Source organism: Myxocyprinus asiaticus, chromosome 26 (assembly GCF_019703515.2).
Source record: "Myxocyprinus asiaticus isolate MX2 ecotype Aquarium Trade chromosome 26, UBuf_Myxa_2, whole genome shotgun sequence".
Classification (NCBI taxonomy): domain Eukaryota; kingdom Metazoa; phylum Chordata; class Actinopteri; order Cypriniformes; family Catostomidae; genus Myxocyprinus; species Myxocyprinus asiaticus.
Window position 1 is genome coordinate 28,895,163 of NC_059369.1, and position 131,158 is coordinate 29,026,320.

At 37.9% G+C, this 131,158-nt stretch overlaps 5 protein-coding genes across 5 annotated transcripts; 3 read left to right on the plus strand and 2 right to left on the minus strand.

Moving 5' to 3' along the window:
- Positions 1 to 14,996: 14,996 nt before the first annotated feature.
- Positions 14,997 to 33,509, minus strand: LOC127416825 (homeobox protein aristaless-like 4). Its single transcript, XM_051656388.1, has 4 exons — positions 32,891 to 33,509; positions 24,017 to 24,330; positions 18,950 to 19,078; positions 14,997 to 18,389 (listed from the first exon to the last, which is right to left on the minus strand). The coding sequence occupies exons 1-4, from the start codon at positions 33,219 to 33,221 to the stop codon at positions 18,072 to 18,074; spliced, it is 1,092 nt and encodes a 363-aa protein (XP_051512348.1). The 5' UTR covers positions 33,222 to 33,509; the 3' UTR covers positions 14,997 to 18,071.
- A 23,774-nt stretch (positions 33,510 to 57,283) lies between these two features.
- On the minus strand, positions 57,284 to 60,165 carry LOC127416843 (rhombotin-2-like). Its single transcript, XM_051656416.1, has 3 exons — positions 60,100 to 60,165; positions 58,764 to 58,979; positions 57,284 to 58,407 (listed from the first exon to the last, which is right to left on the minus strand). Exons 1-3 carry the CDS (start codon positions 60,138 to 60,140, stop codon positions 58,185 to 58,187), a joined length of 480 nt encoding a protein of 159 aa, XP_051512376.1. The 5' UTR covers positions 60,141 to 60,165; the 3' UTR covers positions 57,284 to 58,184.
- A 9,903-nt stretch (positions 60,166 to 70,068) lies between these two features.
- LOC127416808 (caprin-1-like) lies at positions 70,069 to 84,088 on the plus strand. Its single transcript, XM_051656358.1, has 18 exons — positions 70,069 to 70,220; positions 70,966 to 71,145; positions 75,114 to 75,176; positions 76,064 to 76,150; positions 76,305 to 76,543; positions 77,081 to 77,163; positions 78,380 to 78,529; positions 78,633 to 78,685; positions 79,073 to 79,156; positions 79,300 to 79,467; positions 79,549 to 79,657; positions 79,763 to 79,824; positions 80,297 to 80,431; positions 80,968 to 81,105; positions 81,375 to 81,528; positions 81,978 to 82,181; positions 82,294 to 82,400; positions 83,743 to 84,088. The coding sequence occupies exons 2-18, from the start codon at positions 70,966 to 70,968 to the stop codon at positions 83,827 to 83,829; spliced, it is 2,103 nt and encodes a 700-aa protein (XP_051512318.1). The 5' UTR covers positions 70,069 to 70,220; the 3' UTR covers positions 83,830 to 84,088.
- Positions 84,089 to 86,110: 2,022 nt separating this feature from the next.
- Positions 86,111 to 106,106, plus strand: LOC127416804 (RNA cytidine acetyltransferase-like). The gene is made up of 29 exons (XM_051656354.1): positions 86,111 to 86,252; positions 86,423 to 86,553; positions 86,637 to 86,728; positions 88,592 to 88,763; positions 88,853 to 88,975; positions 89,083 to 89,144; positions 92,028 to 92,142; positions 92,218 to 92,325; positions 92,423 to 92,556; positions 92,706 to 92,799; positions 95,224 to 95,322; positions 95,531 to 95,667; positions 95,759 to 95,883; positions 96,714 to 96,864; positions 98,373 to 98,469; positions 99,037 to 99,153; positions 99,264 to 99,365; positions 99,960 to 100,034; positions 100,170 to 100,286; positions 100,672 to 100,805; positions 100,905 to 100,953; positions 101,064 to 101,160; positions 102,302 to 102,412; positions 102,508 to 102,680; positions 103,718 to 103,837; positions 104,057 to 104,155; positions 104,744 to 104,817; positions 105,038 to 105,118; positions 105,239 to 106,106. Exons 2-29 carry the CDS (start codon positions 86,440 to 86,442, stop codon positions 105,342 to 105,344), a joined length of 3,078 nt encoding a protein of 1,025 aa, XP_051512314.1. The 5' UTR covers positions 86,111 to 86,252; positions 86,423 to 86,439; the 3' UTR covers positions 105,345 to 106,106.
- Positions 106,107 to 107,721: 1,615 nt separating this feature from the next.
- On the plus strand, positions 107,722 to 112,251 carry LOC127416827 (uncharacterized). Its single transcript, XM_051656390.1, has 7 exons — positions 107,722 to 108,260; positions 108,367 to 108,491; positions 108,593 to 108,659; positions 110,267 to 110,420; positions 110,531 to 110,676; positions 110,798 to 110,908; positions 111,228 to 112,251. Exons 1-7 carry the CDS (start codon positions 108,108 to 108,110, stop codon positions 111,426 to 111,428), a joined length of 957 nt encoding a protein of 318 aa, XP_051512350.1. The 5' UTR covers positions 107,722 to 108,107; the 3' UTR covers positions 111,429 to 112,251.
- The last annotated feature ends 18,907 nt before the right edge of the window (positions 112,252 to 131,158 follow it).

A 131,158-nucleotide genomic window follows, 5' to 3' on the forward strand; every position in this document is an offset into this window, starting at 1 on the left:
GACCTTTCTTGTGTAATGAAATAATCTCCTCTATTAGCTTTTGAGACAGCTTATTTTTAATTGCATTTTTTAAAAGAAATACATTTTTGCTTACAACGCTAAACTTACATTTTAAAACTTAAATAAGTGCCATTGCAGATTGATGACTTAATTTTGTTTTAAAACAAGTACTTGTGTAGCCTTACATATTTAAGAAACAGCTACATGCAATAGGAGTTTAATAATTATGACATGGCTGTATTTTTATAAAATCCTGCTATTTAGAAATATTAGGTTATATATTCACACTATGACTTTGAATGTGTCACTCAACTGATATAAAAATTCTGGGTCATCAGAAAAGCTCACCTTTGTAAATCCTTACTGTCTATACAGTTATATAAAACTGTACATATACAGTTTACTGCAAAAGTTAATTAATTGCTTATCAAACGACTATTAAATGTTACTTTCTCATAAAATGGCACTTTTTCTCAGCCCTACAAGCTCAGGTTCAATTTAGCCTCTAATGGTGTGGCACTTAACCCTGCCCCAAACCTCAAACCTACCCTAAACTCAACTACAAAATCTTATAAAGCAGCATCAATAAGTGTAATACTTTGCTGGAGAAAATATAAGTAATTCAGAAAAGAATGATGGTAGTATGGTGATGAATGATGGAAATAGTGAATATGTATCAGTAAATAATACCTTTAATAAGTGAAAAACTAAAACTGAAAAAATGTAGCTTTTACTAAAAAGAGCACAATGCATTTGTGTTATATTTTTCTTCCCATTTCCAGATCTTCAAAATTGATGTTCTTTCTTAAATTTATAGAATAAATGATATGTCAATCAATATCATAGTTTCAGGGTTTATTCTAAAAATAAAATGTATTCTTAAAAATAATAATAAAAAAAAAATAATAATAGATTAAAGTATACATAAACTTTTTTAGAGTTGCCTGATAATAACTTATTGTCATGTCTTGTTTTCTAAGATATTGTGCCAATATATTTCATGCTTAAATGTCAACCACCCATATAAAAACAGGCAGTTATTGTTGACATCTTAGGAAAGAAGTTGGAAGCACAACAATCAGCCAATCCTTACAGTCAAGTTCTGAGCTCCCACATCTTTAGATCGTTCTACACCTGGATAGTGAAGTCCATCCTGATTGGCTGCAACACTATCTGAAATGGGAACAACAACACCCTCAAAAGCAAAGCTTTGCAGAGCTTTGGATGCTGAGAATCCTTCACAATAGCACTTTACTATTATGACACCAGACTCTTACTAGCATGCCCACAGTATTTAATTGTCTGTTGCATGCTATTGCACTACAGAAGCACATACTGTATCTGACATATTGTCTTTTACTGTCATTAGATGACAGCATGTTGGTGAATTACACACAAACAAGACTTTCAACTCACTGTTACACTCGTGAAACTGTTGTGATCATGATTCAATAATCAGAGAATTACTGTGACCATCACTCACAGGTTTATCTGCTCATTCCATTCCTCCATTATGCAGCTGATGAAGGCAGCATCAAAAACAAGGCAGCCTATTCTCTACTTCCATCTTTAAAGCTGTCCTATGTGTCGCAAAATATCAACACCTTTGCTAGAGGCCATGCCATACAAATGCAGAGGACAAATCTCTGAACCTCTTTTCTGTCTGTCTACTCTACCAGCTTGCTCCTCCCAGTTGTTGTAAATCAAAGTGAGTTGAGATCATGCTGATGATCACTACTATACTGTAGGAATCAAGATATGCCAGAAAATGACTGCACTGCCTGAACACAGATCCGCTTTGATCACCTGCAAAACGTGCATGCAGAAAATCCTAATGATAAAATTTGAAAAACAAATCAAAATGATTCACAATGAAGAACATGACCATAATGAGAGGTTTGATCAGCATTTTCAGCCATATCTTTCACTCTGATCCTTGATGTTACACACACACACCTAACACAGATCCCACTAAGTGATGAGGGCTTGTTACCAATGCAAACATCTTGGAATGGAACAACAGGACATGACAAGAAAAAGACTATAATATTATAATATTCATCCCTTGGTAAAATATATATATATATATACAATTTTTAAATCTATTGTAATATACTGTACTGCTGTATAGGCTTAAAGTGTGCAACATATTACAGTAGGTCTTAAAAGTTTGTTCTGATAACTAAAAGAAAATTGATTCTTTAGAAAATGTATTTACCGAATCCCAGGGTGTGCTGAGTGACTCCAATCAGGCTTCCTAAGCAACCAATTGGCCCGGTTGCTAGGGTGGGTAGAGTGACATGGGGTAACCTCCTCGTGGATGCTATAATGTGTGGTTCTCTCTCTGGGTGGGGCATGGCGAGTTGTGTGAGGATGCTGTGGAGAATAGCACGGGCCTCCACACACGCTACGTCTCTGCGGTAACGCGCTCAACAAGCCACGTGATAAGATGCGCAGATTGACGGTCTCAGATGCGGAGGCAACTGAGATTCGTCCTCCGCCACCTGGATTGAGGCGAGTCACTACGCCACCACGAGGATTTAGAGCTCATTGAAAAAGAAAAAAAAAAAGAAAACATATTTACACATAGGCAGACATATAGCAGATGAAAGTCTGTATATGAAAGGATACTATATCAGGTCATAATGTAGTTCATTCAGTTGTAATGCAATCAGCTCCTGCATTCAAAAAGTACTATTTCAGACTTGTTTGCTTTTATGAGAATTAAAATCTGCCATAAAAATCAGCAAATTGCTTTCTTTTTGTAAGTCCCATTTGGATTTGGTTTATAAATTATTTAGCCATTAGTTCTTTCTCCATCAGTTAGTAATAAACAAGAGACTGAAGCAGACACCTGTGCAGTATATGCTCTTTTTCCAAACAGAACAGATTGAAACAGTTATGATGTCGAATTAGGTGAATGCCTAAATGTAATCGTGTTTAACATGTTCATGTTTAATTCCATGTTAAAATGATAACTGTGGCAGCCCTAAAAATGAAAGCTATAACAAAACTTCATAAAGAAACTATATTACCATATAAACCATATAAACTATTACATTTAGAGTGTTGAAATCCAGTGAAAAAGTGAGGTAAACCCAAAATTTTACCGAATTTTCCTGTACTGTTTTCCAGGACACCTCAACCACTCAGTACGGCCCCAGTAAATACAGGGTCTCTGAGAAGCCCTCTACAAGGGTGGATGCAGTCTGGCTGGACAACACATACAGGTGCATCTCAATAAATTAGAATGTCATGGAAAAGTTCATTTATTTCAGTAATTCAACTCAAATTGTGAAACTCTTGTATTAAATAAATTCAATGCACACAGACTGAAGTAGTTTAAGTCTTTGGTTCTTTTAATTGTGATGATTTTGGCTCACATTTAACAAAAACCCACCAATTCACTATCTCAAAAAATTAGAATATGGTGACATGCCAATCAGCTAATCAACTCAAAACACCTGCAAAGGTTTCCTGAGCCTTCAAAATGGTCTCTCAGTTTGGTTCACTAGGCTACACAATCATGGGGAAGACTGATCTGACAGTTGTCCAGAAGACAATCATTGACACCCTTCACAAGGAGGGTAAGCCACAAACATTCATTGCCAAAGAAGCTGGCTGTTCACAGAGTGCTCTATCCAAGAATGTTAACAGAAAGTTGAGTGGAAGGAAAAAGTGTGGAAGAAAAAGATGCACAACCAACCGAGAGAACCGCAGCCTTATGAGGATTGTCAAGCAAAATCGATTCAAGAATTTGGGTGAACTTCACAAGGAATGGACTGAGGCTGGGGTCAAGGCATCAAGAGCCACCACACACAGACGTGTCAAGGAATTTGGCTACAGTTGTCGTATTCCTCTTGTTAAGCCACTCCTGAACCACAGACAATGTCAGAGGCGTCTTACCTGGGCTAAGGAGAAGAAGAACTGGACTGTTGCCCAGTGGTCCAAAGTCCTCTTTTCAGATGAGAGCAAGTTTTGTATTTCATTTGGAAACCAAGGTCCTAGAGTCTGGAGGAAGGGTGGAGAAGCTCATAGCCCAAGTTGCTTGAAGTCCAGTGTTAAGTTTCCACAGTCTGTGATGATTTGGGGTGCAATGTCATCTGCTGGTGTTGGTCCATTGTGTTTTTTGAAAACCAAAGTCACTGCACCCATTTACCAAGAAATTTTGGAGCACTTCATGCTTCCTTCTGCTGACCAGCTTTTTAAAGATGCTGATTTCATTTTCCAGCAGGATTTGGCACCTGCCCACACTGCCAAAAGCACCAAAAGTTGGTTAAATGACCATGGTGTTGGTGTGCTTGACTGGCCAGCAAACTCACCAGACCTGAACCCCATAGAGAATCTGTGGGGTATTGTCAAGAGGAAAATGAGAAACAAGAGACCAAAAAATGCAGATGAGCTGAAGGTCACTGTCAAAGAAACCTGGGCTTCCATACTGCCTCAGCAGTGCCACAAACTGATCACCTCCATGCCACGCCGAATTGAGGCAGTAATTAAAGCAAAAGGAGCCCCTACCAAGTATTGAGTACATATACAGTAAATTAACATACTTTCCAGAAGGCCAACAATTCACTAAAAAAATTTTTTTTTATTGGTCTTATGATGTATTCTAATTTTTTGAGATAGTGAATTGGTGGGTTTTTGTTAAATGTGAGCCAAAATCATCACAATTTAAAGAACCAAAGACTTAAACTACTTCAGTCTGTGTGCATTGAATTTATTTAATACACGAGTTTCACAATTTGAGTTGAATGACTGAAATAAATGAACTTTTCCATGACATTCTAATTTATTGAGATGCACCTGTAGTCTCATCCCCATTTCAAAACTTGTGCTGAGGCGTGTGGCTCCAGGATCAGACCATTAGCAGTTGCTCAATGTTAGTGCATTAATTATCATTCTATCCACCTAATGTGGCTCACCATTGCTGTGATCTTTCTGTGTTTTCTCATGGTCTAGAGTCTAGACTGCAGAGATGAATATAGCAAAACTATATTTTAAAAACTAAACTATTACATTTAGTGACAAAATACAGAGGAAAAGTGAGGTTGACCCAAAACTTTCAAGATTTTGCTTTCCAGGACATGTCAGGCATCGTAACTTCTTAGTGCAGCCTCAGAAAAAACAGGGTATCTGAGAAGCCCTCTACATAGGTGGATGCAATCCCCATACCAAAATTTGTTCTGAGGCATGTGGCTCCAGGACCCGGCCATTGGCAGGTGCTCCCCAAAAACTCAGGTCGCAACATGTCTGACAGGTCAGCAGAACCCAGGAGAGGTCAGCCATGTTCTTCCCTGAGTTGAGAAACTCCTCTTTAAAGGCGGAAGGTGGGAGCTTACACCTGTGCATATAATCAGTGTTAGTTCACTAATTATCACCCTATCCACCATTGCTGTGACCTTTCTGTGCATTCTCATGGTCAAGCCTGCAGAGAGGAAAGAGAGAGAAGCAACACTGCTAAGGAGCCTCAGGAGCCGGAAAAGGTTAGACAGGCATTTGGAGTCTCGCTACATTAAGAATGCTGCTGTGCTCCCAGACATCCGCCCTTTTCCTATTTCGGCTTCAGTGGAGCTCTGACAGTGGGACACTGCCTTAAGAGGAGCCTCTGCTTGTCAGCAGTCACAGCAGCAAAATAATTTACATGCAGTGGTGGCTCCCATGCTCCGCATGTCCTATGCGAGGTATCAACCTTACCGCATAGAGGTTGGACGGAGGATTAAGCAGGGGATGTGGAAATCTCTGCAGTATCCCACACTGCAGAAGACAGTGGCTCCTATTGGACAAGTCCACATTTGTGCAAGCCTGTGCCCAGCCACCAGAGACACATGTAAGAGGCTTGTACCACACAGGGACCTAGATATTAGCAGCAAACCCATGCCTGAGCCACTTGCGAGAAAGAGGCAGAGCCACTGAACTGCTGGCATTATTCTGTGCATTTAGGGAGAAACATTTTTTTTCTGTGTATAATAAACATTACTGAACATAAAAAAAATATATAAAAATTATTGTATGGATTCAAGAGAGCATGCTATGCTAGGCTGGGGTCAGAGTGCAGGGTCAGCAATGATATGGTGCCACTGGAGCAGATAGGGTCAAGGGCCTTGCTCAAGGGCCCAACAGTGGCATCTTGATGGTGCTGGGGCTTGAACCCCCAACCTTCTGATCAGTTACCCAGAGCCTTAACTGCTGAGCCACCACTTAAATGTGAATCCTTAGACTCCAATTAAGAGACTGTTGTTATGAATAGCACCAGGCTGCTTAATCTCTGGCTGGTGAACACAACACATATGACACAATGACGCCATGTTGTGGCGACTGTAATCAGAGACTTCATGTCATGCAACACTCTCAGCCAGCAGTTGATTATTAGAGAAATAGGCCTAGAGATAAAGAATACTTCACCAAACCAGAAAGTGAATTCATTATCTACTCACCCTCATGTCTTTCTTCCCTGTAGCAAACAAAACAAATATTTTCAAGAATTTTCACACAGGTCTTTTTCATACAATGACAGTTCATCACCACATCTTTTTAAAGGGATATTTCACCCAAAAATTTAAATTCTCTCATCATTTCTTCACCCGTATGCCATCCCAGTTGTGTATGACTTTCTTTCTTCTGCAGAACACAAATTATGATTTTTAGAAGAATATTTCAGCTCTGTTGGTCCATACAATGCAAGTGAATGGGTGCCAACATTTTGATGCTCCAAAAAGCACATAAAGACATCATAAAAGTACTCCATACAACTCCAGTGTTTTAATCCATATCTTCAGAAGTGATATGATAGGTATGGGTGAGAACCATGAATATTTAAGTGCTTTTTTGTTTGAAAGTCTTCTCCCTGCATAGTAGGAGGCGATATGTGTGAATAATGTCAATCACCAAAAACACAAGAAGAAGAACGTGAAAGTGATCTGTTTCATTCTCGCCCACACCCATCACATTTGAAGATATGGATTAAAACACTGGAGTCATATGGGTTACTTTTATGATGCCTTTATGTGCTATTTGGAACTTCAAAATTTTGGCACCCATTCACTTTTATTGTATGGACCAACAGAGCTGAAATATTCTTCTAAAAATGTTCATTTGAGTTCAGAGATGAAAGAAAGTCATAAATATCTGGGATGGCATGATGGTGAGTGAATGATGAGAGAATTTTCATTCTTGGGTGAACTATTCCTTTGTTTATTATTCACAAGTAACATTCAGACAAATGAATTCCCAAGTTTATAAGGTAATTTTGCAGGGGAATATAAGGCCATCTGTCCGCCAACTGAAATCTTAACTGAAATTGGGTGATGCATCACGTTGAAAAGAGCAGAAGTTAATCAACATAACGGCTTCAACAAAAGAAAATAAACCTTCTGGCATCTTTGTTGTCAGTTAAATTTCAGATCAAATTTTATGACCAATTTATGCAGAAATGCAGGTAAGTTAAATCTAAGGGGTTTAAAAACCTTTCCTTTAACTGTATTTATTATGCATAGGGGAAAATAAGAGATCGTGCTATTTGCATTTCAATACATCATATCAAATATTCAAGTGTTACATTCAACAATTTAGCATATTTTGAATTTGAAACTTATCCTCCCCCTCATTTTTGTAGGGCTAGTTTGTGTCTTGTAGTTGACAAGACAAGGCCATTTTCAGCTGTGACAATGGCAAAGATAATTATTTCAAATCAAGCAGAATTTACTGTACTTGTAAATAAAGTAGCAGTTCCGAGATTAACCGGTTCAGGATTATAAAAGTCTTGTTGCAGAGAAGTGGACAGGCCTTGAAAAGACCCAACTATTAAATGTCTTAAGGATATCCGAGCTGGAAGGTTAGTGTACGGAGGCCGAAGGAGTAAGCTTGAATATCTAAAAGGTTTAATTAAGAGACTGTTGTTACGAATAGCACCAGGCTGCTTAATCTCTGGCTGGTCAACACAACACATATGACACAATGACGCCATGTTGTGGTGACTGTAATCAGAGACTTCATGTCATGCAACACTCTCAGCCAGCAGTTGATTATTAGAGAAATAGGCCTAGGGATGAAGAATACTTCACCAAACCAGAAAATTATTTCATTATCTACTCTAAGTGTTTATGTCTTTCTTCCCTGTAACAAACAAAAAATATTTTCAAGAATTTTCACACAGGTCTTTTTCATACAACGACAGTTCATGACCATGTCTTTTTTAAAGGGATATTTCACCCAAAAAGGAAAATTCTCTCATCAATTACACACCCTCATGCCATTCCAGATGTGTATGACTTCTTTCTTCTGCTGAATGCAAAAAAAGATTTTTAGAAGAATATTTTGGCTCTGTAGGTTCATACAATGCAAGTGAATGGTGACCAAAACATTGAAGCGCCAAAAGCATATAAAGTCAGCAGATAAGTTATCCATAAGACTCCAGTGGTTAAATCCATGTCTTCAGAAGTGATATGATAGGTGTGGGCAAGAAACAGATCAATACTTAGCTAGAACACATCTTTTGTGAACAGCTTAGTCTATGTTGCCCAGCGTCATTGAATGGCTTGTGCTGCTTTTGGCTTCTTTTTGGAATAATTTAGCGGAGCAAAAGTAAACAAACTAACTGGCCATATTGTGTCTAAAAATTTTAATTTAATATTATGTTCATGTTTATTTAACTATATAAAAGCGGTTCTCGTGTCTGTACACAGCTGAGTCACAGCCGTGTTTATATTTGTACATAGTTTATATTTGCACATTTTGAAATATCCCCTCCATCTTTATTCAGTTGTCCTGACATGTCTCATAGTCGAACTAGCAGTCCTTTGTTGAAATCACTTACAAAGCCTCTGTGTAGACCTCGATAAAAAGTAAGTTATCCTTTTTACTTTATAGCCTTCTTTCCTATAATTCAGCTGTTTCTTTCATATTAAAACTTTGACCATAAGACCATTTACCAACACCACCTCTAAATATCATGGCTACATTTGAACCAATTTTAGGGTACAGTTCATAAAGCTAGAGACTATTTATTATCTTTGTTACATTAATAAATAAAGACAAAGTGTTTGTAATGCTTTTTGCAATATCTTGGAAAGTCCATAGTGTAATGGGCAACTTTTGAAGCCCTAATAAACTTCACAGTTTCTTGACTATGGAACATGTAATGTATAGTGTGTGCACAGTAGATTGAGGTCATGTGATCGGTTGGTTAAACAGGTAATAAAAGTGCCAGAATTTTACAGGTATGGAACTCACCTAACATTCAGTATTTTAAATAAAGTTTTTTTTTATTATTATTATTTATTTATTTTTATACATTGCTTTAGATGTCCTATTCTGTGCATCTTTTCACCTAACACTTTTTCTTCAGTCGTAACCTTCATTATCTTTGTCTCCTGATGTGCATTCAGTTTTCTGTTTGTGAGTGTGTACGATGGAGAAAGTTTAGCAAAGCACAAGGGACTGAAACACTGCCAGAAATTTCAGAAGAACGATGGAATAGGACTGTTCACAGAGTGAGAGAGTAAAAATGGGCTGTGTGAATGCCAGACATTTTTCCTGATGGATTCATTTGGGAGAGGTCCAACCTCATCTGGAAGGCTGTCAGGTCCCAGTGGAGGTTTTATTGGGTGACAAGCATTGTGCTGGCTGTCTCCTTGCAGCTCTGGATGCATACCAATACTGTTGCAAAACTCAGAAGAAAGGAAAGTTTGTTCCTTAGTTCTGTGAAATACGTTGAACCTTGGCACTCAGCCTGCGATATGGTCATTTTAAATAGTGGTACAGTACATTTTGTCCATGTTCAATCAGTTAGAGCAACTAACAACTTTTAAAAATGTCTTGTGATCTGCACTAGAGACCACTGCACCAGGGACCAAACCATTCCAAAGTTTAAACAGGACAAATAAACAGAATTATTACAATCTATCAAAACATCTGAATTAATTTTTTGATGCCTGGTCATTACAAAAGGCATAACTTTGGCCATAGTTTATGCCATAGCTTGGAACAATGATGTCCACTGAGAAGACATGCTGATTTTGTGTATTGATCTATAAGAGACACTTGCCCATAAATATCACAATATCTGTGAGTCTCCCATTTTAAGTTTTACATATAAAACGTTATTAGAATTTCCCATTATAAACCAGAGTGAACTGTCAAGGAAAGGGTTTCCCCAGGGTGCTGGTATCTCCCCCGGGTGTCAGAGGGGTCACAAATAGGGGCCGTTTATCAGTCATCTCAATCACATCTAGGGTTGGGTAAAAAATATTGATTTATCGTTTATCATTTCAACGGTTCATTATCAATTCTTAAAATCCCAATATTGACCTTTTGATCTATGCCCGTTTCAGCTTAATGTGTAGTGCGCGGTGTATCCTGCAGATGGCGCCCATTCAGTGGCGGTCAGCTTTCTGTAATAGCTTTCTAAAAAATTAGAAGCCAGTGTTAGTATTATTATTTGGATATAAATGGCAATTTGTTTGCCTACTTACAGTACTTTTCTTGGTCAGGTTGGGGGGGGGTGGCCTGGGGTCAGGGTATGAAGTTCGTGGTATCTCTTGTTTTAAAATCTCCCTGCTCTGCTTCCAGTTGTTATGACATCCCCTGAACACTTTAAAATACTCACGATAACTTTTGACAACTCTATAACCTGTAAATCCACTTCCATAGCTAATTACACATTGACATCAACACCACAGAAATCTACAATTGAAGTCAGAAGTTTGCACACACTTTGGTTGAATTCATTAAAACTAATTTTTTAACCACTCCACAGATTTCATATTAGCAAACTATAGATCTGTCAAGTCGTTTAGAACATCTACTTTGTGCATGACACAAGTAATTTTTCCAACAATTGTTTACAGACAGATTGTTTCACTTTTAATTGACTATATCACAATTCCAGTGGGTCAGAAATTTACATACAGTTAACTGTTCCTGTAAGCAGCTTGGAAAATTCCACAAAATTATGTCAAGCCTTTAGACAGTTAGCCAATTAGCTTCTGATAGGAGGTGTACTGAATTGGAGGTGTACCTGTGGATGTATTTTAAGGCCTACCTTCAAACTCAGTGCCTCTTTGCTTGACATCATGGGAAAATCAAAAGAAATCAGCCAAGACAATTGTGGATCTCCACAAATCTGGTTCATCCTTGGGAGCAACTACCAAACATCTGAAGGTACCACGTTCATCTGTACAAACAATAGTATGCAAGTGTAAACACCATGGGACCATGCAGCCATCATACCGCTCAGGAAGGAGACACATTCTGTCTCCTAGAGATGAACGTAGTTTGGTGCTAAAAGTGCAAATCAATCCCAGAACGACAACAAAGGACCGTGTGAAGATGCTGGAGGAAACAGGTAGACAAATATCTATATCCACAGTAAAATGAGTTCATATATCAACATAACCTGAAAGGCTGCTCAGCAAGGAAGAAGCCAATGCTCCAAAACTGCCATAAAAAAGCCAGACTACAGTTTGCAAGTGCACATGGGGACAAAGATCTTACTTTTTGGAGAAATTTCCTCTGGTCTAATGAAACAAAATTGAACTGTTTGGCCATAATGACCATTGTTATGTTTGGAGGAAAAAGGGTGAGGCTTGCAAGCTGAAGAACACCATACCAACTGTGAAGCATGGGGGGGCAGCATCATGATGTGGGGGTGCTTTGCTGCCGAAGGGACTGGTGCACTTCACAAAATAGATGGTATCATGAGGAAGGAAAATTATGTGGATATATTGAAGCAACATCTCAATACATCAGCTATGAAGTTAAAGCTCGGTCGCAAATGGGCCTTCCAAATGGACAATGACCCCAAGCATACCTCCAAAGTTGTGGCAAAATGGCTTAAGGACAATAAAGTCAAGGTATTGGAGTGGCAATTACAAAGCCCTGACCTCAATCTGATAGAAAATTTGTGGGCAGAACTGAAAAAGCGTGTGCTAGCAAGGAGGCCTACAAACCAGACTCAGTTACACCAGTTCTGTCTGGAGCAATGGGCCAATTTCCAGCAACTTATTTTAAGAAGCTTGTAGAAGCTACCCAAAACATTTGACACAAGTTAAGCAATTTAAAGGCAATGCAACCAAATACTAACAAATTGTATGTAAACTTCTTACCCACTGGGAATGTGATGAATGAAATAGAAGATTAAATAAATCATTCTCTCTACTATCATTCTGACATTTCACATTCTTAAAATAAAGTAGTGATCCTAACTGACTTAAGACAGGGAATGTTTTCTATAATAAATGTCAGGAATTGTGAAAAACTGAGTTTAAATGTATTTGGCTAAGGTGTATGTAAACTTCTGACTTCAACTGTATATAGAATACACTAGACCGGAAGATCAAAGACAAAATTCTTAAGATGGCTGCACACTGGATTCTCTGGCGCATAAGGTGAATATTATATATATCATACTTCATTCATAAATAAAGATTCTACCTTCACACTGTGGATGTACTGATTTGGCTCTGTGGTCACGAAACTCCAGTAAACAACACAAAGTCATTAAAAATATCTCAAAAAACATAATTTAGTATGATTTATAAGCTGTTTTCCTCATGGGGACCGACTGATTGTCCCCACCATGTCAAAAATGTCAGGTTTTACTATCCTTGTGGGGATATTTGGTCCCCACAATGTAGGGAATACCTGTACACACACACACACACACACACACACACACACACACACACACACACACACACACACACACACACAATTGTATGTTTTATTTTATATTGCATTTAGAACTATTTTAATCACATTTAAGCCTCTTAAAAATGTGGGGTGACAAATTAAATGTTAAAACTAAATGTAAATTCCTTTACGTAATGAACTTGCATGTAAAATAATACGAGCTGTCCTGTTTGAAATTTCATGTCAACTACACATTTTAAACCAAATTACTAACGAGTTGAAACCTAAAAATTAAGAAGAATTACACATATAACAATGAAACGCTTGTATCATGAAAAAGTGCAGTGTGTCATAGCTGTCTGAATGTGATCTGCCAGGTCCAATTAACCTCCGCTGGTGTCAGAAAAACGAACATTTACAGTGACAGAAAAAACACCTCACTAGCATTTTTACGTAGTAAAGAAGTGATGTAGACTCACACCATCAACTCTTGGTGAAAAATACTTTCTGTGCTCCCACACATAATCCATTTTGAGTGACTCTTCTCAGTAGCTTCAATGCAAACAGGAAGTTAGATGACAAAATTTGGAAGAGCAGAGTGCTGAAAAGGGGCGGGGCTGAATAAAGTGGATAGAACTGGATTGCTCATGACGTCATATCATTGAAGCCACTGTGCCACCATATCGCTATGCCCAAACATTCCAGTGTCCCTATTGACTTTATAGGAAATCATCTAATTTCAGTGAGTAAATTATTATATCTGAAATCTGCAACTACATCCCTACAATGCAAACGTCCTACACGTGTAATTATTTATTTATTTAAAGTCTGGAATTGTTCCTGTTTCTTGAAAGCCAGAGCGAGATATGTGTATCTATATCCAAGGGCGTAGATTTGGCATGAACGTTGGGGGGGGTGGTTGCAGCATGAAGCATTTACATGTTTCCACTGATCATGGTTACCTCCACCCTATTCCCCCCGGAATCTACGCCCCTGTCTATATCAAACAGTCTACCTATAACAAACTTAATTGGTGAACAGATCATCTGAATGTAAACAAGTTCACTGAAACTGAGGTAAGATACAAACAGACATGTTCAAGACTTATTTATTGTGAACATCGAAGTGTTTGTTCAGAGTTACTTGTATTATGTTTTCATCAAAAAGTGCATTATTCTCGCAGTCACTTGAATAAGAGCGCATGCTCTCTCTCCCTCTATCACACGCACAGAGAGGGAGACACGCAAAGCAAAGTTGGTTAAAATTAAACTGATATGCTAGGTTTAAATAGCAAACGAACACGTAATTTATGACATGTATCCAAGTATGACATCAGTGAGCGCTTCAATATGAAAACAGCCAAATCCCAGGCATTTAAGGTGAATAAAATTGTTTTAAGACTTTCTCCGAGGAAAACGGACATGTTATCACCTCAAAACAAGCAAATATTACAGCATTTTATTCTTACATTACAACATGTGGACAGTTTTCCCGCTTCCTTTGGTGATCGTTGTGCTGTACTGATAGCCTGAACACCTGGGCAGATGAATGCTCTGACATCGCGATCTGCGTATATCTTCTCCCTCGTAACGAATATTCATAACAACCTAATTAAACATTAAACATGATTGTCACTAGAGGGTGAAATGCAACTGTCATATCCGAAGGTTGGAGACAGTGAAACGGGGGGGTGTTCATGCTTCGTCAGTCATTGATGCTCTATGGCAGTTTGGGCATACCAAGATGGCCGCTCAACACTTCCGGTGGCTTCACCTCCTGCTGGCAGTTTAACGTTGCATCAGCGATCCAGTTCTATACTGTATATATATCAGTGGTGTTCACCCAAAAAAGGTTGAGAACCGCCGGTCTAGAATAATGTTATTTATTATTAATTAATGTTAATTGGGCATCGGTTTGAACAGTTTTTTGTTGTTGGTGTTGTGGCTAAGGAGCCATTTACATATAAATCATTGTTTAATTTTCCACACCATTTCACTGGCTAGGTTGAATAATGGGATTCTGTGCTATGAGAAATGTTTGTATATTAAAAATGTATGCATTCCAGTGATTTATCACCATAATCATTTTCATAGTTTTAGACCAATAATATGTCCAAACAATCAGAAGTTCAGACAGCTCAGAGGTAAATGATTTTACTTCCTGACAATACTAATCCAATTTTGTATTAAAAATAAAATATTTGTTAAAACAAACTAATGTCTTCTCAAGTAAATGAAATAAAGTAGACATTTTTTAAATGTGTTTAGTTTTGAGTGTTTCCATAATCATTTTAATTGAATTTATTTAAAACACCATCTGGTCTTTAATGCCTGCATTACATAAGATACATGCAATACAAACTCATACAATATTTTCAAGGGGCAAATTTAATAATAATTTTACAGAACAAACTTAGTTATGTTATCAGGAATAATAAGCAAACCAGGAAATTATATAATTCATTAAAACACACATAACAAGCAAATCACCAGATTATCCAAAGTGCATGCTGTAAAAACACAAAGAACTGATGACAATATACATTTTATCTGCACGCAATGGTGTCATGCTGTAGAAAAAAATACACGGACTATACCTCAATCACTTTAGCATTTAACATGAAAAGAAGTGGAATGATGATTCATCTCAATTAGAAAATCTGTAAAGTTTGTTTTGTTTTAATTGATTTACAGAAGAGGAGGAGCCTTTAATATTTTTAGATACAATAGTTGACGGATCATTTGAATAATTCAACCACAGGACTTGTAAAACATGTATGGTTTTCATTTGGATGTTTAAATGGCCTCATAAAATGGGACAGAAAGATTGGTTTAGTTGTAAATTTAAAACAACTTCAATGTACCTCTTTTTAATCTGATAAGAAGCACAAAAAAAATAAACCAAGTTTCCTCTTGCTGCACATTATTGGCTAGTCTAGTGAACTATAATGCCTAAAGGCTCTCTTCAGAATAGTCCAGAGGCCAGTGTTGACAGGAAGCAGAGCCTTTGTGTGATGACCCACTCTGCACAGCCCATGACTGACACTAAACACTAGGTCTGGTGCTGCTGAAAAGCCCCTATGGTGCAAGAGCATGCTGGCTTGAGCCAAAAAATTTATGAAGTTACTCTTATGTTCAAGCTCAAGTGATAGGACTATGTCCTGCTAACACAAAACAAACACAGCATTCCTACATTTATCTGGAAACAATGTCCTATTACCTCTGGTTTAGAGAATGTGGCTGTGATTAAAGGGAGTATTTCTGGAACTTGAGGACAAAAAGGACGAAGAAAAAAGACCAAATTGTTACAGTAGATATCACATGAAAAAGGTCTGTTTTAAAAGGTTTTGAGCAATCCTAGTGCTTGATTGGCTAATGTAGAATGGATGAGTGTCATCTCTATAGATTGTGTGATTTTGATATATCTTGTTCCATGCTGATCCTTGCAAAAGTCCCAAAAAGGGAGTGATGTATGGAGACGGAATTTTGATGGAAGCTTAGATGGTAATTCATGCTATTCCAAGTTGGCTTCTGCTGGTGAGTCTTGGTGTTGGCTTGGTGGACCAGCATAGCCACCAGCACAAAAATAAATAAAATGCTGGTAGACCATCATGGTCTTCTGATGAAGCTGACTGACCAAAAGAGGCTTGCTAGTTAAGCTAGTTAAGCCTGGTGGGGACACCAGCATACCAAGCAGACCTACTTGGTCTCACAGAAACATGTTATTATACCAAGGCTACATTTTTGTGAAAACTTTTTTTGGTGTGTGAATTGCGACAGATAATGGGTAAAATACTAAAACACTAGAGGCTCTACAACAAAGGCATTTTTTATTTTTTTTGTCTTTCACACAAAACATGAGTAGAAGGGCAGATGATCACTTCATAAACACATATCTTTTGCCCTGTTTCTCACACAATGCTATCTTACGACGTCAAAACACTTTTACTATAGTGTACGACTTGTAAGGCATTTCAACATTTGCACTACATAACTAATTACATTTACAAGCTTGTTCAATGGCAATTACATTGCACAGTAGCTTTAATGATAGAATATTGCATTTGCGATGCAAAGAATTAGGGTACGAGTCCTGAAGAGCACGCAAGTTGACACGTGAGACTAAAGCGTCATAGAAGCACCATAAAATGATGTGGTTGCTTCAGCAATTGCATTTTTCATTTCTTATTTGCTTTTTCTGGCACTATCGGTTAGGTTTAGGGTAGAGAGGTAGGTTCTGTAGATTTAAAACTCAATAGAGCATTAACCTTTAAAAACTTATTCTGTTCTGAAGAAAATGTAACTAGCTTTTAGCACCATTCAGAGTACATTTGTTACTTTGGAACTGCCACAATACATGTTCAGTGAATTCGGAAACAGTAGGTTGACTTTTCTTGATCTAAACTTGATCTTTGCTTAGTAAAATTTGAAGCAGTGCCCCCAGTGGCCAAAGCGGGAAATGTTTTTGAACAAAAGGGCCCATTTGAGCTCCATATTCTTGGTGAAATGCCCACAGAGGGGAACCAAAAGCGAGTTGTACTTAGCTGTAAATTATATATACAGTTAAGAGTAATCGATTTTTCATTAACTGTACCCCCAAACACTAACCCTAAACCTAACCGTCAGTGGAGTAAAACTGTATTGTTAGATGGAAAATGGAACCTCAGAATCGTGATTGTCATTGATAATGCAAACGCAATTACTTCCTGGTTTCAATGCAGGACAAGAACCCGATTCTCCCACACTGCTGACAAAATGTGATGTCAGGGTACTGGAACATTCTAAAGCATCATGCCAACTTATAAGCTATTTAAAGCCAAGTGCAAAAGAACTGATGAATGTAGAATGACGCATTCTCGCGACTCACTTAAACCATGCACTAAAGCAGTGTGCCCTGCTCAGGTATTTCATTCAAAAATCAGATCAAATTTGTGAAATGTGAAAATTTGTGTTAAGTGCACTTTCATGTAGCTACATGCAAATAAGATGTTTTATTTAGTTATATTGTCTAAGTAGAGCAGCCTGATTGAGCTCAGACTTTGAATATGGGAATCACGTATAGAGCATTGGCACTTATATATGTGACTGCATAACACCTTATAAAGTCTACTTTGAACATTTATGTCTAGTAACAGATAGCGAAACATAGTGCATACTGATATTTTTCAATGGTGGTCCAACAGAAGTAATTTTATTAATAAAATAATCACCATTTTGTAACTGTCCCATCAGTTTCCTCACATTAAGCACCCGTCCTACTGCACAATCCACTTCCTCCAAAAAAAAAGTACAAATTAAGGCTTCTCCAAGCAGAGTATCGTAATGCTGCTAGCCTCTATTTCTTTTGTCCATATTGGCTCCAGATGGCATAAACTTTCACCTCATTAATGCTGACAGCTCAGGGCTGAGGTTGTCTGGTCTTCTGTGTCCCAGATGAGGGAATCATGTGGCCCATGAGATTGCAGCACTGTGCTCCTTTGCCTTCATGCGCAGGCTGGCGATGCTGGAGGATTTGCGATCTGGTTCAACACTGAGGTCAAAGCAATTCACAGTTCCACCCACTCCAGGGTTGCCAAAAAGGCTGCCCAAGTGTGTTTGTCCCATGTTCCCACCTGGACTGGGCATACCCAGAAAATCAGACATGCCACTAACAGAGTGAGGGTGAGGGGTCATGCATGATGCTACAGTGTCACAGGATACAACACAACCAGGCACTGGTGAGGCTGCACTGCTGCCACCTAGCCATGATGGATTCTGAATCTAGAGCAAATAAACAGAGGAAATTGAACATAATCATTACAGGAGAAAAAAAAGAGTCATTTCAAACATGTTTTCGTTATTCTTACTTTCGTTTGTACATCGCTTAATTTTAGCTACCGTGTAACATGCTCATGCTTGAATAAGCTTGTAAATGTAGTTGGTTATGTGATGCAAAAATTTATAAAAATGTCATGTGCGGAAGTAAAAGTGTTTTGATGTCATTAAATAGCATTGTGTTGGAACAGGGTGAAAAGTGTTTAATGTATATGAACTGAGAATCAGTGGTTTTACTCATGATTTGTGTGGAAGTGAATAAATGTCGTTGTTGAAGTGCATCTAGTGTTTTGAACATCGAACAACATTAAAATAAGTTGGCTTTAAAATAGTAACGTGATTCTATGAGACCAGTGTGCAGTCACCGTAGGCATAGCAGTAGAGTATAGTGTAGCGTTAGACTTCCAGACTTAGTCAATTAGTATCTTTGCCTTTATACTGAAACAATAAATCTCTGGTTGGTAATGTTTATAGTTCCCCCTGAGTCTGATCTTTTGACCTTTTACCTGTGCATAATTTTCTGGTCGTGTAAGAAGAGGCAACTCGTGGGCCGTTGAGAAGTGTGTCCGAACTTGCTGCATCTGACCAAAGCGTTCTCTTTTTCTCCATTTTGCCCGACGATTCTGAAACCACACCTGCAGAAAATGGAAAACACGGTCATCCCACCAAATATCTGAAATATCTGTGTACAAAAGGCCAAGATTTAGATGGGATACAATAGAAGCACTGTATCATATACACAAAGTATTGTTTACTATATTCATTCTGTTTCTACATTAGTATTAGATATATAAATTATTGAAAATGTTATACTTTGCCCAATATTACTAAAATCTTTCTACCAAGACCTGGATCCCTCCTGTAGTGACTAGTGAGAGACGGAGCACATGCGAAACCATAAATCGCGAGGCACATGAAAGCCCTGCCATGGCTCCTCACGCTGACGTCCACACTGTACTATTTATGTATGGATTTGAACTCTCCCCTGGCAGCACAGGTTGGATCTGTGGGCTTTGATAGCTTTTCCTCTGTCTCCCCTCAGCCTGCAGGTCCAGCCTTGCTCATGTCTGGAGCAGGTCCACCTCATCAATCATAATGAGGCCAACTCTGATCCGCTGTTAGCACACCATGACACAAACCAACAACCCCAAACCACAGCTGAGTGCATTTGAGTGCTCTCAAACCTCTACAGATGTTTTGATAGTGTATGATTTGTAGAAAATGGGGATTTGAACACATACAAACATGCACAAATATAAGCCGCATTCTTTGACCGAAACCTAGGAGTGTTAAATGGCTTTCTCTTAATCCGTTACAGCGTACAGAACATGGCCATGTTTACATGATGTTTCAGAACACCACTTTTTGCAAAAACTATAGAATAAGCAGTTTTCTTAAGTGCATGTAAACGGTCTTACACAATAAAAAATATATATTGAATTAAAGAAATAGAAGCCTCAGCGAATTCAAATGACGTTGACACCACAAACTAACAAGAAACAACGCTTCTAACCACAGGTGGAGAGCTGTAGTGCCAACCACACAACTTTATGATGCTATTTGCGAATGTTCGTTGGAACTGTAGTTTTGGGAAACATCAAATCGTTGAACTATGTTGGTAACTATGGAATTTGCGGAGCTAGTTTGCTAACAATGCTTTTGGAAAACGTACCCCTGGACAGGACGCTCAAACAAACTATGCTTTGATAGTGCCACAGTAGTACACTTTTAAGTGAAATCAACCAAAAAATGGCTTACTTATGCAGTATGTATAGTTGACGCCCATTATTGTTCCACAGAGACCTATACTTTGGTTAATCTGGGATTCAAAAAATAATTTTAACATTGAAAGAAAATAACACATCAACTTTAAGAAAAACATCATATGCCTTTCATTCGTTTTCATTTAATTTTAAACAGGTTTCTCAAACACTCTCCCGTCCGTCAAAGGTTACACAAAACAGATAGTCCCACCCCTAACTCACGCCGCTGGTTGAGTCAGTTTTGCTATTTTAGGCTGGACGAGATGCGTTAACAAACAGGCAATGTTTTTATAGCACCTCAAAGTGACAGTTTTTACTGTTTTTATAGGAATCAACCTACAAATTACTTTCTTATAATTGTCTCTGGATATTAAAGCGGAAGAATGTAATTTCTGCGCCACTAGCGCCACAAACGGAATTGCAAAAATAAACATTGTTTTCAAAACAGCCTTCTGAATATATTAGTCAAACAAAGAGATAGTCCTGCCCCCAACTCACTTCATTGGTTGAGTAATGTTGTTGGGGCGGGTCTAAGTGGATCACTCTAAACCAGTGGTTCTCAACCTTATTTTGATGAATGCCCCCCTGCTTCATTCCCTTACCTCAAAATGGTTATCAGGAGTGGGTCATTGATAAGTATTACAAACTTGATCGTCGTGAAATCTTATTTACATGAGGAGGACCACATTTGCATCTAAAAGGTAAACAATAGAGTTCTTTGTGCTTCTCCACCTCGACAATGAGACTTGTATCATCCATTGTTGAATACGAATGAGGTAAGTTCTGTATTTACCGACGTCACGGTCTGCCACGTGCATGTGTTTACAACTGAAAGCAAACTCGGCTGTGAGTGGTTATTTCTGCAGCCTTTAGATTTGTAACCGCCCCAAACTCACACCAATGTTTGAGCCAATGTATCTATTATGGGCTGGACGGGATGCTTTAACAAACAGAGAAAAGTTTTGATAGCACCAAAGTCACAGCGTATACACTTTCGGGGAAATTAACCTACAAATGGCATACTTAAAGATGTCTCTTCAACTTTAACTTGCAGTGATTTATAGAGTGATCAATATAATTAATAAACTGTGATTTCATTAAAATTCCTCTAACTGACCATAATGATTTCTCCCTCTATCTGATCATGAAATTTTCAGTTTATTTTCAGTTCATTTTATTGCTTTTTTTTTATTCTATAAAAGGTCAGGTATGATTATTTTATCCAAGACATCCTCTATCAGTGTAATTTACTGTATACTCCTATGCTCTTAACATATGTTTCTATCAGAGTGTGTCAAAAGAGAATGTACTGTTTGTTCAAAGAGAGAGTGAGCATGAAAGAGCGACAGCCAGGACTATACAACAGTGCTGGGGAAGAAAACGGGAGGGGCTCGTCTCAATTGCGTATGTCTGTAGGTATGTTTTTGAAAAACGGGTCAAACCCTGTAGTCACTCAAAAGAGTCTGCACTGTGTTGTCAGCCTAGAGGTAATTAGACTCATGTGTGTGTGGTAGTTGGTTCTGTTTGGACTCAGAATTAATGCAGTTATTTCACTGTACCTTCAAAACATGGCCAGGTTCCTGACAATGCCTCATTCTATGCATGGACATTGCCCATGGCATCTTAAACTGTTTTTTTCTTCCCCTGCCAAAGAACATTGATGTGCAGTATATTTTTTCTCACTGACTCTTCTTAACATCCTTAAACACTGTGGTGTGGAGAGGGACACTAAACATGGATGAGAAGTTTGGGAAAACTGATGTGAGGATGGAGATCTGTGTTTAAAACAAGCTAGACAGAAATGAGAGCATGAAAATAGTTTCTGTTGTCCACATTTTAGAAGAAAGAATAAAGACATTCTAAGGGGTCAACAGTATCTTGAAATGGTCATGTCATCAATTATCAAATGGACATAGGAAGGTCGAACTGACTTATACTTGTTTAAGTGTTTTAATAAATATTCTGGGTTATTTACAACGTAAAAGTGCTGTAAATTATTTTTTGAATACCACATATAAAAACCCCATTACCTGACAGATATCACTGAAATAGGTTGGTGTCTTGAGATATACCTGTCCCTGTGACAAAGGCTCTGTCTAATTGAGTCTAATTCAGTGGCTCAATCTGGCTAAAGTTAGCAAACAGCTAACCGTTAGCTAACCATACTCAAAACAGAGAACCATGCCGGTGAAACGGCTTTAGTGATTTGGCAACTCACGATTGGTCACTTGATCAGTCAGCCCTTTCTAATTCTGTTTTTTGTAGTTCTATGATGGAAAACTGTAACAGTGAAAAAGAGCTTGAATTGGTATGGAATGGAATGGTTCTGATAAGGCACCATCTCACTAGCTAATTTTTCCAGTAATTTTCAAGTGTTAGCTTCATTAACATAATCACCGGCCAGGCAGAGGGAGACAGAGCACACATTAATATGTTAATCACTTTTTTTGAACTGTTGAGACTCCCTGCTGAGTAAATGGCTTCAAAGGCTGAAAAAAAAAAAATCCATTTTGTTTGAAAAATCATTCTGTCACTGAGGCAGGGTCTTGAGCTTCTTCTTTTACTGAAGAACGGACAAGACGTCAAGCTGATGTGAATGTTTTCATCGCACTCAGATTCTATCACCAAGCTTTTTTCTTGCACTAAAATGAGCCACAACAGTCTGTTTTTATTGGATGCATTTCTTTACTCACTGAAAGCAGAATGTGGACATGCGTTCTACGACAAGCCTCGATTGGATAAATAAACAATGACGTACTTTCACAAGGAAAAGTTACTCCATCTTCACAATCACTTCTATTGTATTGCGGCAGAAAAGAAACAGGAAGAGAGAGAGCGAGAGCGAGAGAGAGCGAGAGCGAGCTCCATGAATGCGAGAACAGGTACTTTTCAATGCAGAAATAATGCAAAAGCAACTAATGATGGATAAAAATAACCACAACATAAATTTTCCAGTTTTGGTCTGTTTTAAAATATAACCTTGCAAAAGCCGACCGAAACTGCTTTTGGATGAGAAGCTTATTGCTCTTTGGAGTCAACAAGTATGTTTGTATGACATATCTAATATGTAATATCATGACAGACAAACAGATCTTTCCACAAAGTGACTATAAATGTGCAAAATCTTGTATTATTTTATATAACCTAAACATAAGCTTTATATTTGTATACAGCTTTAGATTATATAAATATATTGTAGTCTACATTCATATGACATTATGTATAAATATGCATACCTTACAAGTTTGTACTTTTGTCTTATTTTAGTTCATGGTGCTTTAATATACTTTTGAATTGTTCACTTTCTACCAGATGACACACGTTTGTTGCCCAGCTCTTTGCACAATGTGACAATAAACATGTGAAAGAAAAGGATGCAATTTCTTTTTGCTATGCGTTCTCAATAGGACATGTCTGTCTTTAACAAAGAAACAAACATAGCAGATGCTGCAGACTCTTGGAGTAATGTTGAAAATTACCTTTATATTCAAAAGCTTCAGGTTGATTGGCTGTGAAAATGGGGCATGACAGTGAAGCGTTGAGAAAAGTCAAAGGCAGTCGTTAAGTGTAACACCTTCCCACTGTTTTTAATCGATATGTGTGACAGGCTCACCAACTAGGAGGGAAATATCAGCAAAAACAGTCACTAAGTGTGATACCACCACCCAAATTGAGTTGTTCTGAGTCTGCTAGTGTGTCCCCAGCTTTACGAGAGCAGCTTGACCCGATGGAAATCCGGCTATAGATTCTGATTTAATTTAATCCTAAAAAAGCATTGGGTTCCTGCATAGCTCAGCTGACCAGGCCTACCTGCACTCTTGCTTCTGTGAGATCCGTTCTGAGAGCCAGTTGCTCACGGGCATAGACATCTGGGTAGTGTGTCTTCTGGAAAACCTTCTCCAGCTCCTCCAGCTGGTAACTGGTGAAGGTGGTACGATTCCTTCTCTTCTTGCCTTTGTTGCTCTCGGGTTCGCTCTTGTTTAGAGGACTGCCAAGCTCAGAGACAGGATGCTCTAGTAGGCCTTTGACCCCAGGGTCTTTATCATTGATGTAACTACCATCCATACCTGTGGGATCGGCAGATTGATGCAGTTCTATGTCTGTCAGTCCAGTGCCATCTTTACCTGGGAAGAGACATATATAATAATATGCATTAGTCGTGATATATCACTTTAACATGTGAATATACAGCTGCTCAGTCATGACATCAATTTGAAGGCCAATCCCGACGACTATTCTGCATGGATTCTCTCAGGAATTTTTAATGGGTTTTTAGAATTGTGGTTTTTGATTCATGAGTAAAATGTGGGGTTAACATTACATGAAGAGACTTTCCCGTTTTGTTTTAAAACATAAATTATATCAGGGTTAGGGTTAGGGTTATGGTTATGATCACACAGGAACTCGACATGTTGTAACCGAATGTTCCGGTACCCTGACATTGATTTACTGACAATCTCCCTTCACACATCTTTGCATCAATTCAAATGTGTTTACCATTTCCTGTGGCACTACTGATAGCATGTTGTACCAGCATTCACAAAAACATGGGTTCTGGCCCCATGGAAACCAAGTAATCATGTTCACAAAATCAGTGATAAATGTGATTCTGAGGTTGCATTTTCCCTTTTAAATTACATTTTGACCACTGATAGTTAGGTTTGGTGTTTGGGTTTGGGTTAGGGCATATGGTTGATAAATATACATTCCTGTTGATTGTATTACATAATTTACAACTACAAACCATTAGCTTTACAACACATGCTTTCAGAAAAATTGTGGTCCCAATTTTCATGGGCTACTTCTTTCCATGCAAGTTTGCTCTTTTTGATTCTAGAAATGTGATGATTAGCAAGGTGAATATTTTTTGTCTTTGCATAAAGACAAAATTTTGAGAAAGAGGCTTTATCTTGTCCTGTTTCTCAGTCCAATACAGTAGTTATATACGTAACACATCTAAAAACTTAACTAGTGCTGATCATTACATGTCTAGAGTGTGGAGGGAAATCAACATTGAAGCCGCCACACTAACCAAAACTCTAATCTACTCCTTATACAAATATTTTTCACTTAAATAGGGTCTTTCTTTATCTGAAAACATGTTCCCTTTTTAAGATGCCTGAATCAGAGACTTGATGAGAGTACAATCATGCACAGACTGTAAGTAAATAATCAAAACATGACTGTTTAAATCTATGGAGCACGCCCTGCCAATGAGGCGTTCCCATTATCTCCTTAAACTGTGTGAAAGTAAACTGGGTGTTTGGGGCATTGCAGTCCGAGCTTGACTTTTTCCACTCATGTTTGGCATATCCTGCTAGATTCTCTGAAGTTTCACAGGGTAACTTTATCATCAGTTCCTTTCATTTCTTGCTTTAGTTTGAGGGACGCTGGTCTTGGTCTGGATTTCCTTCATAAGCAACATACTGTCATGACGAAATTTTTTAGAATGTCCATTTTGCAGCTCAAAAACTGAGAAAAGCACCATAAAAATTATCATAAAAGTAATCCTCTATTTGTGTGCTAGATTGCTGGTCGTATGATGCCTTGTGATCACTTTGTGTGAGCAACAGATCTGAAGTCTTTATTTAATGATCAACGTTCCTATCTGCTGTAACAGTCAGATCCCAGCCGAACTCATTTAAACAATGAAAGTATTATAGTGCTTTTTTTTTTTTGTCATTTTTTAGAATACAGTATTGTGATTATTGTAATAATTGGTTAGGTTTAGGCATAGGGGTTGGGTTAGGTGCTTTAAAGGAAATCTATGTAACGTTACTAATATTATTGCGACTACATTTACATGCAGTGTGTTACGTTACGTGAAATGACAATTATCATGACGAAGGCAAAAAGTTGCTACGCCTCCCTTAAGAGACTGCCCTGTCATACACTGTAAAATCTAATTAGTTGACTTTACTTAGATTTTTCAAGGCAATCGGTTTGCATGGTTTTTCTAAGTAAACATACTTATTTGGTTCAATTAAACTGAACGTAATTTTTTAAGTAACGTTAACTAGTTACAAGTAAGCTTAACTCATCTATAATTGAAGTATCGTTGCTTTGATTTAATTATTTAAATTGGGTTATAACGTCTTATACAGAAAGATATGAGGGATAAGGAAAATTAGGACTAGACTCTAAGCTAGCCATGTGGCACACTGGACTCTACTCAGTACTTCATAGTGCACATAAATCTGCCCTTTGTAAAGTACAATTGAGTAAAGAAGAATGGCTTAAACTAAACAGGATCCAATTTCACCAGAGGTAACACTTATCACCCTCATGGTGACTTAACAAAAATCTCAATTATCAACCAGCTACAACAAAACAACAACAATAGTCATAAGAATTAAAACTAAATACATTTTTAAATAAAAAACTATTATTTTACTACATAAGTTCCCTTGTTTTGACCAAACAAACATAATTTATTCAAGCGCAAGGGTTTATGGTTATTCCACACAGCCGCAATTTTATACTTGGCAATTTTAAGTTAGTAGTCCTCGAAGCCAAATTTGAAAGAACTTGTGTATTTGAGTTATGATTCCAAAATGTGACATTTCAAGTAATGTTTAAATAGGACCACTTAAATGTTTTTATTAATGACAACTTTAGGATTTAGAGAGTAACTGTAACTTAATTTAAACTAGTAAGAATAGTAAAAATTTAAGATTAAGTTGAGTAAACTATTTTTTATAATTTGAGATTACTATTGGTGTTTACAGTGTACATGTAACACAAGGAATTATTATTATTTTAATTTGTAATTTTTTTTTAACGTTAAATAGTAAACGCATTTAGTGTGGATTGGTTAAGTGTTCGCGGAACTGATGTATTTTCAGCTGTTTCTTGAATACTGAGATAGTATCGGCAGATCGTGTGGAGGTCATAAGTCAAGTTAGAACATACGTTTATTCGTAACCATAACAAACTTTAAGCCAAGGCATTGTTAAACATAGCAAAATATAATAATTTTAAATAGTGACTCTGAACATGGATTTGCCCTTGTTTTTTTAAGCTGGCCATATTTTGGGCAGCTGGGGTGTAGCTCATTTTTTTAAGTGCTATGAAATTACCTGATATCAGTAACAATCCCATGTTACCTAATCTTGCATGGTTAAGCTCAAGGTATCATTCTTTATTCCAAAGATGTTAAGGTCTAATAGTCAAGAGATGTGCCCTTCATTCAGTGCTTCACTTTCATCTAATCATCTTTATCTAATACAGAGGCTGAGCTTTTGTTACTCCTTAATTACACAAATCAGCAATCCCTTCTCTTTCTGTTAGGGTTCCTCTGTCTTTCCTCACTCTCTCTTTCGCAGAAAAGTTACAGAGATCGCTGTGGTGAGCACTTTCCTGTCTTTCCTTGGATTTGTAGCCCTTGTTATGCTGAACCTGCCTACTAGCAATGTTTCTAAACAGTGCCATTACATATTTTGCATTTTTAGAGACAAAGCTTCATGGTTTTGGCTGCCATTTTCACATTGACAGCAAGAGTCTGGGTTTGATAACTGTCCAAATGTTTGGAGATTTCAGTGATGCTCTGTGTTGCTATTTGTGTGTTGCATATGGAACGCAGAATCTAAACATTGACATGGAGATAAACATTTCATGAGACAGTGTTCTTTAAAAAAGTTGCAGAAAGAGTTTTTAGAAACAATGCAGAGAGCCGTGTTAACATACAAGTTGTGTGCTTGTGCATGCCTAGTCATTTACATATGATATATAACAGCACTCTTTGACAAAGGACCTCTGCCATTTTCCTGCAGAGAATTCAACAGTGCCTTGACTTGTGAACAATTGCCTGTATTGTGCAGTTGTTACTCGCCATTTAGCAGATGCATTTAACCATAATGACTTACAGCACATTCACTTCAGGGACAGTTCCCCATAGCAGAAAATGACATTTTTTTCTCAAGGGCACACTAAGAGAGTGTCTTTATACCTCTTCAGCTCATGATCACCCACTATCAGGATTCAACCTGCGATCTTTGGGCACCAGCCCAGATTCAGTTTACCACTACACTACCACCATCAAGCCAATGCCTGCCTTCATGCTCACATACTAACCATAGATAACAATAGTTTTGGAAAGACAGAAATTAATATATTTCCCATTGATTAACAATTAATTAATCTAATAATGTTCAGCTCTTCCTTCACAGGTGAAATATTCCATAACAGCACTGAGGTATTTCCAAAACCCTCCAGTCTTGCAAACTGTAATCACCTTGGTTTAATAAACCATATGTTTGCAAGCATATTGGAGCATAAACCCATACCCCAGTGTTTTTGTTTTTTTTTTCAGTAAAAGTTTTGGTTACATGTGGACATTTAATATTTGTGTCTTATGACAATAAATTCAAACAATAAATTCACACCAAGGCAGATTTTTTTCATTGGAGCGCATGTTTACCACTCGTTCACCTGAGAGAATTGGCTCCCTCCTAAAGGAGTTGGGTGCCTCTCTGAATTAGCAGAGGTCAGATACTTACAAGAAGTGGCTATTTAATCACTGCAAGAAACAAGGAGAAAAACATCAAAGTGTAATTTAACTAGCTGTAAAGCAGCAGTGCACCCGTTAGCTTTTCATAGAATGTGATAGTCTGGGTCAGCTCCAGGTATATTATAAGACACGCTGTAAATCAGATGAAAAAATGGTGGGGGCATGGAGTTAGTGACTGTCAGAGAGAAAGAGGAATTTAGATACAGTATCTATATTATTGAGAGTTTTCGACTCTGCTAATATTCGAGTAAAGATGGAATGACATTGACATGTTACTTCATTACATCATTTAATAATAATATATTAATAATCAAATGAAGAACATTTAGGTCTCCAATTATGAAATCTCAAGCAATTTATTGAGCATTCAATTAACCTTCTAATCTCATTAAAAGTGAGTGAAATTTACAGCATTGGAAGACAATATTATTGGTATTATTGTATAGTATCTGTTCAAAAGCAAAACTTACAGATGTTCCTTTGAAAAGATCAATGCATGCAAGATGCACAGGAATGTGAATTCTGTGGGAAACCCGCACAGCATTTCCGTTAAATCTCACATATGACTCCCCTATACTGCAGAAGTATAACTGAGCCAGGTTTCTGTCTCCCAGATTTCACTTCCAGATGCTTACTATAACTTAAAATAGCAAATCAAGAGGATGTATATATATATATATATTTTTTTCAATGCATACATTGAAGTGCAAAGTGTTTCACTCATAGCTGAATCTGCATATCAATCAGTGCAGAGTCTTGAACATGGTATATTAAAGTACTCACTAATGAATTTGGGTAAGGGAATTTCTGTTTCTGATATTTCTCATTTCAGTCTGTCAGCTATTTCTTCAATGGAAACAGTTAAATTAGACAAAGCTACACCACTATATGTTGAATCTGTTTTTATAGGATTTCTTATGGGAAATGACTCATTACTCATTATTCTCCTGTAAGTATCTCAACTTGAATGTGAAACACGAATGTAACATCAGGAAGTATCCATGGCTTAGGGATGCAGCAAGGACAGAATGTTCCAACATCATTTAATTTCAAAAGTGGTCTGGTCCACAATGCCACACCTAGGAAACCGTTCTCTCTATATCCAGAGAAACAGAATCAGAGAACTTTCCTGGAAACAATGTGCAGAATTAGTCATATGTGGATGTCAGGCTCCACAGAGATTGTTTCTCTAGATTTAAAACAAAGCCCTAGTTTAATATCACATTAACTGGTCAATGCTGGTATATTTATACAGGTCATTTTGTAAGGAAAGGTTATGTAAACCAGTCACTGCTTGACGTTTTAGGGCTCCCAGTGGTACTGATCATGCTGAGCACAAAAGCATGAATGATAACTCTGGGAGTCCATACCACACATCTGCCTCTGAATAATGCCTTACTCCCTAGTGGTGCAAGCCATGAATCACTCTGTCTTTTGGAGAGGCTTCATGCATTGCTGTGGTATTTTATTAAGATAATTAATGTTCCCAATAATGTATCCAAAAGTAAACTGTCAGATTACAGCATAATTTTCTTCTTTTGGAAAATGCATTACTACAACAGGACCGGAGTAATATTGACTGATCTCTATGGTCCAGTGCCAATCAGTTCAAATAACTAGTTACTCAAGTCAGTTCTCATATATAATTAGAATTGTTTTAAAAAATGTGTTCCAATAGCTTTGCTTGAAGAGGTGTTCTTATGAGCCTGTGTTCCTCAAAGAGCAAACATATCTTCCTCTCCCTATTTCTGTCTGCACAGAGGATAAAATGCAGTAGCCCAGATTTACAGTACATTTTTCATCTTATTTATGTTCTCTGGCTGGTCAATCAGACTAAGCTGGAGGCAAGATCTCACCTTAGACAAACAGCACAGACCACAAATACACTACAGAAATGGCACAGGAACAGAATATTCTCCTCAAACTGCAGACATAAAAAAAAACACTAAGTATAACACTGTTTGTGTATCATCTACATATATAATATCCATGCACACAGGACTGTGATATTGAGAATATTTGTGATTATATTTGGACAAAATTATAGCAGATTAATAACTTATTATTTTTACACATAAATGTGTCACTGTGTCCAGTTAGACTGCTATTTTTTTATATATATATTTCACATTGGAAAAGGTTAAAATGTCACCTGAGAGATAGTAGCCTATTAATTAAAAAGCTAAAAGTTTTAGGTAAAAAGTAAATATTTTTCAAGCACCTTAATACAGTCAATATCAATTTAAGACCACACATGTTTAAGTCATTGGCCCACTGACTGCATTGCTATGAAAATCTAAGTAATATAAAAATAAATAAATAAATAAATAAATAAATAAATAAATAAATAAATAAAAACACTGTGCACTCCATACATCTCCATATATTCATTTGTCCAAATTCTCTTTTCAGTTCGAAAGGAAATTAAATAAAAGAATATTAAAAGTTTTAGCTCCCTGTGCCCGTTTGAATTCATTAATTCATAAATAGGAAAAAGTCATGAAATCCAACAATGACAATGAGTATACTATATACTTTAGGACAGGAGATGTGCGATACTATAAAACTACTTAATGCACATTAAATGCACATAAATCTTAGTCCTAATCTCGATTATTATAGTTTCTGATAGGCTAATAAATAGATTATTTTCTGTGGTAGTACACACACTCACCAATTTCCACAGACGTTAGTGTGTTTAAACACACCTTAAAAAATGTAAAAGGCAATTAGAAGGCATTTTAATAATAATAATAATAATAATAATAATAATAATAATAATACATTATAATTAATTTGAGAATGCATGTTTCTAACGACTCGCATGTTTGGATGTCATCCCGATTTAAACAGTTTTTTGTAATTTTATGAATAGTCTAATAGCCTACTGCAAACTTTTATACATGATAACCTATTGCAAGATCCACAATGAATCATTTTATTTTCCCTAACTTTCTTATTAAGTTTTTCTCAAATATGTTAAGTTTTTGTCCTAAACAAACAAATTCAATGTGTTAAAAATGATTGCGTAATTATTTAGTAACGAAAAGAAACAAACTAGCCTACTAAACAATGTATGAAAAAATAACAAAACCTGCCTTAAATTGTAAAATAAATAAATAAAAATAGACATCTGCTACATTTAATGAGACAGTTGGTGTCCGTTTTCATTGGCCTGGTCAATCCGTTGTGTGTGTGTGTGTATATATATATATATATATATATATATAAAAAAGTTTACAACCACAAAGATGGATTTTCATGCCACCATTAGTAAGAAGACAATAGTCTGTCTTTTTATTATCATCCTGTTATTCTACTATTATTCTGCTTTGATTGCGGCTTAATGGTTTATGAGACCACTACAGACGCTTTATTATTTTATTAACATAGAAAAACTGCATTTTCTACAAAGCATGAGAGGTCAGTGTGACAATTATAAATTGCTTTTCCCCTCTGACAAATAACAGGCGAAAATTAGTGTGGATTTGGATAATTGCAGTCTTCAGAAACTGTTTTAAGTGGATTTAAAGGTTCAGTAAATTACTCAGTTCTTTGTCACTGATGATAAGCCAATACACGACTGATTAAAGAAGCAACAATGAATACTGATCATTTTTATTCAGCTAATGTTATCCTTCCTCGTAGACAGCGATGCAGTTCTTTACACTAAACAGAAACCTCATATATCTTAAATCTTCAGATGCAACTTAATCAGTTGCAAATGCGAAACGTGTGAATAACGTATAGTCCTCTTCGATGTAACCAATTAAAATGTGTCATGTGAATTATTATATGCAAAACCCTCAGATGATGTGTCAGTTATCATGTCAATTGGGGCCGTTTATATATATAAATATATATATATATATATATATATATATATATATATATATATATATATATATATATATATATATATATATATATATATAGGCCTACATGTAGAAGTGACAGTAGCTTATTTAATGATTCTCTAAAGCTTTTGAGAGCTATTCACGGAGTATTTCTGTATAATGTGTTGTCTATAAGAACGTTTAAATAGTACAAATGAGCGAGAAAAAAACTCTAATTTTTAGGCATCCTTTGAACACCATCCTTAAGTTCTGACGCGGGACAATTACCATTTTATGGAGGAAAAAAAAAAACGGCAACGCAAGAGACGCCTCACTCACCATAGCAGGAGATAAGTGCGCCATCCTGGTGGAGTTTGCCCTCTTCGGGGGGAGTTTTGCATGTGGGTCTCTGCATAAAAAGGTGGTACTTATAAGCGCTCTCGGGTGTGCTATCATCCAGCAACGGGCACTCCTGTTGGTAAGGGCTCCTCGGCTTGTCCCCGAAAGCTTGACCTTTGCCTGGCAAAAAAGTGGGACTATATTTCAAGTCACTCGGCTGGAATGTCCTGTAAGGATTGGCCTGCTGGATTCTTCCATACCCCGGTGAAGGTGAATAATATGAATCCATGGATGTCATATCGCAGTATGAGACGCACGTATCTGCGTTCATAACGAGAGAAAAACAGACGCAAAAATATCCAAACCTTTTTTTTTATTTTTTATTTATTTTTTTATCTAAACGCCACCCTCGCACGAGACTCCTCTCTTTCAGATACGACCATGCACTCGTGTGGACTTCTAACACACCCACAGCAAGGCGACAGCTGGAGTTAGTTAAAATGATTCAGATGTTTTCCAGAGACTAGGCAAAGCAAAGCAAATGTTAAAAAAGCCTCTTTAAGGTTAACAGGGGGAGAGAAGTGCCTGGACGGTCGGAGGATGTTGATGTTGCCATGCTGTCGGTGGTCCCGTCATGATAAGAGGTCAGGCGGTTGAGCACAGGAGGGGATAAGATGAGAAACCATGCAACACGTGGGATGCACAACGCACGACATTAATGCAATTAGGGACATACAACTCACTGTCTGAATGGGGACAAATCAAGCAAGTGAGGCCACGCCGTTTTTTCTTGTACTTCCATCATACCTTAATCAATGATCCCCATTCATTTTCTTTGACAAGGAATACATTTCTCTAATCCCAATGAATTTCATAAATGTTCATTATGGACAGAAATCTGCCACAGACAGCCCCATCAAATCTGTTAACATAGGCTTATAAATGCAAAATGCATCGACATCTGTTTTTTTAGTTTATCATATTTATGGAACCAGACTATTTCTGAATTATTAGGTGGACCTACATTATCCGATAACTGACGAAAAGCAATCGTCAGTCAATCGTCATCGAAATAGAAAACTGAAATACAATAATAACATTAGCCTAAATATATTTGATTCTGCTGAAGCATAGGCTGTAATTAGCCTATAATAAAAATAAAATAATAAAAATGTATTTATTTGTGAACAAATCAGATGTTTACGAAAAGGTCATTTAATCTAATTTAGGCCTATATCTCGTCAAGCGAATAGTTTCTTAAATTAATTTTGTAATCCTTTTTGAATGTGAGCCTCATAAGAGTGTAACATATATCTGACATGACTTCGCCTATTATAGGCCTACATTTTTTTTTTTTTTTTTTTTTTTTTTTTTTTTTGCTGATTTTAGTTTGTGACTCAGATTTTCTTATACTTTAGTTCAGTAGTTTCAATCAAACAGCATTTTCAGAATGACCAAATATGCAGTGCTGACAGCTACAGCTGACTTAATGACATCCATCTGCATCTTATCAATTCAAAGTGCACTCAGTTGCTGTCTGTGCATCTGTGCACATTGTAATGATATTTCCTACAGAGCTGCCCATGTCGTTTTTGTGCAATATGTATCAATAATGATATATTTATTTATTTTATTTTATTTATTTTTGCATTGTTTTCTCAGCTCAGTAAGTGACAAGTCGACTTTTGAGAATTTCTTCTTACTGATCCCTTAAAGTCAATACCCTGAATTTGACCTGAATTGCTGAAATATTGTTAACATTTAAATTTCATGACATTTAAATTCCAAGGGGCCTTACATTAAGATGGCATATTCACATACGTGGGTACACTAAATCTTATGACACCACAGCAGGGTACTCTCATACATGAATGCTTTATAATCTATTCATAAATGTTTATGAAACTGAGTCAGTTCTATAAAGAGCATCTTGAGCATCATCTTTCTTGATTACATTCAGAGATACTGTCATACAGCGATGTATACCAATAGTGGCAATTCTGTACAAGTAATTCAAACTATATAAACAGCAGTGTAACAACAGAAGTATTAAGATAATAAGTGAAACATGAGACATGCTTTTTTTTCTTAGTCCAGTTTCTAAATAGTAGAAATGGACAATGACAAATTATACTGATTGGTTCACTCCACCACTGGGGGGCCAAGAGGGAAGCTCTATTATGTCTGATATAAGATCTTTGGACACCTGATTTCCATTCTCAATTACCATATTTGTAACTATGAATATTTTCTTGCAGCACAAAGCATGTAAGAATAAGTGGGGTTTGATGTAATTCTCACAGGCACCTTTCACATTTGTGGTTTGAAATATATTGTATTTATGTAATGTCTGGAAAAGGTCTTTTCTAATCCATTTAAAAATATATATATATTTATTTTTTATTTCTGACAAACTCTTTCAACAGTTGCTGAAACGCAACACAAGTACATCCAGTGAGTTGAAATATACTACATAAATTAAGTATTTAAAATAATTTGGCATGTGTGACTAAATTAAAAGTAACAGTCAGTATCTGGTGTGGCCACTAGCTGCATTAAGTACTGCAGTGCATCTCCTCCTCATGGACTGCACTAGATTTGCCAGTTCTTGCTGTGAGATGTTACCCCACTCTTCCACCAAGGCACTTGCAAGTTCCTGGATATTTCTGGGTGGAATGGCCCTAGCCCTCACCCTCCGATCCAACAGGTCCCAGACGTGCTCAATGGGATTGAGATCCAGCCTTTTCGCTGGCCATGGCAGAACACTGACATTCCTGTCTTGCAGAAAATCAAGCAGTATGGTTGGTGGCATTGTCATGCTGGAGGGTCATGTCAGGATGAGCCTACAGGAAGGGTACCACATGAGGGAGGAGGATATGTTCCCTGTAACACACAGTGTTGAGGTTGCCTGTAATGACAACAAGCTCAGTCCGATGATGCTGTGACACACCGCCCCAGACCATGACAGAGCCTCACCCTCCAAATCAATCCCACTCCAGACTACAGGTCTCACTGTAACACTCATTCCTTCAACGATAAACGCAAGTCCGACCATCACCCCTGGTAAGACAAAACTGTGACTCATCAGTGAAGAGCACTTTTTGCCAGTCCTGTCTGGTCCATCAAAGGTGGTTTTGTGCCCATAGGTGACGTTGTTGCCAGTGATGTCTGGAAAAGACCTGCCTTACAACAGGCCTACAAGCCCTCAGTCCAGCCTCTCTCAGCCTATTGCGGACAGTCTGAGCACTGATGGAGGGATTGTGCATTCCTGGTGTAACTCGGGCAGTTGTTGTTGCCATTCTGTACCTGTCCCGCTGGTGTGATATTCAGATGTTCCGATCCTGTGCAGGTGTTGTTACGCGTGGTCTGCCACTGCGAGGACGATCAGCTGTCCTTCCTGTCTCCCTGTAGTGCTGTCTTAGGCATCTCACAGTACGGACATTGCAATTTACTGCCCTGGCCACATCTGCAGTCCTCATGCCTCCAAGCAGCATGCCTAAGGCACGTTCAAGCAGATGAGCAGGGACCCTGGGCATCTTTCTTTTGGTGTTTTTCAGAGTCAGTAGAAAGGTCTCTTTATTGTCCTAAGTTTTTATAACTGTGACCTTAATTGCCTACCGTCTGTAAGCTGTTAGTGTCTTAACGACTGTTCCACATGTGCATGTTCATGTAAAGTTTTTTGGATTTTTACATATTATCATGTAGTTTTAAATTTTAATAATCCATGCATTTAAAGTCATACATTCTCCAACAAGAGATGGGGTACTACCAACCAACTACAGGCTACTGGATAACCATAAACCTCTCTGATTCCAAGTCTAAGATTATAGCACTCAAGATGTCTGGCACATTTGCAATTTGTCCTTTTGACACTTGTGCTTTGATCATTTCTCAAACCAAGCAGCATGAAAACAAAATTGCCAATAGCTGATCATAATAGTACGATGAACTGTAATTATTTTGGATGCAATGTGCAGTTTGCTCAGTGGTTTGAGATTTGAGTGACAGAGACAGACAAGAAAAATGGAATCAAATATGGTGCTACTAAACCTGTCAGCAAAAAGCTGTTAGTTAACTTTATCTTCAGGCTGAAGCAGGCATGACAACATGATGTGTGTTTTGAGAGCACACCTGATTGGCCTCATTAGATAGTCTTCAGTTTGTTTCAAGAGATTCCTTGGTGGATTCTCTGTTTAAATTATGTGTGTATTAGGTTTCAGCCAGGATAAGAATGGGACACAAGAATTTTAAAAACAAGCCTAGAGTAACTATGAGATCTAAAACGAGTTGAGAAAACCATGACAATGTGACTCAAAGCTTTTGTACATTTTATACAGATGCTTGTCTATCTACAAGGCTCCAACACACCATTCCTCCCCAGTAATAGATATATCAGTTGCAGAGGTCAACCTCAATTTTCCGCTAACTTTTAAGACTTCAGTGATTCCAAGTCCACCTTGCTCAAAAACAGAATCCTGTAAACTTTTTGCCATCAGGATTGAACTTTTTTGCATATTGGCCACAGGCTGCAATTAAATAAATGGACTACATAAGCATGTCAGCATGAAAAACAAACATCTCTCACCTGACATGTACATTTTGTGTGACAAGTACCATTTATTACAAGCAACATGAACTAATAGAGAACACTATTCATTTATGTGAAATAAAATCAAAATTTGCACTTTACCCATGAGAATCCTTGGGGAGTTCTGGTTTTCAAGCTTGAGGCCTGAAGCTTCAGCTTCATTTTTACCTGTAAAGAATTCAAGTGTCCAGGGTTTGTGGGGCCCTAGGTGAAATTAACTTTAAATCATCCATAGAACCACTGCAAACATGATGAGCATTGAGATTTATTCTTAATAGAAACCACTAAAAAGAAGCACTATTCTGTATAAAGCTCGGTAGATGAAAAATAACATGTTCCAATAGCTTTTTTTTTCCCCAACATGAAAATGTTAGGTTAAAATGTACATGCATGCATAAAGGAATTATTTTAGGTATTTTTGTGTATTGACAAGTCACCATTTTATCACCTTATTTTGATCACCTTTCAACTTTTTTTCAAGAAGTACAAATAAACTAGTGTGTCAATTTAAAATGAGGTTATGGAAACTGCAAGTATGATAATTACTGGGTAACATTTTACAATAAGGTTTGCATTAGGTAGCATTAACAATGTATAATACAATTTTCCAGCATTTATTAATCTTGGTTAATGTCAATATATAAAAATACAATTGTTTGTTTGTTCATGTTAGTTCATGTTGTATTAACTAATGTTAAAAATTGACTAGTATATGTAGTAATTAACATTAAATAAGATTATTAAGGATTGTTCATTGTTAGTTCGTGTTAAATAATGTAGTTAACTAATGTTAACAAATACGACCATAAGTGTTACCCATTAAAGTTACACTAAATAAGAAAATGCTGTTTAAAATAGTTTTCGATAGTTTTAATTGTATAGGACACTGCTGACAATGCTTGAAATTCTGCTGAAAATGCTTGAAAAGTTTATTTAGAGCAACAAAATCTATGAAAACAAAAAGTTGCCCAGAATGTGTGCAAAAGTGAATAAAAGTTCAAACATCAGGGAAAATAAGGTAACTACAGCAATGTATAATTATTTATAAATAAATTTACATATTTTAAATAGGGCCTATTAACACAACACCTTGAAATACTGTATATATTGGTAATCAAATGTAAAGAAAAAGCACATACCTCTTAGAAAGCTGACATCTTTGCAGATAGGATGGTTTGGTTATTTTCCAGATTAATTGCTCATATTTTCACTCTATGTGAGTTTTTTTGCGTCTTTATATTAGCAGTGTCTGAATTCCTTCCTGTCTAATAATACTGTGAAAAGAAACCACGCTCTAGTTCCCAGCAATGAATTGCATTCTGAATAAATTATGCAGATTAGTGTGTAGTGCTTAGCTTTACTTCTTGCCAATTTTAGATACAATGCTGTTATTCTATTTGTTGTCACTTTCAGTTATTTGTCTTTTTGTGATTATTCAGAGCTTATTTTATATGTAATATGTTTTTTGTTTTCACCGTCATTGTGATTTGTATTTTAAATGAACTTTGAACAATGATGGTTACATATTTTCTGTACTTAAACTCATTGACAACCACTAGACTGTAGAGAGTTTCAAATTAAAAATTATCATTGTCTTAAATTTATGGTTTGCTCTTCTGCTTTGCACGTCTTCGCGGGGTCCCGTCAGACACGGCTGGGCAACAGGCAGTTGCCTGTATTTCCTGGTTGAAGGGCCGGCCCTGCAAGTGTCAAGCTCCTGAAGCTGTATCTCGTAAGTGTGGTTATTTCTGCCCTAAATTATCTAAATAGTGTTTCTCCAAATAAAATAGCCCATCTGAAATAGCCAGGTTGTCTGCATAAAATTTCTAATCTGTGAATAAAAATCTCAGTGCTAAACCATGGAAATCAATGTGGTTGGTGACCGCTTACTTTCCCAGCAGCCTAGGTTAAAAATCAAATAAGTTAACTAAACCAGTAAAACTAAAAGCAAGAATAACTTGAAATTGTAAAAAAGACAAGACTGTGTGGGCCTATGGGAATTAACCATTTGTACCATTTATATGGTAAAATGTCAATACAATAAAAAGCTATTGACAAGGCCTATATGAGTAAACAACAATTATTATGATCATATACTGATATATATATATATATATATATATATATATATATATATATATATATATATATATATATATATATATATATAAACTCAGCAAAAAAAGAAATGTCCCTTTTTCAGGACACTGTATTTTAAAGATAATTTTGTAAAAATCCAAATAACTTTACAGATCTTTATTGTAAATGGTTTAAACAATGTTTTCCATGTTCAATGAACCATAAACAATTAATGAACATGCACCTGTGGAACAGTCATTAAGACACTAACAGCTTACAGACGGTAGGCAATTAAGGTCACAGTTATAAAAACTTAGGACACTAAAGAGACCTTTCTACTGACTCTGAAAAACACCAAAAGAAAGATGCCCAGAGTCCCTGCTCATCTGCTTGAACGTGCCTTAGGCATGCTGCATGGAGGCATGAGGACTGCAGATGTGGCCAGGGCAATAAATTGCAATGTCTGTACTGTGAGACGCCTAAGACAGCGCTACAGGGAGACAGGAAGTGGTAGACCACGTGTAACAACACCTACACAGGTACATCTGAATATCACACCAGCGGTACAGGTACAGGATGCAACAACAACTGCCGAGTTACACCAGGAACACACAATCCCTTCATCAGTGCTCAGACTGTCTGCAATAGGCTGAGAGAGGCTGGACTGAAGGCTTGTAGGCCTGTTGTAATGCAGATCCTTACCAGACATCACCAGCAACAATGTCACCTATGGGCACAAACCCACCTTCGCTAGACCAGACGGGACTGGCAAAAAGTGCTCTTCACTGACGAGTCGTGGTTTGTCTCACCAGGGGTGATGGTCAGACTCGCATTTATCCTTGAAGGAATGAGCTTGTTGTCATTGCAGGCAATCTCAATGCTGTCCGCTACAGGGAAGACATCCTACTCCCTCATGTGGTACCCTTCCTGAAGGCTCATCCTGACATGACCCTCCAGCATGACAATGCCACCAGCCATACTGCTCGTTCTGTGCGTGATTTCCTGCAAGACAGGTATGTCAGTCAAGTCAAGTCATTTTTATTTGTAAAGCGCCTTTCACAACACACATCATTTCAAAGCAGCTTTACAGAAGTTCATGCATTAACAGAAAATGAAACTGTAATATCTATAATGTCTTAGAGTCATCATTGTGTAGTTTGATTGTGTTTAAAAATAAGTAATTAAATAATAATTGTATTTATAACCCCAATGAGCAAGGAACACAAAACTCCATAAGATGTTGGTTAATGGAGAAAAAATAACCTTGGGAGAAACCAGACTCACTGTGGGGGCCAGTTCCCCTCTGGCTAACATCATGAATATAATGCCAATATTACTTAATTATATATAGTGCAACTCATGGTTTAAAATGATTAAACTAAGTAAGTGTTAAGGGTCAGTGTTTTTTTTTAAACAAAGATTTTGCATGAACTGTAAGATTAATGACTAATATCTTTGAAGTATATCCTGGATTAACTGCAGAAGTTCACATAGATGCAATTGTCCTTGTTAGTTGGCAGATGAAGGGTTTTGTTGGCAATTAATTGATAGTCTATGTATTCCATTTCAAGAGTGTAGTCCATCATTAGACTGAGGTGATGTAGGCAGAGATCAGTTTGGTGCATCGCAGTTCAACCTGGCCGGTAATTTCGGTGAGGTCTATCCTATGTCCAAGATTCCCATGTCTTATGTGTTTTGCCATGGCCAGCGAAGAGCCCGGATCTCAATCCCATTGAGCACGTCTGGGACCTGTTGGATCGGAGGGTGAGGGCTAGGGCCATTCCCCCCAGAAATATCCTGGAACTTGCAAGTGCCTTGGTGGAAGAGTGGGGTAACATCTCATAGCAAGAACTGGCAAATCTAGTGCAGTCCATGAAGAGGAGATGCACTGCAGTACTTAATGCAGCTGGTGGCCACACCAGATAATGACTGTTACCTTTGTTCAGGGACACATTATTCAATTTCTGTTAGTCACAGGTCTGTGAAACTTGTTCAGTTTATGTGTTAGTTGTTGATTCTTTTTATGTTCATACAAATATTTACACATATTAAATATGCTGAAATTAAAAGCAGTTGAAAGTGAGAGGACGTTTCTTTTTTTCTTTTTTTTTTTTTTTGCTGAGTTTATTTACAGTATATAGATAGATATATAGATAGATATATAGATTCTAATTTAACTGGTTTTATCTAAGTAAAATTATGATTTAATATGTCCAAACCTGACTAAGCTCACACATGAAAGTTATTTTAAAGGGATAGTTCACCCAAAAATGAAAATTCTCTTATTATTTATTCACCCTCATGATATCCCTGCTGTGATTTTTGGACCTTCAAAAGATAAATCTCCATTCATTTGCATTTTAAGGACCTACTGAACTAAGATATTTTTCTATATTTCTTCAAATGTGTTCTGGTGAAGAAAGAAAGTCATACACACCTGGGATATCATGAGGGTGAGTAAATAATGAGAGAATTTAAATTTTTGAGTGAACTATCCCTTTAAAGGTTCAAATCAGGTAGATATCTTTAAGTTGACTGCCTGTTTTTCAAACACCAGAGTAACAGTTTTACTAAGTTGTTCTTCTGGACTCTTAGTGTTTTTCATAAAGGGTCCATTTCATGTTCTCTGTTTCTCACAGCATTTTTTTCAGGTGGTTCATCAGTACTGACCATTGGGTCTGAGGTCATATTGAAGTAGGAACAGAGGACCTTCTCAATCGGTAATTATCTGGAATGTCCTGCCAGAGACAAGACTGAGGCTCTTTCATACACTAATGAAAGTCATACTCCCTGTCTTCTTAACATGGACAGGACACTTGTTAAACAAGTCTCCATTCAACAGGATGTAGAGGGTAAGACAGTCGGGTTGACACATCGGGTTCAACTCATGTTTCACTTTTAACCAGCATTTGTGCACAGATATGAACACATCATTCTTAATTCATTCTTCTTCATTCGTCATTTTTATCATATTTCCAGAGGCAAATATTAGGCTTCAGGAAGTGGTGAACAGCACATATTACTTTCAAGGGAGTGTAAATTTGGTCTGAATTAGCTTTGATAAGATCACATAACGTAAGATATTGGAGCATCCAGGCTTTTGTCTGAATCCGAGAGTTCTACACATTGAAGAACATATTGAAGAGATAATTTATGATGCTCGAATCCCAATATTATAGAGTACTTTGAAAAACAATATTTTTTATTGTTGATTTGATTTATTTGATTGAATTGTTAGACCATAAATAATGCTCTGAGAATATTTCTCCTGTGTTTAAATGTTTCTTGAGTCAGGATTGATATTTACTGTCATCATGAACTGTTTTGTTAAAAAAAATCTCATTTTCATTGCTTGGTGGTTGAGCCAAAGAAAAATTCTAGTTAATAGCCAGAAAGCCACATGATTCAGGTTTTAGGTACCGGTTCAAGTGTTGAAGACAAAAATCCCTCACAACCACTTTTTTACTTTACGCCTTAGGCTCACGTACCCTGCCCACTGACGGCTTATTGAATTACAACTAATATCTCAATTGATGTCATATGGAAGGAGAAAGTTCTTCAGCCAAGCCTCCTAGCTCATGACTGAATGCTTTCACTTTGATTTGGATGAAAAGAAAAATGTTTGCCTTGATTTCCAGCTGTTGTGCTGTGAGTTTAAACTGTCTTATCCAGGCCTTGACTGTAGAAGACAGTGACTGGCATATTTTGTTTATTGTATTGTATTCTGGCCTATGGTTTATGATTGCAAGAATAAAACAATTCATTTATGATTGCAATACTTGTAAATGAAGCTTAATTTTTTCAGATATTGTATCATTAGATTCTTTCCAAGGGGTCAGTGTAAAAAGATTTTGTCAGATGACCCCAAAATCTTCTTAATGCATAACATCTACTGTAAGTGAACTGTTTTTATTCAAGGCAAAATTATTAATTAACATGATTTAATCAATTTAACTAGGTTTTATAATAGATGTGACAAGCTGGTAGGTTTGGTTTTGGACTTGAACTTACGCTGCTGCTGCTGCTGCGAAGCTTTGCTACTGCAAGAACATACACAAACATGCTGTGTTGAGCAAGACATGCTGCCACACTTTTAGACATATGTAAAACTGCAGTGAAGTAGATCTAGAACTGTGGTGCTGGGGAGGAGGAGGGTTTCATAGAAGATCTCTTAGTGCACTTCAGTGACGCTGGCTTACCTGCAAACAACTGAGGCAATTTAAATGTTAAACACCTTGGACCATGCAAGCCAAATGGCTTAACAAATTACATGTCAACGGACCGATTATCTTGGCCATAGTGTATGCAAGCTGATTGGCTAACAAATAACATTTTCAAAGGACCTGTCAGCATGTTATATGGTTTCATGACTAATCTTAATTTTTATTTTGAATCATATACACCAACATAAACATTTGTTTTAGGTTTAGATCAGGTAGAAAGAGATTCTTAAGGTAACAATTGGATATTTACTTTGTAAAATTGTATTTACAGTACCTGGATAAAGCAAAGCCTGACCCCCTTATTCTTTCCCTAAGTCTTGCTTAATTGAGCTATAGACACTTTCTGTGGAGTCTGCTAACAGTGTAAAGGAGAAGGCTACATGAGATCTGTCATCTTGACAAAGAGGAAAATCACTGTGGCACAACTAATCTTTTAATGTATTCGCATGCCAGAGCAAAGAAGGATTATGGGCTATAGCAGCTAGCGAAGATTGCCCTCACCATGAAAACATAATACCAAGGATGTAATGAAGTTCATTATTCAGAATTATTCTGTTCAGTCTCCCTTCAGTTTTGTCAATATATAATGGCTAAAATGAGTACTGTACAGTACATTGGTTTCTATTGTGTTGAGAAAAATAGCATATTTTTGTAATCAGACTCATAGACCAATGTGGGTATTTCTGTGTGTTGTCACAAGAACAGGTATTATGAACACTGACAGCTCTAAATAAATGCATCTCTCTGCTCTTATTTGTGGGGATGATACAGAGATGGAATTTATGTTTCAGATTTATGTTAAAGCTTTTTTACAATGTGATTATGAATTCAAAACTACATAGACTATATGCTCTCTGTATATTTCTTTTTAATAGCAGTAATGTACAAACATCCTCATGTTTTGTTATGGTTCTTAAGAGACCACAAATCCATTTTAATAGCTCAAAAATATACTTAACATGGAAATATCCGGTTGATTTTTCATAAACAATTAATAAATGAAAACTGATTGTAAACAAAATGTTAACTTTATAACATGCTTCAACTGTCCTCTATGAAAGATATAAAACATGAGACAATGCAATAGGTTCTCACATACTAATCTCTAATTGTGAACATAATGTAGGCCAGCTGTTTTTTTATTTTTAGTTTTTTTTATTGTATTTTTCTTCTAATACAAAATCTTGTGCTTGACCCCAAACAATAACAACATTACTATAATAGATACAAGTCACATTTCTGAAAATTGTGTGCCTACAGAGTGCTACATATTTCACAATCTATGTCTTTTCTTTCTATGGCATCAAGCCTTGTTTCAGAGCAATTCATTTAAGAAAATTTTCAAAGTCTTCATAACAAGACACATCTCAAACCATCACAGGCTCCCTTCAAAAAGATGCCCAGAACCCTCTGAAGGCCAACCATTTCAGAGCACAAACTAGTGCTGCTTTGACTTGATGGAAAGCAGTCTTGTTATGAGAAGGCATTCACTGAATAGTCCCAGGCATCCCAGCATGTGTACATGTTTTGATGGCAATGCAAAATGTGTTGGTTTTCAGTCTAAGACTTTCTGTCTCCTCAGTCCAATTATTGTTACAATGCAAGACCCTTAAGTACTTCAAAGAATACATCACACGTCTTATGGTATATACTGTACTGTATATTAGGTTTTAATTGGTCCCAAAGGATTTTTTTTTCAAAGGATCTTTATGCATTTTGAAATCGCTCAGATATTGGTTTTAAAAGGATATAAGCAGGCTGGACGTACATGTTAGTTCTCATGTATTCTTTTGAATATCAATACTTTAGTACGTGTGAGTATGGCACACATATGAGTTTTTTCCCCCAAAGATAATAGACTTATAGTGAAAAAAAAAAAGATTCTGTCATCATTTACTCATCCTCATGTTATACCAAACCCATGACTTTACTTTTTCTAAGGAACACAAAAGGAGTTGTTAGGCATCTTTTATTACCCATTGTTTTTTTGTTTTTTTTGTTTGTTGTTGTTGTTGTTTTTTGCTATAACAGTGAATGGTGACTGATGCTAACATTCTGTCTAATATCTACTTTTGTGTTCCACAGAAGAAAGAAAGTCATACAAGTTTGTAACAACATGAGGGTGAGTAAATTATGGCAGAATTTTCATTTTTGTGTGAATTATCCCTTTAAGATGGCTCTCTATGCATCTATAAGTGCTCTCTATGCAATTAACAAACACTGCTAATTTTTGATGGACATAAGGGTTAGAGTATAATTACAGTGAAACCACAATAGTCATCCACTATATTCTCAAATTATAACGGAATTCTCAATGTGAACGGCATTATTGGTGGTGTCTGTTTTCTACAGCAGGTTAATAGATCTCATAAGTACATGTCAGTTCACTTATCAATGTGTCACATGTCAACATAAGTGAGATGCTATTTTATTCTTTATAAATAGAGTTTGAAGCATTCAATAAATATCTAAAAAAAAAGTGCAAAGTTGAGTGTTCATAGATGTCACTTAATCACGGCTTTGTGGTGTCACACCATTGCACCATTCAGAATGGCACATCCTCCTCAACGTTTGCTTCAGATTTATGTTAAGAGGTGGTTTGTTAACTGTAAATCATCATAGATGTGGAAAAGAAGGTTGTAAAGTTTAGAGCACTGATTGTATAGACAATTGCGTTTTGTGCAAAATGTAGCAAGCTTACATATAGAAGAACACAATCCATGCATACTCTGGTATCACACAAGCTATGGATATACAGTGGAGTCAGAAAGTTGTGGTAGAGATGGCAGATGGAATAGATAATGCATTGTAAAAAATTGCCTGGATAATGAAAACCATTTCTTGCCTGTGTTGGACAGGGTTTGGTTTAGTGATGGTTTATCATACATCCGTTGATCCAGTTCCATTTTTTCTTACCATTGACCTGTGGCAATTTTCTCAAAGAACATTTATCCTGTCATTAAAGGCTTTTCTGGAATGTCTGAAAGTCACGTAAAATTGATTTGTTTCCTAATCTACATATGCAAAATGATACCCAAGTGCTTGCCAGACAAAAATAATTGCTGCAAATAACAAATCTATGGATCACAATGGGCACATCAATATGTACTTTTAAAAGACTATGTGACAGCACCTTTGAACAAGGCATTGTCAGTTCCATAATGAACTGCACATGTAGATGTTCTATGTACTGTGTTACATTTTCCATGCACCGATTTGTAAGTTCCACTGCTATCTATTTTATGCTGTCTTTTACAACGTAGATACTTTAGACAGAGGTTTGTTCTCAGTTTTGACATTTTCTAAGCGCAGCCATTCTTTATATTTAATCTGGGGACCACAGAGTCATCTTCTATATGCAAAACAGCACCCTGACTAATCACAAAAATCCACAAGTATGAGATCAAACATGCCTTTAAGGTTCTCATCAGTTGAAACTATTTCACTCTTCATATCTAATACTGCACATTACCACATAGAAAGACAGTCTCTTCAATCAGCAGCTCAGATCGGATAGAACTTCAAGCTTTAGGCAGCTGGACTCCAGACCCAGTCTTTTTTGACAGTGCCTGTGAGTGACAGTGCCTTGACTGTCTTACTAATATGTAAGTCTTTGTAGGTGATGAAATCAAGGTCCGATTTAAACTCTAAAAGGAATAGTTCACCCAAAAATGATTTACTTTGAGTTAAAAATAATAATAATAATAATAATAATTTACTCACCCTCATGCTATCCCAGGTGTGTATGACTTTCTTTATTCTGCAGACCACAAACAAACAATCAATTTTGTGTGAGAACAGACCAAAATGTTACTCCTTTTATACTATAAAACTTGACATCAGCAGTCTCCTTGGCTATCATGATTTCAAGATTGATTACACATCCTGGTACCATCTAGCACTCTGTGCATGCTTCAAGCACTAGGAAGTGTAATCGAGCTTGAAATCATGATCGTGCCTAGAGACGGCAATGGTTAGGTGTACAGTGAAAAAGGAGTTACATTTTGTACCGACTGGATCCCTTCAGAAGACATGGGTTAAACCACTGAAGTCTTATGGATTACTTTTATGTTGTCAAAGTGCTTCTAGGAGCTTCAAAGTTTTGGTCACCATTAACTTGCATTGTATGGACCAACAGAGCTGAAATATTCTTTTAAAAATCTTTGTTTGTGTTCTGCTGAAGAAAGAAAGTCATGCAGATCTGGGATGGCATGAGAGTGAGAAAATGATGGGAAGATTATCATTTTGGGTGAACTATTTCTTTAAGTGTAAAGTCCAACAGGACTGAAAAACTTTTTAAAGTCTCAAATGTTCATGTGCGGGTATTTAAGACATTTGAACTTCACCGTCAGGCAGTGCCTTACAGAAGAAGCTCCAGTTGTTGGTCAGTCCAATCCAGAAACATTCACATATGGGGAGCATTTTATAATAACTTATGACTCCAGAAACATGTGTAAAAGCCATTGATGGAATGGAAGAAGATTTATGTCCCATAGTAAAGCTGCATCAGCATCTCTCCTAATAAATTCTCTCATACACAGTAGTTTTATACAGTACTTTCATGGTACTGATATAATTATATATATGCTTTACACAGTTATACTTTCATATACTTTACTCTAATGTGACCAGAATGAATGTGTGGATGTCTTGATGAAGATTTAAGGCAATGATGAATAAATCTGTTGTGTAATTGTCCAGATGTTTATATATATATATATATATCCCTCTGCTGGACACATGTGATGAGCAGACCTTGAGCTCTGCCATGATTGGTCATTTAACTCAAACAAGAAACAGATAAGTGATTCAAAACTTTTCAGCCATTATGTTGCATATATAATTTAAATCATGCGTTCAGGATTTGGCCTCCTGATTGTGGATATATCGTGAATTTATGATAATTTAATCTTTTTTTTTTTTTTTTTTTTTTTAGAAAAGTGAGGGGGAAGAACAGAGAGGCTGTGGAAACAAAAATTGTTATCAGATATGGGTATGTTAAAGTCATGGTAAATAAAGTGACTGAAGAGGTTTAAATTCCACAACTTTGCAGAGAAATATGTAAAAATTCAGTTGTTTTCATAAATACAGCAACAATATTTACAGAGGACAATATACTGTTATATGTACAATATATACTGCTCACGCTTGTTGTCCAGTGAATATTTCTCAAGGTTGGTTCGTTTTCAAAAGTCAATTTCTTAAGGCACATACCTTTGAGTGTTGACTACAAAACAACAACAACAACAAAGCTATTGAAAATTTCCACCGTTATTGCCCAGAAAAAAAGATCCAGTTAATTTATGACATTTTATGACAACTTGCTCCACAAAATATGGGGTAGGTTGTCACAATGGAACCTGATATTAAATATCCCATTGTTGGTTTTCCAGCTAAATTTTAAAAGTATAAATATGAAAAAGGAACTAATGAAACAAAAAAGGTAACATGCAAATATATATATGTTTATACACAACTTGCCCTCAACCTGACATTTAAAAAGAAAAGAAATAAATCCTAAGAATATAGTCAACCTTTCAGTTAAAATGTGCCTTCCTTGTACAGTCGAGCCCTAACTGAATATTTTTAATGTCTTCACTCTTTACCCAGCAGCTATGGCAAAAATATGATGAAATTTGAATTTTAGTTTGGAGGACAGAATTTACTTATTTAAAAAAGCTAGGGTATATTTTTATAACAGTTAGTCACTCTGTCTCCCTGGCATGAATGTGCACTTTTTTGGATCTTTGGCGCCCTCTTCTGTTTATAATGTAAACACCAAGGATCAAAAGCTCCACAGAAAACATTAACAAAACATCACATTTAAGAAAAACAGCCTGCAACAGATTCATGAATGAGTGGAGACACATAGCAGAGATGAGACAACAAACAAAAAGTTGCCTGGAGTTGATGTGCTCAGAGTGACCAAGACAGGTTGCTGAAGGGCAGCATTCATTGCTGTTCTGTTAGGACTGGCTGAACACTGACTTCTGGAAAAGCTCAGCACCAGAACTCCTTTAAAGCTGGGCAGTGGGATGGAAAACACATAATAGCTTTCTATTTCTGTTTTGAACCTGTGGCTTTTAGACATGTATCTGTGTCATGACAAGGCTGGTCACATTTTCCCCACCGAACAGGTCTCTTGAAATCCTGTGACCCCAGCAAGGTAAAAGGTGCCTACAGTGGTGTTTCTTCAGTTATGGGCACTTTTGGTACTGTTGGGCTTCACACTCGCACTAGCTTAGTATGAGGGGAAAAATAGAAAAAGTCCTGTCATAGCTTGGAAAACTTTTATTTATTTATTTATTTTGCCTAATTAACATTTCAATCAGGACTTTTAAATATAACTTTAAAATTGTCAAAGAGTCTAGGCCTACACACTCTTATGGCGAAATCATAAGGATTCATATGACTTTTCTAAATTTGGCTAATTTGTATGTACAGGTGCATCTCAATAAATTAGAATGTCGTGGAAAGGTTCATTTATTTCAGTAATTCAACTCAAATTGTGAAACTCGTGTATTAAATAAATTCAATGCACACAGACTGAAGTAGTTTAAGTCTTTGGTTCTTTTAATTGTGATGATTTTGGCTCACATTTAACAAAAACCCACCAATTCATACGAACGAACTCGTACAAAATCATACGAAACAGCCAACTCGTAAAATATTTAAGAATTTTCATGAGACTGGGTTGGTCTGGGCCTAAGGCTGCATCATTTCAAATATTATTATTATAATTATTATTTTGGTAGTGGCTTTGTCACTGTATGCTTCATATGAATAATCTTATCCTTAAACTGCTGTCTTTTAATTTTGTTTTAGATTCAATGTAAATGAGGACATTCTCTCTTTTTAATTAACATTTTTTGTTAAATCATACAATAACAATGAAATGTACAACATATATATATATATATATATATATATATATATATATATATATATATATATATTAACAGACACACATATATACATATATAAAAAACATATATACATATATATATATATATATATATATATACATACACATACAAACATAAATACATACACATATATATATATATATATATATATATATATATATATATATATATACACATACATACATACATACATACACACACACATAATATCATACTACTCTATTTACACTACTCTCTCCACACCCCAACTGAGAGCCCTCCAAAAACTCCAAATACCTGCCCCATTTTCGTATAAACATATCCAAGCCACCCCGTCTTCCCGATGACACCTCCTCACAAGCTGCCACCCTCCACACCTCCGTGCACCACTCCGGATATGGGGGCGCACCAACTGACCTCCAACCCCTCAAAATAACCTGCCTGGCGATCATTACACAGGTCAGAACCCAGTTCTCTATATGGCCATCCCCCACATCGATGACCGCCCCATCGCCCAGAACACAAAGTCCGGGGCAAAACGAAACCCGAGTGCTCACCATGTCGCACACAAAATTCTGAGCCTTCGACCAAAATTTCTGGATCTCGACACACCACCAAAAAACATGGGCCATGTCTCCATCCTCCAATTGGCATCTCCAGCAGGTGGGTGTGTCTTTAAGACCAAGCCTATACAGTCTAGAGAGGGTCCAATAAAATCTATGCAACATTTTGAATTGTACAAGACGCACCCTTGCATCTCGTTTTTAAGAAATTTAGCCACACTCCTTCCTCCAATGCCAAGTTGAAATCTTTCTCCCATACTCTCTTGTGAGAAGTTAAGGCTCCGTCCCCCATACTCTGAATTAACAGGGAGTAGTACACTGATGCCTCATGACCTTTTCCAAAAGCCACAATCACCTCTCCCAAAGCATCTGCCTCCTTAGGGGGGTGTGTGCTACTCTCAAAAATAGTACAAAGCAGGTGGCGCAGTTGTAAATACCTATAAAACTGAGGTCTGGGGATCCCAAAATGTTGGACCAAGTTTTCAAATGATCTCAACACTCCACTTTCATATAGGTCACGGAATGTAGCAACCCCCCTCATAATCCACTCTGGCCAGCAGAAAGGGGACTTGCCAATACACAATCTTGTGTTCTGCCACATGCTCTAGGCAACATTTAAATAAGTGTCCAATTTAAACAATCTGGACACTTTAGTCCATACCGAGTGTACATGCGAAATAATGGGGTGTAACTTAACTTTTCCGATTAGTTTGATAGACATGCTTTGTAATGGCGAAATAGGGGCAAGAACTGCCTGTTCAATAACAAACCAGGGAGGGGCTCTCTCAGGTGGAAGTGACCAATGAGCCAAATGTCTGAGACTGAATGCATAGTAATAAAACAAAATCTTGGGTAGGCCTAGCCCTCCTTGTCAATCAGCCTATATAACTTATTAAAATGCAATCTGGGATGTTTACCATTCCAAATGAAGGACTTTGCTATGCTATCAAATTGCTTGAAATAAGAGAGGGGGATATCTACAGGGAGAGACTGTAGCAGGTAGTTGAATTTTGGAATATAGTTCATTTTAATAACATTAACCTTCCCAATCATCGATAAATGTAATGAAGCCCACCTGCCCACATCGCTCGAAAATCTTTTTATTAAAGGGTCAAAATTAACACTAACTAAATCAGACAAATTTGCTGGGAATAAAATCCCCAAATACTTAATGCCCTGTTTGGGCCACTGGAAGGCACCCAGCTGGAAAGCCGTTACTGGACAGTACGCTGTCAGAGCCAAAGCTTCGGATTTAGACCAACTGACTTTGATATCCTGAGAACTTGGAAAAGGAATTAATAATTCTGTGGAGGCAAGGCATAGATCTAGTAGGTTCAGAGACAAATAATAAAATATAATCTGTATAAAGCAGAAGCTTATGCACCATGCCTCCCGCCATCACCCCTGGAGAATCATCCTCCTTTCTTATCGCGGCTGCTAATGGTTCAAGGGCAAGACAGAACAATAATGGGGAAAGAGGGCAGCCCTGCTGAGTGCCCCTATTCAGAGTAAAATAATCTGAAATTAATCCATTTGTTTGTACCGCTGCTACAGGGTGTCTACAAAGTAACGTAATCCAACCAATAAATGTACTCCCGAACCCATACATTTCCAAAATCTTAAAAAGATAATCCCATTCTACCATATCAAATGCCTTTTCGGCATCAAGTGAGATGGCAGCGACCGGAGACTGATCATTTGCTGCTGAACACATGATATTGATGAGACGCCTGATGTTATCAGAAGAGCTACGGCCCCGAATAAACCCCACCTGATCTATATGTATAAGAGAAGTCATAACTTAATCGATTAGCCAAAATTGTTGACAAAATTTTTACATCTAGTTGGATCAGGGAGATTGGACGGTAACTTTTACACTCGCTTGGATTTTTGTCCTTTTTAAGAATCAAACTGATTGTGTCATGGTTGGAGGAAGCTTTCCATTCTTTAATGATTCAGTATAAACTTCTAACAAAAGTGGAGCCAGTTCTGTAGCATAGGATCTAAAAAATTCTGTGGCAAAACCATCTGGCCCCGGAGCCTTGCCAGTAGGTAGGGACTTAATTACCTCGTCAAGCTCCTCCATGGTTATCTCCGAATCAAGAGAGTTTTTTTGCTCAATCGTCAGTTTAGGAAGATCTAATTGTTCCACAAAGTTTCTAATATCTTCATCAGTAGACGAAGACGTGGAACTATAAAGATCAATACAGAATTCTTTTAAGGCATTATTAATATCAATGGCTGAGGTAAAAATTTCACCACCAGCACATTTCACTGAGGGAATTATAGAAAGAGACTCTCTCTGCTTTATATATCTAGCCAAAAGCTTCCCTGCTTTGTCACTCGACTCAAAGTATGACTGTCTTGCTCTGAATAACCAAAACTCCACTTTCCGTGACAAAATAGTATTATATTTATATTTCAATCAGGTCAATTCTCTGAGGTCATCAGCTGACATACGGCACTTCAGCTCTGCCTCTGCACTTTTAATATTCTCTTCCAACTCCATGAGTTCTCGTGCTTTGGATTTTTTGGTGAATGAGGCATACTCTATGATCCGACCCCTAAGAACCGCCTTAAGTGCCTCCCAAGCCATGCCCACAGAGGATACCGAGGACCAGTTGGTCTCCATATAAACATTGATTTCAGTCTTTAACATTTGTTGGAAATCAGGATTTTGCAAAAGGCACACATTAAGGTGCCGACTATATGATTTCATTTTCTCTGTATATGGCAACATCTCTAAACTCACCAGGGCATGATCTAAGACTAAGATGTTTCCAACTCAACAATCAACAACAGATGAAATGAGGGATTTGGATATTAAAAAAAAAAAAAATCTATTCTAGAATAAATCTTATGGACTGATGAAAAAAATGTATAGTCCCTGCCAGATGGGTTCAAAAGTCTCCAAATATCCGTAAGACCAAGATTTTTACACATCCTGTGAAGCGTCAATGTTGCTCTAGGGGGTTTGCACACTTTTGCTTCACTATGATCAATGACTGAGTCCATCAAAAGATTAAAGTCTCCTCCCAAAATTATATTATGAGGGGTGCCAGCGGTTTGCAGCATCCCTTCAATATCTATAAAAAGCCCTGATCATCAGCATTAGGTGCGTAAATATTAGCCAAAATCAACCTTTGCCCTTGAATTTCAGCTAGAACAATAATGACTTTCCCTAATTTATCTTTAGTCTGTTTGAGACATTTGAATTGTAGATGTTTTTTAATCAATATAATGACTCCCTGGCTCTTACTTGAGCCAGCACTAAAGAAAACATGTCCACCCCATATCTTCCCAAATTTTTCAGCTTCCTGCGGGGAGAGATGTGTTTCTTGAAGAAACACTATATCATATTTCTAACGCTTAAGAAAAGTAATAACCTTCCTTCTTTTTATGGGGTGCCCCAACCCATTCACATTCCATGTGGAGAGAGATAGTACACTCATATTAACATCTGACATTTGGATATAGTAGAAAAAATCAATTGTGTGTCAAAAACAATATTATACAGACCACATTCCCCATTAGTGAAACAATCAAACCCCGAACTTCCTCCCGAACAAAACAAACAGAAAAAAGAAAAACATGCGCATTAACCCCGTGCACGAAAGCGCCAACCGGCGACAATCCCTCTAAATTCAAAAGGTCCTTGAATGCCCACGAGACCCCACGACAACTTTGCCATCGGTTTGCTCAATTTTGCCTCGCAAATTTGTGAGGCAAAATGACATAACAGAAAATACTTTGTAAAATAAACCCCAGCCAATAGGAAGAATGAACACAAAGAACGTGTAGATTCATTCACAGAACTGTCTCAAAGGTGTGATCTTCCACAAAACAAATTCCAGCTGATATGAAACTGTTCAGATATGTTCAGTGAGCCGGCTGTTATGAGTTCAATGGATAACGTAATCATTCCAATGTCCTGTAAAAATACTCAACAAAACAAACTCCAGCCAGCAGGAGGAATAAGCACAAAGAATGAACAGATTAATCCACAGCTGTTCCGAAGGAGTGTTATTCAATAGAACAAGCTTCAGCCGCTAGGCAGAACCAATACAAAAAGAAACAAAACCGGCATCTCGGTTCCCCAGATGGTCGAGTCAATTCACTCAGAGGCCGCATAAAAGTATATACCATGACTTACACAATCCGTCAACTTTATAAAAGACATCCTTTGTGTGAGCATGTAGATATTTTGCGGTCATCCGTAGTGTCCACTCTCAAACTGGCCGGGAACTTCAATGCAAATGTAATCTTTCGTCAATGCAAAAGTTTCTTTAAGGAAAAGTGTTATTCACAAAACAAGCTCCAGCCGCTCGGCTGAGCCAATGCAAAAAGCAAAAAGAAACCAAAATGATGCCCAGCTTCCTCAAAAGCCAGAGCAAGTACAGCGAGTCGACCCACTCACATGAGAAACACCCAATGGTTTACTCACCCATTGATTCAATAAAAGACATTGCCTGATTGGGACATGTAAATACTTTGCGACCGATCTTCATTTCTATTCTCAGTTTGGCCGGAAACATCAGAGCAAAAGTGATCTTTCACTGATGTAAGAGTTTCTTACATTCCTTGAACCGATCGTGTTTCTCTCTTGTCAAACTTGCAAAGTCCGGGAACAAGAAAATATTATGGTTCTTCCAAGAAAGCTTCCCTTTGCTCCTCGCCTGGCGCAACACAAGATCTTTATCGGATGATCTCAGAAATCTGTCCAGAATCGATCGAGACCTGTCTCCCTAAGCAAATCTGTGAGCTGGGACTCTGTGAGCTCGCTCGATTTCCAGCTTGTGGCCTGCTATGTCGAGCAGACTCAGGAAAAGCTCGTCTAGGAATTTCACCATATCTCTGCCCTCCTCATGCTCAGGAATTCCAACAATTCGAATGTTATTCCTGCGGCTTCTATTCTCAAGATCTTCAAGCTTTTCAAGGAGATGTTCCAAATCAACTTTGGTCACGGGCGGATTAGCGGTTAATTCCCTCTCCGAAGATTCCAGAAATCGATTCGTCTCTCAACATCAGTCACTCTTGTAACTATCTCAGAGAATTTTATTTCCAATGCCGTAATCGATCAACGTATTACAGCGAGATCCTCCAAGTCAGCAAGAAACTTCGTCAACACCACCGACATGTTGGACAACTGACTCTGGACCTCCTCTCCTGCCACGCCATCCAAATCGAGTCCCCGGTCTGTAGGCCTGTCGGGGCTTTCATCGTGAACACGTAAGTGTCTTTTAATGTCTCCAGAGCCCGAAGATTTTGACTTCTTTGCCATGTTTTGCCTCAAAGAGCAAATGTGTAACTGGGTGAATCAAATTTCACCAGATTATGACATAAAAATAATTAAAAATTTAGCAAAGAGCGCAGAGCTCGTCGCTCACACGTCTGCTTCTTGCATGGCGTCACGTGACCCCCTCCGAGGACATTCTCTCTTTAGCATCTAGCCTTAATCTGGCTTTGATTAGATAGTATCTGACCAATTCTTCTCATTTCTGCCTTTAAATTAGGAAGAGCATCTATGATGCTGGAGTTTATTTCTGTAAACTGACTTCAGCTTCAAATTTAAAGTCTTCAAATCTGCATCGAGTCACATGTGGTCAGGTGTGAAAAACAATGGTGTAAAAAAAAAGGTTTTGAAGGTCAAAAGCTGCACTTACCATTGGACGCTTGTTTTTCATCATTCAGCCTAATGACTTGATTTATTAACTTGGGACTCCAGCTGTTTCTAAAAGCAAAGTTAAGATCACTGTTTGACTTTTAGTGCATTTCATAATGCCCAAAATAATATAATTGGTTTTGGGGGATTTTCAGAAGCTTGAATCTGAAGTTAACATGAAAAGAACATGGAACATACATTTCATTGTTAAAATACTTTGTCAGATTACCTAAAAATGTGTGGTAACATCTAAATGGGTTATATTATCACTATAACAGGTTTTATTATCAAAACATTATTAAATATGAATGCATGAGGTTAGACATTAACATCAGGTCAGATCAGGTAATAAAATAGATCTTAATGTAAACAAAAAAACAAAAACAAAAAATTGACCATTATAGAGAACTGTTTATTGGACCATGAAACTTATGATTGAGACTTCCTTAATCATAGTGCTTTGTGATTACCCAGACTCCATCTTTTTAATTGTTTTGGGGCTTTTATTTCATGAACCCAGGACACATGCATCTCTTAATTGTATATTTTTAATTAGACCAAGGTAGAAAAATAGCATTTCTTGCATTTATTACTTATTTTAACTAAGTTATTGCTGTTATTATGTTGTTGCTGATGTTATCAGTGAGTATCTTTCCCTTTCAGTATGTAAGGTGTGAGGAAGAACCATTGGATCTATTCTGCCTGACTGCCTCACATCAGTTTGTTTTTGAAAGAAAAAAAAAAAAAAACATGAGTAAATTTGTTTATTAACACTCTAAGAACTCAGAATTGTGCTACTTCACAAAAATAACACTTTTTTATCTAACTTTCAACTTACACGACTAGAAAAAGAATTTTATATTGCTTGTGGCAATTTCCCCAAGTTAGAATAACAAAAAAACAAAAAACAAAGAAGAAAAATATATAATTCATAAAATGTTCATGGTGGTTGCTTGTGGCAATTTCCCCATGCTAGAATAAAAAATAAAAAATAAATGATAAAAAAAAAAATTAAAATAAGAATACAAATATATAATTCATAAAATGTTCATGGTGGTTGCTCGTGGCAATTTTCCCATGCTAGAATAATAATAATTAAAAAAAATGTTTTTAAAAATAAGAAGAAAAATATATAATTCATAAAATGTTCATGGTGGTTGCTCCTTGAGCCAGAGAGATATCCCCTCTCCCCTTTGTTTTCAGTAAAAATTGGAATTGATTGAATAAATGGTTTGTTGCAGATGCTAAAAGGTTGTTTATGATTTAGGAGAAAACTACACCATGCTTCCATTAAGTTTGGTCCACTCGAAAATGTCCTGCTCACACACAATGTCCGAATTGATGAGCAGGTAGCGATCCCCTACACAGAAGTGTTTCTGACAGGCAGCACATTTGAAGCATTCCAGGTGGTACACTTTGTCTCGGACACGCATGGTCATTTCAAAGGCCCGGATCCTCTTTTCACAAGAAGCGCAGAGCCCATCCTGACCAAACAGTCTGCAGAGAAGAAAAATATAAATTGAGCTGTGAAATATAAAAGGGGTATTGGACAACCACTCAAGATCTCTGTGTATGTAGTTCAAAAGCTGATGGTTGAAGAATAAAAAGGATTAAAACCTTAGTCCAAAGTAACTGGTTTATGAAAATAGCTTATCTGAAAAAGAATAGACATGTATGCATGCTCCTAATCCAAACCCTTAAGCAACTAAATTATTAGTTGCAGAATTATTTATGCAACTAAATGTTTGAAAACATGGTGTTTTTATTTATTTACAAATTGCTATTCTCAAATGTTATTAAAAATTATATTATGATAACTCATAATGTTATCAATCTCTTTTTGCCAGTCTCACCTGAGGTAGTCTCTCCTGCACAGCTTCCTGCCAAGTTTGTAGTACAGCCTGCGGCCCACCTCCCCTAAGCGGCAGCCGCAGAGGTCACAGCTCAGGCAGTCCTCATGCCAGTACTGCTCTATGGCCTTGAGGAAGAAACGGTCCCCAATGCTCTGCTGACAGCCGCCACACATCAGCAATGATGGGGGCATCTGAAGCACCTCGTCAACTGGTTCCCTGCAATTTAGCATTTGGTTACAATGTATTTTCAGTGTGCTACACCTTTTTGAACAACAGAGAGCACTACTACATGCTTTACTGGGGGGAAAAAAAAAACTCAACCTGCTCTGTATTCCATACTTCTAAAACTGATGCTGCCAAACGGATGGACTAGTTTTTATATTATTTAATATTTTGTTTTGGATATATGGCCTACATTTCCCAAGGAAAAAAAGAAGAGTAAAGTGCGGTAGGCAAATGAGGTGCCAATGCACAGAGTTCATTTTAAATTAAGACTAAACTAAAAGATTCAGATAAAACTCATTTGGTTAAAAAAAGGAATAATGCTACTAGATGTCGAATCACTGTTTATTGGTCTGTGCTGTGTCTGTTTAAAGGGATATTTCACCCAGATTCTCTCATTTACTCACCCTCATGACTTCCTTTCATTTGCTGAACACAAATAAAGATTTTTAGGAGAAAATCTCAGCTCTGAAAGTCCATTCAATGAAACTCCAAAAAGCATATAAAGGCAGCATACAAGTAATTCATATGACTCCAGTCATTAAATCCTTGTCTTTAGAAGCATTTGACAGGTGTGAATGAGAAACAGATCAATATTTAAGTCCCTTTTTACAGTAAATCTCCACTTCCACTTTCATATTCTTCTTTTGTTTTTGGCAAATTGCATTCTTCGTGCATTGCTGGGCATGCAGGGAGGAAAAATTATAGTAGAAAAGGACTTAATTATTGAGAATGTCTTCAGAAGACATGGATTAGACCACTGGAGTCATATTCATTACTTTTATGCTGCCTTTATGTCCTTTTTGGAGCTTCAAAGTTCTGGCCACCATTCACTTGCATTGAATGGACCAACAGAGCTGAGATATACGTATAAAATCTTCATTTGTGTTCAGCAAAATAAGGAAAGTCATACACATCTGGGATGTCATGAAGGTGGGTAAATAATGAAAGAATTTTCATTTTTGTTGAACTATCACTTTAAAGTCACAAACTTAGAGACCACTGCACATACGCAGTCCGCGTATTTTGACTGTCTAATTGTTGTCTCCTACAATCAAACAAAATAAATAAATGCAAACACAAGTAAATAATAGATATACAATAGCTTACTTACTCGTTCGCTTCCAACGTCTTCCTCTCAATTGTAGATGCCATATTAAATAAGTCGTTCAGGAATATGCATCTGATATGCGCACTTAGTCGTCAAATATGCCCCACACTCGCCGTCTGTGGTGCTTACAACTGAAATAACATCGGTGTCCTGCAAAATGAACTACGTTACAAAAGCAATTCAAGCGTGCGCAAAAATGCACCTGCCTTTTGGTATACTGAAGACGTCAAAAAAATGTACGCCAAATTCCAAGCATGCTCGTCGTCCAAGTGCATCCACATACGCAGAATGTCGCTTCTTTTGCGTTACATTATATTTCTGTCTCCATGCACTCAGTCCTCATAGTATATGTTGTTTATGAATGAGAAGTGGTGACAGGCAGATGTTCCCCAACCACGTTGTTTAATTAGTAGCGACTCCAGAGCACAGAGCAACTGCATAATAAATATAGCTAGAATTTACATCAAGCATTGTATCTCCACTGCGCGACGTCACTGTAAGGGTTGCTGTCTGTGGTCCTGTTATTGTAAGGCACCAGGTATTTTTAAATGGCCCTGCCCCCTCAGTCTCTGCTTTCTTTTCCGACTTCCTGCTCACGACCGCTCGACAATGACAGGAAATAGCGCTCCTACATGCCGCTAGTCACCAGTCAGTTATAAAACCCGGGGACTCGTCGTGACTCAAAGGGTCACGAGCACAGTGATAAACTCTTCATATCAAATAGGATACGTAACCGAGGTCGAACTAATGAGAACTAATAAACTGTCCGAGCAATAAAGATGTATGGGAACAACTTAATGGATGCATTGAAAATATGTTAAAGGACACAATGCATCAAAACGCTATCACACAGTTGATTAATGCAAAAATAATTCTTTCACATGAGCTCAGGAAGTGACCAAACAGAATTCCTGTCTTCTTTAATTTTGTAAATAAACTATCACTTAGTTGTCTGCTTAGGCGATTGTAAAAACGCAATAGATAGCACCTATTATATTGTAAATCACTAAGAAATCATCTAAGAAAATGGCCTATTTTCAAAGGTTTTATTTTTATGTAAAAACGAATGAATTTCAGATTTATGTAGTAGATTTGATATGTCCCTTTTGCATGCACTGGAGCTGGCATGGACTTTACAAGTGTGTGCCAAACCTGATGATCCATGTTATCCCAGCACAAACTGACAATGTTCCAAAGAGCATCTTGTGCTTCAATGAAAGCAAGGAAATCTGACCTGTTGTACAAAGGAGTTAGCATGGTCAATGTCACAAAACTGACCAAGAAGTAGTGCAGAATCTTAAATGTCTTCTTCATTTCTCACAATACCCTTTCTTTTATATAAATTAGATTTTCTGCTTAATTCCAGGTTTTTGTTCGAAGAAAAAAAAAATCCATATTTTCAGTGTGGTCTCAGACTTTACCCCACTGAATGTAAATTGAGAGATGGAACAAATTGCTGCATGGTATCATATCTCACTACACTGAATGAGAACATTGATTTTGGATTTACTGTGTGCACCACACCACATCACAGCTGACACAGCAGCAATGCTTTTACCAACTATTGGTAAAGTCATAGTTGTACTGAAAACACATTGTAATTATCATGGAGCTAACAAGGACAGCAAATGGCCCCTTTGAACCATTTACCCCTGATCTATCAGCTCACACCATTTCTGCTTGATGTCATTGGAGAAAACTCCTCTTATCTCCTGCCAGAGCTTGAGGAGTGTCAACTACAGTACTGGCGCTGGCGATAAAACACTGCTTAACTGCGGCAGAGGCTTTAAGGACACTGAATGGGACCCAAAACTCATAATGGCAATGCTTATAAGTATCCAACTCAGTATTGGAGCCAAAAGGTGGCTGCATCTATGCAAATCTGGCCCTTGAGCACAATAACCTTTTGAGGTCAATGATTGCCTTTTAGCAAGGATTTCACTATTCTGATTCACAACTGGAGCAGCTGAAGCAAACTACATTTCATCCTTATACGTATATGTAAATGACCAGTTGAGAGTGGAAAAAACATATTTTGAGTGGCCAGATTTTTTATGTAATTTTGTTCATTATTTAAGTGGCAGAATGTATAAAATCGTATTAATTCACTTGTATTAGCTTCGCTGTAAATGTTTCTTTTAAATATTAAAATAAAACAAAAGAGACCCAAATAGTCGGGAGAGCATCAGTTTTTGTAGTTCCTGTGGCTCAACTGGTAAACTAGAGCACTGGCTTTAAAACACGTAGAGGTCATGGATTCGAATAACAGAAGACATGTGTACTGATGAAATGTAACTAAGCTGCTTTGGTTAAATGCATCTGCCAAGTGAATAAAAATCATCTTTACTGATAACACTTCACAACTAGATGGTAATTTCTTGTTCACTTTGTTGAAAAAAAGAATACTCACTCACAAATCAAATTGTTTATTACTATTTTATTGTTGTGTACTTGTTCCTAAAGACATTTCCCAAAAGAGCAGGGCTATTTAACCAAGATTTTAACATAATTGAAACATTTCGTTGTGTGCTCCAGCAGTTTGTTGTTGTTCAATAAAAGTTAGAACTGCATGTGTAAGGCATCCAACTGCTTTCTGTGGACTGGACACAGCAAACCCAGAGGATGTACAGCAAATGAGCACAGATGAACCTTAGCAGTGGGTGGTATGAGCCACATTGGCTTCCTACTTGTTTCACTTGATCACCCTGCTGGACTCTGATTGGTTGGATGACTCCAGATGGCCCCCCTTGATAGCAGAATGGCTTTTGAGACAATGCCATGGAAACCACAGACTGTCAGCTCATCTATTTGGCAGGAAAACCTTTCTTAACCCAGGGTAGGTTTCCTTCAAAAATGGTTAGGGATAGTTTGTGACATTTAACCACAACTAGCTGTTATTTAAAAATTCTATTGGTCTTATGAATCATGTGTCATACTGGCATTAATACTGCCTCCATTCCAATTGAAAACTTCTATGAAATCTGTGTTGTAAGACAGAGCAAAACGTTTCTGTTTTTCTTTAGAGAGAATTACTTCAGCAATTAGTAAAACTCAACTAACTGAACAAGTTTCTGTTGAGGAGTGATACACAAAAACTGAGTGATTTACAGAGGTTTTCTAATAAAATTAGAAGTAAATTAATTCCAAGCTTCCTGTAATGAGACTGAAATAGTATGACAGTTGAGGGTATGGCTTAGGGTTAGTAATGATGATAAATAACTATTAGTACTTTGCAGAGCTGCGGCGTATTAAGAATTAGGGGTAAATTTAAGAATCAACCACTGAAAAGCCCTTCCTGGTTGACCAGTAATCAGAATATCAGGGGGAAAGCATGCAGTTATGGTGGTCCCTAAATGTCTACTATGGTTATGGCCAGTAACCTTTTCAAATGAAATGCAAAAAAAAAAAAAAACGTTATTTCAAATGGCATATTTTCCAGAGAATGGGAATCTGAAAACAGAACCACAAGCCACAGTAACAGTCCCTAATGAACCTCAGGGCTTACAAGATCCATCTTGTTAATCAGATTTGAATTTTCTAATTACTTATAATGATATAATGTCAGTTAGAACAATACTCACAGTATTGTGGAAGTATATTAGAATTCAAATATTAATGTTTTCAATTTTTCATGTAGACTGCTTTATACTTCAACTTCAATTTGATGACATGTGAGACATACAGGGTATCTGTAGCACATAAAGGTAGAAAAACATCTAAAACCTTCTACTTAATATCTAAAGATTATAAATGCTAATATGAAAGTCATTCTGTTCATCTGAAACTATGGACCCTTTCAAGATTTCCAGGTTTGGAAAGTTGAAGTAGCACCATCTTTGATTTTATTTTTAATGGGAATGACAACGAGGCTGTGAGGGATAGACTTACCATCTCTTCAGTGGCACGAACTGTGTAATACAAAGCCGTATAAAGCTCCTAGATCATATCTGATTTTCCACAACTCATGTTATCTGTAGTTCTTTGTATACTGAATGTTCTTGGACAGATGTTTTATCAATATTGTTTCTGCAGAATGATCAAAAACATTTTAAACAGGGGGCCTGGGTAGCTCAGTGGTAAAAGACACAGGCTACCACCCCTAGAGTTCGCTAGTTCGCTAGTTCGAATACCAGGGTATGATGAGGGTAGAGTCACATGGCATAACCTCCTCGTGATCCTATAATATGGTTCATTCTCGGTGGGGCGCGTGGTGAGTTGAGCGCGGATGCCGCGGCAATGCACTCAACAAGCCACGTGATAAGATGCGCGGGTTGATGGTCTCAGACGCGGAGGCAACTGGGATTCATCCTCCACCACCTGGATTGAGGCAAATCACTACGCGACCACGAGGACTTAAAAGCACACTGGGAATTGGGCATTCCAAATTGGGTGAAAAAATCCACACACACACAAAAAAAAAAACATTTTAAACTGCAGTACAGCCCATTAAAGAGACTGTAAATCTATCCCTCACTGCCTCATTGTCATTCATTTTAAAAAATCAAAGATGGCGCTAGCGTGAATAAGGTCTATCCACCTTTTTCCTGAATGTGAAAGTGTTCCATGATTCGAATGTTTTCAATTTCCGGTCTCCAGTGTTTTCACTTGTATTGGCGTATATTTTTAGCAGATAATGTAATGTTTAAGGTGTTATGTTTGTAAAAGTTGTCAAAAAACATGCCGATACTTCACAGAGTACAGATGATCGTTTTTTTTATAGACAGTGCCTCACCTGAGTGTGTAGATGACATGAAGCGATGGTCAGAGGTTAGTTACGTTGATATCATTAATTATTTTGAGTTGTTATGACAGCCAACAATGGCACAACTTGAGCCTGAAATTCATTTTTACACCAGGTAACACTTAAATGGATGTCGTTCTCCTCTGGATCGCTCGTTTTGGCAGTTTTTACTTGGCGTCTTGAGACCAGAAATACAAAAAAGACAATTAGAAACATCATGGCGGCACCCAGTGGTTGGTCAGAAAAACTGTGGATAGCAGGGTAAACTTCTATAGCGTTGAAAGGGATACACTAGCGAATATTACTTTTGCATTTCCATTTGCTCCAATAGCAAAAGAAAAAAAAATCCACTGTTGCATTTCCATGACTTTTCAAAAGAGGAAGAAAATAGAGAGAGATAGATTATGGCAGTCAGAGAGAGAAAAATGCCAAATTTACTGTCAATCTCTCAGCAATTGTATTTTAACGTCATCACAGCAGTAATTATTTTTTACATTAATACCAGGGTAATATAACACAGATTCTAGTGATATAAATGTACATTAAATAAAAATAAAAATAAAAACTGAAAACTTATAAAAGTTAAATTAAGGCAGAAATGCATCATCACAGTCTGAGAAAAGGGTCTATTGTCTCCCCATTGTGTCTGTCATATGAATTATTATAATTGCTACTTACAGTATCATGAAACTAAACTCTGTCTGTGTCTAAAAGGTAACAGTCCAGCTGGGAAAGTCTTGTGAGAGTCTTATTTGCTTTTACTAAGGTTAGAGTTAGATTAAGAGGTAAAGTTAAAGTTATGAATGTGCACAAGTAATCGATTAATCGAATACTCATTCAGCTTTAAATATTCGACTAGTAAAAACACCACTCGAGTACTGCATTTTCATTTTTCTTTGTGCCTTTGCTTGCCACGGACAACAATGAAACTCCTCCCGTGTAAATAATGCCATTACAACTCAGAAAAACAGGTTCAAAAGTTGAAGGTTGAACTTAAATTCTTAAAGTAATCGATTATTCTTTTTTTTATGTAGAGCACTTGAATACAAAATTACTCTAAATACCCATCCCTAGTTAAGGTTACAGTTAGGTGTAGGTTTTTTTTTTTTGTTTGTGGGAGTCCAAATCCAACACAATTTACACAGTGTACGTTGCTTGCGAGACTTTCCCCAGCCAGATGTTTACCTTCTAGACATGACTCTAAGTTCTCAAAGCATTTTTAAATGTTGCACTTTGTTAAATAGGAAATGCCATTCCATTGACTGTTCGCTTACCATTGAACATGCATGGAAAAATTGAGACACATCCATAGACCTCCCTCTTACTGTATATGTTGGATCAACATGATCACATGGGGACATGTTCTGTTTTATTTATGGTCCAAGCAGTGTTGTGGCCTACTAGAGAAGTGATCCATCAAGCAGCAATCACAGTAAGGCCTATTTTCCTGTAAGGAGAGGGCCTGGGTGTATTGTTGACTCCCTGATAGCACACAGTTTATACTCTGTAACAGCAGGCTACTGCTTCCATTCTCATCTCAGCTTTAACTATTGTTGGCTGCTTTCTGAGAAGCTTGTGTGAACAATGTTGTTTGGACTTATTCATTCGTTGTTGTGACTGTTTTTTTTTTGTTTTTTTTTCCTTCTTCAATGATCTGTGATTAAAGGAGAATCCACTCTACAGCACATTGGTGTACTGTATTGAAGGACTTTAAATGTTTGTGTGGAGGACTGCCCATGAGTTACCACAACAAGGAGCAGAAATTAGTCGCTCGTTGAAAGGGAGCTTCATTCCCCTATGGGATATTCCTCTAATCAGTATTATTCTTGAAAGAAAACACCCTTTCAATAGAACAGTGCTATCAAAGAGCAGAGCAACCATGTTAACTGCTTCCTGTATTTGTCAAACAAAACTAATGCTTCTCACTGCAATAAAGGGATAGTTCACCTAAAAAAGAAAATGATCTCATCATCACCCTCATGCCATCCCAGATGTGTATGACTTTCTTTCTTCTGCTGAGCTCAGACAAAGATTTTTAGAAGAGTATCTCAGCTCTGTAGGTCCATACATTGCAAGTGAATGGTGTGCCAGAACTCCAGCCCTTTTAAGTGCTCTTCTCTCCTAAGAGTTCTTCTTCTTTTGTTTTTGGCGATTCACATTCTTTGTGCATATCACCACCTACTGGGCAGGGAGAACAATTTATAGCAAAAAAAAGGACTTTAATATTGATCTGTTTCTCACCCACACATATCATATCGCTTCTGAAGATATGGATTTAAAGGTGCATTCAGTAACTTTTTGTTAGTGTCATCTTTGATTTACAGTGACACCTAGTGGTGTGGATGCAGCATCTTTCAAAATCAGTAGTTTTCAGTTACAGATGCCATTGTAGAAATTCACTATTCACAATCAGCCATGATGAATGTAATCCATGAGTGAAAGTGTCTAATAACAAGATGGTTACTGAGATTAAGCGTGTAGTATTCAGCTGGTCATGTGATTCTAAAATGGCAGCCCCCATAAGGGCACCCCTGCCCCATGTAAAATAAAACAGCTTTTATAAGGTTACTGATTTGACTAGAGTCCTCATCTCATGTGAGAGGTCATGATTTTATACATATGTTTCAAAATTACAATTAATTTCTTTAGGAGTTAAACCTTTTTTAATGGGTAAAAAATTACTGAGTGCACATTTAAACACTGGAGTCTTACGGATTACTTGATGCTACCTTTATGTGCATTTTGGAGGTTCAGAATTTCTGTACCCATTCACTTGCATTGTATGGACCTACGGAGTTGAGATATTCTTTTTAAAATCTTCGCTTGTGTTCTGCAGAAGAAAGAAAGCCATACACACCTGGGATGGCATGAGGGTGAGTAAATAAGGGAATTCTCATTTTTGGCAGAACTATCCATTTAATATTGTCCTTAAATTGTTTGCTCCATTATGCTTTAAAGAAAGAAGAAATCAGAAGGAAGCCGGCGCCTTACTCTAAAATATACAGTATATCAACGGAAAATTCTGTTTGCCAGTGGTCTGTCATTGAATTAGGCTGAATTTTGGTAAAGTGGGACACTTAAGCTTAATCATTTTATTATATAAATATTCTTCCATTGCTACAATATGGGATTATTTTTATTTGGATCATATTTTAAAAACAACGCAAAGGACAACTGATCAGAAGGTGTCCCACTTCACCTGTATATACCCTTTCAAATCGCACAATACATTTTCCTGTACAATCACACAGGCACAGATGCAGTGAGAGAATAAACAGTAACTTCTTTTGCATAAATAAGTACCTTCCATAAGCAATAACATAATTTGGGTTCAACACCCAAATACCTCATCTTGTGTTTCTTGTGTAGATGCAAACTGACAGGTGGGTGGACAGAAATTTGGAGTTAAAGGAATAGTCAACCCAAAAATGAAAGTTCTCTCATCATTTACTCAAACTTGTGCCATCCCAGATATGTATGACTTTCTTTCTTCTCACAAACAAAGATTTTTAGAAGAATATCTCAGCTCTGTAGGTCCATACAATGCAAGTGAATGTTGACCAGAACTTTGAATCTCCAAAAATCACATAAAGTCAGTATAAAAATAACTCCATACGACTCCAGTGGGTAAATACATATCTTCTGAAGCGATATGACAGGTGTGGGTGAGAAACAGATCAATATTTAAGTAATATGTATGATGAATGCTAATGTCCAAAAAAACAAAAAAACAAAAAAAAAAAAAGAAGAGGAATGTGGAAGTGAAAATTGAAGTGGACATTTATAGGAAAAAAGGACTTGATCTGTTTCTCACCCACAGCTGTCATATTGCTTCATAAGACATGGATTAAACCACTGGAGTCGTATGGATCTTACAGTTGGATGGACGTTTTATGCTGACATTATGTGATTTTTGCAGATTCAAAGTTCTGGTTACCATTCGCTTGCATTGTATGGACCTACAGAGCTGAAATATTCTGGGATGGCATGAGGGTGAGTAAATGATGAGAGAATTTTCATTTTTTGGGTGAACTATTCTTTGAATCGCTCTGCTGCCATCTGCCGACTGATTTGTGTTTTACAGCTGTGTGTTCCCAAGATTATTTGTTATTGGCGTTGAAATTGAAAAGAGACCTTGCAACAATACATGAAAATTAAAGTTTAAGGAATTACATTAAATAATGTCTAAAAATATTGTATTAAATAATGTTGGCATAAAGGCAACACTTTCTCCAATAAATAAATAATTAAAGATAAATAAAACAATAACACATTTTTATATTTAATATTTTTATTAAATTGACAGGTCATATAATAGTAGCATATACTGTTGAAGTCATTTAAATATACATGGTTAGAGTGCCCAAATAGTGTATGAGTGAGTGACTTAGCACATTCTAGAAAGCAAGTTAAGTTTGGAAAATATTATAATATAATAAATCAAAACACAGTACCACAATGCTGTACAAAATCACTGAAATATATCTCTTCATCTTAATATTCTCTATCTTTTGTTTTCATGTATTCTCATACCAGAGCCCTTATACCTAGGATAGCTAAAATGTTTTCCGAAAGAAAAAAAAAGCATAACGGGGCGGACACATTGACATTTTAGGGGCGGTTCACTGGCGAGGTGATGTCTATGGAGGAGATGCTTGAGTACTCTGAATAAGCTTCTTCTGTGAGAAAATAGCTCATCACTTAATGAGTTGACCACCTGTCCGCTAATCTACAACATTCTTAACACAAAAAAATCATTTTGGAGTGAACTATGTGTGGAGTTATACTACGATAAAATTGTTGTTTTATAAGAGAAGACACGGATAATTATGCGACAGGTAGGTGTCGGTTTACGGCTCTCCCTATTCATTTGTATGGTATCCGCAAACGTTGACTTACTGTCGTAATACTGGTTGACCGTTACGCTCTCCAACGGAAAAATCTCTGGTCATACTTATATAAAATCAACACGTTGGTTTTCACACGCGTTCTGTGACAAATCAAAGTGTGAAGATTCTCTTGCCTGTTGAACGACTTCATATAACATTGACATTTTTCGGACAACTTCATGACTCTTTCTTATGCGTCGCTTACGCTGTGTTTACTTTCAAATATATATTGGTCAATCGCGCAGTTTTTGTAATTATTGACTGTAAATAAATGTCAGTGGGTCACAGGCAAAATCATGGGCGTCTATGAACGGGGCCCTTCCTCAGTATAAACCCTTTCCTCGCCTTTCAGTCGCTCTCAGTTGTCGGTGAGGCCGGCGGGGCGGATCCCATAGTAAATTGAAAGAGAAAATAGAAAGCAACACAATCAACGCTTTGACTTATTTACCACTTTACGATTGTTTTTCTCCCTTGTGGACATATTACGCATAAAGGTGAGCACATGTGTATATCATCCAAATCACTGATGTCAGTGTTGAACTGTCTGGATTCAGTGACGAAATGGACAGTTTCTGTCTGAAATGGGAAATGCGGACAATGGGTTTCCCATGACAATGTGTTCTGCTCTTCGCATCTGTGGAAAAACATTATATTAAATGTTGACAGGTTTTAATAATTGTACTGCTCCGTCATTGCCAGCTAAAAACATTATCAGGCAAAATCTAGGCTATGTAGTTCGTCATATAATGTAATTGCAGGAATATAAATTTGTCATTCTTTTTAACAAAACATTAAACAAACACTTGGACACCTATAATTTATTTTATTACCAACTAAAATTGAGCAACCAGTTGGTCGTCAGAAAGGTGGATCTGATTTCTCGCCAAATCTCTCGTCCAAACGGCAAATTGTCGCTTCTGAAATCTGATATGATCGAATATGAAACCATCTTCTTTCAAAGCACCAGTTTTGTTACAAGCAACCTACGTTACACATGTTCTGGTCTGAGTTGTGGTGGTAATCGTCTCACTGCCATTCAGACGGTCTTTTCTACATTTTCAGCTGGACCCTTACTGTAATGTTGGACTGATCAAACCTTAAAACTGGAGCTCTGTTGACGTTTAATACCTCAAATGGCAATGTCTTTGTGTGACAACAACGCAGTACTGATTTTAAGACGTTATCTTCATACCCCTACTGTGTTATTTACTATACAACCTGTTATTGACCCTTGATCAGATGCCCTCGGCAACAAATTGCACCAGGACTGTGAAGTCTGCCAGCCCGGACTTGGGATCCGCTCCCGGATCAATGAACCAAATCACAGCCAGCAACCAGCTGACTGGAACCCAGTCAGAAGCCATGAATCAGGTGCTGGTGGTTCTTGAAAAGAAAGTCCGCAATATGGAGAAGAAAAAGGTACCAATTTGTCTTTCTAGATTGTACTACTATTGAAACATTAGCTGAATTAGTATCAACTAACATTGCCACATGAATGTACAGTTAAAGTACATTGTAACTGTCCCAAGTAACTGATCCACTTATTCAGATATTCTTTTATGTTCAATCATTGCTCATGCAACACTCCAATAATGGATACATCTTCGCAACATGACAGATTATATCTTTGTCTCTGTGTTATTTGTATAACAGACTGCATTAATACCCATCACACATAGACGCATGTTTTCACATTTCATATATAACCGACGTAAATAACTGTAGTGTGAACTTTGAACGTATAAATCTCAAGTATGTCGGCCAATTTTTCACCAGAGAAAATCCTCCTCGAAACGCTGCCAACCAGGCCAGTTATAAAAAACGCGACGCTATGAATTGTGTTTGAGACCTTTTGAATGGAAAGTATTTGAATGAATGACCCTTTAAAATCTACTTTAAATCGTTTATAAGCTCAACTTTGTGTCACTGATGTTCTTTGTGTCAAACACAGATGCTAACCGGCTAGCATTCAGTTCAACACAAGCTAACCCATGATATCTATGAGCTAACTGGACAGCTTTTAACGTTATTCCAGTTTTCTTGACAGTTTTGTTTGCCATGTTCCTTATTTACATCTGCTAGTAGCTTTTTGTGACACGATATGAATTCCAAGTTATTCCTTGACGCTTTTTGTCAGTTACTGTAATCACGAAGAGTTTCACGCGCACATGGAGATGTAACGAACATGGCGACTTAAAAGAGGTTTGGCACGGTAAAAACGGGGATATTGCCGGTGTTGTGTCGAAGTTTGTTTCCCCGGTTAGTGTTCCCCTTAGTGCCGTTAAACATTAAACATAGGGGAAACAGACTGTTCACCCCATGTTTAATATTTAACGGCGCTGTCGAAGTCCGTTTCCCCCTATGTTTCCCCTTAGGTTAGTGTCGAAGTCTGTTACCCCCTATGTTTAGTATTTAACGGCAATACGGGTAACACTAACCGGGGAAACATAGTGGGATGTGTCGAAGTCTGTTCCCCCTATGTTTCCCCTTCGTCGAAGTCTGTTCCCCCCATGTTTCCCCTTCGTCGAAGTCTGTTCCCCCCATGTTTCCCCTTCGTCGAAGTCTGTTCCCCCTTCATCTGTTTCCCCTTCGTCGAAGTCTGTTCCCCTTCATCTGTTTCCACTTTGCCGAAGTCTGTTTCTCCTTCGTCGAAGTCTGTTTCCACTATGTTTAATGTATAACGGCGCTACGGGGAACACTAACTGAGGAAACATAGGGGAACAGACTTCGACACAACATCCTGAAAATACAGGTGCATCTCAAATTAGAATGTCGTGGAAAAGTTCATTTATTTCAGTAATTCAACTCAAATTGTGAAACTCGTGTATTAAATAAATTCAGTGCACACAGACTGAAGTAGTTTAAGTCTTTGGTTATTTTAATTGTGATGATTTTGGCTCACATTTAACAAAAACCCACCAATTCACTATCTCAACAAATTAGAGTACATCATAAGACCAATAAAAAAAACATTTTTAGTGAATTGTTGGCCTTCTGGAAAGTATGTTCATTTACTGTATATGTACTCAATACTTGGTAGGGGCTCCTTTTGCTTTAATTACTGCCTCAATTCAGCGTGGCATGGAGGTGATCAGTTTGTGGCACTGCTGAGGTGGTATGGAAGCCCAGGTTTCTTTGACAGTGGCCTTCAGCTCATCTGCATTTTTTGGTCTCTTGTTTCTCATTTTCCTCTTGACAATACCCCACAGATTCTCTATGGGGTTCAGGTCTGGTGAGTTTGCTGGCCAGTCAAGCACACCAACACCATGGTCATTTAACCAACTTTTGGTGCTTTTGGCAGTGTGGGCAGGTGCCAAATCCTGCTGGAAAATGAAATCAGCATCTTTAAAAAGCTGGTCAGCAGAAGGAAGCATGAAGTGCTCCAAAATTTCTTGGTAAATGGGTGCAGTGACTTTGGTTTTCAAAAAACACAATGGACCAACACCAGCAGATGACATTGCACCCCAAATCATCACAGACTGTGGAAACTTAACACTGGACTTCAAGCAACTTGGGCTATGAGCTTCTGCACCCTTCCTCCAGACTCTAGGACCTTGGTTTCCAAATGAAATACAAAACTTGCTCTCATCTGAAAAGAGGACTTTGGACTTTCCTTAGCCCAGGTAAGATGCCTCTGACGTTGTCTGTGGTTCAGGAGTGGTTTAACAAGAGGAATACGACAACTGTAGCCAAATTCCTTGACATGTCTGTGTGTGGTGGCTCTTGATGCCTTGACCCCAGCCTCAGTCCATTCCTTGTGAAGTTCACCCAAATTCTTGAATCGATTTTGCTTGACAATCCTCATAAGGCTGCAGTTCTCTCAGTTGGTTGTGCATCTTTTTCTTCCACACTTTTTCTTTCCACTCAACTTTAACATTCTTGGATACAGCACTTTGTGAACAGCCAGCTTCTTTGGCAATGAATGTTTGTGGCTTACCCTCCTTGTGAAGGGTGTCAATGATTGTCTTCTGGACAACTGTCAGATCAGCAGTCTTCCCCATGATTGTGTAGCCTAGTGAACCAAACTGAGAGACCATTTTGAAGGCTCAGGAAAACTTTGCATGTGTTTTGAGTTGATTAGCTGATTGGCATGTCACCATATTCTAATTTGTTGAGATAGTGAATTGGTGGGTTTTTGTTAAATGTGAGCCAAAATCATCACAATTAAAAGAACAAAAGACTTAAACTACTTCAGTCTGTGTGCACTGAATTTATTTAATACACGAGTTTCACAATTTGAGTTGAATTACTGAAATAAATGAACTTTTCCACAGACATTCTAATTTATTGAGATGCACCTGTATATGCTACCTATCAGGATGAGCTACCAATGCTATAATCGCATAGTGTTAGGGATACATGACTACATGATAGATCTGCTGGTAGCACATCCTGATAGGTATTATCTGCCTGACAAGATGTGCTACCTAGGTTTTTAACACTTTTCATACTGTTGTAGCACATACCAACAGGTTCCCCATGCCCCCTGACTTGTGCTATCCATGTTGTAGCTTTACACATCACTGTTTTTACTGCTGGTAGCACATCCTGAGCAGGTAGCACAGAGTATCAGAACAGGCGCAAATATGCATGTAAATGAGTTGTTGATGTTTTGAGAACGAAGCAATAAGCTCTCAGAGTTGTTGGAATGGGTTTGTCAAGATAAGTGAGTCACAGACTGGTGTGGGTCCTCATGATTCGCAGTAAGTGCCTTTGGCTTCAGGTACCTGCAGAGATCCTGTGGTCTTCTGGGCTTAGATTTTAATTTACTGACAGTAGTCCAGCATATTGCTTTTATAGCATTATTTATATTTATAGCTTTAATTTGGCTTATCGATTAATTTATAGGGAATAGGAATTAATTTATTTAGTATCATGTTTAGAGGTTGAATTATGAAGCAAAGGTTGCATTTGTTAGCATCATGACTTGAATAAATTACACTTGGGGAATGTTTTTAATGAATCTGTCAGTATTCCTTTTTTGATGAATTCAAGATTTGTCAGAACTTGGCCTCTTTCCAACTGATCCTTGACATAAGATAATCCTCTCATAATTCAACCACATGCTGCACCTTTTTGGAACAAAGTCCTCTTTTTTTTTTTTTTTTTTTAATCATGATGAACAGAACATTTGTTCCTTAATTGCAAATTGGGTTATGGAGATACACCCTTTCATACCCCAGCTTTTCTCTCAAACAAAATGATGCAGTTTTAATGGCTTGGACGGATGCTTTAACTCCATGTTCTTGTGGTGACTACATTAGCAGGGTTTTGAGAACGGGAAAAGAGTACATTTAAACTATCAGATGACTTTGAAATGAATAATTAAAATTAGCCCTAGATTATTACAATGTATATAACTTCACTTTATACTTGTATGTCTTCAGAGCAAGCTTGATGAATACCAGGCAAGGATCAGCAAAGGAGAACGCCTCAACCAGGACCAGCTGGTGGGAAAACTGTCTTTATTTTTTAATTTATTATTGCATGATTTAAAGGAATATTTCACCCCAAAATGAAAATTCTCATTTACTTACCTCATACCATCCAAGATGTGTATGACTTTCTTTCTTCTGCTGAACACAAAGATTTTTAGAAGAACATCTCAGCTCTGTTGGTCCATACAATGGAAGTGAATGGTGACCAGCACTTTGAAGCTCCATAAAGCATTTAAAGGCAGCATAAAAGTAATCATTACGACTCCGTGGTTTGTCGTAAGCGATATGATAGGTATGGGTGAGAAACAGATAAATGTTGACATTTTTATTTTTTTACTATAAATGTCCACTTTTACCAGCCCTCCTAAGTGCTCTTGTCTCCTAAGAGGTCTTTTGTTTTTGGTGATTCACATTCTTTGTGCATTCTTCTGCAGAACACAAACACATATTTTTGGAAGAATATCTCAGCTCTGTAGGTCCATGCAATGCAAGTGAATGTTGAACAGAAATTTGAAGCTCCAAAAATCACATAAAGGTAGCATAAAAGTAATCCATACAACTCCAGTGGTTAAATCCATATATCTTCTGAAGTAATATAATTGGTGTGGGTGTCCTTTTTTTACTAAAAATCTCAGCTTTCACTTGCATACTGGGATGGCATGAGGGTCAGTAAATCATGAGATTTTAAATTTTTGGGTGAATTATTCCTTTATTTTTCCTAAGTATTATTATTATTTTTTGACTATCTACCTATCTGTCTATTTTGTAAGAGTAAATTGAACTAGCTTATACTATTATAATGGTGTTGTGTTGCTAGACAAAATGCAAATGATATATTACTGTTTAGAACTGGTTACCTTTTTCCCTCTAAAATATCTCCTATTACATAATCAATTTAGGAAGCCCTGTCTAAGTACCAGGAAGTAACCAATAATCTTGAGTTTGCACGAGAGCTGCAGAAGAGCTTTTTGGCTTTGGGTCAGGAAGTGAGTACATGACAATTGGATTTGCTATTTTCTTGCTTGAGGTGCCACATTTATATATGCATGTTATGTTGTTGAGAACATGTAGAGTTCCAAAACTGAAGTGAGTGTGAGGTGCCTGTAGGATCAGTTTGACAGGGATTTGTTCATTGGACAGATCCAAAAGACTGTTAAGAAAGCAGCGCGACGGGAGCAGCTCCAGCGAGAGGAGGTGGAGCAGAAAAGGCTAAACAGGGTTCTGAAGCTGCAGTTCCTCCTTTACCGACTTGGCGATGAGAATGTGCGACAGGAGCTATTGCAAGGAGCTGAAGGTCCCTCGCTGCTGACTGAGAGTGACCTTACTGCCCTGGATGAGTTTAACAAGCTGGTGGGGCCTGAACATGACCAAACCATCAGGTGAAGTAGGCTACGCTGATGCATATTAACTGCTTCAGTGTTTGTGTAAGTGGGCAATTTTTATGGTGTTAAATTACTTTGCTTTTAACATGAGTGTCAGTGTTTTCAAACTGTAACCTGAAGCCTAGCAGATGGTTTCATGGTGTCAATATTAGCATTAACGTGCATTTGGATCTCCATCAAAATAAATTTGATAGAAGTTGTGGTCTTGACATTGATAATGCATGCTTTTAAATTTACCAGCTCCTTCTTTGTAACATGGCTCTCTTAATGGGTTAGTTCACTCAAAAATTTGAATTTGAATTTACTCAAACCATCATGTTGATCCAAACCCGCATTCATTTTTGCGTGAACTAACCTTTTAATAGATTTTAATTGATTTTGGATTGCCCATGCACATTTTTTTTTTTGTTTGTTTTTTTTTGGTGCTTTTAATGTTCATTTCTCAGAAACCTCATTGTGTTAAGAGGTTTCTGTTGATTCGCTCCATCTGAATTGTACTGTATATTCATAAAGGAATGATCTTATCTCACACAGGTTGACTGACCAGTATCAGGAAGCATCACAGCACTTATGGGAACTCTTGGAGGGGAAGGACAAGCCTGTAGCAGGAACAACATGTATGTCAATTGACTTGGTAAACACATTCAGAGTCAGACAGTTCATGAAAACTACTATACATGAGAATATTTAAAATGTTTTAATGAAAGGATTCTAGATAGAAATCGTAATAGAATTCTTGACATAGACACGTCAGCGACTGACAACTCCATCAGTGATATCTGACAAATGACTGAGATGGGATCAGCTTTTTGCTGGTGTTAAAAGTATGTGGTTGTTCAGCCATTATTTTCAAAATGCTAACAATTGTCCAACTGCCATTTTTTCAGGTTCCAATTGCAAGTCTGATGCAAGGAGACTTATATATGCTATTTCAGATATTTTTTTGAATTATGTTATATAATTAGAAATTTACGACATGCATTGTTGTAAGTTTCCAAAAGCATTGTGGTGATTTAGAATGTTGCATGTAGGTTGGGGGTATTTGAAGGCAATCGTGTTTAATTTTAGAAAGGTTTTACCTCATGATATTGATATGGGAAAGGTTGGCATACACTGCAATGTTCAGCTATGAGGCTAAATGGTGGAGGCCTTTCCTGACTCAGCAGTGGGTGGAGTGGCAAGATCCATGTCCTCTGCCTTCCAAATCTGAATTGTGTTCTTGCAGCTGTGGGGGTGGGTAAATCTCCAAGGACACTGACAGTGAAAGATCACTTGATCAGTCAGGGGAATGTGGTCAATAAGTCAAATTCTCGTTTAAGTTTGAGTGAGCCATCAGAGTGTAGCCGTATAACCTAACCTTGAAATGCGAATTAGCACTAACTTAGTCAATATTTTCACATGTTGGATGGTCTGCTGTAGTGCCTAGTGTTGGTTAACTTGGATGATACAGTTAAAAAAAAAAAAAAAAAAAAAAATTAACTCTTGATGATATTAAATATATATATTGCCCAACAATACCTTAGCTCCCAGCCTTGAGTGCTTTCCTCCCATGGTATTCAGCAGGGGATCAAGTGGCTCATGGCATATAAATACATCTATTGGCTATTCACCAGCTGGGCTGTTATATGATGGATGGTAGCTGCTAACTAAATGAGAGTTAACCACACATAAAGTTGAGACTTTTTTTTTTTTCTGGCAGAACTAAACACTAGCCTGTTTTGGACCCTAAAACCAACAAATGAGAAATATGAAGAGATGGTGTTGGAATCTTGGATAACTTAATAGTAGAATGGTCATTAGAAGGCTAATTGGGTTTCTTGCCTCATCTCCCAGATAAAGCACTGAATGAGACATTGGAAAGGGTTCTGCAGAGCGGCTACTTTGATAGAGTGCCGTCTCATCAAAATGGAGTTTGTGCAGAAGTGTCTGAAGTCGAAGCCGCAGTCGAAGTGTCTGAAGCGGAGGAGCACCCTGCAGACACTGGTAAAATGTGTTCCCTCTCATTTTATATTACACAGGTGACTGTATCATTCTGAAACTGTAACCGACTGGTTTCTGTGACCTTTTTGTTTTTGTCTCCTAACAGAGGTTGAAATTATGGAAGAGTACACAGAACCCATTGCGATTGAGCCAACAGAGGTGAGGCATGTTTTAGATACGTTAAATATGGACCTGCGAAATGCAGGCTTAAAAGGGGTCACATCACGTGGACTCAAATTTTCCTTTATCTTTTGAAATGAGTTAGTTATACTATGAAAGCATAGCATAACTGTCAGCTGTCCAAAAATAGCAGTTATTTCAACTAAGCAAGAATAACTAATTCTGAACTTGGGTTATCAGAAACTTTGCCTTGGACAGGTTAATTCTAAGGGTCAGAGAGATGATGGTGGCACAAAAACTGTAACATTATAAATGGGACCTCAGAAAAAAAGAAATAATGTCATGACAATAATAAGCACACCTAAGCTCAGTTTCCTCACCATTGCCCATCTTTTTCTTTTTTTTTTTTTTTTTTTTTTTCTTCAGTTTGTAAATAGGCAGTTCATTTCAGAGAGCCCCATCAGGAGTGGAAACAAGGAGCAAGGAGAGGAATGGAGTGCCAAAACAGAGGTAACCAACTCTAGAAACCATCTGAGGTTTACTTAACCATTTATGTGGCATCAAGTTTCTTTTTTTTTTTTTTTTTTAAGTATGGATTAGTGTGTAATTGTTTTTTTCCAAAAGCATTGATCAGCTACTTTGGTCTGTGACAGGTGGTTAACTCCATGCAACAGCCAATTCTGATGGCTCCCTCCCCTGTCATCCCAGAGCCCCACCCACTGACCATTGTGACTCCCACACCCCCTTCAGACCCTGTGGTTAGAAAGCAGGTGGTTCAGGATCTCATGGCACAGATGCAGGGACCATACAATTTCATACAGGTGGGCTTTTTGAAAATTGGTTTCATTTGGCATTAGACATATAGCATGTTTATACATTTTAAATGCCTTACTCATTCACAGGAATCCATGCTTGATTTTGACGGCCAGTCTCTCGATCCGGCTATTGTATCGGCACAACCTATGAAGCCAGGGGCAAGTATGGATGTCCCTTCAATGGTGTGTCAATCAGGTAATTTCATACTAGTCACATGGTCTTTTTTTAAAATTCATTATGGTTTAAGCATTTCAATAATTGTCCTTAACTGCTGGACTTGTTTTTGTTATCAACCTATAGCTCACCCAGAATCTCGTCTTGTGCTGCCTCCAGCGGTTGCCATTCAGCCTGAACCCTCACAAGTAAGTGTAGTTAATTTGTTCTGGATGAAATTCAGTGGTGAAGAACATCATCTACTTGCACTGATGGACAATCAAGAACATGAGTATACTGAGCTGGTCTAAAATGAAAGATGAAATCATTAAAGGGATAGTTCACCCAAAAATGTAAATTTTCATGTACTCACCCACATACTGTTCCAAAACTTTGACATTCTTCTGTGGAACACAAAGGAGATGTTAGACAAAATGACAGTCTCAGTCACCATTCACTTTCATTGTGTGTGGGAAAAAAAAAAAAAAAAAAAGATGCCATGAAAGTGAATGGTGACTGAGACTAACATCACTAACATCTACCCAGTTACACGGGTTTGGAACAACTAGATTGGAATAACATCATGACAGAATTTTCATTTTTGGTTGTACTAACCCTTTACATCACTGTTTTAAATTTATTATTTATATAGAAATGTTTGCACATTTATTTTCTCCCCAGATCCCCATGGTCTCTCCACCACCAGAAACCTTCTCCACTCCACCACCAGAAACCTTCTCCACTCCACCACCAGTGTACCAGTCCTCTCACACAGCTGATACTCGACCACAGACAGACTCCATTGATGCTATTCAGGCAAGCTGTCAACCCTCTGTATCACTTTGATTTCAATGAATCATGCTTAGATGTATTTTTAAATTGCACAATGTTTTGTCAAGGTCCAATGTTTCTACAAAGCAGTGCTGACTGCTTTGGCCTATCTGTAGGGTTATCAATGTTACTTAAAAGCTTATTTACGCATATTAAGTCAAGTATTTGTCTATGAAAACGGCAATCGCATGAATATACACATTCAATTACTGACTTGTTAAACATGTTTACATGTTTGAGTGGGAAACGGTAGTAGCGAGGCTAGTTTTCCGTTTTAGTTTTTGATTATGATAGGGCAAGCCTTCATGAAATTCATTAATATGAACCGACTGATGCATTCCAGTGGTTCTGTTCAGTTCTCAATGCATTGTTTGGTTTGTTTTTCAGAACATTGTTGAGCACACTAAATGTGTGTTAAGTATGCAGTGTACATTAGTAGTAGTTTTAGCATCAAAAGAACTTTGACATTTGTCGAAATGTGAAAAAATGAATTTGTTGTAAATTGTATGTTCTTTGTGTAGGCCTGCATACCCCTGACAGAGCAGCCCCCTTCTACGGTTCTCCCTCCTTCACAGACACCGGTGTTCCAGTCCAGCTCTAAACCCCTGCACGGCAGCGGCATCAACGTCAACGCAGCCCCATTCCAGTCCATGCAAACTGTAATGTGCCTCAATATAATGAGACCTCTTTTTTTTTTTTTTTTTTTTTTTTTTTTGCTATGAAAAACATAAAATGGGGCATACTATGAAAACAGCATCATCTTTAGCTTCTAAACAGAATGGGTGTTATGTTGATTTACATTGGAAGCCATGAATGTTTTATTTCAAACCTGTGAGGTTTTTTTTTATTTTATTTTTTATATAGTGGTTGTCTTTTGTCATGGAACAATTGAAACAATTTTCATTTTTCTTCAATCCATTCTTCACAGGTGTTCAAGATCAATGCGCCTGTCCCACCATCTAATGAAACGGACTCAATGAAGCAGGCCAGCCAGTACCAGAATGGCTATAACCAGGGTTTTAATAGCCAGATGCAGCACACTGTGGAGCAAACAGACTTGCCACCAGAGCAGCTCCAGTCTGGTGAGAAAATCTTCAGAATCCCTCTGATCATCCTTTAATACTTGCCATATAATCCTGTAAATAATTATCCTTTCCCATACACCCCCACACAGTTGTTTTTAAATGTGTAGTTCACCAGAAAATGAAAATGTATTATTTACTCAACCGCCCTCCAGACCTGGATTACTTTTTCTTCCTTGTAACATAAAAGGGGATTTTAGGCAGAATGAAAGCCTCCGTCGCCATTCACTTTCATTGCATCTTTTTTCTGTACATTGCAAGTTTATGATGACTTATGCTTATAACTTAACATTCTGTCCAGCATCTCTTTTTGTGGTCCACGGACAAAATAAAGTCATAGGCTTAGGACAACATTAGTCCGACAATGCATTTTCATTTTTAGGTGAGCTATCTCTGTTAAGGTTGGGGTTTGAATCAGACTTTCAGCTGTGTTCCTTCTGACCTAACAGTGGTTGGTGCCTTCCATTCTCAAGAACAGTCACTCCCAAACTCCACTGGCCACCAGCCCATGTCCCAGCAGCCGAATGGCCAGTGCAATGGGTTCAGCCGCCAGACTCAGTCCTTCTACAACAGCAGAGCCATGTCTCGTGGTGGCCCTCGAAACTCGCGTGGTATGATCAATGGCTACAGAGGACCATCCAATGGTTACAGAGGTACAAGACAAACTGATGTACTGCAGATTTTGTAGTTGTCCCATGGGTTTGAATTTAAGGATCCTTAAAATAGTTAATGGATGAATCGTAAGAGATGTCTAATTTATTCAAGGGGGATATGATGGTTATCGCCCACCCTTCTCCAACTCTGCAAACTCGGGATATGGACAAACCCAGTTCAGTACTCCACGAGACTATTCCAACAGCAACTATCAACGGGTAAGCCATGCACAGTACGTTTTTTTTGTTTTGTTTTTTGCATGAGTGTTTGTGGACGTGACTGTTGGAGTAATGCCGTCTAGTGAGAATAGTAAGCAATTGGGCTGGACAATATACTGTGTATGTGTTTACGTGCATGCCTGCAGTGGCAAGAATAAGTATGTGAACCCTTTGAATTAGCCGGTTTTCTGCATTAATTGGTCATAAAATGCGATATCTTCATCAGAGTCACAAGTATAGACAATGTGCTTAAGCTAATAAGCCATTCTGTAGTGGATTTACTTCAATGTTTAGGGTCTTTGTCCTGCTGCAGGATATCTTGATAAACTTGGGAATTCATTTTTCCCTCAATGATGGCAAGCGGTCGAGGCCCTGAAGCAACAAAGCAGCCCCAAATCATGATGCTCCCTCCACTGTACTTAAACATTGGGATGTTTTCATGTAGGTACTGTATACGGTGCCCTTTTCACGCCATATGTAGTGCTGCGTGTTCTTCCCAAACAGTTCAACCTTAAGATTCATCAGTCCACAAAACATTTTCCCAGAAGCGTAGTGGAGTGTCAAGGTGGTCTTTGGCAAACTTCAGGCATGCAGCAATGTTTTTATTGGAAAGCAGCGGCTTCCTTCGTCGTGTCCTGGACACCATGTCAGTTTAATTTTTTTCCATATAGTAGACTCGTGAACGGAGATGTTAACCAGTTCCAGTGATTCCTTCAAGTCATTAGCTGTCACTGTAGGGATCTTTTTTTACCTCATTGAGAATTCTGCAATGTACCCTTCGAGTCATCTTGGCTGGATGGACACTTCTAGGGAGAGTAGCCACAGTACTAAATTGTCTCCTTTTATAGACAGTTTGTCTAACTGTGGACGGATGAATACCAAAGCTCTTTGAAATGACTTTGTAACTCAGCTTTTTGCAAAGCAACAGTTCTTGGTCAAAGGTCTTCTGAGATCTATGAGGCATCCACGTCAGCAGATGCTTCTTGTGAATAGCAAACTCAATTTTTGAGTGCTTTTTATATGTCAAACTCACACCTCCAACCTAGTTTCATTAATTGGATGCCAGGTTTGCCAACTCCTGACTCTAATTAGCTTTTATTGACATCATTAGCCTAGGGGTCTTCATAGCCAAATTAAAAGCACATTAAAATCATGAGATATTCCTTATGTACTTTAATATCACCAACAAAATTGTGAACATTCAGTAGGAAGGAGTCTAGACATTATGCATGACATCTGTACTATCCTAGTACCTACTCAAAATACTGATGAGAGTTCCAAGTAATCTTTTACCGTTCAAAAGAGGGGTTTCTCCTTAATGGTTCTCTTAACCTTTCTACAGGATGGATACCAACAGAACTATAAACGTGGTGCTGGCCAAGGTTCTCGAGGGGCCCTTCGAGGAAATGCTCCAACCATGCGGTCTTAAGCCTTGTTAACTGACCTTACATCCTGGAACACACTGAATATTGAAATACTGAAGTGCACATCCCAGCTCTTTTGCTCCCTGGAATTGATCAATTGATGCCTACACTGACATGTTAAAGAGAAAATGGTTCACTGATTCTTAACGCAAACTGAAAACTGTGTCAAGATTTTAAAGCTACCCTGTGTTTCTTACAGATTCCTGTAAACTTGAAATATTTCACTAATTTATTTTTTGTACAAAATAAAGCTCAAATACCTTCCACAGCTGGTCCAATACTGGGAGTTCTCCTTTTGCCCCACTTTTTTTTTTTGTTTGGTTTTTTTTTTTTTCCCCACACCAACTCATTTGGGTTCTGAAAAGGTTATTTTTCTTTTGGAATATTTTAAAGATTTTCTCACACCCTTAATTTGTAAAGTGATGTTGCTTCATGAGTTTCAATAAAGATGCTTCAGTTTTAAGCTCTACTGCAATAGAATGGTTCTTATTTTAAAGCCATTAGTCACACATTATATTTGCTTTTCTTCTATTGTGTTTGAGCCTTGTGTTTTGATTTTTCACACTCCCTGTCTGACCTAAAGTACCTCATGAGAAGCAGCTTGTAAAGGCTTGGTCTAAAGCTCCATTACATGGAAATAAATTCAGGGGTATTATCTATTTTGAATATCAGACACATCTGACCAATGTGATAATGAAAGAACTCTGTTGACATTTTAAATGAATGAAGTGCTGAATTCAAGAAGTGCCCAACTCCATGAAACAATGTAACAGGAGAGTGTTTTTGTTTTCCTCAATGTGTGATCATGATTTGTCATACTTGTTTACTTCCAATAATGTGCAACAATTTTAGGTAGTTGTGAAAAATGTATAGGGAGGAGGTTTGCGAAAAATGAATGAATGCCATGAATAAATGAAATAATTTAATCAATTAACTTCATAACTGCAGTAAACCTAAACTAAATCAATATTTTGTGTGACCACCCTATGCCTTTTAAAACCGCATCAGTTGTACTACACTTGTGTTTTTCAAGGTTGAAGGCAGTTTTAAGGAGAACTTGCCATAGTTCTATTTATTTAGGCTGTTTCAATTGCAGAAATTATGACATAATATGCTGTGCTGACAGCACTGTAAGTAATAGGAGAACAATGTCACTGCTTTGCACCTTTATTCATTATAAATAGGGACTTTGTTACAATCTTTGTAATGCAAAGAACACAAACAATGGAAAAACCTGCAATTTGAAAGTATGTAGAATTGCCATTATTGGACATTTATAGTAAAAAAGGACTGAAATATTGTTCTGTTTCTTACCCACACCTATCGCTTCTGAAGACATGGATTTAACCACTAGAGTCATATGGATTACTTTTATGCTGCCTCTATAAGCTTTTGTTAGCTTCAAAGTTCTGGCTACCATTCAATGAATGGACCCACAGAGTTGAGATATTTTTCTAAAAATCTTCATTTGTGTATTTAAGAAATAAAGTCATAAACATCTAGGATGGCATGAAGGTGAGTTAATGACAAGAGATTTTTCATTTTTGGGTGAACTATTTCTTTAAACTTGTCTCTGAGCCTGACAAGCTAAAAAAAGTGCCCCAAACCAAAAACACTGGTTGACCCCTCAGCAGGGTGTATATTTACTTGTATTTATAAATGTCTTGATTCTTATTCAAACACAACGTAAGGGCACAGACAATTTTTATATACATTAAGATCATGGTTATAATTTTTCTCCCCAATTTGACATTCCCAATGCGCTCTAGGTCCTTGTGGTGGCATAGTGACTCGCCTCAATCCGGGTGGCAGAGGACAAGTCTCAGTTGCCTCCGCGTCTGAGACCGTCAATCCGCGCATTTTATCAGGTGGCTTGTTGAGCGTTACCGCGGAGACGTAGCGCGTGTGAAGACTTCACTCTATTCTCTGTGGCGTCCACCACAACTCACCACACGCCCCACGGAGAGTGAGAACCACATTACAGCGACCAGGAGGAGGTTAACCCAACATGACTCTACCCACCCTAGCAACCGGGCCAATTGGTTGCTTAGGAAGCCTGACTGTAATCACTCAGCACCCTGGATTAACTAGCGACTCCAGGTGTGGTAGCCAGCGTCAATACTCGCTGAGCTACCAAGCCCTCCCTAAGATCGTGATTATTACACAAAAATGAGGAACACAATTACAGTCAGATAATATCGCTTGATTCCATTAATATTTTTATTGCCTAAACGTCATTCTAAATGAACAGGCGATATCACGGACAGCAATATGTCTGTTTGGGGTCCATCGTGTCAGGGTCCTTCTGCCGAGGCATTCCCACGTGAATGAATGAGCGTGATTATGTACTGTAAATGAGATACTGTTTTATTTCGCAAAGTTGTGTATGAGATTAAGTAGATTTTGAATCGTAGGTACAACACTGAAGGTATGCCTTTTATGATCATTCATGAATACGATTAAAATGACCCTTGTGTTCGCTATAAAGAATGTGTAGAAATGAGTTTTCTCCCTACACATACTACGTTGTTTTATTTCAGTCCATGTCACAAATGTGGGTTTTAATTGCTGTCCTTGTTTCACTAATTGTGGTGACAGGGTGAAGCGTTGAAGCTATGGCAACTTTTCGGAAGAAGGTGGACAATCGCATTCGTGTCCAGATAGAAAACGGTGTCGCACTACAACATCGATCTATGTTTGTTATAGTTGGTGATCGTGGACGAGATCAGGTAATGCATAATATAACTGTTACACTGTGTGACTTTTGCTGAACCAGACCTAAACTCAATCGTAATTGCTGCACTGTATCCAGGTTGTCATTCTGCATCACATGCTGTCTAAAGCTACAGTCCGAGCCCGGCCATCAGTCTTATGGTGCTACAAAAAGGAGCTTGGCTTTAGCAGGTATGATTACTAATGGTATGAGAACACTTCAGCATCCCAATGTTATTTTTCATGGTCCCCTCTGATGACAGACCCTTTCCCATCTGACTAAACTGTCAACTCAGAAAATTGCCAGTTAGGTTAAAATTGCCAGTTAGTGTGCGTGCCCAGAAGGCAATACAAACTCGGAAAATTCGTTCAAATGCTTCACCCTGTTCAGCTGATTGGGTAAATCATGTTGTTTTACCTGTAGATGGTACCATAGACTCCATGATTAAACTCAATGGCCCTCAAACCTCGTCATTGCCAAACTTGTGTATGGCCACAGTTAGATTGGTGTTTCTACACAACTCAGGTCATTTAACACGTTGATGGGTCATTTGAGGTCATTTTCTTGGTCTGCTTGAAAGTAAAATCAGTAATGAGTAGAATTTTACACTACAGTGTCAGCTGCTCACAAAATAATAACATATTAAAAAAAATATTTTCTTTGTCATTATTACACGCAACTAACTCATGCAGTCCGTATTAACGCATGTTGGTCAAAGAATAGATTAAAATGGGTGTCAAACTCAATTTCAGCCTGAGCCACATCAGGGTTTATTTGTACGCTCAAACGGCATTTTGATTATGTATATTACATTTTAATAATATTACATGTTATGTGCATTGAAATGCACATTTGACAGTACAGCATTGATTTTGAGGTTGGGATGCAGATGAAAAACAACAGTAACAACAGTAACATCTGTGGAAAAAATAAACTCCTAATTTATATAGGGCTAAATTGAAATTTTCTGACAGTGTGACTATGTTGGGTCTTCTATACAGATTCCTTTCATCAGGCTCGTACTAATAAACTACAGTCATGTCTTGGAATTTCTGAAGGCAAACAAAACAACTTACATTTTCCTACAACCAGAGAGCATTACAAGAGTACAGATTTTACACAGATGGAAAACTGATAGCTTGGTCCATAATTATGAAAACCGAGTCATAGGAGTTTTGCAACAGACAATTCTGTACCGCATTCAAATGGGTTTCGCAATCTCCGCATCAAATCTCACTGGTTCACAGGCGCATTTAAAATAGTCTGTACGGTTGAGACCAGTCCGCGAATTACTGCACCTGCTCTGTGCTCGTGCTGCTATGATTAAGCCGTGTTGATAATTGACCCATGTAGCGCTGTTTCATTTTGCTTTTGAAGTGAGCAAAATACGCTCCAAAACATACAGATGAAGGGAAGGCTCATTTATATTCACGAGGAAAGCACTAACTGATTGTTCAGTGAAACGTTGCGACCCCCTGCCATCCTACGTTTCAGAAATGAGTTCGCGGGCCACTTGAAATGAAGCGAGTTTGGCACATGTTGTTATGCGGTGACATCACTGAGAGTAAGTGCGTTTATTTGTGTGTGTGTGTGTGTGGTGAGGTCCCTTTCACAGTGTAGAAAGGACACAGCTGACTGGGGCTGGCAAGCATTATGTTGTGTCAAGAATATTAAATTAACCATGTGAAATCCCAACAGCGGCACTCATAATTCAGCAGTGGTGCAGCGCTGCTGCAAAATGCATATAAGGGAAACACTGCACTGACAAAAATGTGTTTCCCAGTCATGGAAATTTCTTTATTGAATACATTTTACTAATGATGCTCTGGCCTAGAATATTTCATCGTCTAGCTATTGCTTTTCTGTCGAGTAAACCTTACCTGCAAGCTAAAGTGATATCTGATTGTGAGCAAATCTTTGTTTAAATTTTGTTTTTGTTTTTTGTTTCACTTAATCAGTCCGAATGATTTTGATTTCCAAAGCAAAGGTCATGGAAATTCATTGGTCAAAAAGTGTGGGAAACGAAGTGTGTAAACAAATCTGTTCTTTTATAGTAATCGTAAGAAGAGGATGCGGCAGCTGCAGAAAAAGATCAAAACAGGCACCCTGAATCTAAAACAGGACGATCCCTTCGAGCTCTTTGTTGCTGCAACCAACATCCGCTACTGTTACTACAATGAAACCCACAAGATCCTGGGAAACACATACGGCATGTGTGTTTTGCAGGTAACAACAGTGACAAACTACTCAAAGATGACCTTCATATTACTCTAAACTTTATTGCGGACGTTCATCTCACTTTCTTCCTGTTTTAGGACTTTGAAGCTCTCACACCTAACCTCTTAGCTCGAACCATTGAGACAGTGGAAGGTGGAGGCATTGTGGTCATTCTGCTGAGGACTATGAACTCACTGAAACAGCTGTATACAATGACAATGGTAAATTGCCCCTTTAATGCTTAATAAACAAATACAAATCTGCAAATCTGTGTAAACACAAAGCATAATTATGTATGCGTTACTGTTATTGTCTTGTTCTCTTTCAGGATGTTCATTCTCGATATCGGACAGAGGCTCACCAGGATGTTGTTGGAAGGTTCAACGAAAGGTTGGTTTTGTTATGACAAATGATAAAACATACATTCAGAAGATAATGATTTAAAGGAATATTCCTGGTTCAATAAAAGTTAAGCTCAAACTCCTGGCTGGGGTCACTCAGCACACCCTGGATTCAAACTCATGACTCCAGAGGTGGTAGTCAGCGTCAGTACTTGCTGAGCTACCCAGGTCCCCTGTCCCTCCTTTTCCTTGAAGCTGCATTATGTAAGATTTTTTGGTTAAAAATGAACAAATTGCCATTATTGATTAAGTACATAAACAGTCAGTGTTCAAAACAATGTCCTTACCTTACCCCGATTCACTACGGTAAGCTTATAAAAATAATCAGTATTTTGAGCTGTCGGGTCGGATTTGGCACGAAATCGCTGGTGTATGTCGTTCCTCTGCGTCATGACGTCATGTCCGTAAACACAGGAAAGAAGTGTCGGCTGTCACGTGTTCTGGCTGAGGATGCTGTTCAGTTCAGTCAGTCACAGTCACACAGTTCAGGATGGCATCGCTGCTGTCTGGATGGATGTTTATCTGTTATCTATTTGTCGAAGTTGTTAACCTGCTATAACGCTTGGAATTGGATACAGTATGTTGTCTGGTAGGGGTAATGCTTTTATGAATCGAACATTACTCGTGTGTTTACCGATCGGGATCCGTTGTCAGGGGAAGTTACTGTGCATGTTTACTAATATATATGACTTCTGAAATTGACTTCTTGTACAAATTATTTTCATGTTTAATAAAGTATATTTTATCCCCATTATTGCCTGTTTAATGTTTTTAGTTTACAGTGTTATTAGGCCTACAGTTTCACTTGCTTTATCAACTTTAAATTCACAGTTTTAGTCTTTTGACAAAAATTTCCTTTAAAATGGACAAAAAACGTGCAAAATGGACAAAGAAATGTCAAACTGTAACAGACCAAACTTTAATCAAATATTCAGATATTTAGAAAAATAAATGTATAAACATTTCTTAATGTAAACGTGTATCAAAAATACAGTCAGGGCTGGACTGGTAATCTGGCATACCGGGCATTTTCCCAGTGGGCCGATGCACTTTGGGGCTGATCAGGGGTGGACTGGCCATCGGGAGAACCGTGCGGGCCGGAGGGCCGGCCGCAAAACGGGCCGAATGGGCCACGATAAGCTGAAACGAGCCGCTGCGTTATGCAGAACGGGCCACAAAATGGCGCCGCGATATGCAGAAAAGGAGAGTTCAAACTTACTGGCTGTGGAAATCAGCAGGCGGGACTCATAACGCGCGTATTTGTGCAACCAAAACGCCGTTTTAGGGTACGTTTACATGACAACGATGTACTAAAAACGGAAACGTTTTTCCTTGCGTTTTTGAAAAGTTTCATGTACAGACGACAACTTTGTAAAAATGATTCCCGTCCACACGGATCCGTGAAAACGACTAAAAACGCTGTATTACACGTGCCAGGCTAGTAGTTGGCGATGTCACTTTGTAAAGAAACACTACGCGCCTGTGCACAAAAGCATTCTTCCACAGAGCAGTGAATACAAACAATGAAGATGGTGATCGCTGGTCGTAGTAGTGATGCAGTAAATCTACACTTTGCTGGAGAAGCGTCAATAAACTCAAAATCTTGAGCAGCACAAACACAGTCCTGTAGTCCGGCATTGTAGTTTTGAATGTCTCGCGCATTGTTTTGAAGTACTCACGCGCATGCCTATAGACTGAACACATAATGCGCGTGCGCATGACGTCATCGTTTTCATAAATTCGCGTTTTTGTATGTTTACAAGGAGACGATAACGGCATCGTTTTAAAAAATGTGCACTTTGAAGCCCGTTTTCAAAAGTTTAAGTTTTCAGGCCCCAAAACGCCGTTGTCGTGTAAACAAACAGCCAAAACTCATAAGTTTTCCGTTTTTAGTTGAAAACGTTGTCGTGTAAACGGCCCCTTAGACTATAGCGTATTGTGAGCCTTTTGGCTTGCCATATTCATCCGCCAGAGCAGTAGTGTCAAAACACAATGAACTTCAAATATCCTTCCGCAAATTGCTTGCAGTTTTCACCAACAGATGTCGCTAGAGAGCACAAAGTTACATAGTGCAGCTTTAAAAAAAAAATCGAGGATACAGTGAGGCACTTACAATGGAAGTGAATAGGGGCCAATTTTTGGAGGGTTTAAAGGCAGAAATGTAAAGCTTATAATTGTATTAAAGCATTCTTCTGTTAAAACTTTTACATTATTTGATCTGTAAAGTTATTTATATTGTCATTTTTACAGTCATTTTAGGGTTTGTTGACATTACATCGTCATGGTAATGAAGTCGTAAAATTGGCTTTAACTTTATACAGAAAAGGTTTGCAAGTAATTTTATCACACTAAAATCATGTTTACACGCATATGCTTTATGTGTTGTGGCTATACTTTTGAAACATTGTGTATTTTAACATTCAAAAACTGGCCCCTATTCACTTCCATTGTAAGTGCCTCACTGTAACCTCGATTTTTACTGCTTTTTTTTTTTTTTTAAAGGTAATCTTTTTTTTTTTTTGTGGTAATCAATATTATGCCACAAATGCTGTTGATTGAGTTTAACGTCTGAACCCGGAATATTCCTTTAAAAGACATTTATTTGAAAACACTTATTTTTACATGCACATTTGATTCTAATAAAAATGTCATGATGTTAATGAAGTTTACATGAAGCCGTTTTGTTCCAAACTTTGTTCTGAGCAATTAGTGGGATTATTTCTGGATTATTAGGCTTTTATTACTGTGACCAATACCAGTTTTGAGTTAAAGCTTGCTATATCCTATTTCTGCTTCAGCTTTCCATTAATTTCCTTTTGAGACAATTGCTTGACATCTTTTTGTAGAAATGCCTTTTCGTATTGTTTCCCAGATTCATCCTGTCTCTCTCCTCCTGTAAGACATGTGTTGTTATTGATGACCAACTCAACATTCTACCAATCTCCAGTCACATTACCAACATCAAACCTCTCCCTCCTAAAACACAGGTAAATCTTGTCTAGAATCTGATAATATCCTATTTGATCAATAGCTCCATTCTTAATCTGTGTATTTGCTAACAGGATGATGGGCCATCCCCACGGAAACAAGAGCTGAAGGACCTAAAGGAGTCTTTACAAGACACACAGCCGGTTGGTGTTCTAGTGGACAGCTGCAAAACTATGGACCAGGTATAACCAAAATATACCTTGATGTTTCATGATGTTTCATGTGTTTTGTGTGGCACCATGTGAAATTTTTTGACAATTTCTTTGTTTTTGTATTTAGGCCAAAGCAGTGCTGAAGTTCATCGAGGCCATTTCAGAGAAGACCTTACGCAGCACTGTAGCTCTCACTGCTGCCCGTGGTCGAGGCAAGTCTGCTGCGCTGGGATTGGCTATAGCTGGAGCTGTTGCATTTGGGTATGTAGTGGAGTGAATGCTATCCATGCACATACTTGTTACATATCCTTCCTTCCTTCGTAAATTTGATGTTTTAAGTCAATAATTTAACTGAATTCCTAACAAACTAATAAATTGCTAATTTAATTGAGTTCTCTTTCTCTTCCCAGCTATTCAAATATTTTCGTCACATCACCTAGCCCAGACAATCTGCATACACTGTTCGAGTTCATATTTAAAGGTTTTGATGCCCTTCAGTATCAGGTAATCATCATAATTATTATTCGCATATCAGGGTTACTCACCACCTAAAGTAGATATGATCTATTTAAAACCTTGCTATTAATATACGTAATATTTGGTATGAGGCTGTCAATCAATTAAAATTTCTGATCGAATAAATTACATGACAATTAATCGCAGACACCATTATTTGCTGAGAAAAGGCCCCTAAATAAAGATAATTCATATAAATTATGCATAATTCAAATATTCATAAATGTAATTTGAAGGACCTATAATAAATATATAATACTGATTGAAATTCAGTTTGAAATAAATTGCATTATTGTGGCAGACGAATAAAGCATTGTTTATTAAACAATACAAAAAGTGGCTTCAGAACTAAATATAGTGTTTGTTTTATTCTCATATAATTAAACAAGCCTATAGTTGACAGCAATCTGTTTCACGTTGAGTATCGTCAGTGTGTCCAGTTCTCAAAGTTCGTGCCATCTGCCCTATTTTTTAGTTATATTATTATTCCCTTTTCTCCCAATTTGGAATGCCCAGTTCCCATTACTTAGTAGGTCCTTGTGGTGGCGCGGTTACTCGCATCAATCCGGGTGGCGGAGGACAAGTCTCAGTTGCCGCCGCTTCTGAGACCGTCAATCTGCACATCTTATCACGTGGCTCGTTGTGCATGACACCGCTGAGACTCCGCATGTGGAGGCTCATGCTACTCTCCACGACCAATGCACAACTTACCACATGCCCCATTGAGAGCGAGAACCACTAATCGTGACCACGAGGAGGTTACCCCATGTGACTCTACCCTCCCTAGCAACCGGGCCAATTTGGTTGCTTAGGAGACCTGGCTGGAGTCACTCAGCACACCCTGGGTTCGAACTCGCGAATCCAGGGGTGGTAGTCAACGTCAATACTCGCTGAGCTACCCAGGCCCCCGTCTGCCCTATTTTTAACTGTTGCTCTATGTGCATGTCTCAGACGGACACATTTGAAGCGTCCCGTATTTTTAGGACACTGTCAAGTTAAAAGTAGTGGAAACTTTGAAAATCGCTTCTCAAGATTCCTATATTCTGTTGTGCTGTCCTCTAAGTGAGTAGTTCTCATTCTGTGGGTGCACTGCTTGTGAGATTTGTTGAGTCGCGCTGCTACCTATTGAAGCGGATCATAAAATCAGATGAACTTTAAGCTTGAATTGCTTGTATGGTAGGAAAATCCACACTAAAGTAATGGGTTAAATCGACAGCCCTAATTTGGTATACACTATACTTTCCCCTTAGTGTTTCAAATTTCAATATATTGTGAATATAGTCGCAGCTAAATGCGGCTTTTAGGCAAAACATGCTACGGAGTGCCTTTAGCCATCAAATATCATATCAGCCAAGATAAATGGCAATATGATATTTGATATTGAAATATTGATATTTAGGTCACAATACAATATTATTGCAATTGTTTTTTTTTTTTGGTGTATTGCGAATTAAAACTACAATGTATTGTGATATTTCACTCCATGTTTCTCATTTGTCTTCATCTGACTTAAAGGAAGTGTTTCCAAATCACCAAATGCATTGTTAAATTAATATAAAACTGCAAGTTCACAAAACAAGGCCAGTTTATTACCTAATATCTTTGTGCAATGGAAAGCCATAAGCATATAAGACCGTAATGGCTCCCTATTTCTGTAGTTAGGTCTCTATTTATCTCTTAAAATGCGCATAAAAACATGCGCTCGCTAGAGGTGGATACATTTTTTATTCAATAAGAAGTCATGCACATTAATTACGATGGAACCCCATATTATATTATTATATTAATATTACCGTGTATATTTGTATAGAATTTATACAGGAATACATATGGAATTTTTACATAATTCGCTCCGAGAATAAAATCAGTATTATCACATAGCATCTGAAATGTTGCTCTGGTTATTCTGAAATCCCAGAGACAAATCCTGTCATCAAAATGATTGGCTGCTATTACCCCCCAGAACTGTCTTGACACATACTATCCCTTCCAGACATCTGCCGCGTAATGCTAGCAAACATGAAGTTTATCAGAGCGTTTTGTCCGCAAACAGCAAGTAATTATTTACTTTTAATAATAGAGCTATATTGGCTTAAACTTCAATTTTTATTTTTGCCAATATCCCCAGAAGTGAAGATTTTGTTCTCTTAAACACATGGGATGAAACACAGTTTTATTTGCAGATATATTTATTTTATTTTTTTGCAATTTTGTGCATATGTTAAATTGGTAACTTGGATGGAAACATGCTGTTGCTATTTGAGCACAGCTGGAACACCGAACTGACCAGTCATCACCCAGGACTATAACTGTCTGTATTATAATAGACAAATACATTGTATTATATTCCAGGAGAGTATAAATTATGAATATGTCTAGGGGCACACTTTAAACCAGATTTTCTTTTTGTAGGAACATATGGACTATGAAATAATCCAGTCTTTGAACCCAGAATTTAACAAAGCTGTGGTCCGTGTTAACATCTTCAGGGAACACCGGCAGACCATTCAGGTAAACTGGCTTCCATCTCTGCTTTTCCTACTTGCAAATATTTGTTGAATCATGGAGCCTCAGTCAATATCTTTGCTAACAGTCTGCATATTGCACTTCTGAATGTTTTAAATATATGAAAGCAAAGAAATGCAATCCCAGACAAGATCAACGGCGTCATTTATTGCATTTTTCCTCATTTGTAACCAACTCTTGTGCTATCCTACAGTACATACACCCTGCGGATGCTGTGAAGTTAGGCCAGGCAGAGCTGCTAGTCATTGACGAGGCTGCTGCTATCCCCCTGCCTTTAGTGAAGAAATTACTGGGGCCTTACCTTGTGTTTATGGCATCTACAATCAATGGGTCTGTATTTGTTGGTCTGTTGGATTTTAATGTTTTTCGATTGGTGAAATAACATTTGCACTAATCTATGTGTACATGTGTCCACGTGCAGATATGAGGGCACAGGGCGTTCTCTGTCTCTTAAGCTCATTCAGCAGTTGAGGCAGCAGAGCGCTGACAGCCAGCAGAACCTCTCCGCTGAAAACAGAAACACCAGCACAGCCAGATTAGCAGCAGGTATCCACTAACACCCATATCCTCCTCTCTTTTACACCACAAGTGAGATGCTTGGAATCACCTACTCATTTTTTATTAAGTCAAGTCAGATTTATTTGTATAGCACTTTACACAACAGGCGTTGTTTCAAAGCAGCTGTACATGAAATTATGCTATAACAGAAAACGAATATACTGCCAAGATTAGTTATTTATGTTTAGAACTATTAGTGGTTAAAATGAGGAAACTAAGTAAGTGTTGTGGGTCAATGGTTAAACAGAATGATCTTGTATGAACTATAAGCTTTAGTGTTGAAGTCCTTGAAGTCATCCTGAATTAACTGAGAAAATACACATAGATGTATTGCCCTTTGATTTTGGCCAATGAAGGCTTTTGCTAGTGGTTAATTCATTTTCTGTGTAGTTCATTTAAGTGAGTGTTGTCCGTCCTTTGACTATTACTGTTTGCCACATATTAGGATAACAGTAAAATGATAATAACTATGAAATAACACAAATAGCGGCATGGGAATTATGTAGTGACCAAACTTGTTAAACAAATCAAAACATAAATCTTACATGAAGTATCCTCATGGAATGCTTTTTAAACAGTATTGAAGGATTTCCCATGTATACTAGGAATTTTTTGGTACTTTTCTTCACTATCTGGACCAAGTAATCCATTTAAGAAACAAATGCAATTAGGTTTAGTGACTTTCATACATGGGTACATTTGACATTTTGTCTACAATACTAATGCATGTGCAAATGGTTGAGCAAAAATCTGCAAAACTAGAATTAATACATGATTGAAGATTTGTACATAAAGAAGTTATTTGTTATATTCTGCAGCTCGATCCCTCCATGAGGTAACCCTCCATGAATCTATACGCTATGGCCCAGGGGACCATGTGGAGAAATGGTTGAATGAACTGCTATGCTTGGACTGTTTGAGCATACCACGCATCATTTCCGGCTGCCCCTTACCACAGACGTGTGACCTGTATCCTCTAACAGCCTATTAAAGGAAATCCCTCTACATTTAATGCAGTTTTAGTGCTCATGAGTTGTCACATCATACCAGCTTGTCTTTCACTTTAAGTATTTTATCTACCTGATACAAACAGTGTCACCAACACATACATGTGTATCATCCCATAATAACAAAAGATTGTAGCATCTCATTAATTTATCTTCCAGGCAATTTATTTCTTTGGTGTTAGGTTCAGAATTAACCTGGGAAAATATGTTTAAATATATACACTGGCAGCCAGAAGTTTGGAATAATGTACAGATTTTGCTCTTATGGAAAGAAATTGGTACTTTTATTCACCAAAGTGGTATTCAACTGATCACAATGTATAGTCAGGACATTAATAACATGAAAAATTACTATTACAATTTGAATTTTTTTTTCAGAAATTTTAAACTATTTCAAAGAGACAGCTTTGCAGATCCTTGGCATTCTAGCTGTCAGTTTGTCCAGATACTCAGGTGACATTTCACCCCACACTTCCTGTAGCACTTGTCATAGATGTGGCTGTCTTGTCGGGGACATCTCACGCACTTTACAGTCTAGCTGATCCCACAAAAGCTCAATGGGGTTAAGATCCATAACACTCTTTTCCAATTATCTGTTGTCCAATGTCTGTGTTTCTTTGCCCACTCTAACCTTTTCTTTTTGTTTTTCTGTTTTAAAAGTGGCTTTTTCTTTGCAATTCTTCCCATAAGGCCTGCAAGTCTTCTCTTTGCTGTTGTACATGAAACTGGTGTTGAGCAGGTAGAATTCAATGAAGCTGTCAGCTGAGGACATGTGAGGCGTCTATTTCTCAAACTAGAGACTCTGATGTACTTATCCTCTTGTTTAGTTGTACATCTGTCCTTCCACATCTCTTTCTGTCCTTGTTAGAGCCAGTTGTCCTTTGTCTTTGAAGACTGTAGTGTACACCTTTGTATGAAATCTTCAGTTTTTTGACAATTTCAAGCATTGTATAGCCTTCATTCCTCAAAAAAATGATTGACTGACGAGTTTCTAGAGAAAGCTGTTTCTTTTTTTTGTTGCCATTTTTGACCTAATATTGATCTTAAGACATGCCAGTCTATTGCATACTGTGGCAATTTAAAAACAAACACAAAGACAATGTTAAGCTTCATTTAACGAACCAAATAGCTTTCAACTGTGTTTGATATAATGACAAGTGATTTTCTAGTACCAAATGATCAATTAAGCATGATTACTCAAGGATAAGGTGTTGGAGTGATGGCTGCTGGAAATGAGGCCTGTCTAGATTTGATCAAAAATGATTTTTTTTTTTTTCAAATAGTGATGGTGCAGTTTTTTACATCAGTAATGTCCTGACTATACTTTGTGATTAGTTGAATGCCACTTTGGTGAATTAAAGTACCAGTTTCCTTCCGAAACAGCAAAATCTGTAAATTATTCCAAACTTTTGACCGCCAGTGTACATTTAATATCTGTTTATGTTAGCTTTCTTTAATCCTTTAATCCAGTTACTATGTGAATCGAGACACATTGTTCTGTTACCACAAAGCCTCTGAGACTTTTCTTCAGCGCCTGATGGCGCTCTACGTAGCATCGCACTATAAGGTAAATGTACTGGAGTATCTAGTGTATTGGACCATTACGTTATGTCTTAGAGGGATCACCCAAAAATTATAATTCTCTCATCATTTACTCACTCTCATGCAGAACACAAACTTAGATTTTTTGGAAGAACATCTCAGCTCTTTAGGTCTGTACAGTGTAAGTGAATGGTGACCAAAACTTTGAAGCTCCAAAAAGCACATTAAGACAGCATAAAAGTTTGAAATGTATCAGCATAAAAAGTAATGGTCTGTTCTCACCCAAAATCAATTAGATCGCTTCAGAAGACATGGGTTAAACCACTGGAGTCGTATGGATTACTCTTATGTTGCCATTATGTGCTTTTTGGAGCTTCAGAGTTTTGGTCACCATTCACTTTCATTAAATGGACCTACAGAGCGAAGGTATTCTTTTATAAATATTAATCTGCAAAAAAAAAAAAAAACATGAACATGGGATGGCATGAGGGTGAGTTAATGATGAGAGAATTTTCATTTTTGAATGAACTAATCCTTTAACCTCTAGACATCAAACCTGCATCAGCTTAATTTTTTCATTCTTCCTCTTCAGAACTCACCCAATGACCTTCAGATGCTCTCAGATGCTCCAGCTCATCATCTCTTCTGTCTGCTGCCCCCTGTTCCACCCACACAGAACACTCTCCCGGAAGTCTTGGCAGTTGTGCAGGTATGGCCACAGATCACTTAATTCTGATACTTGTGAATCTGAGTTTAAGTTGTTGTTATTGAAAACCTCTGGATTGTGAAAGACATTTGCACCTGTATTTTAACTTACAGGTGTGTCTGGAAGGAGAGATCTCCCGCCAGTCCATCATCAGCAGCTTGTCCAGAGGGAAGAAAGCTTCTGGTGACCTCATTCCCTGGACTGTTTCAGAACAGGTAACCTAATTGGAAACTGCATAGGTTATGGCATAGATTTTTTTATGCAATACTGACAATTGGAATAATCTACAGTGGCCCAAAAAAGTATTTGGACACTTGATCACTAGAGTAACACTTAAAAAAAATTAACATTTCAATGCATTTGAGATTTTTTCTTTTAGATTTTTTTATTATTATTATTCATATTAATATTATTATTATTTTCTTTTTTCTAAGCAAGTGGCATCTGCAAACAAATTTTTTTTTTTTTTTACCTTTCTGAGACATTTTGCTATTAGTTTTAACCAATTAGTCCCATGTTGTTTTTTAGTGGTTGTATGAAGTCTGTTCCCTCTCAAGAGTAACTCCTGGTGTAGTTCATCACATGAATAATGGACATGTTCCACTAAAGGCCTTTTCACACCAAACACGAATTTTTGCCGCGATTGCGCAATGACGATTTTGGAAAGAAACGATGAATTCCTAATGTTTGAAAACCAGAAAATGTCCATATACTTTTTGAAGTTTTAAATGTTTGCAAAATGCCCAAATACACCACACAAGAGAGTCTATTAGAAATTATTTTGTGATGCTCTTTTGGTTTGCATTTAGTTTCAAGACCCAGATTTTGGAGGCCTTTCTGGGGGCAGGGTTGTCCGTATCGCAGTGAATCCTGACTATCAGGGGGTAAATGTCTTACTTCAATTCCTCTGATTATATAAAAGCTCAGTTAATGTATAGTGAAAAGCTTAAATGCGCATTATTGCATTGTTTGAATAGCTATGGCATTGCGCATACATGATTTATTGTTTTGCTTTGCAGATGGGTTACGGCAGCTGTGCGTTGCAACTTCTGCAGAAATACTATGAGGGTCAGTTTCCTCTTTTGGATGAGAAAGAACAGACAGCAGCTAGCACGATCACATCCGTGAGCAGTGAGGTAACAGTCTTTAATAACCAACCATTTTTCGGTTCAGTTCAGTGTTAAGCTCTTATTAAGATAAGCTGCTTTACGAAGTTGGTTTAGATTTAATCTTTTCAAATTTGTAATGATAAACCCCAAACTGATGTGCTTTTGTTGCAATCCTTTTTTTTAACAAAACCGGAACTAAATTAACCCTCTCAGGCGGCAATGCACAGAATAGAGTAAAGGGGAATCAGTTGTAATGTGCGCCATTTCTTCAATCACAAACATGTGATGACACTTATTCGGCATGCCTTTTCACTGATAAAGTAGCAGATTAGCTGGATCAAAAGCCACGATAAATGAGAATATTGCAAGGAGTATTCAGTAAGGATTATTTTTGATCCATGTGTATGTACAGGCTGTCAGTCTCCTGGAGGAGGTGGTGTCACCCAGGAAAGATCTGCCACCTCTGCTGTTGAAGCTGAATGAGAGGAGAGCCGAAAGGCTGGACTACCTGGGGGTGTCGTATGGTCTCACTCCTCAGCTGCTCAAGTGAGTTGCAGATTTGCAGGGGTACGCACAAACAGCCTACAACACTATTCCGAGGCATAGTCTTAACTACTTAATCTCCCCGCTTTCTTTCCACTCCAGATTCTGGAAAAAGGCTGGATTTGTTCCGGTTTATTTAAGACAGACTCCGGTAATGATGCAGCTTTTTTTTTTTTTTTTTTAAGTATGGTCCTGGACTGTTGATCTTTTTGTAATAAAGATAATATAATGGGGAATGTATTCTTGTATTGTGATTCCTAGAATGACCTGACGGGGGAGCACTCGTGCATTATGCTGAAGGAGCTGAATACTGAAGAGTCAACAGAGCAAGGCCAGTGGCTATCTGCCTTCTGGAAAGGTGAGTATTCCCACTCTCTCATTCATCCTGCTGCAAGCACAAACACATACACAGTCCCTAAGTTCAGATTTGTTGTAAATTATATTTTTGGCACTTTTTGCCTCAGATAGCCCCTTAGATTAGATAGTGGAGAGGGAGACAAGAAATGACAGGGGAGAAGAGGGGGAATGGGATCGGGATAGTACCTTGAGCCAGGACTTAAACTTGGGTTGAGAGAAGAAAAAAAAAGCACAGTTCAAAACAAGGGATGTATAGGAGAGGTCTTCTCGGGTCCTAAGATCTGTACCCGACCAGAATCACTTCTTACCCGAACTCGACGTGCATAAATTAATTTTTAAAATTGACCTGAATCCGACCCGATGGCAATTTTTTTATCGAACCCGACTGGACCCGAATATAAAAGGCAGTGACATCTGCAAAGCCTGCACACATCAGTATCCAGAAGGGTTTGGTCATTTACACATAGAAGTGCGGATTGATAGAGAACAGAGAAAAAGTGAGATAGTAACATCATAGAATTTTTTAATAAGTATTTGTTTTGAATAATAAAATATTGTTAAATGCCTGAAACGAGTAATGGAAAGTTGGCATATTTTAAAAGAATTCGGGTCTTCTCCGGTCCATTCGGTAAAAGCACATTTATTTAAAATGACTCGAGACCCAAGGCTACTACTATCAGTCCTGACCCATGTCCGAGGCACTCGTCAAAGTTTTGGACCCGAACCCGCGTGGGGTCAGACCTCGGGTTTTCGGATCCAAGTAGACACGTGAAGACCTCTAATGTACACTGAGCAAAATAAATGGCGATCAAAATTATCACTTTGATGTGGTGTCTTCGAAATATTTGAAATACGAAATATTTTTAATATTACATCTAATACCATCTAACATGATTACTATTAGACTGCTATTATTTTATTATGTGTGAAGAACTTGATGGATACAAGTGACATAAAACTGTTGCCTTTTAATTATACAGTTTAGCGATCATTATACAAACATTTTTGACTGCAGAATATTTTGACAAATCAGCATCTTAGAGTCATTAAAAACCATAAAATGCTTACTCAGCTATGCTGTTTTAAATTCACTGTTTGATTTAAAAGACTTTTTAAAAGAAAAGTCTCTTTGTGACGGACAGATTTCCGACGGAGGTTCCTCTCCCTCCTGTCCTTCCAGTTCAGCAATTTTAGCCCGACACTGGCTCTCAACATATTGCAGAATAAGAGCGCCAAGGATGACAGCACAGCAGGTAGGCTACAGACCCGCATCTTCCACCTCATTACACTAAAATGCTGTATGTGTTGGTGAATGATGAAACTTTTCATGTGAAACATGTCTTTTCAGCACTCACCAGCACAGAACTAGCTGCCAAGTTCACTCCATACGATCTGAAGCGTTTGGAAATGTATTCAAGAAACATGGTGGACTATCACCTCATCATGGACATGATTCCTGTTATTGCACGCATGTATTTCCTCAAACAGATGGGAGACATCACGCTCTCTGTTGCCCAGTGTGTAAGTAAGCAGTATGTGTTTGCGCAGCATGTTAAGTCTCAAGTCCCTTTTGGTAATAGTTTTCTCCATGCAGGTTAGTTTTATAAGTCCTGTTGCAGGAGAGTTAATTTCATAAATAAATAATAAAAAATAAATATATATATATATTTCTTGGAATTTAGTCATACTTTAAATAAATGAGGATTTACTTCAAAAGATAATTAGGTAACACTTTACAATAAGGTTCCATTTGTTAACATTATTTATCAACATTAGTTAACTTGAACTAACAATGAACAATACTTTTGCAGTATTTATTAATTCTGATTAATGTCAATTTCAACATATACTAAAAAGAAATTTAAATCAAAGTGGTATTTGTTAACATTAGTTAATGCACTATGAACTAACATGAACTAACATGTTTTTTTAACTAACACTAATAAAGATTTAAAAAAATTCTGTAAAGAAATACTGTATATTGTTCATTGTTTGTTCATGATACCTAATGAATTAACTAATGTTAATGAATGGAACCTTATTGTGAAGTGTTACAGATAGTATTTGTTTTAATATCATGCACTTTTAGTAGTTTTTTTTTTAATAATATTTGTATAAATTATAATAAAAAATGTGTAATATTAATTTACAATTATATGACACATTACCGACAGTTTACCTACATTTAAATTTAAATATTAAATGAATTAATTCTGTTTTTCTATCATGCTATTTGTGGTGAAGGTTCCACAGATAGACATGCATTTGTTTAGTTTTTTTTAAAGAGGCTGCATACTTGTTGAGCACAGTACTTAGTAGAATGTCCTTTGGACATTAAACCAGTGGTTGTCATTGTGTTGAAGCACTGCTATGGAATACAGGAGCAAATAAACTATCTAAGCCATGTTATGATATTCAGAGAAAATATTTGTCCCTCTAGACCAAAATCTCTAGTTTGGGAGTCCAAGTCTTAAATTGGAGTCTTAGACGTGTTGATCTCTGTGGTGTGCAAGTATTTGTTCAGGCATGTGTGTAAAGCCTAATCAATATTTTTTTAGGCTCTACTTTTGGGAGTTGGTCTTCAACACAAGACTGTAGATGAGCTCGAGAAAGAGATCGACCTGCCTAGTTCTCAGCTTATGGGCCTGTTCAACCGTATCATCCGTAAAGTGATGCAGGTGAGAAAAAAAGCCCTCTCTCATTGTCTTTCATATACACACTGGCTGCCTCTCCACTGATTAAATTGGCGTAAAGGAAAGGCTTAGCCTTCTGAACTTGCTTATCATCAGACCACTGCCACTGGCAAGCGTGAGAAATATATTGCATGTATCTGCTCTTCGGCCTGCTCTATTCTATATTTTTTTCAGTGTGTAGTTTTTGTTTTTCAACTCCTGCAGTTCTTCAACACTCTTCAAGAAAAGGCAATTGAGGCAGAGATGGTGGCCATCAAAGACATAAGCATGGAACCAACTGTACAGACACTAAATGAAGATCTGGTAGGAGACTATAGATGTTTTGTGATTTTGAAAGATATTGCTTAACTGGCAAGCCTCTTAAAGTGACATCTTTCTAGCCAATTTTCAGTCGTAAGCCTAATTTACATAATCGTTGGAGAATCAGACCGGAGTCGGTAAGTTTTAGAAAATATAGTTTGGCAGTAACCAACTAATTGTGAGCTGCTTCTCACAATTATAAAAAAAAACAGACCGTTGTCTTGCTCACATCTGCTCTGAGCCGCTGTCCATCTTGGATCTTTTCCTCAGCAAAGGCAAAGCCAAATATGGCAAACCTATTGTTAATTGTATAACTAAGCCTTTTTCTGGGAATTGGCTGCACAGAAAAAATGGGATAATAAAGTAGAGGCATTGCTTCCTATTTATTGAATGTAAATCCTACGTCAGGCCTTAAAGGAAAAAGTATACAATCACACACATTCATAGGGTAGTTACTCCAAGAATAGCATCCTAATTCAGTCTATTACAATTGTTTGATACTCGTAACATTGTCGTTTCTCAGCCTGTAGTAAGTAACAAGTAATATGATTGTTTTGTGAGTAAATGTTGACCACATCTCCACTCCTGTAGAATGAGGCTGCCAAAGAGTTTCAAGAGAGACACAAAAAGGACATGGAGAATATTAAAGACATGGATCTTTCAGAGTGAGTAATCTCAAAGCAATGGACCAAACTTTATTTAACTATTATTTAGATTAAAAAAATAAAAATAAAATACTTAAAGTGAAAACCTTCTCTCTTTAACGTTACTGTATTTTGGTACATCTGATGATAACTTTAATGTAGAGGAAGTACTATTTGACAATTTTACTCAGATGGCTGTGCAGTGCTACATGTACTTTATTATTATTAATTTTCAACAAAGGTACATGATCAAAGGAGATGATGAGGAGTGGGACCAAGTCTTGAATAAAGCAGGACATACAGCTATTGTTAGCATAAAAAGGTAAGCGTAGAAAGGTGTAGCTCTGGCATATGGAAGACACAAATGTCTTTATTTTCGTGTTTTGTCTGGATAGAGACAGCTTGAACTGCTACAAACTCATCTTTCCATTTTCCCTCTTAGTGACAAGAAAAGGAAACTGGAAGGCACAAACCAGAAAGAACAAGGGCAAGGCAAGAAGATAAAGAAAAATAAGGACAAAAAGAGTAAATTTGGAAAGAGAACATAAATGGACTCCTCATTTCAAATGAAAGATGTGTTTTGTTTGTGTGATTGTCAACCTATAAATCCATTAGAATTAATCCAAAGACACAGTTGACTCTGAATAGAAGGATTTTAGAGACAAGACCAGTAGACATTATTCACAGTAGCGCCATATTTGATTTTTGATGCAAATGAAAATGAGGCAGTGAGCTGCGACTTAGTCTTTTCAATGACATGCACTGTATAAAGCTGTCTGCTGAAATTCCTTGGAAAGATTTTGTTCCCAAATGTTTCAGCAGAACGATCCAGAACACCTTAAACAACTGTACAACCTGTACAACCCTCACAGCCTCATTGTCATTCCTGTCAAAAATGAAAGATGCCACTACTTTGAATAAGGGCCATTGTTTTTATCTTTCTTTTTTCTTTTTTTTCAGTGGAAGCCCTGCAAGTTGTATATTTTGTCTTGTAACCATACTTCCTACGCTATTTGTAATTAACATGTTTACATCAATATCATGATTAATCAATATGTCATGATACATGACTTGCTTTCCAAATTTATTTTTCAATGTTTTGAATTTGCTAAACTTATTGAGTGGAATTACTGAGTTTGAGACTATAGTACTGCCTTTACACAAGAACATTTTGGGAAATTCATGTATTTAAATGGGTAAAGGTACATTTATATTTTGTATTCTCATGGTCACAATTGTGCAAACAAATGTACACAATACATTTTCTGTTGTGAGTTGCAGTATAATTAAAAACCACAAATTTCAAACTAGATGGGTAAAGACACACTTTAATGTTGACTTGACAAAACCTTGTTTGGAAGTTTAAATAGTTTTAAAAGTTTGTATAGATAGATAGGCAGGCAGACAGACAGGCTATTGAATTGAAAAACAGATATTCTGTTAGTATGAGTCTGGGATTTTTTTAAAATATATATATATATATATACCATATTTTAATGACCACGATGGGCAAAAACAGTCTGAAGGTATGTGCTGAGTTTAGTGGATGTAGAGTTACAGTCAGAAATTTTGTTCTTGGTTTAGGGATTTTGAAAAAAAAAAAAAAAAGAAAAAACCTAACAAGTCTATAATAATAGTATGTTGACTTTGTGTCCTGATGGTTAACTTCAAAGATTTTTTTTTTTCACCCAATATTGAAAATTCTCTTATTTACTCACTCGTTCCATCCCAGATGTGAATGACTTTCTTCTGCAGAACACAAATACTGACTTTTAGAAGAATATGTCAACTCTGTAAGTCCACACAATGCAAATGAATGGTTACCAACATTGTTGAGGTTCTAGAAAGTACATAAAGGCAGCATAAAAGTCATCCATACGACTCAGGTGGTTTCATCCATGTCCTCTGAAACGATCTAATAGACTTTGCTTGAGAGCAGACCAATATGCAACTCCTTTTTCACTATAAACCTTGACATTAGCGGTCTCCTTTGCGATCATGATTTCAAGCTCGATTAGACTTCCTAGCTCCATCTAGTGCTCTGTAGAGGTCTGCAACCCGACTAGGGCCCGATGGGACCTGAGAACCCAATGGGTTTCGGGTCAGTTTTTCAAGTAGGACTTCGGGTTTGTAATGAATGAAAAAATAAACAGGCTTACCGAACTTGTTTCGCGCACGTGCTCTCACTCTCAGACACCCGTGGACAGACGAGTTAGGGAACATTAACACCGAACGTGTTTTTTCGTGCTTCTGTTTTCCCATTGTTTTCCTATGTAAACACATGCTAGACGAATGTCTTGGACTGTTGCGCCACTGTCTCACTGTTTCTTCAGCGTCTCGCACAGGACTGGCACATTTTAAACACCATGTCAAGTTAAAAATAACTTCAAAATTTCAGAAACACATGTTGAGACACCTGCACTCGGGTTCATTCTCTGAGCTGCGTCTAGATTGTTTTTAGCGCAGTTGTCACAAAGATTCAACATTATTAACAAGTTCAGACTGCATAGAGGGGACTGTTGGATCATTTCATTTTATTCCCCATTGTTCTGCACCAAGTGAATTTTCAGCAAATAAACAGTAAAGCAATGCTTTTTTTCCCTTCTGCTCTAGTGTACTAGGGGGCTGCCGTGCCTTGTTAAAACTGTGTATGTTTACTGTTTCAGTACTGTTACGAATGTTGCCTATATACTTACATAAAACACAGCCTATTGTAACAGTACTTGTTAGGAGAAGAAATTAGATAGCACGCAATGTCGGGCTTAACATCTGACGGTATCGTTCGGGTCAGGTCAGGTTTCATTTTAAGGCCCATTCAGACCTCTAGTGCTCTGCGCATGCGTCAAGCACTAGGACGTGTAACAGAGCTTGAAATCATTATTTTGTTAAGAGACTGCAATGGAAAGAAGCATAGTATACAGTGAAAAAGGAGTTACATTTTGATCTGTTCTCAAAATCGATTCAGAAAACTTAAACCATTGCAGTCATATTGATTACTTATGTTGCATTTATGTGCTTTTTGGGGCTTCAAACTTTTGCTCACCATTCACTTGCGATGTGTGGATCTACAGAGCTGAGATCTAAAATTCTTTGTGTTCTGCAAAAGAAAGTAATACACATGTGGGATGTGATAACTGTTGTGATAACTTAAAAGAACTGTTCTTTTAAGTCTTGCACCAACACCATAATGTTCTCAACGGAATATTGCTTGAAATTTAGTGAACTTTGCGCTTGCGTTCTTCAATTGGTCACTGATTAGCCTACATTGCTCAACTTGGACGTTTTGCAGTCTCTGGAGAAAATAGCTCAGCATGGAGATTCCTATTGTCGATTTTGATGTTTACGAACTGGGAAAGAGCACTGTATCTGCTGATAAATTGGAAAAGTTAAGTAAGGAACTGAGAACGGCCTTCACCGAGGTGGGATTTGTTTACCTGAAAAACACTGGGATAAATCAGGAAGAGGTTCGTAGTTTTCAACATGCCTGTAACCGTTACTCTTTAACAATACTCCAGTAGTCTGCATACTGGCTTATTTTATATTTTCTTCACTGTTCACTCCGTTTTATAGGTGGACAAAGTCATGGGCATTTCAAAGAAGTTCTTCTGTTTGCCTGAAGATATGAAAAGGCCTTTCAGTAGAGGCAATTTCTCCTGCAATGGAAACCACGGCTGGGTTTCAGTAGAAACGGAAAGGCATGTCAATCTCCTCTAAACTCAGCATTACTGCTATACTCACGAGTCACGAATGAAGGAAAGGCATGACAATGTTTTAATCTTCTCGTGTCATTTCACAGTTTGAATCCTCGATGTCCTGGTGATTTGAAGGAAGCCTTTAATACAGCATCTTTGAGCAGGGATATTGTAAATGCCAATTTCAAATTCATCTCCTTCTCTGCCTGTCTGTCTGTCTCTTATATGGATAGCATGACTATATAGCACTACTATGTGCTAACCGTGTTACTGTTTTACTACCACCAGCAGCAAGCATGATTATAATTACATGCACACAACTACATAGTTTAGCTGTGGTGTTTACCCACCTGTCACAATTGTTCAACTTTTCAAAAAATCAAACTGGTTTAAGATATGGTGATGGTAGTAATCATAAACTGATCATTATAGAACGCTGTCAATAAAGAAGTCTAAATTTATGGGCTGCAGTGCAGGCCAATGTTCAGGGCCCAGTTGCAAGAAACCCTTTAAATTAAGAAAACCCTTAGTTATATTTCTAAGTGTATTCTCACGAAGGGTTTGTTTTTAATATGTATACTTTTCTAATTTAATAAACAAATTTTAATTACAAATTTAATTAGAAGCATTATTTGAGTGCAACTAAAAATTAAAAAATGTACATGGATTTCTTGGTATTTGGCATGCATCTCTTTTGCTTCAGTGGCAGCATGCACTCAAGCTCTATGCTGTTGATACATGTTATCCTGGCATCTTTTTTTAACAATCCAAAGAGCATCATGTGTACCTCAATGCAAGCAAGTAATTCTGATCTTTTGTACAAACAAATGTATTTGTATAAACTCTGTCAGTGTCACAAGTGTTGAGAAATGAATTCTGCATAATGATAAATACTTATTCATTTTATGTCATAACTTTTCTACTGTTTTTAACCGCTGAAAATCCATAAAGTTTGTTTACTTCCAGATTAAATGAAAAAAAAGTAAAATAATAATAATAATATCAATCATAGTGACCCAAAAAGGAAAATTCTCTTATCATTTACTCACCCTCATGCCATCCCAGAGGTGTATGACTTTCTTTATTCAGAACAACACAAATGAAGGTTTTTAGAAAATATCTCTGCTCTGTAGGTCCATACAATGCAAGTGATTTGTGATCAGACCTTTATGTAAAAACCACATAAAGGAAAAATAAGTAATCCATATCCAGTGGTTAAATCCATATCTTCAGAAGCGATATAATAGGTTAAGTCCTTTTCAAAGTAAATCTTCACTTTAACTTTCACTTTCAGATGTAAAAGTGAAAGTGGAGAATTAGAGTAAAAAAAAAAAAAAAGATTTCAATTTTGATCTGTTTCTCACCCACAGCTATTATATCGCTTCTGAAGATTTGAATTTAACCACTGGAGTCATATGGATAACTCCTATGTTTCATTTGTGATTTTTTGGAGCTACAAAGTTTTTGTCACCATTCACTTGCATTGTATGGACCTACAGAGCTGAGATATTCTTCTAAAAATCTTTGTGTTCTGCTGAAGAAAGTCACACATCTGGGATGGCATGAGGGTGAGTAAATGTAGAGAGAATTTTCATTTTTGGGTGAACTAACCATTTGAATTTGATCATCAGTTTTCTCAGACTTTTGGAACCCACTATATATTTGAAAAAGCTTCTGAATTCTGTTATATATATATATATATATATATATATATATATGCACTTTCTCTTTACATTTGTGATTGTAAACATATCTCTCTACACACTCAATTTGCTTAGAACTGGCCCTCGGAAGGAGTTGATGATTTCCGAGGTGTCCAAGTGTCCTTTTTTCTACGCTGTAAGGAACTCTCTCTCAGAGTGCTGCGAGTGATGGCTCTCAGTTTGGGTCTGGATGCAGAGGTCTTCCTCAAAGCACATAAGTTTATTGGAAGTGAGTGAAATGAAATGCACTTCCTCGTAGTGACCCTAAGATTGTATGTTAATAATTCCTGTTTTTTCCTCTGGCTTTAACAAGACTTGTATAATGTGGACTCTTTAAAGGTGATGTAAATGGCACCACTCTACGGGCTTTGTACTACCCCCAGGTGAAGAGCTTGTCTGTGAAGGATGGTCAGTTGCGCTGTGGTGAACATTCTGACTATGGTAGCATCACTCTGGTCTTCCAAAGCCCTGAAAGTGGACTGCAGGTGAGTAGTACCAGTATAGGAAATTAGGAAAAAAGTGCTTTTTTGCATGAATTGTCACAGAGAAATACAGTAGGCTCAGTTACCATATACTGCATGTCTCTCTCTCTGTGTTGTACTCCAGGTACTTAACCGGAATGGAGAGTATATTTCAGCTCCATGCATTCCTGGAACAGTTCTAATAAACATAGCAGACCTGATGCAAAGATGGACTAGTGATGTCTATGTGTCTGCCGTGAGTGTCTTAGCTGTTATATATGGCATTTCATTTAATTAATCAAGACTTATATCTCTGCAGAACAAAAATTGCTTTTCCCAATCAGTGGGCATTTTTAAACCATTGAGATTCCCTTCTTTCATTGGTTATATTAGAAACTTCCATCCTGGTTTGGAAACGCCCACTGATTTCTACACTGAGATTCCCTACTTTCATTGGATAGTTTAGAAACGCCCATCCCTGTTTGAAAACACCCATTACTGTTCTGCAGAGACCTATAAATGAATTCATCAGGACATGTGCTTATTATTTTCTTACCTCTTGCTTGCTCCCTCAGGTTCATAGGGTTTTACTACCACCTGTAGGTGACTCCAACACACGTCAGTCTTTGGCCTTCTTTGTACAGCCTGATGATGAGGCCGTTATTTCTTGCTGTGATGGATCAGACAAATATTCTCCAGTGAAGTCAATTGATTACCTGTTGTCTAGGTTTAAGGATTCTTATGGCAAAGAAACCAAAACAGATCTTGTCTCATGATGTTATGGTTTAAATGGAAATTGTTTTAATATTTTAGATTTTATATGTGTTTAAACAAAATGTCATTTATGTTGTAATGTTAGCCAGAGCACACAACTGGTGAAGCTTAGATAATTTAATAATTTTAAAGAAATGTAAAGCACAACATTATATCTGAAAGAAAAGTCAAACAAAATTGTCTTATTTACACACTGTTTTGCTTAATTGGATTTGCTTGGTTTACATAGTTGGGAGGTAAAAAGTAGGATCCTGGTTGACATGAAAAAAAAAATCATGTTAACATTGTAGAAACAACGTAAAATAGTTAATTACTGTCGCTGTAGTAACAGCATAAAAGGTCAGAATTTGACCACAATAGCGCATTATGATCTATGACTGATGTTTCCAACTGAATTTATAGTGAAGACATCAGACATGACTTAACTGAATCAAATATATGGGACAAATAATAATAATAAAAAAGGTGTTGTCATTGTTTTGAAATTCCTACCATGAAAGTGAGCAAATAAGCAAACCAGTTGCTTTTATGAGATTGCTTGGTTATGCTGTTGAAGACATTAATCCTTTTTTATTATTATTATTTATTATTATTATTCTGCATACCTTAATTTAATGTGTCTTATCAGAGGAATTGCTTTACAATGGAAATGCTGAATTGTAAAGAGTTTAACAAGAAAATTATTGTGTTTGTTGCCCAGATATACAGTCAAATCATGAAAAATCTGTATTTATAGTACTAGTGTTGGCCCTTAATGTTGTTCAATGATTGTGCAAAGCAGACACAAGATTTACAAAAACAATAAAAAGTTAGTTTCAAGTACAATCCCTGTCCTCACAAAGCAGTCATTGGACATAGCATCATGTTTGAATGCTGAGCCATTTGCTGAGAGACAGTAAATCATCCTTTTGAATGTGATGAAAATATTTGACATTACATAAAAGACATACAGTACACGAGGAACAATTTAAAGGCATTGAGGAGAGCTTGAATCGCTAAGAATGCATTGGGAGGTCTTGCTGGTGATCTTGTGACATGGGCTGACTGCCCCCAGGTAGTATCTCAACAGCAGAAGGTACTTCATTTGCTAAAAAAACAAGAATTGAAAGAACATAAATTCATAATTAGAGAAAATGTAAATGTCCGTGGTCAAAACAATGACACTGACCTTTGGCCTGGACTAGAGATTCTGTTTTCTGTGCTTTCAACCTCTCCATGTGCTCTGCTGCCTAAAAAAAGAAGAAACCATGGATAAATAGGCAAGCAAAGAACAAGGAATCAACATGGGATCAATGTGTTAGAATACTGAGGATTCAAAATCCCATGAACAAATATTAACATATTCCTATTAAGGGAATAGTTTAGTGACTGTTTTAGTTCATGAACAAGATCAAATCCTGAACAAAGCTGCAGCAAACTAAAAAAAAACAAAACATGTCCAAGTCACATTTCACCCCACAAGAAAAAAGAAACAAAATTTTGGAAAAAGAAAATATGTAAAGCGTCAGGACACTTTACATTTGAAGGCTCTCATTAGATCACATAGAATAACATATATATATATATTTAAATTATTATTATTATTAAATCAGGTAAAGGTAGCACAACAAATAATTGTATATGATGTATGAATACTTGACAATTCAGTAATATATAATTATTGTTTTGCATTACAGTATTGAGAATGACACTTTTTAATTACAGTAATGAGAATGGGGGAGGTGCTCAATTGTTATGAAAAAAACACCACAGTGCAAACAATCGTAATTATGGTCTTATTAACCATATGTGGTGTTCGGGTCATTTTTGACCCATTTTGATTTTGTTTATTCTTTAATTCGTTAATAAAACTGTCATTCTTTGTCTGAGTGGTACAAGACTTGGTGACTTTTCCTCCACTAGCAATCTAAACACACACAAAAAAATCTGGTCTTGAATGAATGGGAAATAATAAAATACACAGATTTTGTTTTTTTATTTGTCAAATAAAAATCAATAAATCAGACACAATGCAGAACACATAATGATAGGGTGAGACTCTAAAACATCCACAATGCAGAAAACACACCCACGCACACATACAGGTTTGTTTGATTATATTAGTGATCTCTAATTGGCTTCCATTGATTTCATATCAGGCTAATTATATTTTCTATTTCCAAACTCTACCCCTAAACCTAAAACCAACCATCACACAAACATGTGCACATCATTAGATTTGAAGATCACCATCATCTGACCCATTTAAGAGCTTTTTTTTTTATGTAGACAAATCTGTCTATATACACCGATCAGCCATATTAGTATATTTACATTTATGCATTTGGCAGATGTTTCATGTAAAGCGACTTACAGTGCATTCAAGTTATACTGAACATTATATCAGTATTGTGTCTTCCTGGGAATCAAACCGTGATTTTGTAGACCTGGGTGCAGATTGGCAAGCATCCACTAAATAGCTCACTGAGTACGTCATTAGTTTACAGGGTGATTGATTTTGGGATGATCTGCATGTTTTTTCCTCATCTCTTCGTAGTGTTCCTCTTCTTTCTTGTGTGATTCCTCATCAAGCTTCTTAAGGTGTTCCCTCCGTTCATGCTCCATCATCTTGTACCTCTTGAAATCTTCGTGACGTTCCTTGTCATAGTTCTCAAGGTCATTAGTGGCCTCAGATTAAGCAAATTAGAGAATAAACAAAGATGAAAATGTAAATGCGAGACCAGTGAAACCAACAAAAAGTCAGATTTAATGAGGTGATCCAAATCTTCCACCTCGAATGTATGTGGATTCATGTGATTCAGATGCTCAAACTGTTTCAGAAGGGCTTGGTGGTCCACTGTCATACCTTGAAGGAAATTAAGAACAGATGATTTTTTTATATATTTGATTCTTGCCTATGCAGCAGGCCAAGGTTATGGGTACACTACATGGCCAAAAGTATGTGGACACCCCCTTCTATTTAACAGGTTTGGCTTGGCCCCTTAATTACAGATGCAGCTATGGAAAGGCTTGTAATATAATGACATTCTAGAGAAATGTTCCAATTTTGTAGCAAAAGTTTGGGTAAGGCCTTTTTTTTGTTCCAGCCTTACAATGCACCTGTGCACAAAGCAAGCTGTAAAAACAAATGTTTTACTAGTGGAGTCTGGTGTGGAAACCTTGACTGGGCTTCACAAAACCCAGACCTGAACCCCACGGAACACATTATAGGATGAATTGCAACACCAACTGCGAGCCAGGCCCCTAATGGGATCTAATCCCTGCAACCATGGTTCACCGTGTAGAGCAAAGCTTTCCCAGACAAGTGGAAGCTGTTTGGAAGAACCAACTCCCAATTAATGCCAATGGTTTGACTTTTCGGACGGTCCCTTACCCTACCGTGGGCACATTTTCCAATTTATATCAATGTTAAATTGGCGATCTAGAACAATTTCACCGTGATGCCACCTGACCAGCTTAAATATGGGACAAATCGTGTCCAGCATTATTTTATCTTTAAATACGGGACAGGTGGCAACCTGTATAGATATATATAGGCTATAAGACTTTCTTTCTCCTGTTTTAAGATTTTTAGAAGAATATCTCAGCTCTGTAGGTCCATACAATGAAGGTTTTGCCCAGGGCGCCATACAAGCTAGAATTGCTACTGGATGTCATGAAGTGATGGCCCGAGGTTAGTTATGTTGATTTCATTAATTACTTTGAGTTGTTATGACAGCCAACAACTGCACATGTTGAGCCTGAAATAAATTTTTACTCCAAATAATACACAATGGCTGTTGTTCTCCATCTGTATCGCTCGTTTTGGTAGTTTTTACATTGTGTCTGGAGCAGAGCATGTGAGTGAAGCGGAGCGGTGTGACACTCCGCTCAAAGCACCATGCACGTGCGCTCTGCTCAGCCGCTCACGGCCCCAGCGGATGCTCTGCTCAAGTACCGCTCACGCTCACCGGTAAAAAAGCATTCACTCAAATCCTGCTCTGACATGAAATTTCTCTGTAGTATACTTTGTTCCAAACACCCACACAGGTGGTAGCTACAGTGGCTCAAGCAGCTGCCCCTTTGCCCACATGGGCTGAGGTGCCCCTCTGGGTGAAATATAGACTATAGGCCGACATTTATTAAATTATCAAATGATTAGTAATGTACACATCTGAAATTATGTGATTGTATTGTTGTGTTTTTGTATATAAAATCTCACTGTTTATTTTGGACTGGTTTACAACTGCTGTTAGATAATCGGGTCAACCAGACCTTCCTTATCATTTGTAATCAGTCAAATATTTCTCTGTTAGCACATATGTCATTGAACATCTTCAAATAATGCCTTAAAAATTTTCAGTTCTAAATTATCTTTATTTACTTTAAACAAGTAAACAAACATGCCTCTACAAGGGATAAAACATATGTGCGTTGGCACGGAAACTCACATATGTGCAAATTTGGGCTTTTCAGTTTAAACTGGACCTGAGTGATACAACAGACCCAGAAAACTACAATCTTTTCAACTTTAAAGTTTGGCAATAATGAAAACATGGACTGATACCAGGAAAAATATTGCAGGTAAAAGTGAAATTCATAATTGTTTTTCAGTTGTCTCCATGGAATGATTATACTGTAGATTTGATACATTAACAGGTTACTGATTTAATGCTATCAGACTTTGGGTCTGTAAAATGAGCAATTTCTCATCCTTTTTTTTGTTCAGTTTTAAAGGGTTTATTAAGTTATCCAGAAAACAGCAGTGAATGTTTTTCTCTTTTTCTGTGTTGTTGCTTTATTAATATTCCCTACAATTTTATATGTACGAATCATATGCAGTCTAAAGGACTGTGGTTATTTATATAATAATTATTATATTAGTAGATACCATGTGCCCACTTTGCTTTTCCTTGATATTTGTAAAGCATTATAATGTGAATCTGGACTTTATATGTGTCAAATGATCATGTCTTGTGCATGCACTCTTTATATGTAAAGCAAGGTCGCTGTCCTTTTCTGCATATCGCTGCCCCCTTCGGCGTATCACGGCACCGTTTTGTGGCCCGTTCTGCATAACGCGGTGGCTCATTTCAGCTTATCCTTTCGCGGCCGGCCCGGTTCTCCCGATGGCCAGTCCGCTCCTGATCAGCCCCAAAGTGCATCGGCCCACTGGGAAAAAGCCCCGTATGCCAGATTACCAATCCAGCCATGAATACTTTGCATTTATTGAGGTTATAAGGTTTGCAGCTTTACTAAAACAATGTTAGAGCTCCATAACCTCATGCCTATTGCTTATTTAGCAGATTCCCAAACCAGCATATCACGAAGCGCATTCTGGGTTGAGCAAGCGGCACTGAGTGGCCTGAGAGAGCAGAGCGGAATCTTCAAAAAGGTGCTCTCCGCTCAGGTGTAATTATCACTGCTCAGCTCACATGCTCTGGTCTGGAGACCAGAAACAGAAAACAGGCAATTAGAATCATCATGGCACAGCCCTATTGTTGCTCAGGATAACTGTGGATATTTAAGGTCTTTTTTTTTTTTACAATAAATCTCTTTTTATTATAAATCTCCACATTCTTCTTCTTTCGTTTTTTTGGCGATTCGCATTCTTCGTGCATATCGCCACCTACTGTTCAAAGGTGGATATTTATAGTATAGTATAAAATAACTTAAATGTTGCTCTGTTTCTCACCGACACCTATCATATTGCTTCAGAAGAAGGATTTAACCATTGGAGTCTTATGGATTACTTTTATACTGCCTTCAGGGCCATTTCTGACCATTTTGGCGCCCTAGGTGAGATTGCGATTGTCGGAAGAATGGTGGTGGATGCAGCGGTGCATTAGCGCGGCGACCCCACAGCATGCTGCGAGCGTTCCAAAGATGGCTGACAGCTAGAAAGATTTTGGCAACTGCCTTTATATGATTTTTGAAGATTCAAATTTCTGGCCACCATTCACTTGCATTGTATGGACCAACAGAGCTGAGATACTCTTCTAAAACCTTAATTTGTGTTCTGTAGAAGAAAAAAGTCTGGTATAGCTTGAGGGTGATTAAATGAGAGAATTTTCATTTTGGGGTGAAGTATCCCTTTAAGAGGCTCAGAATCCAACAAATGGCCAGCTGAACTTGCAATGGCAGGGTCAGTTGAATCGAATAAACGTTTTTGTTCATTTTAAAATGTGTTTGAATTAAATTGTGAAGAGTCAGTTTAGTGTAATTGAATCCCTTCAAGCTTTAAAAATTTGAGGTATGAAGCACCTATAGTCTTTTGTATCAACAAAAATTAAATGACATGAGCCTTTTATACTCGTCGCATTGTAGTTTAAAATTGATTATTGAAGATAATAAAAGGGTCATGGAACTCTTTAATGGAAACACATTTTTTGAGATGCTATTTGAGATAGGCTATGTACAGGTTGCACACCATCAAAAACATTGATAGCACTCGTTATGTTTATAAATAAGGGGAGTTGATCATATCCTTACGTTACTGACTACTTGTCCGAGGTTTTGAAACGTTTCAGAATTAAACGCATTTCTATCACTTTGCAATATATAAATGTTGCCACTAGATGACAGTGAAACTCCACCAATAGAATACCAGAGCCTTTCCATAACAAATTATGCGACATTACAGTAAAGGTGCTGTGAAGCGATTTTTTCAAATGAATTGGCAAGCAGAAAATGCCTCATTCCCTGAAAGATGAAATATGTGAAATAAATATCACACCTGTCACTGCGACAGCGCCAGTCTCTGTTAACAGTGGAAATTATTTATTCTTTTTTGGACGTTTGTCAGTGTTGGAGCCATTTTACGTTTGAAATTTATTGGTGTAATGTTTTTGTTGTCCGCTGGGTGGCATTGTTGGAACGTATCCAAGGATGAAAGGAGCATCTGGGTAATGGAAGTCAGGTGCCTTGGTGATTAGTGCTGCATTCCATTTCAAATTTGTATCCCCTCCCTCCCAAACTTAACTCTGTCTCATGGACTCGGATGTATGTCACTGCTTACGTTGCGCGAGTGCCACTACTGGCAGAAGACGTGCAGTGGGTTTAACTGGAACACCCTTAACCCTTAATCACGTTGAATGCTGATGTCAATATGTGGAGTTATTTAGTGATTTTTACACCTGAGAAAACAATGTTTTTGGAGATTGATTTCAGAGGTTTATGTATAAATCTCGTATGTTTATTTTTTTTTTTTCATTAGAATGAATTGTTAGAAAAGATTAATCAAGATTTACACAAACCGAAATGTTAACGTAACAATGAACACTTAGGCTATATCTGTGTGACAAACAGATAGTTTAAGGTAGCTACAAGTATTATGCTGTTAAATTTCAATATAACTTTTTTAATTGACCTAACTTCACTTCCATCATACATTAGAGTTGTGTGGGGTTGATGGGGCGCAATCTACTGTCACGTCACAATCGAGTTGCATTGTGGGTTATGGAGCTGCCTGAAGCATACATCAGTGTAGGCTCGCTCCCTCAGTCAAAACTGAGGGGTTGAGGGTCTGTCAACAGAAACTTCCCTCGCTCACTTAAACGGACTTCCAAAATGCCAGTGGGGATTCTCCTGAGGGGAAGTGCTTAGGGGAGTTAGGAGTAGATGTTAAAAGTGAAGTGGAGCGCAGCCTAGGAAAGCATACAGTTCCCTTATGACTCAGTACACTTGACGCTGCGTGCTAACGCATATGGGGAGTTGTCCTTCCACACTACCTAGTTGAAACCTCTCTACAATAATGCCAATATTCTAATATTGGCTATGGTGTTTGAGCCTCGCCCTTTTAGGCACGAAGCTGTCTGCTATAAAAGCAGGTGCACAAACACCATTCCTCAGAACTTTCTTCCTTCAAGACAGCGATTCATCTCTCGTCTAGAAGCCCTCTACTGCTTCGCCGTCGACTACATGAGTCAGCGGGCAGAATCTTCATGGCAACAAGAAGACTCTCTGCTCCCATGTAGAGTTCCGGAAAACATCACTCCACCTCACTGCTTGACGATTCGCTGATGAACGGGCCGCTTCAGCATCCTGATTCCCTGCAGCGCTTCAGCAGGTGTTGTGTATCTTTATAAAGCAATTGTATGTTGTATATTGTGTGTATAAATATATATGTATGTATAAACAGTTGAAGTCAGAAGTTTACAAACACCTTAACCAAATTCAATTAAACTCAGTTTTTCAAAATTCCTGACATTTAATCGTAGAAAACACTCCCTGTCTTAAGTCAGTTAGGATCACTACTTTATTTTAAGAATGTGAAATGTCAGAATAATAGTAGAGAGAATGAATTATTTCAGCTTTTATTTCTTTCTTTACATTCCCAGTGGGTCAGAAGTTTACATACACTTTGTTAGTATTTGGTAGCATTGCCTTAGGTCAAACGTTTTGGGTAGCCTTCCACAAGCTTCTCACAATAAGTTGCTGGAATTTTGGCCCATTCCTCCAGACAGAATTGGTGTAACTGAGTCCAGTTTGTAGGCCTCCTTGCTCGCACACGCTTTTTCAGTTCTGCCCACAAATTTTCTATCAGATCGAGGCCAGGATTTTGTGATGGCCACTCCAATACCTTGACTTTGTTGTCCTTAAGCCATTTTGCCAAAACTTTTGAGGTATGCTTGGGGTCATTGTCCATTTGGAAGACCCATTTGCAGCTGAGCTCTAACTTCCTGGCTGATGTCTTGAGATGTTGCTTCAATATATCCACATAATTTTCCTTCCTCATGATGCCACCTATTTTGTGAATTGCACCAGTCCCTCCTGCAGCAAATCACCCCCACAACATGATGCTGCCACCCCCATGCATCATGGTTAGGATGGTGTTCTTCGGCTTGCAAGCCTCACCCTTTTTCCTTCAAACATAATGATGGTCATTATGGCCAAACAGTTCAATTTTTGTTTCATCAGACCAGAGGACATTTCTCCAGAAAGTAAGATCTTTGTCCCCCATGTGCACTTGCAAACTCTAGTCTGGCTTTTTATGGCAGTTTTGGAGCAGTGGCTTCTTCCTAGCTGAGCAGCCTTTCAGGTTATGTCGATATAGGACTCGTTTTACTGTGGATATCGATACTTGTCTACCTGTTTCCTCCAGCATCTTCACAAGGACCTTTGCTGTTGTTCTGGGATTAATTTGCACTTTTAGCACCAAAATACATTCATCTCTAGGAGACAGAATGTGTCTCCTTCCTGAGCGGTATGATGGCTGCGTTGTCCCATGGTGTTTATACTTGCATACTATTGTTTGTACAGATGAACGTGGTACCTTCAAGTGTTAGGAAATTGCTCCCAATGATGAACCAGACTTGTGGAGGTCCACAATTTTTTTTCTGAGGTCTTGGCTGATTACTTTTGATTTTCCCATGATGTCAAGCCAAGAGGCACTGAGTTTGAAGGTAGGCCTTAAAATACATACACAGGTAGACCTCAAATTGACTCCAATTAGCCTATCAGAAGCTAAATTAGGCTTGACATAATTTTCTGGAATTTTCCAAGCTGCTTAAAAGGCACAGTTAACTTAGTGTATGTAAACTTCTGACCCACTGGAATTGTGATATAGTCAATTAAAAGTGAAACAATCTGTCTGTAAACAATTGTTGGAAAAATTACTCATGCACAAAGTAGATGTCCTAAAGACTTGCTAAAACTATAGTTTGATAATATGAAATCTGTGGAGTGGTTAAAAAATTAGTTTTAATGACTTCAGCCTAAATGTATGTAAACTTCTGACTTCAACTGTATACATATATACACACACGAGTCGCTTACGTTTTCGCGTCTTTTTAAAGATGTCGTTCCGTAAGTGTTCCTTGTGCGAGAGGCACATCCCGCCGTCAGAGCTGCATTCTCTGTCTGGGCCGTGCCCACGTCAGCTCTCATGGATACAGACTGCCCTCACTGTGGGGGCATGAGTCTCAAGACGCTGAGCTCGTGAATCACCCTCGTTCTGAGGCAAGATTCAGTCACGCACCCTCCCACCCACCTCTTCTGTTATACCCGAGGGGTCACACAAGGAGGCATGGCAGGGCTGCATGGCCTCGTCTCGTTTGACAGTTCTGACGTTAGGGATGATGATAATGTCATGTCTCACTGCATCAGGCGAGTGGTCAGTGGATGATGCTACTGCCCCTCCCCCCAGCGAGGGCTCGATATTGAGTGGTCTCCTCCAGAGGAACCTACACAATCTCGCCTTGATGAATGGTTCCTGCAGTCCAGATGCCATCAAGTGACCGCATCTCATAGATCTGCCCCGTTCTTCCCTGAAGTTCATAACGAACTGTCAAAATCCTGACGCGTACCCTATTCAGCTCGTGGATCAAGGGGAAGAAAACTGTTATGCCCCCCCACCGCACTGGCTGGAAGAGCAATACTCAGTGGCGGGCCAAACTGGTTCAGCACTCCACGTGATGATTATGCTTCAAGTTTTCCAAGCTAAGTTCCTCAAACAAATGGACAGGCAAGGCTACGATCCAGAGATGTTCAAAGAGCTCTGCACCACTACGGACTTAGCGCTACGAGACACGAAAGTCACTGCACAGGCCATTTGCAAGTCAATGAGCAACCTAGTGTTTTTGGATTGTCACATCTGGCTGACCCTCACGGAAATGCGTGACGTGGAATAAGCCACTCTATTTGATGCTCCGGTGTCTCCAGCCGGCTAAAAACACCACAACAGCTGCCGCTGACGGGACCCCCCCACCCCTTCTCCACTGATGTTTGTCGGGAAAGGAATATTGTTGTTCAGTATGTTGTTTTCTGTGTCTCACATTAATCACATGCAATAAAGTTTGCACATTATGCACATCCGCTTTCCAATGGTGAGCGGCACATTATATCATGTATGAACATACAAAGATTGCAAAAGAGTACAGTGCTTGCACGAGACACTCACACTTTTTCAGTAAAGGGCTTTCCCACTTTAAAGCCCACATATTTTGCAAAACTGCTTCCCAATGGTGAGTGGCACATTATATCTTGTAATGAATTACAAAGATTGAAAAAGATTACAGTGCTCATTGCACATGCACGAGATGCTCACACTTTTTAATAAAGGGCTTTCCCAATTCAAAGCCTCACATTATGTACAATCGCTTCCTAATGGTGAGTGGTGCATTATATCTTGTAATGAATTACAAAGATTGAAAAAAGATTACAGCACTCATTGCACATGCACGAGACACTCACACTTTTCAATAAAGGGCTTTCCCAATTCAAAGCCTCACATTATGCGCAACCACTTCCCATTATATCATGTTATGAACATACCAAATTGCCCTCTGTCCCATTATGCATGCACAGACTGCGACACACACAGTGGGATTTACAGCCGTCAATTCCTCGTTCTGGAGAAGGACAGCGGCCTTCGGCCCATTCTAGTTCTGAGATGCTTGAATCACACCCTCGCGACATGCCCATTCAAAATAATAACTCAGAAACAGATCTTATCTCACATCCATCCTCAGGACTGATTTGCATCAGTAGATCTGAAGGACGCGCACTTCCTGTACCAATTGCATCGCGTTACAGGCGGCTTTTTAGATTCACGTTCAAGGGAACTGCGTTATCAATTTAAATGGACCAGCCAGATGGTCTCTGGCTCCCCGCACATTCACGAAATGTATCGATGCGTCGTTCTGCCCATTGAAAATGAACGGTGTGTGTATTTTGAATTACCTCAGCGATTGGTTATTACTAGCCAATCAGAGGCACTACTGAGCGAACACAGAGACTTGCTGCTTTGCATATGGAAAATCTGGTTTAATGTCTACTGGCGAAAAGCACACCCCAGCCAGTAAATCTCCTTTTTAGGAGTTCATGCATGCGCACCTCATGAATGAGCGTATACAGACCATTCTTTGTGTCTGCTTCAGTTCAAACTGAAAAAAACACTACCACTGAAGTCATTTCATTTTCCTGTGCATCGTGGAAACTTGCCACTGTCTGGCTGCTCTAGCACCATGGACAGCACCAGCCTTCTACCAACAAGGTGTTCTGCTGGGTCAAGTTTTGAGAAAGAAAGTGCTGACCGCAAATGCATCCAACACAGTTTGGGGTGCGGTGTGTAATGGATGCTGACTTTCGACACCTGGAAACAGGTGCAAAACAGCCTAGAGCTACTGGCTGTCTTTCTAGCTTTGAGAGCTTTTCATTCCAATATTGTGAATCACCACATTCTGATTCGTTCGGACAACACAACAGTAGTGGCTTATATATGTTGCCATGACATGCTGGCCCACGTATGGCTGGCAAAACGCAAGTATGCACTTCCCCCAATGCACCTCCTTCATTCTGCCATCAGCAAAGTCGGAGACATGGAAATAATTCTTTTAATTGTGCTGAAATGGCCCAATAAGCCATGGTTTCTGGAAATGACAGAGATGTTATACAGCACGCCATGGGAAATACCGCTGAGGAGGGATCTCCTCTCTCAGGCACAAGGCACAATCTGGCATCCCCAGCCCAAGCTGTGGAACCTGCATGTGTGGCCTCGAAACGTCGCATGCTAAACGCATCAGAACAGATGCGTTCAGTCATGAACATCATTTTACAGGCCAGAGTACTGTCTACGAGACGCCTCTACACGCTAAAATGGAATGTGTTCACTGATTGGAGTCTTTCACATGGCAAAGACCCAGTAAACTGCCCTATACATAAAATTCTCATATTTCTTCAAGAGCGATTAGACGCAGGACCCACTCCATCAATGCTCACAGGTTATGTGGCGACTATATCTGCGTATCACGCACCTGAAGCCAGCGCCACTATAAGCAAGCATGATTTTTAAGTTCCTTAGAGGAGCAAGAAAAAAAGGAGATGATTAAATCCACCTCGGCCGGCTACAGTCCCGACTTGGGACCTAACTTTGGTCCTAAAAGCACTCGCAGGGCCCCCTTCGAGCCTTTAGACTCTGTTGATTTGCACATGCTCTCCATTAAGACTGCACTACTACTGGCTCTGGCCTCAGTAAAATGGGTTGGTGACTTACATGCACTATCAATTTACAATTCATTTCTGGAGTTTGGCCCCGAACTTTCAAAAGCCACTGTCAAACCCAGAAAAGGCTATGTGCCTAAGGTTCTAACCATGCCCCTCAGAGCACAGGTGGTTCACCTTCAAGCTTTCGTCTCTCCTCCATTTATTTTGGATGAGGAACAATCCTTGCATTTGTTATGCCCTGTGTGGGCGCTACACGCATATGTCGAGCGCACCCGCCAGTTCAGACTGTCTGATCAGCTCTTGTGTGCTATGGAGGATGCATGAAAGGAATGTTTATCTCCAAGCAAAGACTTTCTCACTGGATCGTTGATGCGACTGCCCTGGCTTATGAGTCGCAGGGTAAGATCTGTCCAATTGGTGTTAAAGTACACTCAACTGGAGGCATGGCCTTCTCATGGGCATGGACGAACGGTGTGTCTTTACAAGGAATATGTTTTGCAGGATGGTCTTTTCAAAACATATTCGCAAGGTTTTACAACCTAGATGTAACGTCTCTCTCTTCACAAGTCCTCTCTGTTTAGAGCACTTGCTATTTTGTTTGCCAAACATATACTTATGCCCCTCCCATTAAGTACGGGCTCCCCATCATTTTACACATCTGCCTGCATCAGGCCATTGTCATTTTCCATAGAGTCACAAGCACTTTTAAATAAACTCCCTTCCTGACTGGGTTCGTGAAGTGGTTAATTCATACTATATGACTATAGTTCATATATTCATTCTGAGTGCTCCTCTCCTGGCCCAACATGATGGTCACTCACTTGCAGCATACTCATGTCTGTCGCCATCCCTCGGGACTGCGGTGTCATGTTTCCTCTTTGGAAGGTTATGTCGTGTAGTGCGGCATGATGGGATTCTGTTCCCCATATGCATTAGCAAGTGTACTGAGTCTTAAAGGAACATCTCGGTTACGTACGTAACCTTAGTTCCCTGAGACGACGTGAACAAGACATTGCGAATGCTAGCCGCACTACAAGACTCGGAGTTCTTCTAAGGTGCGAGCGATGTGCTCCTTGTCCCTCAGTCAGAAAATTCTGAGGAATGGTGTTTGTGCACCTGCTTTTGTAGCGGACAGCTTTGTGCCTAAATGTGCAGGGCTCAAACACCATAGCCAATATTAAAATATTGCTGTTATTGTAGAGAGGTTTCTACTTGGTTATGTGGAAGGACAACTCCCCATATGTGTTAGCACGCAATGTCTCGTTCCCTTCGTCTCAGGGAACCGAGGTTACGTATGTAACCAAGAAATTTTTTACCATAACTGTAATCGTAAACAGCAATCGTAACTGCAAACGTAAGTGTAATCGAACGTAAGTGTAAAAGATTTAGTCTACCTGTAACATTTGCAGTGAGATAACGCTCTTATTTTAAATGCATGAACTCAACACTGTCCAAAGGAAGAATATGCAATAAATGTTTCATCTTTTAAAGGAAACAGTAGGTATGGGAGGATGCTTCTAGCTGCCAGGTTGTTGAAGTTTTGGATTGCTGGACTAGCTACAGTTGCAGTTCTTGATCCCAAACTTCTGTTTTGAGTAAGCATGATGTTTGTTTAATCCTAAACCTCTATTTGACAAGTTTTGTGTTTTACATATGCAAATGTGTTTCTCGTTTCTACTTTTTTTTTTCCTCCCCTTTTCACCCCAATTTGGAATGCCCAATTCCCAATGCACTCTAAGTTCTTGTGGTGGCATAGTGACTCGCCTCAGTCCAGGTGGCGGAGGACAAATCTCAGTTGCCTCCGCATCTGAGACCGTCAATCAGCGCATCTTATCCATCACGTGGCTTGTTGAGCGCATTACCGAGGAGACGTAGTGCGTGTGGAGGCTTCATGCTATTCTAGGTGGCATCCACGCACAACTCACCACGCGCCCCACCGAGAGCGAGAACCACACATTATAGCGACCACAAGGAGGTTACCCCATGTGACTCTACCCTCCCTAGCAACCGGGCCAATTTGGGTGCTTAGGAGACCTGGCTGGAGTCAATCAGCACGCCCTGGATTCGAACTCGCGACTCCAGGGTTGGTAGTCAACGTTAATACTCGTGGAGCTTCCCAGGCCCCTCTACTTTTTGTTCTTAAATGTTTTAATTTGCATATATTTGTTAGTTGTTTTCTTTTGATTGTGTTAATGCTCCTTTGTTTATGTGCAACACATGTCCAGCTACTGCTTTATTTACATACATGGCTATTATATAGGGAACTTCAACTTGTCAATTTAAATGTTTCTAACTTTATGTATGTATTTTATATTAAAGGTGAAGCTGATATCTTGTATTCAAGTGGGTTAGTTCCTGTCAGATTTGAAGAGCAGGGCCTCCTGGTAGGTAAGTAAGAACAAACAAAAAAATTGGTAACTTTCAATGCATCACTTCAATGCTTATCACTTATGTGTTGCCTTCTGCATATATAAGCACTTGTAATATAAGGATGATAAACTGCACTACAGGGGTTAGACTGAGATTTTATATTTTTCCCTCATCCCATCTTTGGTCACAATAATTGCTTATATACAGTATAGTGTGCTTGTCTCTGATCCTGTTTTGATGATTGAATCATGTTATCTTGGCATTTTTAAAGTCCACTGTGTGCTGTTGTTTGAACCTATTACTTGTTTTTTGTACATGTTTTTCATATTGCCTATAATGTTGTACTGTTGTTGATGCCACCTGCAGTCTCTTTCTTTATAAAATGGTTATGATTACTGTAGTCCAGACTTAAGTACCTACACTCATTACATCTGCAATGAGCAAAGTTATAAAAGTTCAGGTACTGCTTTCACAATATCGCAATAGGGCATCATCTACGTCAATATGTAGCATTCTTATTTGTTCCCACCTTCACAAAGCCTGAGCATTTGTTGTTCACATAACCTTCTCAAAACAGCTGCTGTTTAAAGAACCATTTCAAAGTATAAAGTCAATAGAGCCACTTGGTGGATTTCGTTAAATCTAATCTATGAAACAATAAGGACAACATTTGAGCAACATAATTAAAGGGATAGTTCACCCCAAAACAAAAATTCTCTCATATTTACTCCCAGATGTAACTTTTTTCTTCTGCAGACCACACATTATGATTTTTAGAAGAGTGTTTCAGCTCTGTAGGTCCATACAATGCAAGTGAAGGGGTGCCAAAATTTTGGTGCTCCAAAATGCACATAAAGGCATCATAAAAGTAATCCAGTTTACCACAGTGTTTTAATCCATTTTTTCAGAAGTGAAAGTTTTTGTAGAAATTCTTCTCCCTGCTCTGTAGGGGGCGATATGCATGAAGAATGTGAATCACCAAAAACACAAGAAGAATGTGAAAGTGAAAGTTAAAGTGATTGAGATTGACTGAGAAGGGAGGAGAATGTATAGTAAATCACTTAATTATTGATCTGTTTCTCACCCACACCTATCATATCACTTCTGTAGACATTTATTTAACCTCTGGAGTCTTATGAATTACTTTAATGCTGCCTTACGTGATTTTTGGAGCTTCAAAATTTTGTGGACCAAAAGAGCTGGGAAATTCTTCAGAAAATCTTAATTTGAGTTCAGAAGATGAAAGAAAGTCATACACATCTGGAATGGCATAAGGGTGAGTAAATGATGAGAGAATTTTAAAAATGGAAAAATTCTGTCAGTCGGTCATCTTCATGCTGTTACAAACCTGCGTTAATTACTTCAGTGGAACACGAGGAGACATTTTAAAGAATGTTGACACTGCTCTTTTATTCATACAATGAAAGTGAATGGAGAATGAGGGTGTCAGTCTATAACATTCTGGCTAACATCATCTTTTGTGTTCCACAAGAAAGTCAAAGCCAGTTTGGAACATCATGAATGTGAGTAAATTATGAAAATGAATTTTCTATTTTGGATGCACTATCCTTTTTAACTGGTTGATCCTATGTATGCCTGAAAATATGTGAATAAAATAAAAATACATTAATAATTTAATGTTGACTATAGGGACATCTTGTATCTCAGGAATGATACAATATATATATAAATATATATATATATATATATATATATATATATATATATATATATATATATATATATATATATATATATATACTTGACTAATTCTGTATGCCAAAGATCAATGTGTGGCCTCTCCCTAGCCTGCAGTAATGTAATGGTCTAAGGTGAAGGCATCAACAATTGTTTCCATGAACAGGCTGCCTCGGTAATGTTGCATAGTTGTAGCAATTTGCCATTAAACACCCCACACAAATACTAAAGGAACATACTGTGCAGCCCTATAAATAAGGCATAATAAGCCTTTGTGATTGGAATGAATATATGCATGTGGGGCTGAGGAGTCGCAGGAGTAGCTCAGTGTGAAGTGCTGACAAGGCTGTGGGACCAAGCGGCCAGCAAGAACTCCACAATGCAGATGAATTCAGGAGGCGTACTGCTTCAGCTCTGCTATGATATTTAGATCCTGAGAGGAGAGTGCACATCTTTATGTTTGTGTGTGTGTGTGTACTTTTGTGTTTATTCTGTGTTGCTGTGAGAGATTTATGGATTCTTACTTGATTTCCATGAGGTCTATATATGAAGAAGGTTGTTTGTCCCTCTAAGCTTCCCTATGAGGATACCGGGGGTGGATACTCTGAAGGTATACTGTATGTATGTCTGTTAGACTAAAGGGACTCTTAAAGGGATATTTTTTGTTTACTTATTTATTTATTTTTTTTTCAGTACTCTGGGATTTGTGAATGGATCATGTATGGATGCTGGTGTGTAAAGTTGTTTATCATTTTGGGTGTATACAGTATTAATGTGTATTAGTAAGTATATATATATATATATATATATATACACAGTTGTGCTCAAAAGTGTGCATACCCTGGCAGAAATTGTGAAATTTTGGCATTGATTTTGAAAATATGACTGATCATGCAAAAAAACTGTCTTTTATTTAAAGATAGTGATCATATGAAGCCATTTATCATCACATAGTTGTTTGGCTCCTTTTTAAATCATAATGATAACAGAAATCACCCAAATGGCCCTGATCAAATGTTTACACACCCTAGAATGTTTGGCCTTGTTACAGACACACAAGATGGCAGACATAGGTTTAAATGGCAATTAAAGGTTAATTTCCCACACCTGTGGCTTTTTAAATTGGAATTAGTGCCTGTGTATAAATAGTCAATGAGTTTGTTAGCTCTCACGTGGATGCACTGAGCAGGCTAGACACTGAGCCATGGGGAGCAGAAAAGAACTGTCAAAAGACCTGCGTAACAAGGTAATGGAACTTTATAAAGATGGAAAAGGATATAAAAAGATATCCAAAGCCTTGAAAATGCCAGTTAGTACTGTTCAATCACTTGTTAAGAAGTGGAAAATTTGTGGATCTCTTGATACCAAAACAAGGTCAGGTAGACCAAGAAAGATTTCAGCCACAACTGCCGGAATAATAGTTCGGGATACAAAGAAAAACCCACAGGTAACCTCAGGAGAAATACAGGCTGCTCTGGAAAAAGATGGTGTGGTTGTTTCAAGGAGCACAATACGACGATACTTGAACAAAAATGAACTGCATGGTCGAGTTGCCAGAAAGAAGCCTTTACTGCGCCAATGCCACAAAAAAGCCCGGTTACAATATGCCCGACAACACCTTGACATGCCTCACAGCTTCTGGCACACCGTAATTTGGAGTGACGAGACCAAAATAGAGCTTTATGGTCACAACCATAAGCGCTATGTTTGGAGAGGGGTCAACAAGACCTATAGTGAAAAGAATACCATCCCCACTGTGAAGCATGGTGGATGTTTTGGGGGTGTGTGAGCTCTAAAGGCACGGGGAATCTTGTGAAAATTGATGGCAAGATGAATGCAGCATGTTATCAGAAAATACTGGCAGACAATTTGCATTCTTCTGCACAAAAGCTGCGCATGGAACGCTCTTGGACTTTCCAGCATGACAATGACCCTAAGCCCAAGGCCAAGTTGACCCTCCAGAGGTTACAGCAGAAAAAGGTGAAGGTTCTGGAGTGGCCATCACAGTCTCCTGCCTTAATATCATTGAGCCACTCTGGGGAGATCTCAAACGTGCGGTTCATGCAAGACGACCAAAGACTTTGCATGACCTGGAGGCAGTTTGCCAAGACGAATGGGCAGCTATACCACCTGCAAGAATTTGGGGCCTCATAGACAACTATTACAAAAGACTGCACGCTGTCATTGATGCTAAAGGGGGCAATACACAGTATTAAGAACTAAGGGTATGCAGACTTTTGGACAGGGGTCATTTCATTTTTTTCATTGTTGCCATGTTTTGTTTTATTATTGTGCCATTCTGTTATAACCTACAGTTGAATATGAATCCCATAAGAAATAAAAGAAATGTGTTTTGCGTGCTCACTCATGTTTTCTTTAAAAATGGTACATATATTACCAATTCTCCAAGGGTATGCAAATTTTTGAGCACAACTGTTTATATATATATATATATATATATATAATGTATATATTATTATTTTTTTATGCATCCTTGAGTGCGTTTGGGTACTTATTATGCAAACTGTCAGGAAAATGTACTGATCCTCTTTTTCTCAAAACGAAAAAAATTAATAAAATAAAAATAAATTCTATATTGCATATATAGGGCCATTAAGATTGTTTACGTTGTGACATTATTTTCATGACAGTTATGCACATTTTACTACCCAATTCTTATTACTGCATTATGAAACACTCATTTTGCAGTGTTAAAAAAATTATGCATTATTTAAATTGT

Bases quoted from the DNA above. Each gene is read 5' to 3' on its own strand.
- LOC127416825 (XM_051656388.1), bottom strand. From the start codon at position 33,221: ATGAACGCAGATACGTGCGTCTCATACTGCGATATGACATCCATGGAT. The intron at 24,331-32,890 runs GTGAGTGAGGCG...GTCTCTTCCCAG, and splicing joins CGCACTTATCTCCTGCTATG to GTAAAGATGGCACTGGACTG. The intron at 18,390-18,949 runs GTAAAAGGTCAA...TATTTGCTCTAG, and splicing joins GACCAGAAAATTATGCACAG to ATTCAGAATCCATCATGGCT.
- LOC127416843 (XM_051656416.1), bottom strand. From the start codon at position 60,140: ATGGCATCTACAATTGAGAGGAAGACGTTGGAAGCGAACGA. The intron at 58,980-60,099 runs GTAAGTAAGCTA...GCTAAATTGCAG, and splicing joins AAGACGTTGGAAGCGAACGA to GGAACCAGTTGACGAGGTGC. The intron at 58,408-58,763 runs GTGAGACTGGCA...TCTTCTCTGCAG, and splicing joins TGCAGGAGAGACTACCTCAG to ACTGTTTGGTCAGGATGGGC.
- LOC127416808 (XM_051656358.1), top strand. From the start codon at position 70,966: ATGCCCTCGGCAACAAATTGCACCAGGACTGTGAAGTCTGCCAGCCCG. The intron at 76,151-76,304 runs GTGAGTACATGA...TTCATTGGACAG, and splicing joins TTTTGGCTTTGGGTCAGGAA to ATCCAAAAGACTGTTAAGAA. The intron at 77,164-78,379 runs GTATGTCAATTG...CTCATCTCCCAG, and splicing joins GCCTGTAGCAGGAACAACAT to ATAAAGCACTGAATGAGACA.
- LOC127416804 (XM_051656354.1), top strand. From the start codon at position 86,440: ATGGCAACTTTTCGGAAGAAGGTGGACAATCGCATTCGTGTCCAGATA. The intron at 86,729-88,591 runs GTATGATTACTA...GTTCTTTTATAG, and splicing joins AAGGAGCTTGGCTTTAGCAG to TAATCGTAAGAAGAGGATGC. The intron at 95,668-95,758 runs GTCTGTATTTGT...GTCCACGTGCAG, and splicing joins ATGGCATCTACAATCAATGG to ATATGAGGGCACAGGGCGTT.
- LOC127416827 (XM_051656390.1), top strand. From the start codon at position 108,108: ATGGAGATTCCTATTGTCGATTTTGATGTTTACGAACTGGGAAAGAGC. The intron at 108,261-108,366 runs GTTCGTAGTTTT...TCCGTTTTATAG, and splicing joins CTGGGATAAATCAGGAAGAG to GTGGACAAAGTCATGGGCAT. The intron at 110,421-110,530 runs GTGAGTGAAATG...GACTCTTTAAAG, and splicing joins AGCACATAAGTTTATTGGAA to GTGATGTAAATGGCACCACT.